Source organism: Meriones unguiculatus, chromosome 2 (assembly GCF_030254825.1).
Source record: "Meriones unguiculatus strain TT.TT164.6M chromosome 2, Bangor_MerUng_6.1, whole genome shotgun sequence".
NCBI lineage: Eukaryota > Metazoa > Chordata > Mammalia > Rodentia > Muridae > Meriones > Meriones unguiculatus.
The window spans coordinates 57,048,297-57,192,475 of NC_083350.1; the positions used below are offsets into that span (position 1 = coordinate 57,048,297).

Sequence of the window (144,179 nt, forward strand, 5' to 3'; positions counted from 1 at the left end):
CATGTCTCACTGATTTTGAGCCTCTATAAATGTCCTCTCCTCATTCTCCCCATGGTTTTCTCAGCTGGCCAAATTCATGCCTCTTGCATGTGAGAGCTCACAGCCAAACATCACATGCCCTCTCACAAGACAACCTGGACAAATCATCACATGACAAGACTGAGTCCAGAAACTTCCACTTCAAATCCTTATTTTACATTTGACAATCTACAGCTCATCTTGCACCAACTGCCCCCTGCCATCCTGGTGTTACCCAGATTTATTAGCCATTCCTTTTGTTGCCTGGGTAAGTAATTGGAGTGTACATTTCAAGAGGCAGTGCACAGACTCATCTGGGACTCTTAAAGAAAATAGTTCAATGCATTGTGATGGTTTTAGGTGAGGAGGTAAAGTCTGAACAATGATTTCTGAAACCCAGTTCGACCCACTATTAGCAAAATATAATTCTTATCTCTAACCTCAGGAAACACAAGAAGTGTTAGGAATGTCTGTGGTATGGCTCCACACAGGGCTGGCCAAACAGCTCTCACTTGGTTCAAGCTGTGCCAAATCCCTCAGCTGGGAGCTGACACAGAGCTAGCCCTGAATTTACAAAGGCAGGTTAGGAAACAAGTTCAGGTTTACAGTTCTATGTTCTTGTTTCTGTGATCATTGACTTCCTCTTCCATCCTCATTTCCTCTCTTCTTCTGAGGCTGGTCTCTACATCACTGTATAGTACCAAGAGAGAACACAAATAAAAAGAATGATCAGGGTCAAAAGCTCAGAGGGCCAGTGTATAATGTGTCTGGTCCGTCTAATTGGGCCTTGGGCTCCAGAATTGGTGACATCTGAGAGGCTAAATTAAAGTGGTGCAAGTCCAGAGTGTGTGACATCAATTACAGTAGATACAACATGATGAGGTTTACATGTGACTATGAAGAAAGAAAAGGCATAGCTGGGCCTGAATAGCACACAGGGAGGCCAGCAGAGCTGGAGTCAGGCCTGCACATGAGTTGGAAGAACCAGAAAGGTAGGGGAATGTAGCTAATTGTATTGGTGGGTTCAATTTGACTGAAGCTTCCTCTGATTGAGAAAAGCTTTATAAAACCTAGAGAAATGTGATTCCCTAAAATATGACAGAACCTTTGTTGACTGAGGGAAATGAACCCCAGTAAAGTGACTACAAATGTCAGCATCAGTTCACATTCATGGAGCCCTTACCATCAGCTGTTCTCAATGTTGGAACACACTAAGAACACAGACACATGTGTAAAAACAAAGTGCTGACAAGCATGTACAGCCTGTGGGCAAATGATTCAGTGTTTTTATTTTTATTGACCTTCAAATTCCATTTGAAATTTCAGCCAAATCATTTACACACATATTTTAGAAGCTTACAAATTTCACTGACCAAAGTATAGATTACTGTCCCTATTCCACAAGGTAGTGTGGTCCATCGACTGTTTCCTTGAGCTTGACCAAATGTACACTTTCAATGTCCCTGTCCAACTTTTCAGTGTTACCTCTTGCTACAGTCTGCTGCAAAGCAACTACAGCGATGCTGTTTTTCCTCAGCCACATCCTATCATCTGAGAAGCAGAAGGCCTCACTCCTGGAATCAAACTCTTGCAGATTCCTGCCTTCTCCCCTTCATGGTTTACACAGAATGGAGGAGGGGCAGACTTCTAGCCACTTGAAAAATCTATGAAATATTTAAACATACTTAAATTTAGATTTAAAATGTGAAAAATGGATTTTTTTTTTTACTCAAAAATAACTGAAAAAGGTTAGAGTGCAATCATTGCTTAGAGAAGGGATTAAATCAACTCTGTATTGACTCAAAGCTGTAATTTCTAGAATTTATGCTAATGCCACTCCTATGGATATTTTAATTAGTCAGTGTGCTTATCCTGTTTTCTGAGCTAATTCTAGACTTGTGAAGTTTGTTTACTTCCTGAGGCTTACAGACTGCTCACCCCAATCCCTGCTTCCTTGAGGAAATGTTTCAATCTGGAAGAAACCCCTTTAGACAAAGAACCAGGAGTCATGGAATGAGGAGGCAGGACTCCATGGGACCAAGTCACCTTCCTTCTCAGAGTCCCACTGAAATGGTGCCTGTGTGTGTGGAGCTGGAAGAAAGGAGATCTGATGCCTACCACAGATGCTCAGAAAGCCCTTGGTGTTCACAATGGCATGTTCAGCTCCTGTGAGACCCAGGCTTGAATTATTAAAAAACTTTTCCAGTTTGGCTCTTCAGCCCTTTTGGGACTAACAGATTCCAACATCTCTGTAAATACCTTTTATAATTTTACTAGCCTTTAGTCTCTTCTCACGTTCAGCACATTTATCCCTAATCAGATTTTACCCTTAATGACTATTCTTGCTGTCTCTGTCTCCCTTTCCTATTGTTAATAGACTTTCTCTTTCTGGGTAACTAGATACAGGTCAGATAAGGACCGATTACAAGCAGATAAAGGCAAGTTTATTAGTTGCTGCTCCCAGATGGATTCACCAGTCTTAAAGAACACTGCTGAGGAAGTCATCTGCCTGGCCCAGGGCAGGGAAGTTTTGTAGACTGTTGACAAAGGGTGATGATGTGTCAGGCACAAGCTGCATTTGTTCCCAAGTATGGTCAGGAGATGAGCACTTAGACGGCGATTCAGGTGGCTGGCAGCATCAGGGGAGGAGGATTCTACAGATGTCAGGAATGTGGAACTGGGCTCTTGGCAACTTTCTTTGGTTCCCAGGCTTCCCACTATGGCGGGGTTGGGAAAAGGAGGGCAGACAGGGTTATCTTGTTTGTGCAGGGGTGGAGCTAAGGGTTCCTGCAAAACGACTGCTCCCAGAAACTTGTTTCTGGAATGAAGTAGGCACTCGGTATTTGTTAGTTTGTGTTGCAGCAAATTGCTAGAAAGTTGTCTATTTTCATGGATGGAGTCAGACAAAATATAAAATTGTAAGAGGGTGGGTAGGTAGGTCATCTTTAGAAAGGTGGCAGAGCAGGAGTTCAGCTAACCCAACATGGTGAGTGGAGCTTCTGGAACTCAGCTGTCCAAAGTTCTCTTCATCTTCTTTTGGATTCTCTGTAAATGCCACTTTCATCTTAACAGCCTTGCCTACTGGATCTTTAGAGCTGACAAGTTGTTTATCTCCTGTGGAATAATTTCAATTTTCCTGGTTCCCTTTCCCTCGGTGGATGTACTGAAGGGTTAGCATGGCCTGCAGTAGCAGATGGTTGAGGACAGATATGCTGACTGGTATTTCAGGTGTAGACAATGACAAGGGTCTATGAGAAACTTGATTTACATTGTACCTACTTTTGCTCCAATCCAGAACCCTGTGTGTTGGGAGGAATATTAGTCTGCTGAGGGTGACCCATGTAACTCTGCAATTAGTGAAGAATGCATGGTATCCATGTAGTGCACAACCCATCAGCAAGCTTGAAGAAAACAGGTTTGGAAGGGAGAAACCATCAATAGTCTACTCAGCTGTGGAAACTGTGTGCTAAAATACCAACTGCTGGGAAAGATGTTGCCACGGGTGAAACGGTGGAATAATTCTTAAGAGGTAACTAGGTCCTTTCTTGTTACACTTTGGCTGGCAGCACTGTCGAGAGTCCATGCCTTATACTGTAAAGCTGGCCAGAAGCCCATGACTGGGGAGGTTCTTGGTCCTAGGTGGGTAGCTACCATTGAAGTTTTGCTAAATAAAAAGTTGTTAGACTGCCCTCTAAATATTTATGTTTATACCCACAGATCAGTGTTACCCTGGGCCTTGGTTATAAGAAGCTTCTCCTTGCAGTGACTGGCAGTGAAAAGAGACTCATAATGGGTCAATGTGATGAGAATGAGAAGCTGTCAATGCTTGATCCTAAAAGGGACATTTAAATCATATTTAAAACTTCCAAGGCTCAGTAAGTCAAAAGGGTGCTGAAAGAAGGTAAGAGCTGGAGGTCTGGGTCCCTCACCAAGGAAAGGGGAGCCACAGTCAGTTAATAATGCCTCATTAGTGAAGGGAACACATCCCTGCAGTGGACCACTGGTAAAGCTGTCCTTGTTCAAGTAAGTACCCTCACCCCACGTTCACGAAGCATCCCGACAGATAAACAGTGGGCCTAGAAATGAAAAAAAGTAGTAGGAGAGAGAGGGGGACTTGTAGGGAAGACGGGGTATGGTGGGGAAAGAAGGATAAAAGATGAGAGTGATCAAAATACTTTCTGTATGTATGTATGTATGATGTGTGTGTGTGTGTGTGTGTAAAACTGTAAAAAAGTCTTCAGCTCTTCCCATGACTGTTAACCTTGCTGAAAGGCAGGCCACAGACTGTCACTGCTTTTCATATTTCTCCTTTTGTTTGAGCCTTCTAAAGAGAAAGCTTAAAATACTTACCTAGATTTATTTTTCTGCTCAGCAATATTAAGCAGCTTATTTAGATTCAAAAAACCTCTGCTAACTCTGGCATTTTGATCCCTTCCATCCATCATATTCAGACAAATGTTCCTCTCCAGCAGCCCAGCTAATTTTTCAAGCTCCTGGTGACACACAGTTGGTATCTCAATTCCTAACGAATCCTTGGCTGCACTTCCCATTGTCTGCTGTTTCTGCTTTTCATATGGTCTCTGATGTCTTGGATATATATCGGTGTTTCATATTTTGCTCAAAGTCAAGACGGTGACACAGTTAACAGTAACACTTTCTTCAGTTTATAGCTTGTTCTGATGGAAATCAGACTCTCTCCCACTGCCCGAGTATACAACCCTTTATCTGCATATGGGGAGTCCTGATACTTAACACTCACTGATATTTAAAAATCAACTGACTGGATTTGAAAAAAAATGGATATATATGTGTAAATAAACACATAAATCTAAGTTTTCAGTCAGTTTCTTAGCCCTAGGCGTAGCTTTTTACAGGTAGCTCCTCACTAAAATTTCCCTTCAAAATAGTCACCACCCTGTTTAGAAGAGGCCTACCACAAAGCTCTGCGGCTGCTGCTCCTTCTCTGTCGCTCTAATCCCATTGCTCCACTGGGGACACTGTGGCTTCCTCGAAGATGTCTTGGTGCCACTGTTAATCTAGCCTTTGTGCTTCTGCTCAGTTTTCTAATACTGATTTTCCCCCCAGGCTTAAGATTTCCCAGTTACTAGTTTGTTAAAATATAAGAAAATTAAAACGAAGAGCTTCCAGGATGCTCCTACCCCCAAGTCACCTCTGAATACACTTTTCTGTATTCTGCTTAGATCCTTCTCTGTGGACATACACTGTTTGGGGGGAAAAGTCCACAAAGCCTCTACTCTACACAAAGAACTATAGGCAACCGAGGAAGAAAGCTGGGGGCAGCTTTGGTGGTCCTTCCCAGGCACAGCAGTGGGCTGTCCGGTGCCCAATTCAGCCCTGAGAGCACATGTTCAGGTGACACTACACAGACTGAGCAGGTTTTAGCTAGGAATACATACCTAGTCATTCAGATATATGCCTGCAGCAACAATTAAAGAACGAAGAGGTCATGAGGTTGAAGTATATCAGGGAAGGATAAACTGGAGGGTTTAGAAGAAAGAGAAAGAAGAAATGTTGTAGTTAAATTATAATCCCCAAATAACAAATTTAAAATAGGGATTAAGCTATCTATCACACATTGCCTATCACCTGCTTAGTTTGATAAATTCACTTGTTAGACAAGCAGATTAAAACGTTTTACCCAGAACAAAGGCCATTGAAAATTTTTTATTAAAAAGAAAAAAAAAATCATAAATTCTGAGCTTTCTGTTTTTAAGCTTTTAAGACTTCTGGCCAATGGGGCAACAGTTGCCTATAACAGAAATTCCCTGGTAACTAGACCTCCTCTCACACACTGAATCTTTATACTTGAGGACAACTACACGTCCTTCCCCCGAATTTCTCAGAACTTCTCTAAGTTTTCCAGCTAACATCATTCAGGCATCACCATCTGCAATTGTTGCATTGGGTCATTTATGTTTACATCCATTAGTATGGGCTTTCGACTGCCATTAGAGAAAGACTTTTTTACAGACAGTGCACAGTCAACTGGCCAAGGTAATGAGAATAAATGACCGTGTGTTCTTAGTCCTCGATGGAACATCTGCATCAGTACCTCCAAAGGATCAGGGAACATTCTGGAAGAAGTAGAAAGGATGTAAGAGCTGGAGGATGAGATGGAATGCTATCTGCCTGGCATGACATGGCTGCTGCCCACATGAACTCACAGTAGCTTCAACTACCTGGACAAGACCTGCCAGTCAAAAACCAAAAAAGGATTGGGATGCAGGGCTCACAGTCTGAGGAACTACTAGCACCAAGCTGATGGTTGTCTGGGATGGGAGAGTCATTTTCTATTGGGTTGTCATCATTGTACTTCAGTGGATAGCCCAACAACCATGCATGCATAAGACTCAGAGATAAATAAAAATAAGGGGACTACATGATATTTGAAGGGGGAGTCCAGGAGTTGGAGGAGGGGTTGGATATAGTCAAAACACATATGTCAGAAGAAACTCTCTTTCTCTACATATAACATCTATATGTATATGTATAAATCAAATGAACATTTCAATAAAATGTAAGAGGGGTTATACCCTATAGGAAATGTGCTTATGCACCTTACACAAATATTTAAGGCCATTATACTAATACTACAGTAGTAAATATCTCACAGTAACAGTTTAATTATAGATTGCTGTCACATTAAAAAACTATAAAAGGCAAAATTAATAGTAACTGTCACCTTGATGGAAATTCCTAAATGCAGACTAGTAATGGATTTTGCAAATTGAAAAAGCAAACTGCCTTACAGGTTAATAAGTCACTTTGCTGCTTTAGTGGAATATAGCTCTAGCTCTTGCAGAAAAGACCTTCCTCTGACCCCAAAACACACTTGTTAGCATACATCTTAGGTAATAGTTCAAATACTGTCTGCAGATGTAATTGGAGGTTACTGTCAAAATTACTTCACTCAAACTAAAGAGAGGGCAATGAACTGATCTGCTTTTTGCACTATAGTACCTGCTCCATACCGTGCAGAAAACCCCACAAATTTCAAGCTAATCACTATTACGCTTCTGAGCATATTATCAAAGTATCTCACCAACAAAAAATATATGTAATCCTCCAATGGCTGAGCTCTTCAGTTACCTGGGATTTCAACTGTGAAAAATTGTAGTTTGGAGTTTAGCTTTAAACTGACATATTCTGAAAAACCTTAGACACAGCCCACCCCTTCCTCATCAAGTGTCTCCCTCACATTCACTATTAGAATCTTCTACAGGAAACTGGAAACATGTGACAGGCCAAGTCCAACCTGGATTGCTGGTAACATCAGCACATCTAGCCTGAGTTTTTTGAAGTCCTCTATAAGGGCAGCTTTTCTTTTACCCAGGATTCCCTGCTGAGAAAATTCAATACTATATAGAAGAGATCACTGCTACTTCCTACTCACTAGGGATTTTCCATCTCCAGCATTTCCTCCTCTGAATGCCTTATTACAGCAATACTCCTCCAGCTTTTCCAATCGTCAATATTCTATAAAGTGCTAAATCTCAAATACTTGAGAGAGGCATAGATTTGATTTAAATTTCTGTCTGTAGAGAGTGGAGCAGGCCACCTGGGCACTCACAGGTACGCATGTTGCTTTCTGCTGACTGCAGATGTAGCACCAGATATTTCAAGCTCCTGCTGACTTCCCGCAATGGTGACTGTGCCTTGACGTGTGAGCTAAAACACACCTTTTATCTGTTATGCTATATTATCATAGCAACAGAAAAGAAACGACGACAGTTAGAAAGTTCAAGAGCAGCCCATGCTACCTAGGAAGTTACAGGCCAGCTCCAGCTAACAGTGAGACCATGTCTCAAAAATCTAAAAAGACAAAAAAAAAAAAAGGTAAAGGAGGAAAGGAGGTTTAGAATATGCAAGTCCTATGGAGACATATTTTCATAAAGAAATAACAAGGGGTAGAACTTCATTACTAGTATGTTAAGTTTTAAAAATACCAAACCTAATGTAAAAAATTAAGTTTAAAAGGTTGCCTGCGGCCAAGGAGGAAGGACAGACACTGAGTATCTGAAGAAACAGCTCTGAAGACAGACTGTGGCTAAAGTAGAAGTTGGTTTAGCTGACATCTGAGAGAAACATGACTCATCAGGTCTGGCTTACTATAAGCAACATTAGGCAGAGGGGAGGCAGTCTTGGTAAACAAGCCTTACTCAGCAGTGTTTGCCACAGAATTTCCTATTATTGCGAGAATCATTTCCTGAGTAGCGTATGCTTCTCTATATACAATATGTTGAGTTTGTAAAGATGAGTAAGATGGTACACTCTGTCACACCTCTAAAATTGTCAGTAGACTACACAGCTCAGTATCTGACCTTGTCCACTTGTTTACACGTTTGTGAGGCTTGGTTCCTGTGCAACAACAGACATGAGGAATCCACAAACTTCTTAAAGCTGAAGATACTTACCGTGATAGCTGCCAATCCCAGAGACTGGAGACACAGAAATAATGAAAATGTCCTACCCACCAATATGCTAATTATAAAGCTATAGAAACCTTGTTCAGAAGTAGAGTATGAACAGGGCCAGTCAGAAAAGAAGGAGAAAAAGCCAACAGATGGGGCCTTGGAAGTAATGATGGAAGGGTTAAAACTTCTGACCACAAAAAAAAAAAAAAAAAGACACTAACATATGAAGGAAAGGGAAAAGGGGGCTGGCCAATTACTTTAGGCACAGATTTCTAATGGTGATTTAGAAGATATTTTTCTAATCTGTGTGAATGTTTTATACAAACTGTGATGATAAAGATAATATATACCAAAGAATCTCAACTAGACAGAAACAAATGTACAAAAACAGTGGCAGGGAGAAAGAGAGGGGAAGAGAAGATAAAAAAAAAATCTTCAAAATTAAGAAACATGTGCTGTCCTTATGGAAAAGGAAAACAAAGACTCAGAGGCTAAAGTGCTTTACTGTTTCATAATAAAGCTTCCCAAGAATTCCTAAAACATATACATGCTCTTCTATCTTTATACATTATGAAACATATATACAGTGATTTTTGGCTTGCCCAGAAGTCATTACGTAGCTGAGGATGGCTTCAAACTTGCAGCAATCTTCCTACCTCAGCCTCCGGGGTTCTGCAATTACAGTTGTGAGCTACAGCGTTTTGTACACAGCAGCTTTAAACAAACTCTCTGTGCCAGGACTAAGCAGTTGCATCCAAGGAGACAAAGCTTGGGCACGATGTAATTTCTCTTCTTTGTTCTTTCTCTAATGTCTTTAGTATACAGCAGTAGCTTCGCATGTGTTTTCTTACTGACCAGGCATCACAATGAGACACATCCACTTTCATTTTCTCCAGTACTATCAAAATTAAAAACAAAAATAATTTAGTTTACTGTTCATGAGAAAAGATAAAAACACCAATCAATAAAAGTGAGTTTTATCACTTTGCTAAATGCTGAGAAAGAGGATTAGGACTGAACTGACTGTGTATGAGATTCCTGAGGGTTGGCAAGAAATCAGTTATGGGGGAGGAATTGCTGGGTCATTGTAAGCACAAGACCAAGATGACAAAATTATTATGCGGGCGAGAGAAAACCAACAACAACAAAACCCAGCCTCCAGCCAGCACTGGAAGATAAACCATCCCAAGCACACTCCAAATAGTGTGCTTAGCTCTTAGTGCCACATGGGTATAACTGGGTACTAGCCGTTTCTCCCAGAATGTAAGTACCGAATTCTGCATTGGTCTGAAAACCAAACCTAAAGCAGTTATGAATAAAGAACAAAGCCAAGTCTGAGCCGGGCGCATCCTGTACCATCCACACCCCTCACACAGTTAGTGCCTATGAGCTGTACCATGTGGGAACGGACAGGGAGAAATCTTACTGTCAAGAGTTCTAGTGTGCAGACACCTGTGAAACTGCCAAGATTCTGATTGAATTTAATTTGATGCAAGTTAAAGCATCAACTTGAGTAAGAATACAGTAAAATGCTTATTTTATGCTAATGAAAGAAATGTTTTACATTTTCAGAAGCAATTTTAATATTTTCATTAAGGGATCTATCAAAGAAATGAACTCTCTAAAGGATGGTCTTTGATACAGTCAAAATCTCGAGGCAAGAACCGCTTAGTTTAGTTGGGTTATACCCGCAGATGTTTCAGCCCTGACAAAGAGGTGCTAACACATGGGAACTCAACTCTCAACCAGAGCCCTCTCACCAGCAGGAAGCACACTCCCAGCACAGCACAGGTGTGCAGCTGCTGGCTGGAGTCATGGTGACACTGTGGAGGGGGACAGTCTTTTAAAAAAGAACCTACAAGTTCTTTTTAAAAGCTTTCACAGGATAAATACTCAAAATGCTGGTAAAAGGCAAACTGTAAAGTACTCTTACTGACATGCTAACAGTCGGAAGATCCTGGAAGCACTTCAGAAATAAAATCCCCATGCCTGTTTATGTATGTTTTTATGTGTGTGTAAGAAAAATCCTGTGATGGAACAGATGGTCTCAAATGCTTTCTTAAACACTTCAGAAGTATGTCTATGGGGAAAAAAGATTAAGAATACTAAGTATGAAAGTTTGCTCCAAACGTTCAGCTTCCAGCAGCCTTGAGATCTCAAAAAGGGCCCAAGAAATCTCACACCTAAGACTCAGGAAGCACTGCAGAAGAAAGAACAGAAATCTTGTCAGAGCCAGGAGTTTGCTGTCAGATTGTGTCTCCTAGTAATATCAGAAGCTGCATCCAAAAAGGCTTACCAACATGACTCTCAAATGTGAGCTGAACAAGATGAAACCAATGAACATGCCAACCTTGAGAGGGAAAAACCTATGAGATCTCAACCTACACCAAAAACTATGTTCAACTGAGGAATGCTGGAAACAGGAGAGGTGGTCTTCCCATGGAAGAGTACACCAATTGATGGTCCAGTGCCAAACAGCTCTGAAAACATACAACTAACAGACGGTGTTTAGTGGAGATATGTATACATATATATATATACATATATGCACAAAATAACAAAGAAAAAAGGAATTTTAAGGAGAGCAGGAGATATATGTGAACGTTTGTAGAGAACAAAGGAAGACAGAGATGTAATTATAATTTCAAAAATAAATAAAATAAAATAGTTTATAGTGATACAAGTCTGGGCAATAAAACAGCAAGTATTAACTGGTTTTACTTGAGGCAGGTGAGGAGGAAACAGGAACAGACAAACTTTCCCCTAGGATCACATGGAAGTGCTTAAAAGCCTTTCTTACACAGGTAAATGGAATATGTATGAAAGAAAAGTAATATTCAGTGAATTTTAGTGGGCACCATTACGGTGATGGCAGTCCCCTACCTTGTTACCTATTGGCCTCAATTTTCCACACAGTAAATGTCTGTCACAGGCAAGACAACTTCGTGAGGTAATGTAGAGCGCTCACATCATTGCTGACACATACAGGCATCTGATAGGAGGCTACTGGGTCTGTTATTACTGTTTCTCAGCCATTATGACTGTTGCCTTGTCGGTCCTCCTGAGATAAGCTAAATGTGTTAGGAATAGATGTGGAACAAGGGCTGATACCTCATTGTTTGTGCCACACAATGATGAAAGCTTAGTTATTTAAACCGCTGCTTAGGGAATCATCTGATTCTTCAGAGAATTTCTATATTAACAACTATAAAAGGGTTTTAGTGAAGACTATCTTTGGTAACAGAACTCGGTATTTTGTTTTGTTCCAGGGGAAATTGTACACTGCTATTCTTCATCCTAATGGTGAAATGAGGACCACATGATGAGAACTCTCAACCATAGCTACAGCTTTTCTTTAGACTTAGTTTGAATCTAGAAAAGAAAGTAGACCGATGCCTTGTGCTCCAAGCTGACTGGTTATTATGGAAAGAGGTTCATTCTTTATAGAGCTGAACAGGAGGAATTACATATAAGGAGCCTGAGCACTGGGTCGTCTGAAGGATGTTAGGTAGTATTTGGATTAGAATGTGGCTAGTTAACAACAGCCATGGCTACCTGGCTTCAATCTTCATGGTAAATATGATTGATACAGCCAACAGAATTGGGTTGTACTGGCCAATACATACACAAGGAAACTTCAAAATCACAGAACACAAGACCAAAGTATGAGCCCTAGAAGGGAGTACTATGCTAGTCACACAATTAAAACAAAATACAAACCTCAGAAAAAAATCTCTGCTGCTTAGCACAAGAGAACAGCAGGGCCTCAAAAGAGCAGATATTTCTGTTCCCATTTATATGCTAGGCTGAAGAGCAAAGGCCACATGATATTTATAAAAGGAAATAATAAAATCACACAGGGTTTTGTGGGAATGCTTACTACTTAGGACACTTATAATTGTGTTCAAAATTTAGTGTATGTTTTATTTTCTATTTATTTATTCATAGAATCCAAAATGGTAATGTATCTATGTCTAGGGCTAAGATTTTAAAGACAAAGTAACAACAATTCTCACAAGGAGGTTTACTCTTCTGGATAGACATTATCTGACAAGTGACCCTTTAACCTAATCTGGCTTCATCAAAGAATTTTGTTAAGATCAAATGCCAAGTTCATCACCTGATGGACTCAAGAAATAATTAAACATTTATATTATTATGGTTGCTACTGTTGTTAATGCATAAAACCAAATACAGCAACTTTAAAACAACTGAAACAAAATAGTATTAGCAGTATCACTCTGGCTTCTTGCCTGCCCCAGGTGTTTTGAACATGCGCACAAACCTGTAACAGAAGAAATCACACACAATCTTCACATATGCCAAAGCATATCTGACCAGAAAATTTAGAATAACAGTGAAAGAATGAATAGAAATAGACTTTAATACAGGGAAGGGTTACAAAACAAAACAAAAAGCTTTTACTATTCAAGAGATTATCAAACCAAGAAAACCTACACTAAAACATTCTTCAGGAAGTGACAGTAAAAGAGTAATAAAGAGGTAAGTAAAGAAACAGCAAAGGCTTAGTGACATTACTAGATATTGCTTGACACATCCATAGGAAGACATTGAACCTGAGAGTGAAAAACAGAGTTCTGAGAATAGAGAGTAAGGGAAGACCTTCACAAGAGAAGCAGCCTGACTCTTCTGCCAACCATCTTCCTTATGAAATTCATACACAGAACATATCATATCTGAAGGTCATTATCCAGGGCTGCCATGCACAAGTTTCCTCATATACCAGAGATACTGCGACCATGAATACTGAGCCATGTCAGTGAGGGGTGTAGACTGCTTTCCCTGGACTGCAAACTCCTTTCCTTACACTCCAGCATTTACTAAAACCCCAAAAATGTGGAAGTCCATGTGCCGAGACTTCTACCAACCGGGAAGTTTCAAGCAGGATTTGCAATAGACTACACACAGACAAACATTCCTACGAAGGGGTTCTACAATGTTCCTCTATGCTCCCTTCACCCACTGCTGAGCATTCACTAAGGTCTGATGGGAAAACAGAACCCAGAAAGGGTAAGGAGGCCAGCCGGCAGGTAGGCATCTCGGAAGACTCCTTGGTACCCAGCAAGGGTGGGATGGGCACACAGCCTGCGTGAACTTACCTGGGCAAACTTATGGATCTGTTCCACCACCGCAGCGAACAATGCGTGGACGCTCTCGTCGATCAGACTCTGCATGTAGTGCACTGCCTCCTCATCTGACAGGTCCAAACGGAACTTATCCTGAACCTAGAGAGAACCAGAGACAACATCAACCTTTTAATGAGTGAGTCAGCAATATGCTCTGAAGAGACAGAATCACACTGACACAGCCATCATTAAGATCCAAGAGTTTTATCAGTAAGGAGCTCTGAAGCCTCACTTGCACTCACACTTTTAGAAAAAGAAATGCCACTACTTTAGCTCCAAGTTGCAGTTTAAGCTTGAGCATTCTAGCACAAGGTGAGAGCATATTAGCAGCCCTCACCTACACACACCTTGATGGTCACTGTTCACAAGAACTACATCAAACACTGGCAAAATAAGCACAGCTTCTGAAAAGCCTTTCCTACAGACTGCAACCCCTTGGCTCTTGGCAAGAGATTGTTTCAATGGATCTATAATGTCCAAAGACGGGATTGTGCTTTTAGTTCATATTTTAAGGCATCATTCATTTTTAGTAGCATTAAGTACTAGAAAAGGATGTATGCATGATGTGCATACATGTGCCTGTGTTTTTCCTAAAACCTAACAGCCAGTACGGCTGAAGAACTACTGTGGATAAAACTCCTGTAAGCAGTGCAGTCTCTTTTCTGACTCCACGATGGCCCTGATGAAGACAGCATGTTTATCCTCGGAAACCAAGGACGCAGGAAGCTGCTACAGGAACTCTTAACCGGTAAAGAGAGTGTGTTTCCAGACAGTCTTATGTCCTGCACGTAATCAGCGCACTCTGCTCCTCTACTATAAATGACCCACATGCAGTCCAACATAAAATAGAAGGAGGATTTCCAAGTGGACAAACTACTTAACTTTGTATTTCTTTCATTCTGACAACACTCTATGGTCATCAAATTTACCCTCCATTACCTGCTTAGCTGCATCCCACTTGCGGTAACGTCCCCTTCTTAGCTATTCCTCTAACCCTGCTTTGACTCTCCTATGTCTCCCGTTTCTTTGGTTTGGGTTTATTAGGTGTGCTTGGACAAGCATGGATAGGGAGCTATTTATAGGATGTAACTATAGAATGCTAGCTGAGAAGGAGAAAGGAGAGGTAACACAACCCACAGGCACAGCAAGCTGCACTATGGAGGTAGACCACGTGATTTGATTCTGCAACCCAGCAGAGAGAGGCAAAAGAAAAGCAGATGCACCACATAGGGACAGTTTGTCACTTTGGAGGGCTTTCATAGGACCCCATGGAATAACAATTATTCTCCTTGAGTTTGAATTTTTGCTCTTCAGGTTTCTCTGTGGCAGATATCTGGCAACTCTGGTACTATTTCCAGAACACACACAGACTCACACAAGTCAGAAAGCCTAAGGACCAAAGTAAAACTCTAGACTAACTTAACAAAATTTGTGTACTTAATTCAAGTGCCTCCATTGAAGAAAGAAAATATATAATTGGCATAAAATGTTCTTTACCAAATATGACACATTTTCTCAGCCAGTACTGCTTTCCTTGACTTGTGCTAGGCCTCCTGCCATTCACTGCCTTCAGGCTTCCTGGAGTCTGCTAATACGGCAAGCTATAGCCTGCAGCCTCTCCTTTATTCTGTATAACTTCCATAAACACGCAACTTGCTGTGATGCCTGGGTAAGTTAACACTGTGCCTGAGGGGCCATAGCTATCATTTATTTGTGTCTTCCTGCCCAGTTCTTCTGATGCACTCACACGGCAGCCACTGATCAAGTGTGTTCCCTCAAGTGCATGCACACATGCAGCAGCAACTGCCCAGCCTTCCTGGGAACAATGGCACCAGCACCACCTCAGTGTGCTTCTGCTCACTGATCCTGTGTTCTCTGGCTTTGTGTCACATTTGTCTTATCTATTAACATACCTCTTAGCTTACACATTCTGGATGGTATGGAATAGAGAATGCAAATTCTGTTGTGTTGATGTGAAGATCTCATCCTAGTGGTAGGCAGGTAAACTGGCTGAGCTTACACCAAACACTCAGCACGGTTAACACTTGTCTTAGTTTTAAGCATATTTATTTACTCAAACAATCTGGAAATTGCCTTGAAGCAAAAAGTCATAAAATGAAAATTTTATTCACTGCTCCACACCCACTCTGCTTGTGCTTGATACTGAAAACTCAGTTCTGTTCATTTGTACCCTGCCTTACAAGTGCCACTTGCAATCTTAGTCACTGTTGTGAAATGGGTGCTCTAACACTTAGTACAGGGGTTATATCAGAACATGGAAAGACACCTGAATATTCAGAGTGCTTCCCTGTTTGGGGAATGCTGGCATTGCCTGGTTCCTGAAGATCCGCTTGTGACCTTGTACACAGTAGATCCATTTCAACCATTGTATTTGTAACACACAGCCTCTTAACCAGCAATAACATTTCCGCAGTGGGTAATTAGCAGATGCTCATATGATCTAAAAGCATAAATGAACCAAACAGGTTCTGTTATAAGCTGCACTGACATTCTAGTCAACGGTGATATCTCTAGGGACTGTAATACTGGAAATTCCTAGACTCCAAACACAACAGTCTTAAGCAGGCAAAGCACAGTTTAGCTTGGGGCCTCCATTTGTTTCTGAGTTATATATACACTTAGCCTTCACTTACACTTGGCTGCACAGTGCCTTTACCTGCATGCAGTATGCACACACACCCCTCTCCAATGATGCACCCAGTAACCTCAAACACATTGTACTCCTGCTACCCTGCATCAGGCTATAGAAACTCCTATCTCTGGACAATGGTATAATTTTCCCTGCTCTTGCTAATAATTTAATTTAGTCTTTTATTTACAAAGAATAATTTGCTAAATGTGAATCCAATAAAATTAAACCTATAGATTGGCTTAAAGTTTCTGCACCATACCAGAACTGTACAGCCTAAATTTGCTATATTCAATCATACACATATATCTTAACAATTCTAAGCCTGCAGGATGATTTTCCCAATAAAGCCCTGGAACACATTTTTAAACCAAGAAGCACAGTGCTTTTGTTTCAACTTTTTCTGAGTGTTCATTTTTACACAAGCTAATATAAAACAATCTTTTAAAAAATAACTTAGTTTTGGATCTCCCACACAGAAGCAACTTTCAATTAAATAAAATGTTGACTTTCCTCATTAAATTCTTTGTATTCAGAAAGCCAGATTACATTGGGTGTGACTCTGGGAAATGAAGGCAGAAGAATCATGACTTAAATGCCAGCCTCGGCTACAGAAGACCCTATCTCAAACTTAAACAAACAAACAAAGAAAAAAAGCAAAGAGAATGTTTTCCCTTTAGTAACATCTTAATAATGTAATCATAAAAATGACTACAACAAAAGAACACATTTGATTCATCCTGATGAAAGAAAAAGTTTTAACAGCATTTTCTTGCCGAGTTCATTTATTTGTGCTGTACTGGAATACAAAACCAAAATTCCTTAGTGTAATAGAAGAGAATTTAAAAGAGTAACTAAAAAAACAGATGAAATCTAAATCACCACCCAAACACAACCTATGGGAGAGCCATCGCTGGAAACTGCTTACACAGGACAGGAGCTGTTGCAGAAGCAAATGAAAGCCTCGAGCTTCCCATACTGCATGGGAGCTGGTGCCACTGTGTCTATAGGCTGATCCAACAGGAGCCATGGGTAATCTTACAGGAACCATGGGTAATTTAATTTTATAGGTTACCTCAAATACAGTCAGCTATTTATAGCCTCTTATAATATATATATAATTTCTTTGTTTTAAAGTTTAGTAGGAAATCAATTTAAAGAAAGAATGTCTCCATTAAAGTCTCCAATAGAAAACAGTACCTTAAAGGACTGAATAAAGTTGGCATCAGAGTTTAGAGATTTCTTTTTAATTACTGAAATAAAGGGATCAGGGATGACAAAGCACGGCTGTTAATCAGTCATGTTTATAATATGTGGATCCATTAAACATCTTCACTTTAGTACCTTCCCCCTCCTACCCTCTAAAGAGAGTTACATGTTTTACAAAGTTAGGAAGATTTGAAACTCCTACAAGACAAGATCATCCTTTCCAAACCACCATCCCTAGTCACAGGGCTAAGGACTGTGAGGGAGTACACACTTTGTCATTTCGGTGCTATTGGCTTATGAAATGTCTTTCCTAAATTTTCTCATGAAGAGTTTGTATCACTCCCAGTGGGGCTGTTCCTGGCCACAGCTAACATCATCACCATCACTGACAACTCAAGATGCTGCCCCAACTCCCTTTTCTCATCTTTATCGCCCACCATTATCTCAGGAGCTGGAACTTGTATTCAGCTTATCCTGTTGTCTGTTTCTCTTACCACAAGGTGATTTTTGTGATACAGGGAGATGGATTCTACTACTCTATCACACAAACACCAGGCATGACTTCACAAACAAATCAGCTGCTCACCCACACTGCGGTGAATGAGACAGGGAAAGGGGAGGACTGGCCCAACCTAGGGCAAGAGCAGCATTTTCATTAAGTAGATCTACCGACAACCGCTCCTTAACACAGTCAAACACAGACAGTGACTGCATATTTGCTTGCAGTTTTTAATTTACTTATTTTTTCTTTTTGAGATAATGGTGGGCGATAAAGATGGAACCCACATGGCACAGAATTTGCTATGTAACCCAGGCTGGTTGTGTGTTCTTTATTTATTTAGTTAACACACTCTCACTTCTGTGGTTTATGTGTGTGTTTGTGTGTGTGTGCATGCGATTCTGGAAGTCAGAGGATAACCTTCAGGAATCAATTTCTGCCTTCCACCATTGAGGTTCTGGGGAGCAAAGTCAGGTCACCAGCCTTGGTGGAAAGTACCCTCTCTTACTGAACTTCCTTACTAGCCCCGAAGTGTTTATTTTCATATGATTTCAGCACTTCACACATACATTTTAGTATTTGTAAGGACACATATTATACTTACATAATAAACTAACAGGATCTACTTGCTCACTGCTGAAATTGAATTCACTAAGCTTTGGTTATAGTAACAAGAAAATTAATTTTATCAAAATACATTTTTATTCATTAAACTATCTGACAGTCTTTGTTCCAAGTAACTGGCTTGAAAGAATTATGGCAGTTTTGAGTGAGCTTTTCAAGTAAGTAAGCTTTGCTTGGCACACTGACCCACAGCTACGAGGTAATTCTGGTGTTTACAGCTGATAATGGCACACTAACCCCTGACCTGCAGAGAGAGGAAGTTGCCCAACACGAGCTTCGGGGTGGTGACCTTTGAGCAGAGCCCACAGTAACAGAAAGGCACACACACTTATCCATAACACGCAGTGTTCATATCGTCAGGAAGGCACATACATTTCTCTATAACATGCATTGTTTATATTAACAGAAAGGAACACATATTTATCCATAACATGCAGTGCTCCTATTACCAGAAAGGCACACACATTTCTCTGTAACATGTAGTGTCTTGTATTAACAGAAAGGTAAGCACACTAATCTATAAAGTGAATGCTTAGGTAACACTGGAGCTCTCCTTCAGAAAGTGACAACCCAATGGTGCAGGAAAAGCCATGTATACTTATCTCCAGTCTGATGAAGTCTTAGAGCAGCAGCCAAAGGAATGTTGCCTCTATGCAACATTCTTATCCCCCAGTCTGTGAATTAAGGGTCTTACGATCTTTAAATGAAGATCAGAGACCTTCCTATTGCTGCTGCTTCATTAATAGTCGGTGCCCATATTTAGGTAGAACCCTGTTAACTCCATTTTACATTTTAGAGACATTATGTGTTGTAGCTAATTTATCTGAATCACAAAAATATTAAGTGCAAAAAACAATTTCCCACAGAATTATAAAGGCAATCTGACCTGCGTTCCTGTGAACAGCAGCCTCATACTCTACTTCTGTGTTCCCCTAGCTGCTATGCTGTCCTGTCAGTTACATAAGAAACTAATGGTGGCAACCACTACCCCAAAGAATAGAACCTACTTCCTTTGAAAGAAGCAAATTTTAGTCAACTACAGCATAAATTTTAAGTACTGTAACTGTGTACTTCACATTTTGATGAATGATCAGAAAGCAGAAATATTATTTTTTGAAATACCAATTTTGAAAAAAATCTGGGAAACTGTATTTTAAAGTTCCATTTAACTGAAATACAGTAGTAGGAATTACAAGTCCATAAATACCTCACAAATTTGTTTTTGCTCATTATTCATGACGGGAATTGCTTCATGCTTTAAAATGATGTTTTAAGGACACCTGGTAAGGGAGCCACATGATTTCCTGAAATAGGTGGTGGCTCAACAGAGGATGTAGTGAGATCAAGAACTGGTCAAAGAAACCACTGCCTATGGCATGACTTAATAGCCAGTGATACCACTGTCTGTGTTGCAATTTAATAGGCATAGAAAACATTGTCTGTGGCACAACTTATATGGCCACACAAACTACTGTCTATGGCACAGTTTTAATAGGCAAAGCAACCACTGTCTATGAAACCACTTAACGGGCCAAAGAAAGCACTGTCTAACACAAGTCTGATAAATACTGCCAGTAATTTCACAAATGACTTCTGGTCATCCATAATTAGAGAAGAGTGAACATGATGGAGATAAGATAAACAAGCTTAAAGGAAACTACCAAAAGAGATGTTTAACATGGCAGATGCGAACAACATGGGGATCACGTGAGGTCTACTGCAGGCATCCTTCACATCTGAAGAGATTTTCAGAAATAAATTATATTTTCTGATGGATAGGCTTTAGTCAGTAAAGCAAAAGTACAAAGATAAAAAACAGGACACACAAACAGTCTATCTCATTTGAAACAAAAAAGAATTTCATTGACTATTCCTGACTGAATAAAAGAAGAAATGGAAAGGTCAGATTGCCACCTGCCTGAATAGAACAGGAATACTTTAAGAGTTTATTTATTTAAATAACTAAATAAAATACCTCCATCCAAACCCCTCTCCTAGCCTTCTAAATATGTGAAACCTAAAAAAAGGGCTGGTCTCTTTCCTGTTCGGTTGCAGCTGAACCTAGTATTCCACAGTCCTTGTGTTCAGTGTAGGATGTGTTGATGGCAGTTCCCACTCTCAAATACCTGAGCAGCTCGCTCTTGGAGAATGCCACTGTCTTTCAGACATTTTATACTTCTATGACTGAAAACGCTGCAGTCTTTCTCTGAGGTTGAACACTGACATGCGTCATTTTTTTTGCCTTTGGATACATAAAGCATTCTTCTATCATCTCACATCAGAAATCCACCACCTTTCCTCCCATTCCTGCTCAAAATCTAGTTAAGACAAGGTCTTGACAGCTTTCATTTGTTATCTCTATAGCTTGTTTACAAAGGAAACAAAAGCAGAACTCAACTCTATAGTGACATGTAAATCTAAAATAGAGGGGACAGATGGTAAGACTACAGAGGAGACAGTTTCAGCTACACGATCCGGCACTCTTAGCTTGTAAGTTCCACCTGTGCCCACCAAGTCAGGCATCTTGTTGGCAATGTTATTGGAAGCATTACCATCTGAAGATAAAGAGGAGCAGTCCTCACAGGGAGTTAGCTGTCTCTGATTCATACTATGGGTACAGGGATGCGTACAGATGAAACTGAACAGGATTGCCAGAGAAGACCTGAGAGTTTGCTGTTTCTGAAATGTGAAGAAGAGTACACATAGGACTCTTCCTTAGAGTCTATTAATAGCCTCGGCAGTGGTTCTCAATCTGTGGGTAGGAACCCCTTTGGGGGTCACATATCAGGTATCCTGCATATCAGATATTTACATTATAATTTATAACACTAGTAAAATTATAGGTATGAAGTAGCAATGAAATTATTTTATGGGTGGTGGTCACCACAACATGAGGAACTGTATAGGTGTCACAACATTAGGAAAGTTGAGAACCACTGTCTACTGGCTGGAACAAAAAGAAGGCATGCACTGTTAAAGTCTTTACTCATCCTTATGTATGAAATGTGGACTATGTTATATACAAAAGAAGTACAAAATTACCTTTTTTACAGTTTTATCTGGCTCAAGAGCAATATCTGGAATGTTTGCATCAACCATCAAGGAGAACAAGTTCAAAATCAGATTTGAATACCTAAAGGACAAGAAGGAAAAGGAAACCAGTGACTTAGGATTTCAGATTTCTTTGCCTTATCGAGACACTCTCCAAAGTGGTGGCAACTCTAACTTGAAGATTACTATGATGCAATGGAAAAGACAGAGTGAGTAAATACACAACTGAAGCTATTGTTTGGCTCCTGGAGTGAGCGACCTGTGGGACAATGTTATTTCCCTTCCATTCACTTAGCCATTGCTAAATGACCACCTAGGTAGACATAAGAAAGCATATATTTGTCATTTTAAAAGACAGAGCTTCAATGTTACAAAACTCTAGTTGAAGGGCTCTTCTTTGTTCTTTATAAAGGATATGCCTTCTGAAAATGAGGGGAATGTCATTATTAAATGGAAACTCTAAAAGTTTATTCCATGGTAGGCGACCTAGAAATTGTATAATATGAAGACTTCAGCTTTTCCAACTGGTATATCACTCACAGTGACATTATCTGGTCACTTTGTGATATTTGTAGTTAGGACTGTGAACCTCAGGTCTATGTGAATAACTTGGATCAATGTTCTCACTCTACCTAGCTACTCTCAACGCTCCACCAGCAGTTTATAATATACAGTTTTCCGTCTGCTTTTGGTGAGACAGGCTTTCCCCGGGATCACTCCAGCTATCACTCTGTACCCTCCTGCCTGCCCTCTCCTCAGGGCATCCTGGCTCGCAACTAATCACCTCAGGACTTCTCCTCCCAAAGGTCTACAGTCCCTCCTAGGATCGACACCTTGTGAACAAAAGTTCACCACATGGTGTTTTGTGGGACAGACAAAATTGAAACATCTATCAAAGCCATATAGCTAACACTGTTCTTAATTACAATAGACTAAATACTATAGCAGGGTTCAAGGCAGGAACATCTGCTCCCACTGCTCTTATTTAAATTAGTATTAGATTAGTAGAAAATAGAACAAGAGAAATAAGTACATATAAATCAAAAATAAAACTGCATTAGTAGATGACATAATACTATAATGACATGGTGAGGTTGGTGGCATAGACCCTGTAAATTGGCCACATCACTTTTCCTCATACTCTGGGAAGGGAATGCAGGCATGTCTTACAGTAGGATTTCCGAGAAAATACTGTTAAGAGACCAATGATCCCATCGTTTTTGACTAACTGCCAGAATTCTGTTCCTACTCAAATACTCATCTCTATTTTTTTTTTCTTGGTACGTCATCCAGTCTTTTTAATTAAATCATGATGAAAGAAATAAGAATAAAGTGACATTGCAAAAGAAAGGATGGATCATCCTTGTCCAAAGCAGAATGAGTCATGAGGTTTTGAAGAGATAAAAATGAAACCTCAGAATGATCCTGAACAGCATCTAAAACTGAGGTGGAGAAAGTACTTCAAAAATGGCTACAGTATTGTGACTGTCCTGAAGCCAGGGCAGTGGCTGCAATGCTGCTCACCACTTCCTCCAGAAAGAAGGGATGGAGTCAAACTCCTCCTGGTTAGCCTACTCTCAGCCTCATAGTGCCAGCGTCTTAACTGGAAGGGTATGGATGTGATAATTAGAAGGAAAACAAGACATGCTTTGATGCTGGGGTGTTCCTGTGCATAGCAGATGTGGTTTCAAAGGTCTGCCAGTCAATGCTCATTTGAACAGCTGGATGCAGCATTCTGTGAGAGTCCCTGACACAGCCCTCACCTTCGCAGGTGGAGGAAAGCTGTGTAGCACTGCTTCCGGAATTCTTGGTACTGCTCGCTCTGGGTGCCACCCATGCCTTCCACCATCTCCTTGTTCAGCTTCATTGGGGGAGGAAGAGGCTTTGGATCTCGGCCCAAAATATAACCAAAATCTATGTGGAAGAGTTTGCCTGGATGTGAACAAGAAACTCAGTTATTTCTACAATTATCTTTAAAAGCCAGGAAGGATTAATTAATTCATTAAAGTATTTTATACCTTCATATATGACATTCAAAGCACAGTACAGCTCAATACTTGGAAATGAAAAAAAAAACAAGCTTAAGATCATCCCAATTAATATTAATTTAAAATTTCATATAGAATTGCACAATCAAGGAACAAATGTCTAGACAACTCTGAAAAGCACCAGCAGCAGCTAAGTCAGAGGACAATTTCTTATACATTAGGCTTAGATGAACTGTTCTTTCTGTAACAGACAACCACTTCTTTGACTTTACTGTTCATTTACAAGTTGCATGAAGCAAGGATGCATTAGACTGAATTCTTAGAGCAGAGAGTTCAGACTCAGTGCTGCTAACATCTGCCTTAGAACATCTGACAAAGCAAGCACCAACTATTGAGTGAAGGAATCAACTGGCTTAAAAAGCTAACTAAAACCCTCTCTAGGGCATCCTGCCTATTCTGTCATGACCATTATGACCTGTTTCACCTACCTTATTTTTTCCACCAAAGGTACCAGTCTTTGCCTCGGTGTACTGAATTTACTGCTCATGTGTACAAGGAATGTGTGCAAACTAATTTTCCACACTGATTATTAGTTACAATGTTGGCCATGCCTTCCTGTTCGCTGCTTTTCCTGAGTGTTATCACAGTCATTTTGCATAGTGCTTTATATATGCAGCTATCACAGTCATTGCACACTGATATACACAGTCACGAACACATTGTGCACACCAGTGCATAAACACTGTTGCATATTGCATGTCCCATGTCTCCATGAGAGATGCAACAGTGATGGACACAGACCCTTTCTGCTTGTATACCTTGGAGTCTTTGCCACTGTGAAGAAAGGGGTGGATCATTAGAATCAGGAGTCTAATCAACCAAAGCACAAAAGAAACTCACATCTGCTTGTAACCTTGCTGAATTTGCCCTAATGTCACTTTCTAAATTATAACTGACAATTACCTCAGATGTAACATCAAAAGAGAATACTGTAGCCCAATGCCTAACACATGGTAAATGCCCAAAAGGCCAGTTGCTACTATCGTTATCTCTGTCTCAGACATCAGACACACACACACACACACACACACACACACACACACACACACACACGTCAAGACAAACCAAAGAACAAACAAACAAAACCCTTAAGGCAGGAGTGATTAAAGTCTTAACTTGTGCTGAGAAGGAGAAAACAATTTAAAACGATAGGATTTATTTAAGAGTAAATCAAGCCATTTAATCATGCAATAATCAGGTCTCTTCCAGTAGCTCATAAATACTTATTTTAAATAATTCAAATAACATGTAAATATTAAAGCTCTGAGCACTCAAAAATAAATCTTAAGGCTGGCAAGATGATCCACAGGTAAAGTATTTGCTGCCAGGCTGGTGATTTGAGTTTTATCACTGGGGCCCACATGTAGAAGGGAAAAATAGATTACTTGAAAGACACACATCTCTCAGGTGTTGGTATAGTGTTCTTATGGAATGTATACAATTTATCCTTGTTCATTGAAATGTTGATTTCTCTACCCCACTATCTGGTTTCAATCCAGACATTGCATTGTGATGTTTATTCTAAGCGCCACCTGTCTCAAGTTTGTGTAAACATACCGCCATATGTTCTCTGTATTGTCAATAAAACAACCAGCCAGGGCTGTGCAATGGTGAGACTAGGATGGGACATCTTGTCTGGAGGGGAGGAGAAAAAAGCAGGTGGGAGGGCAGGAGGGCAGAGATCAGCAGGAGAGGAGTTGGAACCTTGAGGAGAGACGAACTGGACCTAAGATATGACTGAAAGCAAGTATAAGTGAAATCTTAATGGTAGGAAACTATGCAGGCTTGGAGGTTTAGGATGGAGTAACTATTGCCCAGCACGGTACTGTAGGTTAATTAAATAAATCCTAGTCTCTGTGTGGTGATTTCGGTATACAGCTGGTTTAGGAATAACCACCCATTAATTAAAAGATATAACAATAATATAGATTAATATTCAACAACACTCAGGACTGAAAAACGTGCTTTTAGAGGCTAGGGTTCTGTGGTAGAGTGTATGTATGCATAGATGTTTAAAGACAAGACTTAAATCCAGCAGTAAAACAAAACAAAAAGACACCTCTCTTTCAGAATTCCCAAATCTCTCTTCTAGTTCCCCTGTAGGCAGGATGAAAGGATTTGGGGAATTTTTAAAGACAATAGGACAATAAGCTTCAAAATGAGGAATGCATTGCCTGTAGTGTTCAATGTAATAGCATGTTTCCTAATCCCTTACAATCCAAGGTCGAAAGGGAATCATGATAAGGATTTTACAGCTTTCCTTCAAAGTGCCACCCTCTGCCTAACTCAGATGAGCAGTGTCCACGCACCTGAGGGTGGAGAGATGGGAAACGCATAATACTGGCGCTGTAGACAATTGTAGACAAGCCCACTCACTGTCCTGCATCCCACAAACAGGGCTCTATTTCCAGTGTCACTTCTCCTGGGACTGGAGCAGATGGCCAACTAGCCTTGTTCAGCCAACTCTATCATTCTTGGTTTGTAATAGAAAATCTTGTCCAGTTTTCTTTTTTCCTTATAAGATTTACTGGAATTCAAGGTCTGCTATTTATCACTGCTTGCAAATGAATGTTATATCATTATCCTTCTTGTAGGAAAACTCTCACTGAACAAGGTTACAGCTCAATAGCAAAGAGCATGTGTCTCTAACAATGAAAGCATCGTTAATTTTTTCAACTTCAAAGAGCCATGTATTTTTTAAAGAGGCTATTAATTTAAGAAAATTCATCCTCAGAAGTGCTAGAGGAAACTTGCTTGGAGATCTATAACCATTATAAGAAAACCCACAGATTTTTTTAAAACGTGCACCTTATAAAATAAAAAATTAAGAAATTCAGGAAGTGTGATCATAAATAAATCTCTCATATGAGACAAAGGTAAAGTGTGTACAAAACAAACCAGTGACTCACTGTAGTTATCCCCTCTATTCCTACAATGTAGAGTAAATGAGGATATAATTAAATGCTGTTGAGTAATGTAAGCTTATGATTCTAAGACTACTTTAGTGTAGTTCTTAAAACATATGTGGCAGAAATCTGAACATGACAATCACTTTGTCCCACACTGCTTGACATGCCTGCTGTTTTCCCATCCTCTCAGGTTCCCTACTCTCCAAGTCTTACCTCAGAGAATGCTGTGTAATCCCGCCTCTAAGCTGTCCCTTTCTCTACTCCAGTTACTGAAGCTTCTTTTTGTATGCAACCATTCTATCATTTTCCTTTAATTCCTTTCTTTCCTATGTGACTATACCATTCTTGTTACATTATCAGTAAACTCAGAAACAAAATGGAGCCCCAAACTACACCACTGTAAGGAAACTCAGGCTCATGTATGCTGTGCTCCCACTACAGCTAATGTACTACACCAATGCTTCTTACTAGATGGAATCTCATACACAGTTAAGGAAATTTGCAGTAATGGTTTTCTAACAAAGGGTAAGACATATAAATTCAAATTAGTACAGACATTCTAATTATCTGCTAATCGTTTCCCCTTCAACTTAAGATGAGCTTCTTATGAACAGGAATGAGCTTAAACTAATGAAACCATAAGTCACAAGGACAGGCACACCTGACTCCACAATCAAGATCCACTCCAGAAAAAAGCAGCCTTATACTATACACTCCAAAAAGGACCGTTAAACACTCCACTTGTTTTGAAATATCAAAGTGTACCTTAGCTGATACATTTAATTACCATATTAAATCAATAATCAGATTAAAAGATTTCCTTAGAAGCCACCAAGCTCTTGATAAAGCATCAATTAAAAAAAACAACAGATAAAAGGAGTTATTAAATATATTAGCTAATTTAAATCCTAAATTATGAGTCCAACTAACAATATGCGCCAAAAATGGCATTCTGATCTCAGTTAGGACGTAGCTCACCTTGAGGGAAGCCCACAGTGCTGATAGCAGCAGCACACCTGTACCATGCTGCCTCCCTCAGTCGCAAGGACAAGGGTTCTACCCTCACTGTGTTCAGAAAAGAAACACAGATGAGGTGAGCAGCCCAGAGCCATCAGTGTTTTGCTTTAGAGACAGACACCTTCACTGTTAGGTTTGCTTTTTTCCCTCAGAATTTTTAACAAAAAGCTAATTCCACACAAAACTAAAGAATAATATAAAAGATCAGGACAGGAGATGTTCTGAAAAACCTTTCTTTTAGGTCAACAGTCTCCAGCATTCACTGAGCTTTCTGACAGAAGCCTCCAACAGGTCACTCTAAAGGCCTGAGACAGACACAGAGGCACCACTGGTTTCGCAGCAGTGGCAGGCCGAGGACCTACAAGAAAGTTCCTGTTTAGCCAAGATCCCTAGCATCCAGTGTTTATTTTTACAGTTTTTACAATCAATATCCTAAGCAACATACAAGTTCTTCAGTCATTTTGATTACCTGCCTCAAATTTTCAGAAATAAAAAAAATAATAATGCTTTGCCAAGAGTTATGATAAATTCAAGCCTCATTTGAGTCCGATGGTGGCATAAAGAGGTTTCTCCCATTTGATGACTGATGTTTGAACGCTTGGTCCCCAGTTAGTGGGAAGGATCAGGAGGTGTGGCCTTGGAGGAGGTTTGCCCCTGGTGTGCCAGGCCCAGTCTCTCTCTCTCTGCCTGCAGATCAAGATATAATAGGCTCTTGGCTCCCATGCCATGCCTGCCTGCCATCAGGTTCCCTGTGATAATGGTGATGGACTAACCCTCTGAAACTATAAGCAAGTCCTAAATTAAAGACTTTATTTTATAAGAGTTACTCTGTTCATGGTGTTTCACGACAGCAATAGATCAGTAATTAAAATAAGTTCTCCCATGACTGATAACCCTGATAAACTATGGTTGCATTAACAGACGTGAACTCAAAATAACAAAAATTCCCCTTTCAATCTCGTGACAGTTTAGATTTGTATTTTCCTGTTCTTTCCAGGATGATATAATAATTCACTAAGAAGTGAAACACCATCCCAATGCCTAAAAACAAAACAAAACCCCTTACAACTGACTACAAGGTTCAATTTTAGAATGGACACACGGCGCCCTCTGCTGCACAACTAAGGAAACAGCTAACAAGCTAAAGGTACTCAAAGCAAGAAAGGTACTTGATTTCCATTTCAGCACATTACCTGTACACACAGGTTTAAGTTTCCACATTAAGTGAGCCATCTTAATTCACACATGCCTAGAGTTCCCCAGCCAGTCCTTATCTGCACCACCTAAATTTCCTGAGTGAGTTAAATCTGAAGCCTCAGGCTTCTCACATCAGGGAACTGCACAGAGATGACAGGGGACCTCTGACTATGCACAGCACAGCCCTCAAAGCAGAGGCTCACTCAGACCTCTGCTATGCTGGCAATGAGAACAGAAGCAAACAAACACTGCATATCAATTGTTGAAAGACAAGGTGGCAGCTACATAGGAGAACAAAAAGTTCTAATTTCTCAACGTCTTATACAGTACAAGATCCATGTTCATGGCATAATGGACCAAAAATAAACATGGAAAGATGATTAAAATGAGGCATTTTGTAATATCCACTTATGAGTAAGGATATACTGTTGTGTGTCTTTCTGCTTCTGGGATACCTCATTCAGGATGATTGTTTCCAGTTCCCACCATTTACCTGCAAATTTCATGATTTCCTTGCTTTTTTATTGATGAGTAATATTCCATTGTGTAAATGTACCACAATTTCTGTATCCATTCCTCAATACAGGATAAACATACTGAAATCTGTACACCTAATCAAGAAGGAGGTCTCTAGCTAAGATGCTCAATCCCTATTCAGAAAGGCAAAGAGGATGGACATTAGAGGAGGGAGAAAACAGGGAACAGGACAGAAGCCTACCACAGAGGGCCTCTCAAAGGCTCTACCATGCAGGGTATCAAGGTGGATGCTGAGACTCATAGCCAAACTTTGGGCAGAGTGCAGGGTATCTTATAAAAGAATGGGGAGATAGTAAGACCTGGAGAGGACAGGAGCTCCACAAGAAGAGCAACAGAACCAAAAAATCTGAGCACAGGGGTCTTTTCTGAGACTGATACTCTAGCCAAGGACCATTCATAGAGATGGCCTGGAACCCCTGCACAGATGTAGCCCATGGCAGTTCAGTGTCCAAGTGGGTTCATATTAATGGGGACAGGGACTGTCTCTGACATGAACTGATTGCTCTTTGATCACCTCCCTCTGAGCAGGGTGCAGCCTTATCAGGCCACAGAGGAAGACAATGCAGCCACTCCTGATGAGACCTGATAGACTAGGATCAGAGGGAAGGGGAGGAATAACTCCCTTATCAGTAGACTGGGGGAGGGGTATGGGTGGGAAAGAGGGAGGGAGAGTGGGATTGGGAGGAGAGGAGGGAGGGAGCTACAAGGAGGATACAAAGTAAATAAATTATAATTAATAAAAATAATTTTAAAATGAGGCATTTTAAAATAAAAGAACTGAAATATACTTCCTGCCGTGAGCCAACAGTCAAAACTCACTTTGTTAAGATTCAACTATGACACTATTTATAGATAATACAACTAAACAATTTTAAAAGCACTTCTCTGGTACTATTTTTTAATTTTATTATTTTGAGACAGGATCTCACTGTATAGCAGGCTGGTTTGGAGCTTACTCGACTATTCAGCTTGCCTGGCCTCATCTTATATCCTTCCCAGTGCTGGAAGCACGGTGTAAGTGATCACAGCCAGCTAGACATGTTTGCACATATATATGCATAAATGTACACATACATATATACATAAATACATATATACATATGTACATGCACAAAATACACACACACATTTCCCTGAGACAGAGGTTCTCTGTGTACCTCTGGCTGTCCTGGACTGGCTTTGTAGACCACTGGCCTCAAACTCACAGATCTGCCTGACTCTACCTCCCCAAATGCTGGGATTACAGGTGTGTGATACTGTACTTGGCTATATTTATGAATTAATTTATTTCTCTAAAAAAGACTTAAAATGCTTACTACAGAAAGTAACTGGATAAAATAATTACTGGGCAGGTACATAAAAAGTAAAAGAATGCTTTTCATTTATATTTCATGGAAGTCTGGCATCTAAACACAAACTTGAAGCACCCTCTGGTGGAAACTGATATAGGCTTAAAACTGTAAAAATTCACAATCTGATTTCTAGACATCTGAAACATTAGGAGCAAAAATATATTAAAAAACAAAGAAACAAAAAACCAAAGCAAACCAAACCAAAAATCAGGAGACTATCCTGTCCAAATTAACACACACTACAAAGATCACCTCCCACCATACAACAGAAGGTGAATTATATTACCAAAAATTGCTATTCTATTTTATGTTAAGTTTTATTCTCTGAGTTTTCTTCTACGTGTTTCATGACTATTTTTTATTATTTAAATAATAAAAAGGTTTTCATACAATATGTTTTGATTATATTCTTTTCCCTCCCATGTCTTTTTCCCTCTTACCTTTCTACCTACCCAATTCCTGCTTTCCTCTCTTACCTCCACAAAAATTCAGAAAAACATCAAAAAACATGAAAATCAAGAGACCAAAAAAGAAAAAAGAAAGATCAGTTAAGACAAAAAATACCAAAACAAAAAACACATAAAAACGAAAAACCCACAGAGACAAGCAGCATGTAATGTGGTATTTGCACAACTAACTGGCTTGCCTTGCACGTGGCTGTAAGACAGCTCCAGAGGGGCCAGGAATCACTGGAGTTCTGGAAGAAAGCTAAAGAAGAGATGCAAGAGAATGTCTTCAAAGGAGGATGCTCTCACACACATCATGCCAGTTTATATGCCTCATTCTGCTAAAATGTTAAACTAGCCAGAACCTCTGCGACAACTAGTCAGTATCCTTTGGGTGTGTCTACTGAACGGTCTGGTCCTGACAGAAACATGATATCTTAAACACAAACTAATCACAAATAAACTTCACATAAAATAATTCAAAATGAATACATGAAATTTTATCATAGTAGGTGAATTACCAGGGTTAGCACATTAATAATTGTTGAAACTACATCCAACTCTTATTTTATATTCTGGCTATCATAATTGGAGGAATGCTAAAAGACAGAAAAATGTCTTCATAGGAGAAGATGGCTATAAAGAGTAATTTGAAAACTTACTTTTTGTAAAAACCTAAGGAGACTTCAATTATTTAGTTCAAAGAAAGAACTACAAGAAGAGCAGAGATGATTAACTAGCCATTACTCTAACCCTGCATGCTGCATGCCTAGGTAAGTGCCGCCTGCAGCTCTGGAGGCATGCTGCTAACAGACAAGGCCCTGCTTTCACAGCCTTGCACCCTGACTGGAGATGATTGATGAGGAGTCAGTAAGACATCTAGCAGGAACTTAAATACCTGTTGGAATAAATAAACACCTTCAACCAACATAAAGACAAAATGAAGTAATGAGTATAGAGTGACAGTGGTCAGGGCACATGTCAGACAATTGCTGGTTTGCCAAGAACATCGTAATTCAGCTCAGACAATAACCAAAGTTCGCTCTGCAAAGATCTGAGCAAAAAACTTTCCAGAAAGGTAACAGGGTTCTTGCCTGAGGCAGCAGTGATGTGACATGCAGACAGAAGATTAGGCTTGGGAGATTTTATGTTGGTGGCTTCAATAAGGGACATGGAAAATGCAGAATTGTCATGTTACTGATGGGTCCTAGAGCTGAGGAACAGACTTACTAATGAGAAAGAAGGGTGAGGAGAGGGCAGGACGGACATTAGTGGGCCTGGGGTTGGGCCGTAACCTGCTGAAATGGAAAGGAGGGGAGAAACAGGGCCACAGGGTGGTGTCACAGAGAAGAGCTGGTATAGGTGGCTATTCCAAGCTGAAGGGATGGAATGGAGTGACAGCTGGAGCTGCAGGTTTAGGAACTGTATTTAGAGATCTGGAGCTAAGGTCAGAATGTGTAACCTGGAATCCCAGAGAAATCTCTAAGAACAGATAAAACGAACAAATGGGTTAATAAGTTACCAGAATGAATGGAGAAAGGAATGATTATTTCTTGTACTCCATAAGGAAAGAAAACCACCAGAGAGCTGCTACAGTGAGGAAATCCATGGTAATGGGAGAAGGAGCACTTTAGCTAGAGATGCTCAGTAAGAGTCTGGCTGCCTACACAGAGGCTCAGCACACAGAACGGGGTGAGAGGGTCACTCACAGGCCCCTGCTCTTGCTCAGGCAGGGCTTCTCCCTAAGTGTCCTTCCAGTGCCCCATTTTAAGGACCTTTAGAGGAAACTCAAGCCAGAGAGGCTGAGAAGTTCGAGGTCCTTTCCATGTGGGCCTAATAACTTCATTCGGATCCTGAAAAATCACCAGAGACAAAAATGCATCTTCTAATATTACTGCTTTGTTACCTGTCTTTGTCAGCAGAAGGTTATCCAGGTGCCGGTCTCCAACTCCAAGGATGTACGTAATCACACAGTACCCGGCTGGAAAACAGACAGTTGGGAATGACACACCGGCACTTAGGTTACATACTGCACTGACCAGAAAAGGAATCACTGCTATTTTAATTTCCACGTGGTTTTTTAATGTCTCTAATCTCCCCACCAGCTTAAGTAAGCTGTGGCCTCCTCCTGCTCTGTAAATCAAGAATTTCTGCCAGCACAAAGAAGACAGAGTAGCAGGCTATATTTCTCAAACCTATCATCCTTCCCTCCAGGTAAACTTTAAACAGTCAGTTATATTCTCAACACTAGAGAAATTAGTGTTTGCAACAATAAATCTTGAAGAATTTTTGTCAAATTATCAGTTTTTATGTAACATAAGCTAAATTAAACTTCATAAACCTTAACTGAAATACTCATTTAGCAACTGACGTTTGAAACTGATATGCCACAGGTCACTATCTAAATAAATATGTATGTGATAAACTCTCAGTCATCCCATAATCTACAACTAGCTTATTTTGCCAAGGTTCTAGCCCTAGGTTCCTGTCTTTTCAACCCCTCCTTTAAAAATGCCATTATAAAATAATGCCTTAAAGAAATGTAAACTAGTTCATATGTATATCAGCTGCAGGGTAGCTGGCTCACACGACAGGAAATAACGAAACTCAAAGCATGGGCCTATGTCCTTCTGTGAACAAATAACTTCAAAGGCCACGAGAATCACTTTCCAAACAGAACCGTTAGTTCTGCTTAGCATTAATAAGAGTAATTATTTCTGAATGAAGTCTTCCCCATACTGTACTTAATGATAAAGATTCAAAACAAGGAGGCTTCAGCAGGAATTAATAGGCCATAAGAGGATAAGTGGTGAACTGAGTGAGGGAAGCTTGTACATATTACAACTAACAGCATTCATACGTTGCCCCCACTATCATTTCAAAATACCATGGATTTTTTTTTACAACTTACACATTTTACTTTTTTTCTTATAAAACATTTAGATCTTCAAGTTGTAATTATGAATCAGTACAGCACTGTCATGGCCAGGTTTTCTTCACTCAAATGTACCCACAGAAAACCAGCAGCCTGAAACACTCACCACAGCTTTTGACATAAGTGTCCATGACCTCTGCACTGATGCCATTGGGTCCAGTCTCGCTTGGGGCATGTTTCCTGAAAAAGTTCTGGAAAAACAAACAACACACTTAAGTTAGGCATCATGAGTAATGGCCAAGTGTCTTGTCTAAAATGGAGTCAGAAGACAGACTGAGGCTGTGTAGATAAACCACAATACATCTTGTTACAAGAGCCTGGAGACCTTTGGGTTACTTCTTCCCATTAACAGGTTGACCCACCCCTCTACAGTGCGAGTCTTAAACACACAACAACCCGGAAATTCAGCAGCACACTTAAGTCAGGCTTCTGTTCCAGTCTCCTGATCCCTCTTGAACGTGAGGAAGGATCTGTATCTAGAATATATGAGGGATTCTTATACATTGATCAAAACACAAATGGCCCAAGAGGAGAATGTTTAGACAAAATGGCATACTCTGTGTATGTTGTTTATTTTAATTTTAATTTCTTGTTTCTTTGTGGGGTGGAGAGGTTGCAAAGGCAGAGTGCAGATATGAAAGGATGAGGAGGTGAGCGGACTGGGGTGCATGATGTGAAATTTATAAACAAAATCAGTAAAAGGTTTTAAGAAAGGTTTCGATTGATAGCTAAATAAATTTCAGTATTTCTGTATTTTGAAGCAGAATGCAACTATAAGCTTGAGTTTGCATGTTGTGTGGGTGAGAGTCTTATTTTACGTGTTCATAGACTCTAAGTCCTGGTTATGCACCATGTACAGTTCAAAGGCTTGAGCATCTGAATGATTGACAGCCTAACTGCCAACTAGAAATAATTCTCATTTCTAAAGAAAACAAAGGCTGCAGCAAAAAGATTAAGCAAAGGAGACTTTGATTTTAACAGTCATTCTTCATTAGCCATAAGGAGTTCACAATGACATGGTTACCTGAATGCTTCCTTCTGTGTCAAGAACTTCAGCGACAGGAACTGACTGGATGAACTGCATGAAACCTATGGGCAGGAGACATTAAGTGCATTGAGTTCCTTGCTGGGCATACCCAGGCACCCATTAGAAAGGGTTGGCATACTGCACTCCACCTGGGCTGCTTAGCCAGAGGAAGCCAGGGCTCTGGTGGGCATCCTTCCCCTTAGCAGACACATACTTCTCTTCCCAGAGGAAGAAGGTCTGTGGCCACAGTGCTAACTTTATGCTGGTCACAGAACCACCAGGCAACTCTTTTTAAATAATTAGTGGATTTATTTGTATGCTTCCCTAGTAGAATTTCTACCAGCACAAAGAACACAAAGTAGCAGGCTATATTTCTCAAACCTATCATCCTTCCCTCCAGGTAAACTTTAAAGTAAACAGTAAAATTAACATCAGTACAGATTTAAAAATCACTCTAGGGACTGTGACTGTCCACTCACTCCTCCTATCTCCTGAAACTGAAAAGGTGATGTGCAAACTGCTTAGTCTACAAAAGAAACTGGAAGGGAACAGTATGCAAAACAACGAGAAAATGAGAATAAGAAGAGGGTTGGTCAACCTGGTACAGGAAGCACATAAAACAGCAAACATAAAAAAACAAACAAACCTAAGTGAACGAGGCAGCATTTCTGGATTCACCAAACATGATCTGAATTTAGTGGCCCTGATATGCTAATAACTTATGGGCAAAGAGTATCCCTGCAGAGGACAAATATGGAAAAAACCTAGAGTGATTCACTTCAACAGAGTCATTCACTTCAACAGCATTTATTAGTTTTCTACCATGTAGTATAAGCTACATACGTTTAAAAAAAAGATGTTTATCCCCAACTATAAAGCTTAAAGCTCAAGTCCTACTGAAATAAACCTCATAAACAAGATGGCACAATGAAGTGAGGAGGGAGATCTAAGTTACACAGGAATCAAAGGCCACCAGGCAATTGGCCATGTTTTTAAGAAGCAGGGCATTATAAGAAAGGAAGAGTCAGATACCGAACACAGCTCTGGGCCTGAAAGAGTGTTAGAGAAACCCAAGGGATCTACTATACCCAAAGCTGACAAAAGTGGGAGCAGTAGCAAAGTGATGGCTGGACACAGCTATGGTGGCCTATCAGTGAGTCACAACTCTGTTAGGTGGCCTCCTCTTTGTCCCAAGAGCAAATAAAAGCTAGAAATAAACTGATGCAGAAAAACAAAAAGGCACACAAAAAGGCACAACTGTACTTTCAGGAAGATCATCCTGAGGAGGAAATGAAAGGAGGATGATGGAATCAAAAAGACATGGGAGCAGAAATGGAGAAGAAAAACACACAGGAAGTGCGGATATATATAATTCACAAGGAGCGTCAGCCAAACGACCTCAAGTTATTCAATACCACAAAGACGTACAGGTGTGCTATGTCCGTGCACAAAGGCGTACATACACATACGTGTGTACATATGCATGTGTGTACATCTGCATACACATGTACACACTGCAAAATGTAGCAGACAATGCCTTGCTGAGTGGCTTTTGTAAGCATGTGGTTCAAAGTCTTTCTGGACCACAGAGGCCCCAAGGGCTATGCAGATGTGAGGGAACACTGTGAACTACAGCCAATCAGAAGACAGGGAAGTAAGTGTGTTATTCAGACGTGGATGTGAAAGCACCTTCCAAATATGCCACTCTACCTCTGGGAATAGTACAACTAGAAAGTGAAGGAGAATTAGGCAAGCGAAGAGGTGGGAAATGAAAAACGGGAAAGACGGAAGAAATGAGAGAAAGAGGAGAAGGACACAGACAGAACAGAGCGGGGGTAGAAGGTGAGGAGGACAGAAGGGAGGGAGAGAGGAAGATGGAAAGAACAACCCAAACCATGAATATGCTAATTCATGCTCTAACTTCCTAAGGATTTTCAGTTTAAACAGGAAGAGTGTACTGACCAGACACTGAAAAGAAGGATCATGATGAAACATGAACTCACCGTGTTTTGTACTAGTGGCTAACACCTTGTACGGTGTCAATTTCAAATCCAGATTTTCTTTCCGTAACAGCTTTTCATGGAAAGAGGAAACACATAAAGTGAATATAAAGACCACCGGAAGCAGGCTCACGCCACAAATCACTGCACAGTCATGTAATAAAGACACAGGAGGTGATCTGAAGGGTAACATGTCAACTCTCAGTGTCAAAATGAACCCATCTGTTTGGGTAATAAGATACCTTTCCACCTATTTTAATTATGTCATACACTGCCAATAATAAATAGCACAATAATTCCCAGTGGTTCATGCTAACCTTCTGGGGACAGAAACAAAGACAAAGGGGAACTCTAAAAGCTGGGGACTGGGATGACATTTAGCAAATATCTAACTCATTAGATAACTAAATCTGACACCACGAGAACTTTGGGGGGAAAATATGCAACATGTGCAGTCCCACTTGGCGTAAGAACCACTCTGAAGTGACGAAAATAAGCTTGACTGCTGAACTTTGGAGCTTTGCAAATAAATGACATATATGCTTGTGTCTGTGAACATGGACACGACAATCAGTAGTTTCTAAAATGAGGCAATGTTCCTGCCAACACAGACTCATGTTTACCTTGTCCATGAGGGAGATGATCTGAAGAATGAGCTGATCTTGACGCAAGTCATCTCCATGCTTGAAAATAACTGGGTATTTGCCTCCGTCTTCTGTCTTAAAGAACAGCTGAGCAGGCATAAGAGCACTCTGCAAAAGAAAGATAGTGCTTGAAAACTTGAATGGCAATGAATAAATGAAGATCTACTACATACAGAAGAAAATGCTGCCACTCAGCGACCCGGAGGGATGCACAGGACCTTAAGAAATGAACTGGCTGTCAGAAAGAAATGCAGTGTGCCATGCGAGGAACTACGAGCCAGGCAACAGACTGTGTGGTAGAAAAATCAGTTTTAAAATCAGACCAGAATGGACAGGAATACAATGCTGCCAGGTAGCAACAAAGTGACCCATGTAGATTCTTTAAGCTGTTTCCTGCTCTGTAAGTCAAGGTTACCCCTCTACTAAAATACTAGGTAATCTTCAGGCCCAAGCCTGATATCTCTAGTGCCTGATGCAGAGCTGACTCTGGAGCCATGTTCCCTGTGTTGCTTTAGTGTTAGTGACCTACCGACATTCAAAAATAGGCAAGATCAAAGAAAAAGTGTTTTTTACTGGAAATTCTAAATCACTAACTCTGCATCTTTGGGGCTCAAAATCACTTGTAAGTTAAGATTGAAAATATATGTGAACCTTATTTCTGAAGCACTTACTTTCCTCCAGAATTTTGTTAGTTACACAAAACCTCTAGGTTAGGTTAACTATATGCTTAAATCAATGTGAATCAAACCTTAAATGGGAGAATCATACCTCACATAAAAGGCATTCCAAGACACCACAGTGAAGACAACTGATCAAGGGACTACTCTGAAAGGGACTAGGGACTACTGATCTTTATTACTAAGAGAAATACACATATATTTATTATATATATATTTAAGAGATATATAAAAATATGGAGAGATTTATAACACTCTAAATAAATGAGTTCAATATAATATATGAGGCATACAATCCAAATACATTAGAAAAGGCTGAAATAATAACAAAGGAAGCACAGAGAGAAGAGTCGAGTGAACAAGAAAACAGCAATAAGCCATGGACATACAGCTCTTAAAGAAAACCCAACTTTCTTAAAGAAAACCCAAATTCTCTGGTGTATGCTTGAAAACCACTTACAAATAAAATAGGGGGGAAGTCACCAAAACAAAACAAAAAATACCACCACAACAAAACTACTTCTGAGAAGCTATACAACACTGAAGCATTGCTGGACTGACAATCCAAGCTTCAAACCACCTTCATTTGGAGTATCCTGTTACCAGCACTGCTGAAATGTCTTTGTAAATTGTCTTCTATTCACTTCACAACAGCTAGAGAAAAGAGCCCAGAACCACCTTCCAGAGGAGTGGGCAGACTAAGGGCAGAGGGACCTCTATGGTGCTCTTCATACGCTGATGAAAACACACTGCACCCTTGGAACCCACCCCAGAACCTGAGGTGGTCTACACTCTACCAAAACGCAGCTTTTGCTACCAGGATGAGGTCTACAAATTACTCTAAAAATCTTGGGGAAATAAGTCCTTACCCTTTTCAGCTGAAAGAATTTTATAAAAATATAAGAATCCTACTCACCTTGCAACTAAAAGCAAAAATCCCAATGCATGCATACTACAGAGAAGTTAGTCTTAGAAATATAATCATCGCTTCCTGGATCCAGGGCATCAATGACCCAAATGATTTGAAGTAGCTGAGAGTTAATCTAACAGTCACTAATAATAGTAACAAGTAATTACCTCAGATCACTATGCCTAAGCTCCAACTCATATTTTTCAAGAACATATAAGAACAAATGGGGAAGGGAAAATTAACAAGATTGGATGTTTTAATTAGAAAGATTTCCTCTGACATTCTATTGGCATTACTCTGTGCATAGCAGACAATATAAAAGTATTCTGTAACCAAGGAGAACATGTGTCTGGAATCCAGACATGAATCAACTGTGGTACACAAATACTACAGCTCATTTTGAAGCTCCTGTTTTGCCTTAGGTGGACTCTTGTACCTTGACTGAGAGAAATCCCAATAGCTTTCTAACTCATTACTCCTGACTGGTTCTTAGAAAAAGGGGACACCAGATTTTGGTTTATTCCAAATGAATGCAGTTCACACACTTAAGACTATTCATGTATCGTGCTTCTATATTTTCACCCCCTACCAGAATGTAAGAATAAAGCTATGTGTGTACTGTACCAGTATTTTCCAAATGTAGGCTATACAATCAATATTTTTAAGTTGCAGATTGAAAATTGTTAATGAATTTCAAAACCAATTAAATGAGATGGGAGAAATATTTAAAATTTAAGGCATTCCGAAGGTTACTGCTGTAGGTTACTAACATGCTGCCTAGGACATGGTGGGAGAGTGCACAGGTAAGAGACTCAAATGTCAAGGCCACTTCTAGGCAACACAATGAAACTCATACTTAAATAAACAAAACAAAACAAATGAACAACAAAACAAAACAAAACAAAACAAAACAACAAGGGAAAAAAGAAACAGGATAAAAACTCTTAGAGCAATTTGAGAACATTTTAAAACAAGAGATGCTATCAGTATGGCTATGTTGTGTGCTGAAGCTCTTGTGCAGCTGTGTGAGCACAGACCCTGTCCTGACACAGATGATCTCTTCTACCATGTTCCAGGATCTAGGAGCCCTACCTTAGCTAACCCAAAAGTATGCCAGGGAGTTTATGTCTGTGTACTCCTAGAATCACAGAACTTTAACCATGGTGTTTCTCCCAGATAATCCTGCATGATGCCTGATTAGCCTGATTCAATTTCTACCTGTACAGTCTATAGCCAGTAAAAAGAACATTTGGCACACTGCTTAAGAATAAAGAGGACTACTTGTATCAGTCAGGGGCAGAGCAGATGGGAGTCCTTTGTTCATCCTAGCTTGATGCCTGGCTTGGGGGCCAAAGCAGTTCTATACCTAGGACACACAAAAATCAAATCAAATCTTCCAGGCAGTGAAGAGTAGCACAGGAGGAGAAAGATAGAGACCTGTGTTCTGACATGCCACACAGTAAGGACAGAGAAAGGTGCTTAGACTTGCCCTCCACTCCATGGCACAGGCAAGCCACAGATACACAGAGCCCCACCTACCACCACAAAACACAGTATGGAAGGAGGACTGTCATGCCACCCACAGACCTGCCCTCCAGCAGACTGCACAGACCAGAAAAATAGCTCAGTAGTAAGGAACACTTGTTGCTTTTCACAGAGGTGTCCTTGCCCATGGTTTCTCTTCTCTCTGTAGGTACTCTGTCCTCCTGCCTCCCCCTCTCCCCAGGTCTGATCACCACCCCCATTTTTCACGGCAGGCGCTCTCTCTCCTACCTTGTTCCCTCTCTTCAAACCTTTCTGCTGTCTATTCTATTTCCCCTTCTGAGGGAGATTTAAGCATCCTCCCTTGGGTCCCCCTTAGGGCGGGGACACCTCTGACATACTAGAGACCTAAGATAGGGTAGGCTTCTGGGAGAATATGGGGGTGACTCTAGTTCAGACTTCTAGTAGCAGGGACCATGAAGACTGAAGAGACTACCCTCTCACTCAACAGGGCTTCTAGTGGATGGAGAGGAATACCAACCCACCCACAAAACCAGTATGTGAAGGGACAAACAGAGCTGAGAAATAGGGGAGTGGGGAGGGAAGAGGAGGAAAAGAGGGTGGGACTGGGAAGAGAGGAGGGAGGGGTCTACAATTGGGATGTGTTGGTATAATGTTCTTTTGGAATGTAGACAATTTACCCTTGTTCATTCAAATGTTGATTTCTCTACCCCACTATCTGGTTTCAATCCAGACATTGTATTGTGATGCTTATTCTAAGCACCACCTGTCTCAAGTTTGTGTCAACATGCCACCATTTGTCCTCTCTATTGTCAGTTAAAATAACCAGCTCCAATGCTGTGCAATGGAGAGGATAGGGTGGGAAATCCTGGACAGAGAAAGAAGGAAGCCAGTAGGGGAAAGAGAAGAGCAGAGAATCCACAGGAGAGGTCGTGGAACTACGTGGAGAAATGGACCAGATGCAAGATATGACTAAAATCAAGTATAATGGGTGAATCTGAACAGTAGGAAACAATGTGGGCTTGGAGGTTTAGGATGGACTAACTATTGCCCAGCATTGTGCTCTAGGTTAATTAAATAAACCCAGTCTCTGTGTGGTGATTTGGGTATAGAGCTTGTTTAGGACTAACCGCTGCTTAACTAAAAGATATAACAATAGTAAATATTCATATACCACAACAAGAATGTAAAGTGAATAAATAAATAATTATAATATACATAAAAAGGAACACTGTTGCTCCTGCAGAGGACCCAGGTTCTATTCCCAGCACCCACAAGTTCCAGAGGATCCAACATCCTCTTCTGATCTGAGGGTACCAAGTATTCAGGCAGTGTACATACATATATGTAGGCATAAGTCATATGAATAAAATAAAACAAAAAACTAAAAAACAAGTACAGTAATACAAATAATAAAACATACAAAAAAACCAGCATCTTTTAACCTAACATTTACCAAAGGAAATGAGTTTAAACTCTGAAATGTTGTCATTTTCCAAGGTGGTGATTCTAAACACTGGGGTTCCAAATGTACACAGTAACTACCCGTCATCCTTACCTTAAACAGTGTAGCTGTTTCTGGTATGATCCCTCTTATCTTCACCTGTGGCTCTAATGGCAATGGGATCAGCTCCACATCTGATAAGTTCATTTTTTCATTATCTCCAAGCAATGCTTGAAGTCTCTCATTCTAGAACAAAGGAGTAATGAGGTGGAAATGAAAGAATAGTTCAGAAGCATATTATAAAGGCATGAAACTGAGTCTAGTAACATTATTTGCAAAGCACATGAAAGTATCTAAAAGGTGTATCAACACAGGCCTGCCCTCACTCCAAGAGGCAACCAAGAGCTACACTGTTACACCATTTTGTTTTGGAAATCTCTAGGATGACCCTCACCCCTTCACAGTGAAGTTTCTTATGTCTAGTACTGGAGTTTTTGTTAGTCCATGGTATCTGTAAGGAGCACTACCAGCCCAAGTTATTAAATTTCCTTGAACACACGCACATGTGCACACATGCATGAGCACAAATGTTTTGTAAATGTGTATATATACATACTTACATACTGTATTTAACTTTAAGTAAATATAAAAGAATATGACTCCTTGAGGCTTTGCCAAACATTTTTACTAGTGTCCATTGCCTCCATTACAGGAGACATCACACGCTTATGACACATAAAAGCTCTTTCCTAAGGTCTATCTTTCATGGTTCCAGGAAATAATATACATGCTGCCAAGAGAGGGAAACAATTCAACAGTACCCAGCTGCAATACCCACTGAACCACAATTACTAGCATCACAAGATACATGCAAAGGTGCCAGAAGCTGCATCCACTCATCAGCAGCAACCAGCAGCTATCATCCAATCTGACTTAAAGGTCCCTCCAATGGAAGGAAATCATACCTGACAATGAAAAGCTAGCCAATTTCTGGGGCTAGTGAGGTCAAGGACCTTAAAAAAGAATCTACTACTGCCACTTTGCTAGAACAGCAGTAATTCCTTACTACATTCTAAATCTTATACTCACAGATAAGTGTACCTACTACCCCTCATCAAAGCCTTTCTTTCCAGCGGATGGAGGCCATTACAGAAAATCACAACCAGATTCATGAATACATGTGGGGTGCCCAATCCCAGTGGCTTTATCTACAACATAGCTTCTGCATCTCTGGCTCAGTGAACATAGCAGAAAAGGCGGTAAAACAGCTGTAAGAGCCAAAATACCAAGAGTGCTGGAACATGTTCGAGGATGGAGTTATGTGAGAACTCTAGTGCTTGTGAGAAAGTAAAACAAGAATTTTGGGAGCTCAGTTTCTTCAAAACACAGAATTGTTCCTGGAAGGTGCTTTGTGTTCCTGCCAGGTATAGCAGTGGATAGGTGTGAGTTTACTTTAGATTATTCATTATTGCTTGCTGTGCTATTTAATCATGCCTCTGTGGAAAAACATGTTTGCCACATGCAGCTTGAAATCATTAATACTTCAGTCATGTGACCTTTTTAACCTTCAAAGTAGAAAGTGGCTGAGGCTCTGAATAAAGTTGGCTATTGCATGAGACTTTAATCCGCCTCATTTGTCAGCCCCATTCTCCCAAGTCCCACCACTTCTAGAGCAGTGACACCAGGAAGTCTGCTGTGAAAAAGTCTCCTAGAAATGGCTGTATAAATAAGACCAAAACAAGAGCAATACCGATGGATATGTTCAGAAGGAAGGGGGACTGTCTGGATCCTCTTCCTGTGGGGCCTAATGAGGCCACCTCACCATGGTCAAAGAGCCAGCCATCCACATCAGAGACAGCCTCTGTAGGCTAGGGTCAGATAGTAGGGGAAGAGGATCTCCCCTATCAGTGGACTAGGGGAGGAACAGGGGGTGGGAGTAGTGGGAGGGAGGGCTGGATCGCAAGGAGATGAGGGAGGGGGCTACAGCTGGAATACAAAGTGAATAAATTGTAATTAAAAAAAAGATGGAAGGGAGAAAAAAAAAATCACAAGGTCCCAGGCCTAGACAAAGAACAGGCAATTAATGACTACTGGGAGAAGAGTTAGCCTCTCAGGAATGAGCCAACTTTTGTTCAATGCAGAGAGGTCAGCACTGTACACACCATATACTCACCACCAACAAGGAGTCAGCAGGTTTTAGTTACATGTTTGTCCATACAAAGATATGTGCATAGGAAACTAATACAATCAATAAAAAAGCGGCTATCAACTTGAGTGGGGGGGGTATGAGAAGGGACTAGAGGGAAGAAAGGAAAGGGGGAGGTAATATTCTATATATATTAAAAATGTTTTTAAATTTATGAAACATGTTTGTATATATATGTACATATGTCTTTCACTTGAGCATGAAACACAGTACGTAACCAGCAACAGCCTCTTACAAATAATCTGCTGTGCAATAACAGCAGCGCGCCTTCAAGAAGCTCCTTATGAAAAGCTAGACTTCAAGAGCAACAGAAAATCGATTTCTTACTGCAGCTGAGGAACAGTGAGGAATACACATTCAAGTGGAACTTAGAGGTTCAATTTCTTTGTCCAAAGGATTTACAAAGCCACAGAAAAGTGTAATTTCATTTGAAGCTTAATTTTGTATGACCAAATATTAGCCAAGTGTTCCATTATGCTACCTGGTGCATCTTTTAACTTTAAGAGGAAAACTGAAATAATTTGGAGGAAGATGCTACCTACCTACTACCTCTGATTTTCATTTTTTTTTAGCCCATAGACATACTAGATAGAACAGATATTTCAGAATCTGAGTAATCTGAGTCATCCTGACATCCACTAAAGCTCTTTAACTTCAATACAATCCATGTTCTCTAAAGCTGGCAGAATCTTATACTCTTTAAAGAGGTTAAGCTATGCTTTAAAAGGGAAAACCTGACTTCCATATCCGGGGAGATATAATACTTCAATTATGATATATCCATCAGAGAAGAAAGTTCTGGAATTACTAAGAACTAGATTGTCAATGAATAGTATTTAAGGACTGCCAAGCACAAATTTCCCTTCAGTAATATTCCTAGGCCTCAGAGGTTAAAATCAACTTGTGACAGACACAGATCTGTTTATATATCTCAGTAAATGGCATGAATAATCCTCCTTCACAAAATGGATGGCAGACTGCTTGTGTGAAGTCCAAGTCTTGCTGTCACCTTACTGTGTTCTCAGGTTCCACTCCTCACAGTCTCATCAGATTAACCAAAGCACTGCTGATAAAATCTAGGTCCAAGCTGTGGATATGGCCACTGCTGTGGACTGGCGAGGCACTGCTTGGGCCAAGTGTTCATGTTTTTAAACCTAGCACCCAAGGGACTGAAGCAGGAGGGTGAATTTAAGGCTTGTCTAGGATACACAGCAGGTAAGAAACTATCACTAAGAAGAAAGCCCGTTTGTATAATATGAAAATCCAATGAGACAACTGTCGAAACTCAGGATTTGAGGGTATGAAGCCATAAACAGAAAGCAATGCCCGCGGCTCACCTTTTTCTTGCGGTTTCCACTTTCTCGCTGTACTGCCTTCATCAGATGGACCAGCCGATCTACAAAGGTCTGCTGTGCCGCCAGCAGGGAGCGCATGACTCTCACTGACTTGTCACCCTGAGGGAGCAAAGCAAGGAAGATCAGCTCTGCTTTCACAGTGTGATCTTTTCCTTCCTCTTCAAAAGCTATAAACTTCAAAGCAAAGTGAAACTGAAAAGGACGAATTATCCTGATTCAGAAGGAAAGAAAAACCTGATGTCTAGGGTAAGAACAACTGACAGGTTAGGGCGGAAAATTATCTGGGTCTTGAGCAATCATTCATTAGTCAACATGTATGACTATGTGACAGAACAAAATTTATTCATCCTAAAATGCTTCTGCTTGCTAATAAAGATTCTGATTCCAAAGAAGCTTAAAACAGAAATCTCTTTGAAAAAGTGAAAAATCCAAATATAGCACACACTTGTTGAGTAAAATGTCTTAATAAATAGAATCACCAGGTAATAAACCCCAGTTCATAAAATATTATATAATGCACTTTCTCACTTATTCTTCTCAATTACCTAGAAAGTGAAGTGGAGATAACATTATCACCCCATTTAAAACACATGGGATACTTATGCTCAGGGAGCATGCATGGCTGTGATGGGGTAAGATCAAGGGCTCATCTCTTAATGAGCCTGACATTGCTGTGACAGCTGTACACAAGCTTAGTCTCAAAGTGTCTGACAAGCTGCAGTTTAGCTTTTTAAGAACTTGAAACAGAAAACAGATGCCAGGAAACATTTCAGCAGCAGAGCTGGAGAGTTCTGTCATTTGTTTTCCTTTGCCCTTGCGCCCTCTGCTGGCCTGACCTGGACACTGCTTTAAAGAAGCAAAAGCAGGAGAAAATGGCCCTGTTAGATAGATGCCCAGGAAGTCAGGTAAACCACAAGAGATCTACTACTACTGAATCTAGATGAGTCAAAAGCACTGAGATAAATTACTCATTGTTTGGTTCATGTAAAGTCTATTTAATAAAGAGCAAACACCTTCTGTAAGGGTCAGAGTAAATATAAGCCTTGTCCAGTTTCCTATGCAGTGATTCACCCAGGGGTGCCAAACAAAGCAGCCGTACGCACTAGAAAATAACTACATTCCAGTAATTCATTTAGAAACATTGAACTTGGGATTTTAAACAATTTTCATGTACCAGATATTAATCTCCTTTTATACTTAAAAATAATTTATTTATTTTTATTTTATTTGTCTAAATGTTTTGCCTGCATGTAAATCTGTGTATCACAGGCATGCCTAGTACCCACAGAAGCCAGGAAGTCAGATCCCCTGGAACTGAAGTTAAAGACAGTTATGAGCTGTTGTGTGGTTGCAGAGAATTGAACCTGGGTCCTCTGGAAGAGCAGCCAGTACTCTTAACTACTGAGCCATCTTCCCAGGCCTGTCTTACTTTTTTTCAGCTCATAGGATTACAAAAAGAAGAACCAGTGAGATCTAGCCAACCCAGTGGTGGAATCTGAATACCTTCAGCAGGGCTTGGCTGAATCTCCTCATGACGTTCAGGTACATTTCATGCGTCTTTGGATCTCTCTGCTGAGTGTCCTGATCTTCACACTCCACTATCACATACCTTCAAAAACACATTTAAGATGCTCATATGATGAGAAGTGAAACTTAGATTCATCTAATATTTGTATTGTTTCCTTTCTATTCTGCTAAGCTCACTAAACTTAACTCCAAGAGCCACAAGAAACTTAATTGATAACATTTGCCAAATGTGTAGTCATGGCACACTGTTATCCTTTATGCTGTCCCTAGAAACATCCATTCACCACCTAGAGGACAAACTGCCCAAGACTACAGAGCTCATGTATGTCTTCCCCACTGTACCCCAGCAGGCTCATGCTTGGTAGAAGCAGATGACCTTTATTGCTGACTGACTTGAATGCCATGTACTTAGGCAAAATTTCAATAACAGTAATTTTGTGATGTGAATTTATATATCTATTGTTCATGTAAAGTATAATTTCTATTTTATTTATATGACCTGGTTTCATGTTTGTCCACAGTAGTTTTCAAGTTCCAGAACTTAAAAAAGATACTGTAGTATTTTTAAACAAGATATATAAAATCAATTTTTTCTTTAACTACTGAATGCCCTACCAAAAAATCCCTTGTGTTTTTAGAATGAAAAATTAACATAGAAAATAAAATTGATAAAACTAAGTTTTTCTTAGAAGTGAAGCAGGAAACATGTATCTTAAACACAGGAATAAAAGGCATGAGGTATGACCCAGCCAATCAGACAACACATGCCCTGGCTAACACCTCCGCTGACAGTGTAGTCAGTGCTGGTTCACATCCAGGGACACGCTCAGCTTGTGGCTCTCTACCTACCATGGCTGTGCTCAGTTACTCACCAAGGCCTGCTTCCTCCCTCCACTTCTGAGGGCTCTTCACTGGCCAGCCCCAACCAGGAGCTCCACTTCAGCCTCACACTCTCTGCTCTAACAAAAACACCCTCAACTTAACCGCCTTCAAAGTTCCCTTAAATACCCGAATTCTGCCCTATCTAATCACGGCTACAACAGCAGAGACACCAACATTCCCCACTCAACTACTGAAAACAGCCTGTGCTAGCCTGAGCTTGGGGTCACTCCCACTGTCCCTGGTATGCACTCATAATATAGGCAGGCCAGTCTCCTCTGATGCCACTAAGACACCTTCCCTCCTTGGCTCTTCATCCTCCCGTACTCTATTTATGTACAGCTGCATCCCATCTCCCTGAGGAAGTCTGTGCTCCTTGTTTCTGGACTTCCTTTATAAGTGGGATCCTTCAGACAACTTGTGCTGACAATAGTTCCTTGTTTGTCACTGCTCCACATTTGACCAGCACCCTCCTAGGTTGGAAAGGCACTGATGGATGTGCCTTACCTCAAATGCTTTCAGAAAAGGCCGACATATCTGACATAATCTTATGGAGAGATTAACTGTTTTATAGTAGGTTAGTGTTGTCCTCTCTCCTCTCAAAGAGCTAAGCTATACCACAAGAGCAGGTGTTCCTGCAGCCTGGAGTTTCCAGGAAAGTGCTGTGAAGAGTTGAACCTCAACCTTAGAATATAGCACATCACTTCTCAACAAGAGTTGTAAACTAAGAGTTAATAAAGGTATGAGAGACTAGAGATGCTTTCTACAACATCCATTAGGCACATGAGACTCTTTAAATTAAAATGATTCCAATTTTCCAGGTTTTGTGATGCAAGCCTATACCTCACCACCTTGGGAGGCTGAGGCAGGTGCATCGTGCCTTCTGGACCAGCACAAACTATGAAACAAGACCTTGTCTCAAGAAACAACAAAACAAAAATAAGTCAGATTAGACTCAAATGTCAGTGCTTCCTATTCTCACTGCAGGGGGCAGGTGAACAGCTGAGGGTCACCCACCAAGCATGGTTTAGAGGACAGCTCTGTCCTAGAGGACTGAGCCAGGACACATACAAGATAAACTTTCTATTATATTTCAGAAAGTGCGGTCATCTAAGGCCTGCATGTAAGACTGAACAAGAGTGGTTTGCAAGCTCCACAATCATCAATGCGATCACAGGAAATCTAAGCGTGGCTGCTTAAAGTCACTGATGGCCCCTACCACCACTGTATGTTTCAGTTCTTCTCCTATATACTTAAATAGCAAACTCACTCACAAATGAGCATGACCACGTCCATAGCCCAGCCCTCCACTTTGTTCAGTAACCCCTAACTACCGTGTAAACACCATCGCTACAACAGTTTCCAGGACTTGAAGGTACGTGCTGATCTCCATAATTAAACACCTTTCTAGTACTTCAAGTCAATGTTCTGTTGAAGAACAAGTAAGTCATCTAACATACAAATGAGCATCACCTCCATGGTCAAATAAAGACCAAAAGACCCAGAGTCTACTTATTTCACAACTTGCTGTTCAACATGTACAAACTAGATTCTATAGAGCCCTGCATGGTGTTTCCTGAAACACTGTCATCTGAAGGGGAAATGTGACGACTTATCCAGGTACTCAACATTGGCAGGCTCTTTTCAGTGACAATTTGATTTTGTGGTGTAACTAAGTTTCTTGACTTTGACAGGTCTTAGAAGCTAGAGAGAACATGCCACAGCATCCAAAGTTTACTTTCATTTTCAGCACACCGGAATGACTATAAAAATAAAAAACTGCAGGGATTTATAGATTCTGATGCCAGCATTTTACAGTCTAGAGCCATAACTCCCCTCTGTGTATTGAAATGTTGACACTACTCATTTCAAAGGTGCAGTCTGCACAGTTAACAGCTCCTCAAGGATTTGGCTATAGCAAGAATACTACTGAAATCACTGGAAAGGGGAGAACAATGGCAAAACAAATCCAGGGTGTTCAGAAGAAAAACAGCAAAATCAGTTAAACTTGAAATGTAAATTCATTTGTTAGGACAAAGGAAGCCCAGCGAAGCTCTATATTCTCACACCTGTGCACGTTCAGAGGAAGCTTCATCATTTTAAGAAAACCTAAGTTATTATTTCTCAAATAACTGACCTACACTCATACGATAGAAGTATCTACCAAAGCCAATCATCACTATCAACAGTTTTTCTCACCAATGAATATTTCTAAATATGTAATAAATACAGCATAATATGTAAAGAGTAGTTACGCCTGCAAAGATGAACAAACTGTCCAGTGAGTCAGAGACATGATAGGGAAAGCCACACAGAGTCTGAGTCTGATGGAATGCTCTTAAGAGTGAAAAGTGGGGCTGCCCATGTTTCATGCACCCTGTAATTTTTTTCTGCCTTTTCTTTTTTAAATATTTACTTAGCTTTTCACAAGGAAATGTTTTTATGTGATATTTTGAACAGAAGTACACTAAAGAATTCAGATAGGAACGAAAGAAACATTAACTGTAGTTTTCTATTAAAATCAAAATAGCAATCTGGCAATATGAAAATTTGTAAGTAAACTCATAGAAAGAAAACTCGTAATTAAAATTAACCAAAATGTTCTGTAATATATTTTCAAAAGCATCCTAACACTTAACACATGGAGATACTTTGCTTTCTAGTGGTTCAGCCATAGGGCAAGCAGAAAACTCACAGGTCACAATGGAGAAAATGACTGACATCGTTAAAATCTTTGGTATTAGTTGTTCTTTGTGGTAGAGAAAACCATAAAGGTTCAGCCAATACTGTTTATGTATATCAGGCACCTGTGTTTTTCCATGTGCTCTGCTCCCTTGCTTTTTGAGAAAGGGAACAGCACACATCACCTCTGGAGAAAGGGAGAATGATCTGAAGCTTGATTCACTCCATACAATAGGCCTGTCAAACCCGGCTCAAATAAGGTGATTGTTGAAAACTATGAAATTTCAGAATGAACATCTATTAATTTGTATCATTTAAGTTAAAGCCATAAGCTACCTACAAAGTTAAATCAGAAATTTCCATAGTTAAAAACTCAGGTTTCAGGAGAGCTCACCCAGAAGGCTGTATGCTAAGATCCTCTGCAAATATGGACAGGACTCACCTGTCAGTATATAATCCCAATGATTTCTTCCACTTAATGTATTTATGCTGATTAAGAGCCTGAGGCAGCCATACTTCATTCTACCTTTGGTACAAGATGTAGCCTCTCTAAACCTTTGTTTTACACTGTTTTCATGTAAGCCATGATGGTTATCCTTACCTCATGTTAACCACAGAGGGAAGAATGGAAAATGGTCACCGGGACTCTGGAAATGGCACATCATCTATCCTAACCAGTGCCTACTAAGTTCAATTAGGGGATACTTCTGCCTCAGCCTCTCCATCTTTAACATGAGAGAAGGTAATTCTTAACTTCAAATCTTTATCTTTGTGGGATTCTAATTGTTACATAATACAGACATGCACTCACCATAGCCATTTACATCTTAGGTCTCAAAAAATTGGCAGAAGGAACAATACAGTAACACTGACTTGTATGAACACAGCTATGGTGGAGATGGTGGCATAAGCACTGCACCTAGGCATTGGTGATGGCAATCATCTTAAACTGTCTGTTTACAGCATGACACCAACAGATCAAAGGAATGACAAAAAACAAACAAAATTGCTGTCACATACCAGTATAAATAATTAGCCAGTGTTGAGTTCTTACAGGCTCTTGATATCAAGAAGGTACATAGATCTTGCTGAAAAATTAAAAGAAATACATATTACCATCTGCTATTAACAGGAAGAAAATGAGATCCCAAGGAGGACCATCAGTTTTCATCTGAAGTTATAGCACAGATTTTTATCCATCCATCTATCTCTCCCATCTATCCTACAATGTACCTACTCCAAAATGACTACAAATTAAGACAATACATAAGAGGTCATGAAATTCCTTCTTCTCCTGACCAGATATTTGGTAACGGAGAAAGACAGTGAAAAACAATCACAGAAATAGTCTGAATAAATCTGAAAAGACAATGGTGAAACCATCACATTTAGGCCAACCCAACATGACAGTGTATAAAAAGGCTCTTATCATGGTGCTCAATTACAGTGACTAGTAAAGTAAGAGGTTTAAGAGATAATGTTTATACAACAACTATTGGCTACAATACAGAGTGTGGACTGTATCTGAAAAGCAATGGAAATCAATACATAAGAAAAGACTTTAACAAGAGTTTAGGAGAGCCTGGTTGACATTTACTTAGTCCAGTGTCTGAAATGTAGAGACCTACAGTCAGATAGGATGTTTTTACAATAATCTACACAGTGAAGACAGCAAGTAAAACAAGGTGAGAAATGTTTTGAAATCAAAACTAATAAGGATTTCTGATGAAGAAGAAATGAGAAAGACAGAACTGACAGTACTTTCCAAATTTCTGGATTCAATAAATAGGTTAATTTTTTACATCACAGATGGAAAACAGAAAAGAGAACAGCTAACCCTAACTCTAACCCCTCTGAAAAGCATGGAGATTAAGTAAGGATTTAGACACTGAAATCTAAAACTCAGACAAGAGAGCTAAGCTAGATATTGAAGTATATGGTTATTAGTACATTTCTATGGTACAATTGGAAATGCTGACAATTGCACTAATGTTCATTAATATATTAAAATGAACATCCTGAGTCTAATAAAATATTTGAGGTTAGTTTATTTTCATATTACATCAAAACTCATTTATAGGTTCAGAGCACAAATAAAATAAACTGACCAATATCCAGCATATTACATGAGGGGAATTTCATAAATATGCATCATAATTGCTGAACACGATTACAATAGTGAATTTACTATTCAAACCAAGGTCTTAAAGACTGACACAGAATTTTGACTGACAGTACCTCTCCCACCATAAGCTTAGAAAGCTTTGTACTCACCTCAAGATTCTCCCCATCTGAAACTTCCTTTGATTTAGATGCAGGAGGAGGGGGTGATACGGGGGGAAGAGGGCTGGTTATAATTTGGGAGCTGAAATGTAATAGAGATAACCAAGATGTAAATTCTGTGTAATCATTTTATCTGAAAGCAAGAAGTTGCTACTGTTAGCCTTACTTTTAGGAGAAATCACAGCAACATAAACAAGTATACAAAATAGTAGTTTTACATAACTAGAAGAAGAAAACTTGAGACTGTAACTCAGGTCTTCTGACTCAGCAGTAATCTGTGCATATATATTCACTTGGTGAGTTTCCACACCCAAGTACAATCAAAATTAGAAAAGCTACAGTCTGTTTGGTTACATGTGAGGAGAAAGGAAAGACACCACTATAAAGGGATAAGGGAGAAAGAGCCACGTGTAAAATGATCTTCCCTGGACAGCCATACCTATCTATTTCTGCAGAACTGATTCCAGAATTTGACAGACTCTCTGACACTGAACCCTGACTATCCTTCTTGGTAGGTTCCAAACCGTTCTTTATGTCATCAAAGTTTTCATATTTCAGAGCCTGGACCAGCTGCAGTAAGTACATCAGCAAGTCCTAGAAAGAAATGAATGAAAGAGAAACGGGTATTAAAAATTCAAAAGTACACTCATTTCCTATAGTCAGGAAAATGGATGACTTACACTCCTACCTTTTGGATTGTTATGAAGCTACTTAATTTCTAGGTACATCTTTGTGTCTTTATTTATAAAAAGACCAGAATGGCAAAGACTGCAAAAACAGTCACAAGCATAAAAATAAGTTAGTCAAAGGAGCGTACGCAGCACACAGTAAGTGGCCGGTGGCTGATTTAACTAGACTTGTCTGAACAGCAGAATAAAATAGTGGAGAAAAAAGGAGGGAGGTTGAGATGGCTCTCTCAGAATGAAGGGATTAAAGAAGGGCCTTGTAAAGAGCAGAGTCAAATGCACCCTGTCCCTAAGACTGCTGCGCAATAGCACATTTCACATTTTCTGTTTCAGCACATTTTCTAAAACAGTTTCTGTTCTTTCCCTTAAAGCCAGAGTTTAGAGAACCCGGAGCCCTTCTTTCCTCCCTCTCCTCCTCTTCCTTCTTTTTAAATTATTCTTGGAAAATTTCATTCATGTATACTATGTATTTTACCATATCCACAGACCCCTCTAAATGTACTGAGACAGACGGTGAGGTAGCCAAAACATCGGCATGCAAGCAATGACAGCTTGCAATTTCACCTAATGAATAATAAGAGAAACGAGTGAATACTTTGTAGTAGTAACAGCAAAACTGTCAGATAATACATTTAATGTAAAAATACATAAACTTTCTGAGAGACACGTGAATGAAAATCACGCTGCCATTCAAAAAGGCTGAACTTTATAATGCTGTTACCTCTTACTTTGACTTAAGACTAAGATTTTTGTGAAGGTTTCATAAAACAACAGTTATTCTAAACACTGTGGAAAGAGTCATTGTCCAAAAGTGAGATCTGCATATCCAAAGGAGCAACTTTAGTTTGTAGCGATAGCCAATGGTTTCATTATTCACACCTATGTGAGCAAGTACCCGGAATACAAAATAAGTATGAAGAATGTGTCCACACAGTGGACAATGCTACACCTACACAGCCATGGGAACAGAAGCTCTACGCTCAGGCCTTCACCAAAGGACTCCATTTAAACGCCCTTTCTAATTAGCAGGAGATAGGCATAAATAGCAGTGCTTTCTTCAGTTCTGTAACTCACTCTAGCAAATCACCCATCCAAGGAAGTGGACATGGAAAACCCAACTCACAGCCAGTTGGTAAGAAAAGAGCATACCAACTGGTTATCCAATTGTAAAAGTTCAGGCCTGAAAACACACGCACACAAATTTAACATTAAATAGACAGAGCACACACGCATACAACACAGTACATGTAACAATTAATAAAAAACGAGGCCATGAATTTGAAAGACAGCAAGGAGGGGTATATGGGAATCAGAAGGATATCTGTGTCCCCACAGGAAGGACTGTGATGGAGACTGTGATATAATCTTCAGATGGTTGCTAAAGACAAGTGAATTCTATGGAAGCATTCATTACACTATTTAATTTTAGTAAAATATGTACATACAACAATCAAAATGTTTTATTTGCTTTTAAAAGTTCATTGCATTTCTAATTTAAAATAACCTTTAAAATGTCATTGATAATAGCTGTTCCACTGGTTCAGTACCCATCTGCAGTAAGGTTTCACACTGTGTTGTAAGTCTGATTGAGCTAGCATAAATTGGTAAGTCATGTTTAGGTACACATTCACTCTATAAAACAAGAAAAACTATAGCCCACCTTAATGGTAATTACTAAAGCAAAGTCCAACAATGCCCATGTCAACTAGTGTTCTTCCTCCTCAGCAGTGTCAGGCACACACAGACACTCAGCACAAAGTTTACAGTACCCAGAGGATTGAAAACCACATGGGGAAATTTGACATGCATGCACGAGTGCCAGCAATGACGTTTAAGGCAGGGGCTGAAGGAGAGTGATTGCTGGGCACCTCTGTGCTTCAAGGGCTTATAGGCTCTGCAGGCTACAGCTGATGTCTTATACTGAGTTGGAGTGGATCTGAACTACTCCCTAGCTGGTACTGCATTAACATATTTTCCATTAGAACTCTTTTCTCCACACAGAGAAATACAAGCTCTGCCACCAGTGGAAAGCCCTGGGAGAGAGAGCCCCATCAAGTAACCAACCGGAATTCGGTTTTCTTCACACAGCAGCCCTTGCACAAACACTTCAAATACTTCTGGAAACCCAACTAGTAGATCTATATCTATCTATCTATCTATCTATCTATCTATCTATCTATCTATCTACCTACCTACCTATCTATGATTATCTATCTATCTATGGTTATCTATCTATCTATCTATCTATCTATCTATCTATCTATCTATCTATCTATGGTTCTCAACCTGTGGGAACCCCTCAGGGGTTGAATGGGCTTTTCACAGGGGTTACATATCAGACATACTGCATATTAAATATTTACATTACAATTCATAACAGTAGCAAAATTACAACTATGAAGCAGCAACAAAAATATTTTTATGCCCAGCACTCAGGGAGGCAGAGGCAAACAGGTTGCTGTGAGTTCAAAGCCAGCATGGTCTACAAAGTGAGTCCAGGATAGCCAAGACTACACAGAGAGACCCTGTCTCAAACAAACAAAAAACATTTTTTAAACGGTTGGGGTCAGCACAATCTGAGGAACTGTATTAAGGGCCACAACATTAGGAAGGTTGACTGTATGTATGTTCCCTTAGAAACTCTCTTCTTGTCTCTTGCGAAGCACACACATGAAAGAGTCTGTAGCTACTGACTAATCTCACACTGATTACACATTCAATGTGCCTGTCAGGTAGCCGAGCAGAGGTGATGGACAGGACCTACCTCATCATCGGCCTGCCGCAGGCGGGCCACAGCGTACCGCCTCACTGTGGGGTTGCTGTAATGTGAGGACAGCAGCTCCAGGGAGTCCTCGACGTCCATTGGCTTCCACCTCCCCAGAAGTTCCAGGGCCTGCTTGGCCTCCTGAGGTAGGTCCCAGTTAACACACTTCAAGAACTTTGTCAAAGCCTACAGTCAGGGAAGATTTGACAGTCAGGAACCATATCCTATTGCCAGGTGAAAGGAGACCTCTGATAAAGGCAGAGGTTTGCTGGGCCTTGACAGGAGAATCTGTACAACACATAGGTTCTGGTCCTAGGACAGCACTGCAGGACAGAAAACAACAGAAAGCACCTTCCCTGTACTTTAGATCTTCCAGGATAAAAAGCACTGCAGAGCGCAATAAAATTTTTAAGCTTGTTTTTGTAGTTTTAAAAACTACAAAAGCTCAAGACAAGAAAATAGTTAGGCAAATCCCAAGAACGTTAATACACTTGAGAAACAATCTTACCATTACAATATCAACAGTGTCACAAGAAATCACACACAAGTTACGGTGAAAGTCCCACAGCTGGCCTCACTGAGCATTTGGTCAAGTTTGGTTCCTTAGCTTTGATATACAATCTCAAATAAAGATGAAACACAAACCAGGATGTCTGAGAAGCATCTTCTTCTTTTTTAAAGATTTATTTATTCATTTTATGTATTTGAGTGCTCTATCTGCATGTACACCTGCATGCCAGAACAGGCCACCAGATCACATTAGAGATGGTTGTGAGCCACCATGTCATTGCTGGGAATTGAACTCAGGACCTCTGGAAGGACAGACAGTACTCTTACTCACAAAGCCATCTCTCCAGCCCCAAGAAGCAGCCTCTTAAAGAGACATGCAAATAAAACAAACAAAGCCAAACACTCAAAAACTAAACACCAAGAAAGCTAGGTACAGAACCAGCCACAAATAACCTGTGTGGCAGATAGCAGCATCTTTCTAGAAGCTTACTTCTCAGGCTATGTCATATCTTCAAGTTTGCACATGGAGGCCTGGTGGAGGGCATTCCTGACAACACAAACAATACAAACTTCAGAAAAGCACACTCCTGATTTCTTCACAGGAAACCGAGCTATCAAGTCTCCAGGCAGCACTCCAGGCAGAATGAGAGGCTCTTTTGATTGTTACAAATTTGTCATCTGCAAATTGGCCCTAAAGAAAGACAGCTCTATTCCTTTAAAAACCTTTTACAACAAAACTAGACTCAATTCTTCCAGAAGTGCCTGCAGGAGGGACTTAGTATGAGAGGTGGAGACAGAGGGGTCCCTGTGGCTCAACGGCTAGTCTAGCCGAATCAGTAAATTCTAGGTTCACCGAGACACCCTCTATCAAAAAATAAGGTGGAAAGCAACTAAAGATGACACCTGACTTGGACCTCTGACCTGTACATGCATACTCAACCCCCACCCCAATGAGCACACGCAGGCACATGCACACACAGATACACAGACATAAAAAGCAGTATAGAGGCAGAGCATTAGCTCATTCCTTAAATCACATATAAACTCAATAAATTTAAAAACTGAAATCAGTCAGACCCAGGAAACCAAACTCATAGGCCTCCTCACCATGCAAACAATCTCTTTCTGTACTTGGTTGAACCCTCCCTAATCCCCAAGTCATTACTGGACCCCAAAACTGCACTTCTAAGTCCATTCCCAACCACTAGCAATTCTTCCTGAATGTCACCTTAGCCTCATCCTTGTAATGTCACACATCTGAAGTCTGAAAAACACTTTCTCTTTTCATTGTTTCAAACAAACTTTTAAAAGTTCAAAAGTGGAACATGATCTTAACACAAATTAGGTGTAATTGACCCTATGACAGCCATGCTGGGAAGAGAAACAAACAATACTTATGCTCTTCTAATGACTAATTTCCCAAACAGTCGTCACACTGACAGAGAGCTAAAAGAAACAATGACTCTAAAGAAAAAAAAAACAAACAGACACAAAAAAAAAATCGTTCAGATAACTTCTTTCTATTTGTTATTTGAACTCAATGAATATCCACTGCTGATGGGAGTGCAAACTTGTACAGCCACTATGGAAACAGTACTGTGGTCGCTCAGAAACCTGGGAATAGATCTACATCAAAATCCACTTATACCACTCTTGGGTATATACCCAAAGGATTTGACATCCTACTACAGAGACACCTGTTCATCCATGTTTATTGCTCTTCTCTTCATAGTAGCCAGGAAGTGGAAACGGCCTAGCTATCCAACAGCAGATGAATGGATAAGGAAAATGTGCCACATTTATACAGTAAGAGTTTTATTTAGCTATTTAAAACTCATGAAATATACAGATAAATGGGGAGACTATACACACACACACACACACACATATATATATATATATATCTCCTAAGGAACTCAGACCCCAAAAGACAAATGTAGTGTGTATTCTCCTATATGTGGATTTTAGCTTTTAAGCCTCTGATAGGTATGCTACAATCCATATAACCACAGACGCTGGGTATAGAGTAAGGGGCTAAGTGGGAAGAAAGTATCATTCAATGAAGGGGCAATAGAATATATAATTACGGAGAAACAGCAGGAAAACTGGAATGAATTATATATACCCACTTCCACACACACAAATGTATGTAAGTACGTATGTATGTATGTATGTGTGCATGTAAATGAAAAAAATCTAAATGATGTCAGCAAATAATCGAAGAGACAATGCCTCAACTTTCAACAACAAGTGAAACTTCCAGTGTCAAGAATGGGTTATATCTTGAGTTCTTTATATATTTTGAATATTAAAGCTCTATAAAGAACTCAAAAAATTAAAATACCAACAAGCCAAATAACCCAACATTAAAAAAATGGGATACAGAGCAAAACAGAATTCTAAATAGAGGAATTTCAAATGATCGAGAAGCACTTAAAGAAATATTCAACATCTGTAGTCATCAGGGAAACACCAATCAAAACAAGTCTGAGATTCCATCTTACACCCTTCAGAAAGGCTAAGATCTAAAACTCAAGTGACAGCACATGCTGACAAGAATGCAGAGAAAGGGGAAAACTCCTCCATTACTGGTGGGAGTGCAAACTTGTGCAACAACTTTGGAAACCAATCTGGCACTTTTTTCAGAAAACTGGAAATTAGTTCTACCTCAAAACCGAGCTATACCACTCATTGGCATATACACAAAAGATGTTCCACCATATCACAAGGACACTTTCTCAACTATGTTCATAGCAGATTTATGTAATAGCCAGAAACTTGAAATAATTCAGATGTCCCTCAACTGAAGAAAAAAGAAAATGTGGTACATTTGCACAATGGAATACTACTCAGCTATTAAAAACAAAGACATTATGCAATTTGCAGGCCAATGGATAGAACTGGTAGAAAAGATCATCGTGAGCGTGGTAACACAGACCCAGAAAAACATACAACATATGTATTCATTTATAAGTGGACATCAGCCATGCTACAATCCACAGACCCAAAGAAGCTAGGTAACAAGGAAGGCCCTAGGAAGGGTGCTTGACTCTCACTTAGAAGAAGAACTAAAATAGATAGTTGAAGTAGATGGAGGGAGGGAACTGGGTGGGAGAGAGGTTTGGGAAGGGAATGGGGGGTTGTTAATCAGATGCAGGAAGGGGAAAGTAGCAGAGGACAGGAAGAAAAGAATCAGTTGGGGTGAGGGGCATTTCTGAAATCAGGAGGCTCCCAGGCATCTATGGGGGATGATCCTAGCTGAGATTCCTAGCAGCAGTGGATATGGGGCCTGAAGTGGCCACATCTGCTTCCAGTAGAGGGAGGTGGACACCAACCTACCACCTTTGACCCAAAATTTGTCTTGCCTATAAGAAGTGTAGGGATAAAGATGTAGCAGAGATTGAAGGAATGGCAGATCAATGACTGGCCCAACCTGACACTCACCCCAAGGGAAAGAGCCAACCCCTGTTACTATTACTGATAATCTTCTATGCTTACAGAAAGGACCCTAGCATAACTGTCTTCTGAGAGGCTTCATCCAGCAGCTGATGGAAACAGATGCAGAAAACCACAGCCATAAAATAGGCCAAGCTCAGGGTGTTTTGAGGAAGAGTGTGGGGAAGGATGGTGGAAGAGTTAAAGTCACCACAAGAAGAACTAAAGAGTAGAGCTCCATGGAGTCTCACAGAGACTGAACCAACAACCAAAAAGCATGCATGGACTGGACCTACTCCCTGTACATATATGTAGCAGATGTGCAGCTTGGACATCATGTGGGTTTCCTAACAATTGGAGCAGGGCCCTCTCTGACTTTGCTGCTTGCCTTTGAATCGCTTTCCCCAAGCTGGGCTGCCTTATCTGGCCTCTGTGGGACAGAATGTCCTTAGTCCTCCTGTGACTTGAGGTCCCAGAGTGGGCTGGTACCCGAAGGGGGGGAGTGTCCCCCTCTTAGAGAAGACGGAGAAGGATGTGTGGTGGAACTGGGAGGGGAGGAGGGAGAGTGTTGAGATCAGGCTGTAAAGTGATTAAATAAAGTAAAGAAAAAAAAAAAGGATGGGTTACATCTAGTAGAGTCAAAGGAACCCACAGAAAACACCAAACAACTCAGGCACTTGCTAAGTCTTGGTTCTTCTCCAGAAACTGGAGGCAAAGCCCTATGATTGAAGACAACACTTACATAATCTAATTGAACACAGAGTGCTCAAGCTGGTGCATAAGTAGAGACTTCAACCCTACTGACTGATATTCATGGGGCAGGAAGGTACTTTACATACTACTGGAAAAGAAAGGTAAAACACCAGCCCAGCTGCAAACCCTGTGGTCTACAATGGTGACATACCTGCATGATATACTGGCTCAATTGTGACACAAAGCTGTGGAGGTAAAATATCACTATCTGTTTAGATTTAACAACACATGCCTGACAGTGCTTGGGTCACCAAGAGCCTGAAACTACATAGGTAATGGGTCTGGATGAAAAGCAAATACTGTTGTTCTGCTAAAGAAACAGCAACAAAGTGACTCCTAATAACACTCAGTTATACTCATAGATCAGTATCTCTCTCAGCTTCATCAGAGAAGCTTCCTCTTGCGGTAGCCTGGGAACTGATACAGAGACCCACAATTGGACAATGTGAAAAAAGTGAGAGCCTTTGAAATACTCAGTCCTAAATGGGGCTGTCTTCATCAAACCCCACTCTTAGGGTTCAGGATGTTATGTGGAAGAGGAGAAAGAAACATTGTCAGAGGGGATGGATAACACCAAGGAAACAGTGGCTTCTAAACAGAACAGGCCTGACACACATGAGCTCTTCTAAACAGAACAGGCCTGACACACATGAGCTCAGAAACTGTGGCAGCATGCTCAGGACCTGCACAGGTTCAGGCCAGATGGGAGTCCCAGTACTGATAGGGGAAGTGGACAGGATCCCATTCCTAACCAAGAAGCTATCTCCAACTGACAACATCTTACAAAGGAAAAGCCAGTTTTCTCCAAAGGTGTCTAACTGGGTATATAAACCACACTTAAGGATAGGCCTAATGCCCTGCAATAAATTCATGCTAAAACAAAACAAATGAATAGTGTTTCTGTAGACTATTTTTTGTTTGCTTGTTTCATATTGTTTTGTTTGGAGATATTTTAATCTTACTGATCCTTTGCTTGTATATATAATGGTTTCCAATGTTTGTGTTTTTATGGGTTTTAGCTGTTTTTGTTTTTAATTCTGGTCTGTTTCCTTTATTTGCCTGTTTTTTTTATTTTATTTTTTTCTTATCAGTTACATTTTGTTAACTCTGTATCCCAGCCGTGTCCCGATCCCTCATTCCCTCCCAGTCCCTCCCTCCCTCCCTCATCTCCACCGTGCCCCTTTCCAAGTCCACTGATAGGGGGGGACCTCCTCCCCATTCATCTGATCCTGTTTTATCAGGTATCTTCAGGACTGGCTAGTCCTTGTTCCCCTCACTTTGGGATACCAATTGGTTACTGAGCTACCACAGGCTACATCTGAGCGGAGGTTCTAGGTTATATCCATACATGGTCCTTGGTTGAATGTCAGTCTCAGAAAAGACCCTGTGCCCAGATATGTGGAGCTCCTATCCTTTCCCCATCAGACTAACTCCCCTTCTTTTTTTTTTTTTCAATGCCTCAAACCAGCTCATTTGATCATTCTCCTGCCATCTCTCTCTACCCTATCACTGCTTCATCAGTAATTGCTTGGGTCTCCTAGGTCTCCAAATCACATCTCCTTTTAATTTTCAGCTTTCCTCCAATGTACCTGAGCTCCTCTTCCCTAAAGCACCACATGTTAAGCCATATTTACTGCCAGGGAAATCCAGTTCCTACAGGTAGAAATCTAGGCTGAAACAATGTCATACATCTCCTTTCCAAATGTGCTTTCCATAGCACTGTCCTGCCTGAACCTAAGCTCCTGCTTACAATGAAAACTGATAAGCAGCCAACCGAGTCCACTCAAAATTGGTATCTACCTCAGTACACTGCAAGACACTTTATTCTGTAATTACCTATATATTTACAAAAATATCCCTATAGATGTCAACATTCTTTGTCTAAGACATTTTTAATGTAGGTAAGCAGGAATGTGATACCTTAAGCGCAGTGATGCCAAAGGCAGAGAATAAATGTAAGCTATATTCAATTATTTTCTGGCTCCATATCAACTATAGGCAACACAAAGATAATTTCTGCCCTGATGCCACTGTGTCAAACACTACCTTCTAAAACTAATAAGCACATGTTTATTCTCATCATGAGACAGGATCTCCCTACTGCTTTCCCCCAGATTAAATCAAAGAACAAGAAATTAATAACTTTTTAAAATATATGTACATGTATGCCTTCGTGTGAGAGTATGTGTGTATGTGAGTACGTGCGTGTGACTATGTGTGTATGTGTGCTTGTATGAATGTATGTATGTGTTTGTGAGAGAGTATGTGTGTGTGTGGATCAGAGGACAGCTTTCAGGAGCTGGCTCTGTCTTTCTAGCATGTGGACCCTGGGGATTAACCTCAGGTTATCAAGCTTGGTGGCAAGCATGCGTACCCACTGGGCATTCTCAGTGCCCAGTATTTATGAGTAATTAACAATTTTTGAAGAAAGTGCATCATAAAAGCTAGCTTAGAAAATCACAAGACTTGAAATTTTGGACTCTACAGAAATGAGTCATGTCTTATCTAATATAAACCAAAAAATATAAGTATATTTCATAAATATAAATGTTCTTAGCAAACAAAGTTACTTCTGTAAACTTTCTAGTAGCAAATAAAGTAAGGACTTCAAATTTTTCATCCAACACTCTTCAGACATATCATTTGGGGAAAGAAAAAAAAAAAAGAACAAATTTAATGAAAATCATAAAATGTGTCATTTCCTAACAACTAATTTCCACCAAATTATTTCTAGAGCCCTCCTGAGATCAGAAATGAGAAATTCTTCTGAAGCCAAAATGCCAACCAACCCTATCCCAATGTGAGAATCAGAGCGAAAGAATGCCTGTGTGTCAGTGTGGGCTGGGCACAGGAGCATGTGTGCTCTACACAGATATCTGCACCAGCATGGAATCCGCAGGCGCTGGGCAATGACAACTCAGGCTACTTCAAGGCCAGTTTGCACTGGTTTGTTCAACAGCCCTTGCTGAACATTAAAAATACTATTTGCTCCATGCCAGTGACCTAAGGTCCTTCTTGTCTGAGAACTACGGCTTCAGCAGCAGCTTTGGAGACAACATGCAACACGACACATATTTTACATCACCCGGGCCCTGTGTTTCTTTTACTCACATCTAGAAGTGACTGAATTCAGTGAGTGACTACTAAGATAAAACAAAGGATTTATCTTACGAGCCTTTCCATTTAAGGAAGTCCTTTGTAAAGCTGCCCTACGCTTTGCTCCTGTGTATACTCACATTAAATTTGCAGCCTTGCCATGCAGATTACATGACTGAAGCATTCAAACCATGGTTTCTGTGACCCCAGGACTCCTCACTTAGCACAGCATGGTGGAACTAATTCATGCTCTATAGAATACAAAATCACCAGCCCTGTGCTGCTGAGGAGGAAGAGCAAACACTCGAAGCTGGAGTAACATAGATCCTCCTTCCCTTTTCACAGACATAAAGGATGATAATTAACTCATCCACAAAGGGTTTCCCAAGCCATCAATAAATGAAACAAGAGGAAAAGCTCAGGAGCTTAAGATGGTACCTAATACATTTTTACTTTTAGTTTAGGAAAATAAACAAAACCAAGTGGAGCATGTCATGAGACTACAACACACTGGCTCATTCTTCAGCAAGAGATGAGTTTCCTGTTGCAAAGCTTTCCTAACACTTCTGTTTTCTGCCTCCAATGTTCTCAGAAACCCTGCTGTAAATCTTCTATGTTCTATTCTCTATCTTCAGTGGACCTTTCCCTTCTAAATCCTAAACACAAGCATCTCAAGAAGCAGCATGCATACCTGTGTAGATCTGGAATGAATCTTCATCTGTGTGAAGTGAGGCATAGTTGGTTTGCTGTGGATTTAAAGGTCCCTAACATTTCATCAGTTGTTTAAGAACGCATATACATTTGTGTAGGTCCAATGTTCATATAAATAAAATAAAATAAAAAAATCTATCTTTTTTTATAATATTTAATCTTTGGCCCTCAGCCTAAGATAGAATACTTCAAGAACTGAAAAATTAATTATCATGGAATCATCCCATGTTAAGTACAGAGAACTAAAGCTTCAATCCATCAAATATCTGGCCTGCAGTTAAAAAGCTGCTCTGTGGTAACAGTTCAGACATAACAAGAGGTCTTCACACTAGAGGCTAGTCCTGACAGTTCATCACAACTCTCCCTGCAGGAGCCCTAGCCCTCCAGTTTCCTTACAAAATGTCCAGTTCCCACCTTCATCCTGCCAGCGAGCTGCCTGATACTCTACCAATGCAATTTCCACATTACAAGTTATACTACTCATATTCTTCCTCTATCCCCAGTGTGCCCAGAATTCACAAGGTTTTTAATCAATGTAACTGCATCCCTAATCACCCAGGAATGAAGAGGCAAAGGGGGTACGAAAGAAAGGAGTCAGGACTGACCCTGCATATGCTATGGAACAGGCACTCGGTCATCTCCTTTATGATGGACATTTTCCATTAGAGCAAGAAGATAGTAGGTATGCCCCCCTATTCTTTGTATACAAATGGCAGAGGCAGTAGCTAAACCCAAATCCCCTTCAAAATTCATTCAGACATTTTATAGGAGGTGACAAACAAGAATACATCTATGTTTTTACACCTCATACTATGTTTTCAACAGTGTAGCAAGCATACTGCTGTGCGGGATGTTTGCTTGACCATAGCTTCATTTTTAGTGTAGTTTTACTTTCCCTTGATCATTAGTAAAAACGTCTGAGGTAAATTTGACAGATACATAAGCTATTTAAGAAACTCACTTTTTCTTGATTAGTAAGATAATATCTAAATTTCCAAACAAGATCTTGTTCTTCATATGTGAGCTGCTTGGTTGGTGGATAACTCACAATAATCTAAAACAAAAGAAAAAGAACTATATTTATCAAACATACATTTAATATGTATTTCCATTTCATTTAGTTTTTTTCATTTGCTTAATATTTCTATAACATAATTATATATAAGCCAGGAGACGGCACACGAGCCAAATAAGGCAAAAATGAGCTGAGGCATCCATTCAAAAAGCAAGTCATTAGGACATACAAGGAAGAGTGAGACAGTCCCGCTCCATGTGAACATATGACTTCAGAGCTTACTTAATTTAACTAGCTAGTGCGGAAGCCAAAGCCTGATGTCCTTCACCATAACATCAAGAGAAACAAAACAAGTCCAATTCTTGTCAAATCAACACATAATTCTGAGTGCTCACTTGCCAGCCTTCTTAAGGAACACTTCAGGGCTCAATCTAAGAACACTAAACTGTGAAATTACTTACAATTTTCTAGTTCTATCTCCACAGAGACAGAATTACTAAAAGTCCAGAAATGATGTAAAGAAAAAACATTCTGTAGACAACATGAAACTGTTGCAATCACAGTTACATAATTCATCAAACTTTGAAATAATGTGTAATACTGGCTGCAGTAAAATCTACACTCAGTTTTTTTTGCACAGTCCTTAAGTTCTCTTACATTTAGCTGATCTCGTGTGGCAGCGTTGGGCTTGAGATCGTGGTCAGATGGTCCACTTCTTAAACTCCGAGCAAGCTTGTGGTGTTTGCTCTCCACTAGATTCTCCTATAAATTATTCAGGTATAGAGAACATAAACTTTACAAAAGGAAAGCTTCAGTAGTCAGAAACAACAAAGTCCTTTCTTAAAGCCGTTCTAAGATGTCAGCCATGTTAAGACTCCCAGGCCACTTCAGTCCGGTGGACCCACTACAAGACTGTGAGACTGCGTCTTAGTGAAGCTCCAGCAGTGGAGTGTGCACCCAGCACTCCGCTTCCTAAGCCTGCCACTCACCCACAATCCTTCCACCCTCTAGCACGTTTCACCACATTCACACCAGTATCATCTACCACATCAGACAAAGGCTCTCAGCCCCTCAAGACCTGTGACATTACTGCACAACTGTGAGCATGATCCTGCTGCTGGCATGTGCTCATCTGCTGCTGACTGCTTTACACAGGGCCGAAATCATCAACCTTACTATTAATGCTATCTGTGGAGCCACTGAAATTTACTTATAGGTATATGAATAAGGAAAAGATAAATTTCGTTTTTAGTTCATTAAAAACACATTTTTTACTAATTTTTGTCTCTGCACTAATTCTGAATCCACTGTCTTTGCCCTTAACAATTCTCTGCACGAACCTTTGTCTCATAGATCTGGTAGCTGCAACAATCTGATGATAGAGTTGATCCTGAGAAAATGTTCATCTACTGATCTTACTTAAGCCAGTTCATCTTCTATATTATGACCTTTCCATGACCGTGATGGTTGGTTTTGTCATTCTGACACAAGTGCCTGCCATCTGGGAAGAGCAACCTCAGTTGAGAAAATGTCTCCGTAAGACTGGCCTGCAGGGAAGCCTGTGGGGCACTGTCTTAATTAATGATGGGTGTAGGAAGTGTGACACTGCAGAGTCTCACTCCTGGGCAGCTAGTTCTGGGTGGTTCAAAGCAAGAGCGCTCCTTCATGGTCTCTACTTCAGTTCCTGTCTCTAGTTCCTGCCTTAGCTTTCTTGATACTGGACTATAACCTGTAAGGTGAATAAATTTATTTCCCCAAGTTGCTACTGGTTCTGAGTTTTCACAGAAAAAGCAAAATGGGACAGTGACCTACCATGCTAACATTTACTCAGCATCTCCATTCCCCAGCTCTTCACAATTTAATAAAGTGGCTGCCCACTCCTGCATTAGTCAGACCTTAATTTTAGGATGTCAGTGTTCCTTATGAATATCCCATTGAAGCTGATTCCAAATATCTAAAGTACACTTACTACAACTCGTGTCTGGATAGTTGAGGTATATGTATTAGTATTTTAAAATGCATTACATGGGTCTAAGTATGTTTCCTCTAGAGAAAAATATGTTCTGAAAAGCTTTGTACAAAAGCTTACCATAGACATCTGAGGATCAGGAACTTTCACTAACTCAAAACTTGTTAAAATCGGAGATGATTCGTCACCATCCTAGAATATAGTGCAGAGTTTAAAAAAAACAAAAGACATTTACCCAAATGGTAGATATGCATGATATTATAAAATGCTAATAAATTTAAATTCTACTTTAAAACATTACTGTTTCATTTATAAATTTATTTATTTTTAACTCTATTGCTAACATTTTAGAAAATAGAAAAATTTTATTATAGTTGTAAAGATATGAAGTCTGGAAACAAGTTTGTTTTTTATTGTTTGTGAATTTTAAAACCTTAGTTTATTATGGCAATGGATAAAGAAAGACCCCAACTTTTAAACTTAAATCAGTCCAGGTGTCACCATCAAGACTTACTCAAAGCTCAAGTGTGGCTCACAATTCTGGCCAGTCAGAGAGAGGAGCAACACAGCATCGCCGAGGACAACACAAGCTGTCACAGAGACAACAGCATAGCAATGATTCTTGACTCATGTTAAGAATCAAAGCTGCCTTATCTTGTTGGTGTCACCAATCTTGAAGAATGAGTTTTTATTTGTAACCCAACTCAGCATAATAAATATCGCTGCCAAATCACTGGAACAGGCTAGTTGTGGTCAAAATTCATTCCTCTGTGGCAGTGGACCTAACACTGCATGTTGCTACTTCAGAGAGTCGTCCATTCTCGATTTTACATATATGCAACAAAGTGAGCTGGGGCTGACGAAGCTCTACGACTTCATTTCAGTAATTGAGTTTTACAGGAAACAACAAATTCCCACAGCTGTTGTTTAACAGCCTTGTTCTTGGTCACAACACCAGAAAACACATTTATCAGCCCAACTGTGACAGGTAATCTTCACTAAGGCTATCTGTCACAGTAGACAGGTGACCAGAAAGTCTGTTTCCATTAGACTATGACGCACTGGGAAGCCATTTGTACACTAAGTGGAAATAGAACAGAACAAGCAGGCAGGCATCAATTCATGAACAACTACCTAGAAGTAACTGTTCAAAATATTGAAAATTCTTCTAATTTCTATTGTCTAAGCTGCCTTCCACAGATCCCTTACAATGTTGGAATGTATCAACCAATTAAGAGGTTCTTCACATAGAAGCCCTTATGAGCAGCACTGTGGCTTTGATAAACATGCACAACACAAAAGAAAGTAATTTCAAAATATATTGGTGAAAAATTTGTTCAATAACCCTTTCTTTTATTTTGACTCAGGTTTTTAAATAAACTCATATAGAACATTAAATAACCTACACTCCCAACTTTCCCAATGAGTTAAATTATCCTAATCTTAATCTTTCACCACAGTGAAAAGAACAAAGTGTAAGGGGAAAAAGTAACAACATTAACAAAGCAATGAAAACCTCACAATGCAAACCCAATTCTTTCTCCCTCTTTTTCTTTCTTTCTTTCTTTCTTTCTTTCTTTCTTTCTTTCTTTCTTTCTTTCTTTCTTTCTTTCTCTCTCTTTCTCTCTCTCTCTCTCTCTCTCTTTCTCTCTCGCTCTCATTTTGTTTTTCGATACAGGGTTTCTCTGTGTTGCCTTGGTTGTCCTGGAGTCACTCTGTAGACCAGGATGGCTTCAAATTCACAGATCCACCTGCCTCTGCCTCCCTGAGTGCTGGGATTACAGGCGTGCACCACCACACCTGGCCTAAATCCTTTCTTATGAAAATCTTTCAAGTAACCATCCTCAAAAGTGTATGAGCACGAAGTCACTAGGCAGTAGCTATAAATGACACTATTATGCAAAGGTAATGTAAACAGCTACTTCTAATGAGCAAGTGACCCAAATATAAACTTTATTGTGTGCCAAAAGTGTTTATCTATCATGTCACAAACAAGAACTCTGTTTTCACTTGAAGGGATTTAAACACTACTTGAGTTTCAAATTATACATACAAGTATATAAGTATACATTTGCATATATAAATACATATGTGTACGCATTTACCTATATAAATATTTGTGCAGCATTTAAAGGAAACCCCCTCAACATGAATATAAGGCAAATAATTTGAAATGGCTACATACTAGGCTATTTCTTCCCATAATGATTCAACATGAACAATACACAACTGTTATTTTAGTCTAGTCAAAACAGTCTATTAACTTTGAATAAACTATATAAATGCATATCAATAAAAAGCTTTCATAAACAGAGACACAGTTTCAACACACTACATACAAGTTAAATAACTGATGCCTGAACTTTCAATGTCTTCTCAACGAAACATCGATTTCCTACATTATTGTGCAAATAGATAACTGTAAATAATGCTATCACTTTAGCATCATGCTCACCAATTTGCAAAACAATTAATGAAAAAGTTTTAATCTTTGCATACTTGTTGAATTTTGTGACCTGGAACTGCAGGAGCCAAATGGGCTGCAGCTATGGTTGTGTATGCTGCTGCTGAAAACTGTTGGTTGCTCTCCTGCAACCAAACACTGTGCCTCGGCAGGAAGAGCAGTCATTTGCAGCACAACCCTGGATGTTAGGAAGCATAAAGAGTTCAAGGAAAATACCTTTTCGTAGTAGACAATGCCATACTCCTTATCGTCACACTTGACACAGCGAAACTCAACCATCAAGTACATAAAATTAGAGCTCCGTTTCTCACTCTACAAGTGAAAAGATAGACATGCATGACTACCTTCAACCTTTCTTAAATAAGGGTTTCATCACAATTCAGCAAGATATGAATCAATCAAGCACTACCTAAAATATAACTTTTGTTGCTATACACATGTAAAAGCCCATACAGAATCAATGTGTTATCTACAAGGGTAAGGTATTTGGCACACCATCTCCAAACTCAATAAAACTCTTGGTATACTCAGCACCTTGAATTTTATGACTCTAAAACTTGAAAGTGTTTTGAGAACTATTTTATTTTATTTCAAAAATACAGATGACAAATTGTACTTGTAACAATAACTTTCAGGAGTTTCACCTTAAACTACATAATTCACCCACGAGAATTAAGTGTACAGAAAGTAATCCTGCTTTTGTTATTTTTTTTAAGTTTGCAACCAAAGATAAGGGTTAAGTAATTTTTATAAAATGTTCACAATTTCTGAATGATCCTAAGATAACTTGTCGTTATCAACACGTCCTTTTCTGGCCTCTGCCGGCACTGCATGTGCATGGTGCACACACATATAAGCAGGAGGGACACTAAGGTCACTGAAATTGTTCAGCTCCATAATAAACAGTTTATTGTCTGGTGAAAAGCAAATAGGAAGGACAACAGAGCAAAGGTGGCAGGATATGCCCAATGTTACATCTCTATATACAAAGCACTGACCTGGAAGAAAAATATGTGTTTTAAATGAACTATTTTTCTAATGGATCCATTATTAAAAGTACAAAAGTTAACTTCTAATAGTTTGTGTTGCTAATGTATGAATATACTAAGAAAAGAGCTCAAGTTTACAATCAATATAAATGTAAGCACTACCACATTCACTAAAGACAAGAACAACGGTTCATCACACTTGGTCTCTATCATCTTTCTTCCTCTCACCCTCTCCTTCTTGGAGCCATCATAAGAAAGAAGTCATGTGATGTGTACACCACAGTGGTCATTATCAGCTAGACAGTTATATTCTCCTCAGAAAATTTGATTCATAAAGTTGTTTCTCTAGACACACAAAGGTTCTTAAAACAAATATACAAGATACTAGCAGCTTTAATAAGTATAACTTTGTAAAAGATTCATTGAAGTCATCTTTTAATTAGCTATTTACAATCGCTCAACACATAAGGTCAAGAAAAAGTAAAGTCTGTATAATGAAGACTTTACTCAGGGTACCACATCTCGTAGGTAGTAAATTAGAAACAAAGGTGAAACAAAGGTGTGGGCAGGAGTGTGCATTTCTAAAGGTGCCATGTGGTGACCTCGGAGAGGGGACAGTACTGACGGAGCACTCAGCAATCAATGACAGGAACTTGAACAACATGACTGAGAACAAACGTGAGGCACTGAGCCCTCACATATGATAGGCAACCCCTGCTAATGGTTCAAGTCACATTTAAAAGGTCAGATTAGTTGCTTATTAATATAAAATTCAGTTTTTGGAGTAAGCCTGTATTTGAGAGCTAACTGGCAATAAGGAATTTGTTTCAACAATGTTAATTTAGTAATCTAAGAAAGTATTCTAATATAAGAAAGGAAACAACTCACCTCATTTATCATTTCTATCTCTCTAAATGTTAATCTGTCCAACCAGTCCACTTTCACCATGTGGCCTTGCCGATGAGCCTTGGTAAGCTGCAGAAAAGAACAACTGGGTTAATCTCTGCACAGATCCAACAAGGAGGAAGATAAAGGATGGTAACTGATCACTCAACCCTCACTTGAAAAATCAAGAATCTATAACACTACAAAACCCAAAATGTTTTAGGCTGCAGTGGGAGAACTCCCCATCAGCCTCATAGGATTGATAAACCAATAAATCATCACTAAGTAGTGGTTAAGTATAAGTACACACACACACACACACACACACACACACACACATAACAGTTTATACACATGCACATGCATGTGTGCCTTTGTTTTAGGAAACCATACAGGATTTAAATTTCTAACATTGTTGATGTTTGAGTCCACTGGTTTTACATACTAATCTTGCCCTAGTTTCATAAATTCCATCATATTGGTTTTCCCAATTCATAAAGAAATCACCATAAGCCTGCACAGTCCTCAGATTAGAAAATGCTGTGTTACTGACAGTGTGTATTTTAAACATCAGTCTTACTTCCTTAGCAAAACTCATTCTCAAAAAATTCATAAAATAAAGCAAAACTGAATATCAAAACCTTTTATCACCACTTCTCTTAGCTTGTCAATTTCCTCTTCACTCTCGAGGCCATAGCAGTATTCCCACAAAGACAGAATTAGTGGCATTAATTATTACCTCACTCAGAACTGAATGCCTTAACCACCACGATTGTTTATCTTCCTCGACAACAACACAACTATGAGTTCACAGGATTCCAGAAATAAAAAGTGGCAATCTTATATAAAATGTCTGAGGTTCAGGGGTTAGAGAGATAGCTCAGTGGTTAAGATCATTTGCAGCCATTCCAGAGGACCAGCGTTCAGTTCCCAGCACCCACACAGAGACTAAAAATCATCTGTAACTCCAGTTCTAAGGGACCCAATGTACTCCTCTGGTCTCTGTGAGCACCAGGCCTACATGTGGTGCATTCACATATGCGCAGGCAAAACACTCACCCATATATAGTAAAACTCTTTAAAAAGAAGTTTGAGGACCACTGTAATAGAAAAGTACTACTTAAGAAATAATCAACTTTCTTTTACATAGCGAAGAGCACCATTTTCCTCCATGGTAATCTCTAAATGAAAATAGATTTAGAGATATTAGTAACTGCTACTCATGTTTATAGCTGTGCTATTCACAACAGCTAAGAAATGGGTCCAGTGTAGGCATTCATCAAGGATGAAGGGACAAAGAAAATGTGATATGCACATACACATACAGGAATATTATTCAGCTGTAAAGAAGGAAATTACACCTGCGAGAAAACGATGAAAGTGAATGGAAATATTTATCCTACATGAAATATGACAGAGTCAGATAAGTAGTGTGTATTTTCTCATATGCTAAATCTAGATGTGCATTTGTATATGTGTGCATGTACTCGCGTGCATACGTGTTTGTGTGTAAAAGGTGAAAATAGAAAGCGGACTGATACTAGGAAGAGATCTTAAAAATAGAGAGGCAAATGAAGGATAATACAACACATATGACAGGAAGCAAACAGAATCACTAGGGACAAAGGGGATTAATAAGTCAGAGGAGGGACGTGAAAGAGGACAGAGTAAGAATGGAGTGCAGTGCAATGTACAGAAATGCTATCTTGAAACACATGATGTTTATATGTTAACTTTACCAATTAATAAAAAGAGGACACCAGTGAGAGCTTCATGTAAGTACTCACATACAGCAAGAGCTATATATTTTTAGTGCTGGTAGAACACCAGATGGATGTGTGAGTTACATCAAGGAGAACAGGAAACATTCTTAAAGACCAAAGACGAAGCAGTGTGAATGACGGGAGAGTGTCACACTGCAAGCCGGAGATCTGATTCTAAATGGAAAAATTCATTTCAAACTCTGTCACGTTTTGAGACCATGTCATTAAAGATATTATTTTCTATTTTCCATTTGTGGCCTAATATGCAGGTAGGTGCAAAAGTGGACAGGCAGTATCATTTCATGTAGTTACTGCAGGCTGATAATGTGTCATTTGTTCCTTTCCTTTACAGAATATATACACTCTTGCTGATTTCTCCTATTACCTTGCTCATATAAACAACAAAGAAAAATGTAATGACTTCTTGTATTTTCGGATGATGTGAGACTCTCAGCCATGCTCACCTACCTGTCTTTGGTATTCACTCTGTTGCTACACTATTATGTAATTTCAGCCCTGCTAATTTCTGTTATTTACGGAACCTGAGTTCTGTGTTCATCGCCTAACAGTTGGTCCCCACAACAATTTGCTGTGAGGTAAGAGTTGGCATTGTTGAGTTATGTCCTGATGTGGAAACTGAAGTGAGATTTCCTTCTTCATTATGCACATCAGATATATCGGAACCTTCTGCACCAACGACACCAGATACATTTAGGTTGCTGCTAATTCATGTCATTCCCTCCACATGCTAGGCCGTGCATATAAAATAGGATCTTTCTGACTCTTTTGAGCAGATATCTCAGAAGCAATACTAAATCTGGTGAAGCCACCCCAACGGTCAAGTGTAAATTACCTTTCAGACCTCAATGGTGGGAGTTGTTCTGTACATGAGGGAACGCATACACTCTAAAATACTGCAATCAGAAACAGTGAGCAATGTGTCCATGTGCTTCAACAGAGAAAAGTAATGAAGAATTCAAATGTGAATGAAAAATCAAGAGTTATTTATATATATTATGATGACTATTCAATTGCTGCTTAAATTACATCTTGATATTTAAAAAAATTCTAGATATTTCTCAACTTAGTTACTCCAGTTCTGCAGAACTGAATAGTTACCACTGAAAATGTCTTCTAGGCATTTACCCTATTTACCTATCAGAATAAAGCATGCCCAATCAGTGGTTACAGCATGCATTCCACTATTTCTCGTGGTCTGAAGAAGTCACCCTCTTGAGAGACAGGTAGCTGGCTCTGATAATCCAGAATGGCTTCCAGTTACCAAAATCCCTTTTAGAACTTCAAACCATAATGGTTTTTATTTTTAGGTGGGGCTCAAGGCACACAAAATAACAATTATTAATAATTAAATGTCAATTTGTATTAAAATGTATTGAACTTAACATGGCTATAATCATTATGTGCATTAAAAGCAGCTCCTCAGGGCTCCTATGTCACTTCATCTCTTGTCGGTGCTCATAACAATACATCCAAAGGAGTAGTCCTCCACTCTACAGCAGCTTCTCGTTACCTCCAATTTCTACTGAGGCAGGGGATCTAAAATGACTTCTCTCAACACAGGTGACTATAGGAAACTTGTATTTGTGGGATAAATTGCCATTTCATTCTTAGTTTGAAATGTCAGTGACTTACATCTTTCCAAGATAAAATAAGCATGAAGTCCAATTTATTTAAAATGCTTGTGGAGAAATCATCCTTCCTGAGTATCCATTTTAGGAAGACAGTCAGCACAAGTGTCACTGTCTGTCAGGAATGGGGGGTTTCTAAAACATTCCCAAGAAGCCATTGGAAGGAGATGAGTGTCCCCCAAATTAATGGAATAGTTATTAAGCCCTACCTTCTCTAGGAACTAAGCAGAAAGGAACAACCAAGAATATTTAAATAAAAGAAGCAGCTAGGACCAACAGTAACAACATGTTGGATTTCTAAGGACATCTTAGCCGTTATTGTGGAGTGCATGCTGAAGGGCAATTATAGTAGGTCAGTGGGTGTTAAGTAAAGGTCAGGGCTCAAAGCAGCCAGCTTGCCACACTCCATCCACATAGGAGCAGCACAGGAAGGGCATGACAAAAGTTCTTGGAAACAGATGCACTTCCAGTTTTGCCAGGCCTTCTGGAGTACAAACACCTTAAGTGTGCAAGCCATGAATCCAGCACTTACTTATATGGAGTGAGAGGCACTACATACAAGAATGATAAACAGTATGGAAAATAAATATTTGCAAATTTTGGAACTCTGCCCAGGACCTTTTCTAACTTAGGAGGAGAAGAAGGGAATAACATAGTAATTCATATAAATATATAAATAAGCAAATAAATAAGTAAAATAATAAAAACCATTAACTAGGAAGCTCGAGAAAAACAGCCTTGCCCACTGGCTGACCAAATGCTTTCAACAGAAACGTTCCTGTGCTGTTGTCGTGGCAGCTTCACCACATCCTCTCTTCTGGAGATGCAAACAACCTCTGCAGCAAAAAGCGAGGACTCAGGATGGTGTGGTAGGGCAGATAACCTCTGCCCTAGCTTATTGGAGGTGGAAGCAAGCGGATTTCGGCCAGCCTGAGCTGTAGCGTGAGACTCAAGGAGGCACGAGCTGACGAGAGCACTGAAGGGAACAGTGTACACACTGGCCATCATTACCACGAGGCTGGTCCAGACTGAAAGTTAACAGCCCTGACGTCTGGCCTCTTACTGTGTTCATCAGCTGGAACAGAAGTAAGCATGTTTAAAAAGTTTATAGATGGAAAAAAAGGACAATGAGCAAGATGTATGGGGTGGCATATTTTAATACATACATTTCTTCTGTTCCTTATGAAAATGCTAGAAAATTCACATTATTAAAAAAAATAGACCTAAGCTGAGCACTATCTATAGAGTATTATTTCCTTTCTCATAGCCATTTTTCCTCAAAAAAAGGTGGGTTTTTTTTTTTTTGGTTTTTTATTTATTTATTTATTTTTTATTTTTCAGATATCCTTTTATTTATTTTTTTAATTTTATTTTTTTATCAGTTACATTTTATTAACTCTATATCCCAGCCGTATCCTGCTCCCTCGTTTCCTCCCAATCCCACCTTCCCTCCCTCATCTCCACCGTGCCCCTTTCCAAGTCCACTGATGGGGGGAGGGCCTCCTCCCCATTCATCCTATCCTATTTTATTAGGTATCTTCAGGACTGGCTGCAAAAAAGCAGGTTTATAAAACAGTCTAAATCATTAAAGAGATTTATTCCATTAAAATCACTCTGAAAGAATTGTTTTTAAAAAAGTTAAACTTAGAAAGCTTTCAGATGTTAGTTATTCATATTATAGTCAGAATTTATCTTCCATAGCAAGCAATAAATCAGAGTGAAAGCATTAACTCCAGCTTGGAGTTGACACTGACTGTTTAAAAATTGTTTAATAATTCCCCAACACCATCTCTTCATGGGCTATTTAAATGGTTGGTCACTTCACAGTCCCATTAGCCATAGGCAACCAGACAGAAACTGTGTTCTTCTGACCCTCAAAATAAACCTTAGTATCCCACAGACTATATATGAGATGATTCTAATAAAATGTCTATTAACTCTTTAAGTCATGGGAAGTAGCCAAACCAAACTTCACTGCTGATAAACTCATAAAGAGAATACACACATTAAGAGTAGCCGTGAACTGTCCTATATACCCAGTAAGAACACAAGCAAGACCTGGAAATGAGCAGATGAAATGCATCTTAAGTTTTATTCATTTGAAGAGAGAGAAAGGAAGCTGAAAAGAGTATTCCAGTCAATATACTTATTAAAGACCTATGTCACCCTTTCACTTAAAAGAGCAACAAAGAAAAGAGCTATGATAATGAAAATAACAGATACCCACATTTCCAAATCTGATGCAAGTCTAGACAAAAGGCCGTATAAGTGTGTAATTCTATGCATGCAGAAGTCCAGAGAGAGAAAGTGGGCCATCAGCCATCAGGAAGTGCAAGGAGAATGGAATGAGGAGTGATTGAGTATATAGAGCTTTTAGAGGTGAAAATGTCCTAAAGTCATACAACAGGGATGACTACACAAAGCTCTGGAACATAACACCTATCTAGAGTGAAGGAACATGAATCATATCTCAAACTGTGACTAAAGTTCAATTTAAATTGACAAGCCAACTAATAGCCACACGTCAAGGACCATGGGATCTGTCCTGCTCAGAGCTCTCCTTCTCTTAGGCGTCTGCATACCTTGGCGAGGCGGCTCATCTGATCTTCTGAGAGTGTGCTGCTTGTTCTGCCAGGAGTTCTCGTGGGCTCAGAGCCATCTGCCTCCACGTTAGGCCAGACTTTCAAGTCATGCATTCCTTGGCGAAACATGCTATAAGAAAAAAAGTTCAGATAGAAAAACTGAGGCAATTCATCATAAAGAGATACTTGTCAAGCTTGCTGGGCTCTGACATCCTCATGGTTTATACAACAATGAACTAAGCTGCTAAAATCCACAAAACACCCCTCAGGCCACTCTTTTCTCTCTTAGATAATCATAAAATAAGAGATGTCTATGGAATGATCTGCAATCCAATGCATACATCTTCACTGTTGAGGGAACTCGTTGCTGCGCGGACTTAAAACAAATATGTACTTCTTTCTCATACAGCTCCACTGGCAAACCAAGGAAAGAGTCTGAACATAAGGGAACAGTTACTTCCAGAAGCTTAGGTAACCACAAGTCAGCTACATGTGGGCAAGTCTCATTCCCAGAAGAGATGACTTCTCCACAGTCACACAGATGGAGCCCCACTTCTGTTAGCTTGACACAGTGCACATGAGCCAGCACCTCCTAACACAATGAGGCCACTTACAGTCGGGGCAGAAATGCATATAAATGGCTGTAAGGTGCAGGAAGGATCAGAGTTAATCCCAGGCGCAGTCCCATGACTCTCCCTACAGCCTCCTTCTATGGAGTGTGCCAAGTCAATGAGGCCAATCAAAGAAGGCCCCTGCAAGTATTCACTGTTGTTCTGATGAAAATGGTGTCTGCTGTTCTTGGAGGACAAAATCAACAAGCACTTCAGCAGATATCTTAGAAAAGCAGACAGTAATTTTCTAGCCAACAGAATAATATCACATATATAGGATGGAAATCAAAACTGTTAGCTGCTTAACTTTTCCGTAAGCATGCCTGGGTTCAGGTAACAATTGTACCACCTACAGCATGTCTGGCTGTAACTATGAGTAAATAATGTGACTCTTCAGTATTCATCACTTTTCTCATTAATAAAAATATTAAAGATGTTCTTAAAGGTTATTACAAAACACACAATACAACCTCTTATAAGGTTAAATTTCTTTGACGTTTACTATCAAAAGATTATAGACAGCACAGAGGCAAGAGGATCACAGATTCTAGACTAACACAGGCAATCTAATGAGACCTTATCTCAAAGCAAAACACAACACAGAACAACCTTAGAGCCGTCGCTAATGAGCTGGCTACCATGAAGTAACTAACAGCACTACTAAAAAAAGTGAGTACCTTCACAGACCTTCAGAGACAGCACACGGCATCCCTTCCTCCTCTCTGCCTCTCCATTACTTAGTGAATACTGAATTGAACTAAAAACGAAAAGTCACATTTGGCAGGAAGTCAGTCGCCTAAATGATTTAGGCAACGTGGGACACATCTAGAGAAGAGCTTAGATCGGGGTGTTGGAGAGGGCTACACTGAGTGCTGGTGATGGCCAACTATCACACCACTTTCAGTAGACACTAACGGAAACTTGGTGAAAATTACACAGCCCCCAGGAGTGAGGCAGACCACGTGCAGAGCCGTGGGTCCACCTGGGAAATTTAGCCAAACAGATGAGAAAGAAGAGCAGCACAGCAGGCCCTCCTTGAGCTCCATCAAAGGCTCAAGACCAGCTGCCACTGCAGCTCTGGATGGCAGGCCATGCCCACACAGCAGCCACTTCCGGGACTTCAGAATTCACCCGCACCTGCACATCATCTGCCATCTGCCTGTGTTTCTATCAGTTCAAGTAATGACTAATCTGCTCTTAAGCTACTAAGAAATCACTGAAGCTAGATATTCAAGTTAAAGACAGTTTGCTGTTGCAGAACTATCACACAAGATCAATCTCTGAATAATTCATTGGAACTTTCTAAGAAGTTCTCTCTCATGCTGACTCACTTATACAAAACACATGTTAGCAAAGAGCACAAGCTGGCAGCCACAGCACTGTCTTCCAGTATTAGAAGCTCTGAGGGCCACTTTTAATGGCTGCTTTAATAAGGGCATACAGGATCCTTTACAAGAGGCCACTGATGATACTGTATTGCTAAAGAAACATCTGAGAGAATGACGGCCTAAAGCAGTGTTTCCCAAAATCACAGAACTGTGGTGGCACAGGACACAGATAAATGGCATGAACAGATTTTTCTAAAATTTAAAAATCTTAGTTCATGGCAAGCAAACAAATTTAACTCCTAATTATTACTATTAACTTTCTGGAGATGCTTGTGACTGAATTTGTCTTTCAGGGACATTTTACACTTCCTTTGGATAAGAGGCAAAGAAAACTGCACTCAATGAGTTACACAAAGAATTACAGACACGCTTTCCCAGGGTCTAGGCCTGTAAATCTGCCTGATCCTCCTCCAAGCCTCAGATCTAACCCAGGTCAAACATCCAATGTCCCTGAATTTTCTAGCCATCTCTAGGATTGTTAGGACCCTCCTAGCCTGCCAAGAACCTCCAGGCTCATCCCGAACCAAATTAAGTCTAGCAGAAGACATGGAGGAAGACTGGTTACTAGCTTGCTTCTATTAGCTTGCTCATCCTGCTTTCTTATACAACTCGGGCTCACCAGCTCTGGGCTGGTACTATGTAAAATGAGCCAACACGTATACTGTTTAAATTTACAATATTCACAAGGTTCATTAAATGTACTTATATAACCACTGTAAACTATGAAGTGAATATTATTTCATTTTACAAGTGAAGAAGCTGAGTAGATACTAAAGAAAGAAACAGCATCTGCAGCTATGTAATTATCTTGACAACCTTTCTCCCTCCCTCACATACTCCACTGTGTTACTATATTGCTGTTCTCAGGTTCAGTATATAATAACAGAATGTTTAAAACTGTCAGAGAAGATGGCTTAGGTAAAAGAATTGAGACAGATGTATAAGACTTGAGCTTTTGCTGTTGCTAAAGTTGATTCATGACACAACATTCCATTCATAAAAGTTTAGATTATATATTTAAATATAAAAAAATAAAAGTGTAATGGAAGAAAGGCTTCCATAAATTCAATCTAGTGTGTATAGGAGGATGGAGGGATGGATGAATGTTGCATAAATAATCAATTTCTCTAGGAAAGGAAGCGCCAGCCCTGTGTGGACTAGTGAGCAGAATGCTTACCCATATTTCCCAAAGAGAGACACAGTTGTTCCTCCTACCGGCACAGCTTTTCCGGGTCCATACACATCCCATATAGTCAAGGCTACTTGGGCATTTCTGGGCAGGTCAGGGTATTTCACAGGTAGTTTTAGCCATTCATTCCAACTATGAAAATAAAATCAACAGAATAAATATCTTTCAAATTAACCAATAAACAATGGTTCAGCAAGATGACAAGGCTTCGAAAAGATTAGGTTTGTATGCTAAAAAATAATGTGGAAATCCTCTCAATTTTGCTTGTTCAAATATAAAAAACATGTTTTGATACCTTGCTAGGTAGTCTTTCAGAGGCCCTCTGTGGTACGCTTCTGTCCTATTCCCTGTTTTCTCCCTCTTCCGATGTCCATCCAGTTTGCCTTTCTGAATGAAGATTGAGCATCTTACCCAGGGGCCTCCTTCTTAATTAGCTTCTTTAGGTGTACAGATTTTAGTATGTTTATCCTATATTGTATGTCTAATATCCACTTATAAGTGAGCATATACCATATAGATGTCTTTCTGCTTCTGGGATACCTCACTCAGAATGATCTTTTCTAGATCGCACCATTTGCCTGCTTTTGGCAGAGTGCAGGGGATGTTATGAAAGAAGGGGGAGATAGACCTGGAGGGGACAGGAGCTCCACAAGGAGATCAACAGAACTAAAATATCTGGGCACAGGGATCTTTTCTGAAACTGATACTCCAAACAAGGACCATGCAAGGAGATAACCTAGAACCCCTGCAAAGATGTAGCCCATAGCAGCTCAGTGTCCAAGAGGGTTCCCTAGTAATGGAAATAGGGACTATCTCTGACATGAACTCAGTGGCTGGCTCTTTGATAACCTCCACCTGAGGGGGGAGCAGCCTTAACAGTCCACAGAGGAAGACAATGAAGCCAGTCCTGATGAGACCTGATAGATTAGCGTCAGATGGAAAGGGAGGAGGACTTCCCCTTTCATTGGACTGGGGAAGGGGCATAGGAGAAGAAGAGGGAGGGAGGGTGGCATTGGGAGGGGATAGGGGGCTACAGCTGGGATACAAGTGAATAAAATGTAATTAATTAAAAAATATATAAAAACATGAACTCTAAATATTGCTCATGAAAAATAGCAGTCATCTCAAGACAGTCAAGCTGAGCAGTGTGATATATGCCTATAATGCCAGAATTTGGTATGAAGCAAAAGGATTATTATTGTTAGTTCAAGGCCAGCCAAAAGAACTTTGTGAGTTTGTTTTAGTCCAGCCCAGGATACAAAATAATATGTCCTGGACACACACACACCCCAAAAACCCCCACAAAAACGTTATAATAGCACTAAGATGCATGAAGACAGAACATCTGAAAACTAAAAATAGCAAATCTAGAAATACATTTCAACATGTTAAGACTTTCAAACCTCTCATTTTTTGTAACAATTTTCCAGAACACAATTTTATATTATAAAAATAATCAAACCATATTGCATTTATAAAATAATCAATCATGGATTACTGAGATAATAAGACAACCCCAAGATAACGACATGAAGCCAAAGCCAACTGACTTTTGGAACACTTGGACACTATCAACTTGTACATCTGTTCTATCTCATTAAGCTCTTTCTTATTAAATTTTATTCACAAAATATTTTGATCACTGAACTTTGACTTATTTCATTGTCACTGATGACTATTAGCTATTAGTGTCTTATGCTTCCTAAGAATGCCTGCAAATAACTTATTAATGAGTGTTTGTTAATTATACAGACTAATAAAGAAATAAGCAGCAATTTCTTACTCTGTACTCATCTCTGTAAATATATTCTGCATTTAAAATGGATTCATTTGATAATTTCTACTCCCTTAAGCAGATGGCTTTTAAAATCCCCAAAGAACCCCACACAAAAGTGTGAATACCCAGAAGGCAGACAGAATTCCCTCTGTTTACTCATAAATACCCTCAAAGCAGATTATTTCTAGATCAAATACAGATGCATCAGTGAACAACAACAGAATTTTCAAAGACAATAAAAAGTATTTATGGTCACTGTAAAATCTGAAGTTCCAGGAAATTCAGAGATGTCTGTCAATTCTGATTAGAAGCAAAACATCATCAAATATATATATATATATATATATATATATATATATATATATATATATATATTTCTTTAAAAAACAAGTTGCTTGTTTAAGAGGACCATTATCTCTATAGATGAGTATAAGCAACTAAGTAAATTACTACTCATGGCAAAACAGACTGAAAAGAAAACAGTGGAATCATTTGTGGATGAAGAAACCACAGCAGTTAACTGACATGAGACAATTAACACGAGGTAAAGGTAAAAAGAAAAAGTGGTGTCAATACCCGAACTAATTTGTGGAACTTTTTGGTCACTTTGTCTACTCTTTAAACCCTGGAAGACAGTACCTTGATCAAGAGATCCTTCCGCTCAAATCTTTTGCTATCTAACTCCTAGTCCCAAAATCTCCTTAAATCAAAGTAATTGCAGATTCCAGGGAAAAGCTCAGGTTGTAAGGTTTGATGGACAGTGCCTTTGCTCACTGGACCATATCCTCATTTACTATGAGATCTTACTGTAGGACAGGACAGAAGAGGATGCATTAAGATAGATTCAGATATATTTTGGGTGAATTCCTTATTATTAGAACTTACACAAGTCAGAACCAAACATTTAGATAACACAGTAACTCGTAATACCACTAAATATATTATCTAAATCAAGAAAATGCCAAAATTCACATAGCAAGAAGTTCTTTTACAAAATATTTTTTTCCGGTTTATAGACTATTTCTGGTAGGTATCTATTTATACACAACAATGGAAGTAGGCAATAAGTACATCTCTCAAATACTATTAGCACCATACAAAACCTGTGAAGTCTCCCCTTAATTTCAGTCTACTTAAAAAACATAAAATAAAAGATAGAAAGAAAAGCCTAATCTTGTTACATACCTCAAATATTTTCTCAATCTATTTTCTACAGTTGTCTTAAATCTTTTAGTGATCAGTATGTTTTGTTTTGTTGTAATTTTACAACCTTATAAGCATATAAAAGCAAAAACAATGACTGAACAATCTAGTAAATAAAAGGAAACAAAGTTGTTTTTGTTCTAGATTCTTTTGGCCCTGTGAGGAATAGAGAATGAAATTTTTCATACCAAACAAACAAAAGTAGTGGTATTCACCAAAGACACTGACATTCTATATCTAAATATATTTTGAGGAACGCTGGTCCACTGTTTTACATGTAATGATGGTACTACAGTAATATTTTCATTTTGCTTCATTTGTTTTTTGAGTATGGATCTGACTATGTAAACCACACTGGCCTCAGATTCACAGAGATCCACCTGCTATTGCCTACTGAGTGTTGTGATTAAAGGCATCCATCACCAATGCCTGACCATATTATTTTTCTGTATTTTTGAACAGTTAAAAGTTTCCAAAATAAAATGTATTAAGTATATGGACGTGTGTGATATTGTATAGAAATATGTATATTTACTTGACACCAAAAAGAAAACTAGAGAAATCATACTATTAAAATAGTTGATTTGGATGTAGACATACCAGTAAAATTCAAGCTTCCTCTCTCTGAAAATCCTTTCCCAGATTCAGTATGATGTACCAGCATATCAATAGGGCTGTACGATCAATGACAGTGTGACTGTGCACATGGCCAGGCCTACTCTTCCATGACACTGAGCATATGTCATTCCTTATGGGAACACACTTGGGACTGGAGAGACAACTGAGCACTCAAGAATACATGCTGCTCATTTACACGATGTGGGTATAGTTCCCAGTACCTACATGATAACTCATATGTTTTGTAACTCCAGTGCCAGGGAATCCAACACTCTTCTCATGGTACAAATACGTATGTACACACAGAACAGTTAGACACATAAACAACAACATAAAAAAGCCAAAGAACAGTAGGGAGAGTCCAGGCATAATTATGTTCTGGTTCATGTTGTAAATGAGTAAAATTATTATTTTGAAAATGTAAACATACCAAATAAAAACATGAAGTCATTACCACATCAATACTACTATGTGCACATGAGCAATACGTGCTTTCAACAGTCTAACCATTGTTTATAGATTCATAGGTATATGGAAATCCCTGCTAAACTGTCTCTCCATATAACATTAATAAGGCAATGGAAGAACAGTCTAGAATCTTCTATATGGTAAACCAAACAACAACCACAAATTAAAAAACCCACTTACTTCCATCTTGTACTAAATGCTTTGTAGGATGTTCTGACTGGTAAGGCCAGAGGCTTCCCTTCAGCAAAAACTTGGCAAGTCACATAGAGGTCAGAGCACGTCTCTTGGTATAACCCGGAAAATTTTAGCATCGGATCTTCTAGTACAGCTTTGTAGCTCTTCTGTTCTCTCTTCCCTTCCAAGCTTCCTCTGAAATCACAAACACAATGTTTCAGATGTATACTTTTAAAGCAGCCATGGATATTTAAAAAGTAAAAAAGTTTATGCCTGTTAAAGTAACAATAAACTAGTTAATACCTTCCTATTTTTAAAAGTAACATCACATCCTAAGCTTATTCTATCTTTATTAAAGGTGTCTCTTGTAAAAGTATCTTTTATTTGCTGGATGTAACTGTCCTCTCAGGGGCTTACTGCCTCTGACTGCTAACCTAGGCCTAGTCCAGGAAGCTTCTAGCCTCTGCACAATCTAATCTAGGTCTAGAATGTTTTCAAGCCGTTTTGACTGTTAGCTCTTTCTGAACTCTGGCTGGCTGGTTCAACTCAGTTGTTGTGGCTCAAACTCCTCTCCAAGTTGACTGATTTGATCTGGCTTCTCTCTAATCTCACTGAATTGTTCTACTTGGTCTCATTCTAACTTTGGCAATATAATCTAATCTTCTGGCTCCTTACTGTCTGGCTCATTTTGTCTTCACTTGTGTCTAACTTTTTCTCTCTACCATTTGTCATTGTAATTCTGTCCCTGTAAAACTGCCACCTCCTCTCTCTCTCTCTCTCTCTCTCTCTCTCTCTCTCTCTCGTGTGTGTGTGTGTGTGTGTGTGTGTGTGTGTATGTGGTGTTCTCTTCAGCTGCCTCTCTTTCCTCTCTGTTCTCATGAGAGTTGAGCATACTCTGATTCCTCAATTTATCTGCCTCTCAATTAGACATCACTTTCAAACATGACTGCTTCCTTCTACAAACTAACCTCATCTACACTGTTTACAAGGATTAAAGGAGTGTACTAAGGAAATGTCTATATTCCAGCCACAGAAATTAAAAGCATATCATTCCAGCCATTGTCACACAGACCTAGAAGGTCTTTGGATGTGATCCTTTAATCGAGCAGCCATGTTGCTCGATTAAAATTCCTCTACAGTCTCTTCTTTAAGTTTCTTTATTTTAAATGCTGTCACCTACTCTTAACTTTACTGATTCTAGCACTTGGGAGGCAGAGGTAGGTGGATCTCTGAGGCCCCGACCCTGGTCTACACAGAGAAACCCTGTCTCAAAAACAAATAAACAAAAAAAAAGCAAACAAGCAAACAAACTGATTTCAAATTGAAAACTTATTTGTCCAGTCTTTAAGCAAACATTTAATGTATGGGTAGAAAGACAAGAAACATAAGAAAAGTTACACAATACAGTGATGCAAGAAACTGTTAAGTCACATGTTAAAGCACACCTTTAATTCTAGCACTAAGGAGGCAGAGACACCCAGATCTACATGACCTGTTCTAGGACAGCCAGAGACACATAGTGAGCCTCTATCTAAAAAACAAACAAACAACAACAAAAACCTGTGTCCCTGCTTTAAGGGAGAAAAACTTACTTCCAACTATTATTTTTATTCTTTTTTCCCACACACATACTATCACACCATTTCATAAGACAAAACAAAACAGTGTTATAAGCCATGCTGATTATGTATGGGCATTATTAAGGAAGCAGGAGCATTTCTTGAATATAAAAATTATATCAGTTATCACACTAGGAATACGATCTATGCTTTTTTAAACCACATTCTCATTTTATGATGAAGAAGCACGAACTCAGAGATCACACTCCTTATCAAAGATGGGAAAGCTAAGAGCTGAGAATAACAACCAGAGCAAGGAGTCCAAAGTCAACTGTCTTCCCACCGTAAGAGAATTCACATGGCCTGGCTCTTAGACAGATACCTGAAATAAGCCTAATTAATGACTCTTGGGATAGAAGAGGGAAAGAACAAATACACAATTTGTTCGCTCCAGGTAGGTGTCTGAAGTCCTCACAGCAAGAAGGCTCTCTCACCAGGCACAGTCCTCAATTTCTCTCCCTATACTAAAGAAATGACACAGGTCAAAGTTCTGACAATGTGGAAACTACACAGCAAAACGGCTCTTGCCTGGAAAGGTGCGTTTCCCACTTATGCAAAGTTCCTACAGTTCCGAAGTTACCATCTCTGGGAAGTCTCCTTTCCTACTACAGGTCACATTTCAAGATGTCACGCTCTTGACCTTCATGCTCTTGGCCGCTGCCCCACGGTTTTACTAAAAGCCTCTTTTCTCCCATCTTCTTGATCCCTCTGTAACTGACACGGTCACCCATTCCCCCTCAACATCTCTGCCTTTAAAATGTCAGGCTGTCCAAATGTCTCTATCGTCTTGTGCGCAATTAAACAGCACCCGCGTGCTCGGTTATCCCACCTTCAGACTTCCGAACGCCCCATTCCACCTTCCAGCCTTGCACTAGAGCAACCATCATCCTCTTTCTTGGGCGGGAAAACTTGCTTCCTAAGACTTGACTGCTTTCTGCGGAGATCACATCGCAGTATTCTTCCCGCAAAAGCGGAAAGTGCAAAATGCCCCGTACCCCTGCGGGGGCTTCTGCGCGGGTTACTCCAGCGATTCCCTTCAAGGAGCAACCCCTCTCCGGAGTAACAGCGCCCGCCCCTCACCGCCCTCACTCCCCCCTCGCTCTCACATCTTCAGCTGCACGTTAATGTCCAGGTCGCAGCTGTAGATGTAGTGGAACTTCTCCGCTTCCCCCATGGCCGGCTCGGAGAACAGACGCAGCCAAGGCAGCCAGCCTCGGGAAGGACTCCAGGAAACAACGCCGGTGCCTCAAAACACCAAAACTTCCTGTTCCGCCCCTCCGCCGGTAACCTAGCTCGCCCAGTCCGTGACGCAATCAAATGCGACGGAACAAACCCGCGGCGAGCCGCACCACGCATGTGCAAACGGAGGTCGCCATCTTGCTTAAGGGCAAATGAGAAGTCAGGAAGTGTGGCTTCTGTGGTTACATTCCAGTTTTCCTGCTTTGACGAAACTTTTTTTTTTTTTTTTTCTTTGATTGAGACCTGGGGAATACGGCTCAGAATTAATGTGGTAACATTCAGTTAGTGAAGGCCAAATAAAGAAGAAGCACAAAACTAGTTCGCCTAGTGTATAGCGTACTTTCCATTAAAAAAGAGATTTGGTTATAGCCGAGCGGCGCATGCCTGTGATCCCTGCACTCCGTGCAGAGGCAGGCTAGTCTCTGTGAGTTCAAGGCCAGCCTGGTCTAGAAAGCGAGGCTATATAGAGAAACCCTCGTCCCGAAAACACAAACAAACAAAAGAAACAAAAAGATTGGGTTCTTAATTGGTTGTTTCCAGCAGAAGTTGTTTTGTTTTGTTTTGTTTTTCTTCTGATATGTTTGGTTTGGTTTGGGTTTTAGTGTGTGAAGAGGACAAAAAGGACTGGACAAACACTGAACAAGATCCGGGTTTCATTTAGGCACTACCAACATCTCTGCTTCAGTGCTTTGTATTGGGTGTGTTTTGATCTAATGTGCGGCTCAGGACAAAATTCTCCAGGGAATGCCTAGAAGCTGCCAATAATACCGTGAACTCGGTTTTTAAACCTTCTGAGTTACTGTAATTTATTCTGACATTTAACATACTCTTAACATTTAGGTCTCAGTTTATAATTATGTTTAAAAATTCTATGAGCAGGGCATGGTGGCACATGCCTTTAACCCCAGCACTCGGGGAAACAGAGGCAGGCAGATAGCAAGGCCAGGACAGCCAAAGCTACACAGAGAAACCCTGTCTCAAAAAAATAAAAATAAAAAGTAGAAAGCAAGTATAGTTGGCCATATACTTCTGTGCTCTGTCCCCTTGGAGTCTAACAAACTACTGACTTAAATAATTCCTATTTATTTTTAGAGGTTATAGCAGAAGTCTGCCTTTTCTGGATGTTTCTCAAGTTTACACACACACTTACTGTGTCAGAAAGAGTGCCAGTGCAGGCACACCAAGTAGAGAAGAGAAGACTACTTCCAGAAGCTGGTTTTCTCCTTCCACATGAGGCTTCTGGGGATCAGAACTAAGGCGTGGTAGAAAATGCCTTTACCTACTGAATGATCCTGCTGGCCCTGGATGTATTTCTTTCAAGTACCACATTTTAAAACAATAACAGCCAAATAATCACAGATTCAATTTATTTAGATTTTTTAGTCATAAGATTAAAAAAGAAAGAAAGATAGAAACTTTGAGTGGGATGGGGCTATTTACACTAAAAAGGAAAAAAATGGTAAAGACAATATTGTTCCCAAAGTAAATTCTACAAACTACTCTTTGATACAATAAAGTCCACATGTATATTAATAAGTATCATGATGGTTAACCTCATATAGAACAAATTTGGGTTGTGTCTACATATAACTACCACCAGATAGTTATGACATACAGAAAACACATATTCAGCAATGAAATGGGAAATTTATAAACAGCAGCAAGACAAATTGCCACAATTACTCTGTTTTTGGCAGAAATTATGAAGCTGATTTTGAATCAGGTTTCTTAAACATTTCTTATATTTTTTTATTAGTGAAAAGGTGTCCGTGTGAGTATTTGTCGTGTGATTGCAGGTACCTGTGGAAGGCAGAAGAGGTTGTTATATCCCCTGAAGCAGGAGTTAAAGAACGTTGTGAACTGACCCATGTGGCTCTGGAAGAGCAACAAATTCTTTTTAACTACTGCTCTATCTCTCTCGCGCTACAAAATCCTGACGTGAAAATAATTAAATTGTCTGGATCTAGATCTTAAATTGCTTTTGGAATACTGCAATTTAACTTATAAATTTAAGCATATATGTAACAACAAATAAATGTATGGATTCAATAAAAAAACTTTAAATTGGGAATTTAGTAAATTAAAGGGTTTTTGTTGTTGGAATTCTGTGGATTGCAGTATGTACAGCATCCAGTACTGACTGTTCTTACTGAACTGGCTCGTTGAAATTTAGCAAGTCTAAATAGTATTAAACAGGGCAACTTCCACTTTTCTAGCCTCTCTTTACTACCTAGATTAGTATGACATATTGACAGTAAAATTATCATGGTATTATTTGGCTCCAACATATTTTTTTATTTTATTCAATCTTTATCTCTCTCCAACTATTTTACAACAATTAAAATAATCATGAACACAACACAATATTAAATGTATTAATAATTCAAGAAAAGCAAAGGCACGGTTAAGGATTGTCTTGGTAATCCACGTATGCATGGTAAGAGTCCCATAAACTCAAGCTAATGTCTTTTCTAGGCTACACATAAGTCAGAATATTGGTGAATTTTTGATATCTAATTGGTAAGAAACATCCATAGGGAATATGAGCACCTCAGGCATCTTCACTCTGAAAAGGCTGAATTGTTTTCGTTTCCACTCATGAATATAACACATACTAATAATTATGCAATGCAATTTGTACTGCAAGAAACCACAATTGGTTGTCTGTAGAAAATAGCTTACAGATGTGAATGCTATTTTTGTTTAATAGCCTATCCCATTGACTATGTGGTCTGGTATTTAATTTTCCTTTGAAGGTGCAGTTTTCATTTTGTTTTTGTTTTCCATTTCATTTCAATTTCATGTTTAATTATTCTAAAAGCAGTTTTTAATAATGGTTTAGAAATTTGTTCATTGTGATCTCTCTCTTCCTCCAATTGCTCATGACTCACAGTGATAATCAGTTTAGCTTTTCCCCATTTCTAAGATCCAATTTATTCTATCTTATAATTTAAAAATGCAATTAGAGCTTTCAAAGCAACTATCTATTATTGGGCTTTCATCATGAACAAATTATGATACTGTAAGATTAAGAGTGCCTTACAAATCTTTTTCTCTAATTAAAATTATTCTTATAAGTTTTCTAATACCCTTAAGTATTTTAAAATTCAATAACGTGATAGAACATACAATTGTGTTAAGAAACATTAAAAGTCTTACCCTAATTCAAGATGTTGACAATTCTTCAAGTGACAATGTGAGAAAGCATGGGCTTAATAAATATCTAATAGTCATTTTAGCAAAGGAGCCCCCAAGGCCCAGGGGATTCTATTCAAGAATACAATTTACATTAGCAATAAAAAAGAAAGGATAAAAAATGAGTTATTCTGAAATTATTGAATCATACTTAAATGCAAATGTCTTTGCAATCATTTGATATCATGAAAAAGAAATTGCCTTCTCCATGGCACAAGTGAGGAAAGAAAAATGGATTTACATAATACCCTTGTCAAGAATCTCAGCTAGAAAGAAGGAATGGAATGAGGCTTATTTCCCTACAAAGTGTAATCAGACAACCTTGGTTAGAGAAGTGGGAAGATGCCTTATCCAGTGAAGGACTTGCCATGAATCTTGCCACGTAAGGAAAGGACTTGAGTTTGAGCCGCAGACCCAATGTAAAATGATGGATATAGTGGTTTAATTCCAGTAGGTAGAGTAGCTACTGTAATTTTGTAACAAAATACTGTAATATCACTTCTAATTCCAGTGATGAGGAGGCAGAGGCAGAAGGCTCCCCGAAGCTTGCTGATTAACCATCTTGCTGATTGGTAAGCTCCAAACTAATAAGAGAGCCTGGTTCAGATGAAATCAAGCACATTCAGTGGGGTATGGCCATATCTGTCTTTAAAACTGAAATCAATGGTGTTTCTGAGGACTGTGTATAAAGTTGGTGTCTGTTCTCCAAATGCATGACTTCTACACACACACAGCGATAGAACTCTTGATTCCTTCTCTATAATATAGGAGTGATTTCTAGTACTCAGACCTTAGGAAGTAAGACCGAAATTAAGCATGGAAAAGATTTTGTTACCTTCACTGTTATGGTAATGTTTTAATTTTTTTGTTGTTGTTGTTGAATACAAATTTTGCTCTACTAGATTTATTTATTTGTGTGTGTGTGTGTGTGTGTGTGTGTGTGTGTGTGTGTGCATGTACATGTGGGAATATGTGTTTGTAGGTGTGCTTGCCTGAACGAGCGCATAGAGATGCTAGAGATCAATGCTGGATGTCTTCTCTTATTGCTTTCTGGCTTGTTTTTTCAAACAGGGTCTCTCACTGAACTTGGAGCTGTTGCAGGATTTTATCACAGTGTGAACCCCACATATAGTGTACCCATTTCTAGGTGTGGTCCCTAGCATGCACCTTTAATCCAAGAGCTTTCTGTAAACAAGATTAAATTAAGTGAACCATGGGTTAAGAGGCAGAGCAAGCAACCAACTGGTAGTGAAATAGGAAAAACCACCACCACAACAGAGACTTAGAGGAAGTCTGGAAGACAGACAGAGAGACATACAGGAAGTAGAAAGGAGGAACATTCAGTCTGAAGGGTTTTTAAAGACAGTATGGACAGGGAGAATGGGGCCTTTTCCTTTTGGCACACCAGCTGAGGAGGAAGGTTAGCTGGGTGTTTTTTCTGCCTCTCTGAGCTAGCATGCTTTCACCTTATCATCTGGCTCCTAAGTTTTTATTGGTAAAATTGAATGTTTGGGATTTTGTTTAAAAACAACATGGGACCCATTGTTTTGGGTGGCCAGCTTCATCTCCCTCTACCCTTCCAGTAACAGGGTTACAGACACATGATTCTGTGCCAAATTTTACCTGAGTCCTGGGCATTTGATCCTGGACTTAGATCTTGATGCTTGCACAGCAAGCATTGTACACAAGGCACCTCTCCTGCCTCCAATTCTGTATTTTAGAGCTATGAAACTTTCACTTATTTTCTTGGCTTACTTAGTTAACTGGAAAGTAAAGAACATTTCACTGATTACTAAACCAACCATTTTCTATAAACAATATCACCACTAACATCCCTTTTGTTGTTGCAGTGCTGGACAGCACCCTTTTGATTATAATTTGCCTTTCCACGTTCTCTTTCTGGCTCAAGCATGGTATATCTTCTCATTTGCTGCAGTTCTAAAACCTCCAGCTCCCAGAATCAGTTTCAGTTATATCAGCATACCTCGACATTTTGTATTTGTGACTAATCATTAACAGCGCCCTCTTTTCTTCTCTTTTAACCAAGAAACCTGACATAAATCCAGGCTCTGAGAAGCACAGTACGGCCACACATCTCTATATCAGGTCTCCAGCAGTACAGAATTCCTAGACAAAGTTCTCAACATGGCTGGCAGTTGTAATTACAAATTCCTATATCCCAAGTTCTGCTAACCACAATCTTTCTACACACTCTCCTTCACTTTCTCTAGGACATTGTGACTCTTTCCCTGGTCCTGACCCTAGGCCTCCTGCTTCTTTTCCAGTCTAAACCACATGATTGATAACACCACCTAATTGGTAAATTATCATCTCCTTAAAACTTTGTGCATGTACATTGGCTTTTCCCCTCCTCCTAGATACTTTTTATATTTTATCTTGCCTAAGCCTTTACACTTAAACAAATAAAAATTTTTCTTATCCTTTTCACCACACGTCATTATAAATGTATGGTCATATTGTAGACTAATAGACTCATTATCACAATATATACCATATATCTTAACTTCAAGATATTGACCCTGTCAGCTCTTCTCCATTTTCATCCAGGAACCAATTCTTCTTTCCTGAGCTATCACAGTGGCTTTCTGTTTCAGAAATGGCACTGTATGAATGCTGAATTTCATCATTTTTGAGGCATCTGGAAGACTACATTTCTCAATCTTACTGGCAGACAGACTAAGGCCATGAGACTTAATCTTAAAAGTGAAGTCTAGAGGAAGGAAAGATCATATCTTGCAGTCTTGGTCATTAAATCTGTATTATTTATCATATTCTATATCTGTTTTAAAGTTTAGTTGAATACAGAAATCATGGAGAGTTGTGTAATGCTCTAAAAGTGGGCAAACCACAGGAAGTAGAAAGGAGGAACATTCAGTTTGAAGGGTTTTTAAAGACAGTATGGACAGGGAGATGGGGCCTTTTCCTTTTGGAAAAGGAATACTTCCAGTCTCCAGAGCACTGCTTGGGAAACAAACACCTATCTGTACTGTAGAAATATATTTAATGTTGGTAAATAGTAAGATTCAGGGTTATAATATCAAACTCTTTAGCTACACTAGCTAATAAACTCTCCAACTGTTGGATCATGTCCACTCTTTTCATCAGTTTCTTCATGTTGTCTTTTTTATTAAGATCTTTGAAAATCTTAGGGATGTGGCAGAAAGTGATGTCTAACATTTATTAGAGGAAACAAAGGCAATTTGTTCACTTGATAAAAATAAAAAAATAAAAACACCATTCTTTGTGTTTAGTGGAAAATCAAATGCAAACACGAAAGTGTAAAAGCTTAAAGCTAAGCAAATGGGAAGCTTTCACCCTGTCCTGAAAGGAAGTTGTTGGCAAGAAGAAGCTGGGGTCCAGCCTGGTAAAAGACATAGTTTGTGATTGGCTGGTATAGCATACTTGCTTTTCTCAGGTTGCTCCAAAACTGGAAGCTAAGAGGAGTGGAGCTAGGAAGGCTGGTGTTACTAAATCACCATCATGTCAATCAGGCAACTAGCAAGGCTTTGTTTTGACCTCCTGGACTGGCTGGTGCAGAATGGATCAGAGTTGTTTTTGTGTAATTTTTGGCCTTTTTCATTTGATATGTCTCTTGAGAACACACTGCAAAGTTCTCAACATGAGGTGAACATGAGTTTTCACCATCTATACCTCCTGTAGCATTTTAAGCACCCACTTTATTTGCTAGTAGAGCTTGAATTTATTTTTAAATACCATCTTACCCTTCCTTGTCACATACAAGGTTGTTGTGATAAAACAATGTCTGGAGGCCATATGGAAAACTTCAGATGTGATTTGATAATACAAGTTAAAAATCAGAATTGGCAGAAGAATATGAAGTCCCTGTAATTGTGGTAGCATAATGGAGTCACCAAAAAAAAAAAAAAGCCACAGTTGTTTGCATCTAAATTTCTCATGAGGTAAATCATAATTATATTTGAAGGTAAGCCACTTTAATTTTTTTCTGTTGCTACAGATAAAAGCTGACTAATCTTAATAGAGCATTAAAGTATATTTTATGTACTGAAACTGACTGCCTTCTGGAGGTAATTGTTTTGGTTTAATGAAAATCTCCAAACTTCTTTAAGACCAGACCTTTTAATTGCTATGAAATTTGGGATCATTTTCCATACTTCTCTTCAACTCCAAACAAAGAAACTTCTGTCAGACTTTTTAAATGAATAGACCATGTCACTCAAAACCTTTTAGTTCTGTATCAGTTGTTCAACATTAGTAAGTGATGTCACTCAAAAATTTATCCCTTCATCTGAGTCAGGTAGCAGTCCTGTGACCCAGCATACAGGAGGCAGAAGCAAGAAGATCACAAGTTCAAAGTCCTATCCTAAAAAGGGAAGCAATCCTCTGCATGTGTGTGTCTCAAAGCCCTTTCAAGATACTATAATAAAAATTTGGTTGATAAACATTTTATTCCAAATTCTGATAATACTGGGTTTGTGTCAATTGTATTATTTACTAATTTTTGAAAATATATGTTGTGTTTCCAAAATTTGTATGTTGACTCAAAGCATCGATATAAAGGTGAATAAACTGGGTTATAAGGGTAGAATATCAGGAAGCAGATTGGAGCACTTATAAACAAGACTCTAGAAAAGGCCAATGAACCCTCTGGCACTCTTGTTATGAGCAGACATAATGAGAATTAGTAGATTGCAACCTGGATTAATCCACCCATGGCTCTGATCCTGGAGACATTCTGACATTTCCAGCACCCATAGCTGTGGAGGTTAGGCCACTAGACAGTAACAATTTGCAACTAAGAAATCATAAAACCCTATTGCCTTCTTCAGTTCAGAGCACATGCTGAAGATAAAGAAGGAGGGAATGAGATAGCCCTTGAAAAACAGTTGGGTGTATATTGTTTTATTTAATGATTTCAATAAACTAGTGAAGTGACTCTTTCTTAAAAAGACATTCTATTTTTGTTTATTTGTATGGCTTCAGCGGGTGTAAAGATGCCTGCTGAACACAGAAGAGAATGCAATATTCCTTGAAGCTGCAGTTATAAGCGGTTGTGAGCCGGCATGTGTGGGTGCTGGGACCAAACTGTGCCCCTATGAAACAGCAGCTGTTGGTCTTACTGCCAGAGCCAGTACCTGAGTGGGGAGTGAGGACAAGTCACACTACACACGGGATCGGCTTGAGAGGGCTGTCAGTCGGACTGAAGCAGCGCAGGTTGATTCCAGGGTTCATTATTTATAGGCAAAGCAAAAACAAGTCACATCAATACAAAAAGAAAAAAGTGTAGAAACGCCTAAATTCTTTTCAAAAGCTACTTCCCCAGGTGAAAACATAACAAAGCAACTTAACAAGCAACTCTCCACATAACAGTTGTGAGTCCTAGTGATTCAACTCAGCTCGTCAAGCTTGGCCGCAGGTGTGTTGCTTTAGCAAGAGGCCATTTGCGTCCAAGTGCCGGAGGCTTCCGGGTTACCTGGAGCAACCGGAACTGTCTCTTAGGCTGGCTTTGTAGCTGAGTCCCACGGCTCTCCACATCTTACCACCATAGTTTTACCAAAAAATAATAATTATGGGACAGAATACATGATTTCTCTGACAGGTACTTTAAATGTTAGGAAGTCAGAAAACTGACTTCCAAAAGCATTGTGTCTCTATGGAGTGTGCCAAATTGACAACTAAATCCGTAAACAGGTATTATACATATACTTTAGTGAGCAAAAAAGACAAATTACCAAAATAAATTGATGAGTAATGAAGACTAGCTCTGGTTACACTGTATACAGATATTTCAGTAGCTGAGAGATCACAGATAGTTCACGGAAGATTCTAATGGATAAGATAATGTCCTAGTATGCATGCAGCAAAGCTGTGCCTTTTATTAATACTGAGCACTACACTTTCTGGTGTTTGTGCTAAGGCTAGTGGCTTATATGAGTATAACACTCATTGTTGGGTTTAGTTCTTGATAATGTTAACAGAAGATTGCCATTGACTTAGATATTTTCTATGCTATACTTTTTATCAAAATCCCAGTATAATAATACTACTAATAAAGCTTCATTGTAAACAGTATGGTGTGTTATATGAGGAACAGTCTGATAGAGCTTGTGTATTCTACATGTTAAAATGGAATCATTTCTATGAACTTAATTTAATTTCACTTTGTTTAGTTCATTGTATTTCCAATAATAATAATAATAATAATATATTATAAGCACATATAAAATACATAACATATTATAAAATATGTAAACATTCTCTACATAAAAAGAGTATATATATACATATATAGAAAGAAATTTTATGTATATATATATTATATCCCTTTAAAGGATGGATATCCCATGTATATGTATCTCCAGCTGTGTTTCAAGCAGTAATCTATGCCATGAAGATCTGTGTAACTGTTGTCTGTAATGTTTTCACAATGACTGAGCTTATCTAGCATCACATTTCTAAGAACACATCCGTACTACTGACACATAACTGTAACTTATTGTTGTTGTTTAATTGCCTTCCCAGTGAGACTGATCAGACAAGGCAAAGGCTGTATTTTGGAGTTTATTTTTTTTCTCCAGCAGCATGTCTGTCTTGTGGCAGATGCCCGATAAATATCTGCTGAAATTTTTAATAGCTGTCAGGTGCAATAATAAATATGCATGCTGTTCTGGAGTGGAAAGTACAAAGATAAATTAATTTTGGCTCCCATCCATTTGCCAAAGATGACAGTACAGATATATTCATATCACTTCAATGACACCTTGAAGTTCGAGACAGTTGTATCTGAAGATGATGGGGGCCTATAAGAATGAGTTAATTATTGAAGTTAGACAATAAGAAAAGGGGAAAGATTTTTATAAAGAGGATAGAGCATTTAGAAGATATACGAAGGAATCTATCTTAACAGGAACTTGAACTTTACTGTTGTAGAAACAGAATGTCCGTGTTGAGAAGCAGCAGAAAAAAACGTATGCAAAGGAGTCAGAAATAAGAACCTAGAAGATGGAATGTTTTGAAGAAAAACAAACTTGATTTTATTCCAGGGTATTGGATTTGCCGTGAGAAGAACACACTAGGTGTGAAGTGTGTCCAACATAGTCATCTCTTTTTTTAAAATAAACGTTTTATTTAAAAATGTCAGTTTTATAAAATAGTTCTGAAGACAGCAAAGCTCTCACCAATTTTTCTATTGATATTTTATATGGCATTCTTATGACAAATTGTCTATCTTATTATCATGGAAGTTCTTTGGCAAGCTACAGCTCCTCCTATTCTGCTAAAAATCAAACAGCTTTTCTTGTGGTATCCTTCCCTTAGAAGCTGTGGATCTTTAGTTTCGCGTGGTATTTGACATATAATAAAAGGCTTTCCTACCTCTACCCTATAGACTGACAAGTTTTTGCTTCTGCTCCTCTGCTAGAGGTCTGGAAACAAAGAATATTTGCTGCCACCCTGTATAGTTTTTTCCCCCTAATCTCTTGCCACATGGCCACTCATTTCTTAAATGACTAGTAAATGTAAATAAGAATGACTCTTATTTTGGGTTTCCACATTAACCTAAACTAGCATCGAGCCTATCATTTACAAAATGTTTAGTTGTTCTCTTATCAGAACTAGTTAGAACATTTTGAAGACATTTAAAGAGTTAATAAAATTGTTCTTAGTTTAAAGGTTCTTTGAAAACCTCAAAGAGTATTGAGGAAAGGGCAGAGAAAGGCAGAATCAAGAAACAGCCAGGGCAATTCACAGCTTCTGGGGCTGTTTGAACCACAAGTGCTCAGTGCCTGGAGCATCTCAGAGAGGCATCACGCGAGTGAAATCCATGGGAACTATATTGAAGTTGAACTATATGCAACTCTGTAATTCCATAATTACCACCATGACCATGGGCAACTTGCTATACTTGATTCAGGATTAAATATCTGAAGCTGAAAATGACAAGAAATGAGGAATCCAAATTAGTATCTCAAGGCAGTTTGAGTTTTGTTCATGAAAAGTGAAAATCTCTATGCTTACAGAATAAATCCACACAATGGCATCCTGACCCTCATTTCTGTAATACCTCACATCTAGTGGACCACACCTAGAATAGAGCTTCAGTTCCTTTTGAGGAAGAACGCCATTGATTTGAGGATGCTACTACTGCAAATTTGTCTACATGACTAAATGCATTTACAGTTCCACAATCAACACTAATGAAGAGTGGAAAGACATTAAGGCTGGATTGTCCATTCTTTTTTCTAACTTTTTGTTGATTCTTTGTGAATTTCACATCATGTACCCCAACCCCCCTCACCTCCCACCATTCTTATTCATGCTCAGCCCTTGCAAACTCACCATCAAAAGAAAACAAAAAGTGAAAATAAAACAAACAAACAAATGATCAAAGCATCTCTCTGTGGAAGCTGCAGTGTGTCACACAGTATACCCTTTACAAACAGCTTCACTTTCAAATGTTCATTGCAATGAGTTGTTGGTCTGGTTTGAGGCCTCTGGCTTCTGTTACACCATCAACACTAGATCCTCACTGAGATGAGAAGAGAGACAGCCAAGCACGCACCTGGCCTCCTGGTGGGCACCACTATGGTGTGCAAGCAAGTGAGGGAGAAATAAGAAAGGAAGTACATGTTGCAGAGATGGAGAAAACTCAAAGCCAAGGGGTTTGTGACCTGCGGAGAAGGGTGGAAGTGGAGACTTCAGTGAGGAATAGGCAGAGGCTAAACTGTGAATATTCTTTTTCCAGTGTTCATACTGTAAACAAAAGTCACTTTCGTGTTTTATTTGATACTGTTTGTTTGCAATTTTGTGTTTTACGTTGACGTATTCAAAGTTTAAAGGTTTTCCTGTGTGGTTCTTAAAGACTCAAAGCTGGGTTGCTCTTTGTGCAGAAACTTCTGAGTTGGATAAGTATTCTTTAGACAGTAGTTACAGCACTAGTGAACATGAACTCAATATTATATATTAATGAAGAGGTTTTTATGCAGAAGCACAGACGTGGTCCATGTAGTGCTTTGAATAATGCCCCCTATATGCTCATAAATTTGGATGCTTAGTCACCAAGGAGTGGCAGTATTGGAGAAGATTGTGGCCTTTTTTAGAGTAAATATGGCCTTTGTTGGGGGAATTGTGTCACCAGGTATGGACTTGGAGATTTCCAAAGGCCATACCTAGCCCAGGGTTTTTCTCTCTCTCTGACCACCGACTTAGGTGAGTATGTAGGTCTTAGCTATTTCTCCAGCATCAAGATTGTCTGTGTGCTGCTGTTCTCCCTGCCATTATGATAATGGACTAACCCTCCGAAGCTGTAAGCCAGCCCCCAGTTAAATGTTGGTTTAAAAATAAAAGTTGTCTTGGTCACGGTGTGTCTTCACAGGAATACAACAGTTACTAAGGCAGTCAAAATATGCATAATTTAATGACAATATTGTGACTGAGGTTTCCAGAAACAGCCCAGATTCCATGTTGCAATAACAGTTCAGATTTTGCAAATTTTCTGTTCACCGTGTCTTTATAGAGTTACCACAAAGGGAGATCAAATTTATTACTACTGGATAAAGATAAAGGTATGATCTGAATATGCAAGAAATGATATTATTCACAACTGGCATCCTCAGACTTTGAGGAAAGAGGACCCTAGGGAAGAGGTTTGATCCTCATTCAGAAGGGCAAACAGGATAGACATCGGAAGTGGAAGAAGACAGGGAACACGACTGGAGCCTCCCAAAGAGGGCCTCTTAAAGACTCTACCCAGGAGGGTATTGAAGCAGATGTTGAGACTTATAGTCAAACTTTGGACAGAACACGGGGAGTCCTATGGAAGAAGGGAAAGATAGAAAGATCTGGAGGGGCCAGGAGCTCCACAGGAGACCAACAAAGCCAAAAATCTGGGCCCGGGGGATCCTGCAGAGACTGATGAATCAACAAGGACCATACATAAAGAGGACCTAGACCCCTGCTCAGATGTAGCCCATGGGCAGGTAAGTCTCCATGTGGGCTCCTAAGTAAGCGGATCAGGGACAGTCAATGGAATGAACTTGGTTGCCTGCTCTTTGATCCCATCCGGCTGGCAAGGTGGCCTTACTAGGCCACAGAGAAAGATGATACAGACAGTCCTGATTAGTCCTGATTGGCTAGGGTCAGATAGTAGGGGAGGAGGACCTCCCCTATCAGTGGACTAGGGGAGGGACATGGGAGGGGAAGTGGAATGGGTGAAGAGGAGACGAGTAAGGGGGCTACAGCCAGGATGCAAAACGAATAAATTGTAATTAATAATAATAATAATAATAATAATAATAATAATAATAATAAAGAAAATTTAAAATATAAAAACATTTCAAAAGCAGGTAAAACCTGGCTCTGCAGTCCACAGGTTTCCTGAGGAGTCAAAGCAGAATGTCACATTAGTTTTGTGACATGGCACAAGAGAGAAACTTGCACAGCTGTACCCTGGTTTGACTTGGTGTCTCTAAGAACATGGAAGTCCAGGTATTCTATTTCTCATTTGAATATTTGCTCTCTTACCAAATCTCATTGCCAGCCCAAATAAGCATTCCTTTCTTTGTGGTAGGAGTACTGACTCTCAGAAGTCTTAAAGTGATACATAACAGAAATTGAAGATTCTAGGGTGAAAAAAATTTTACTCTCCCTTTTTTTTCACTCTAAGATTTTTTTTTTCTTTTATTGTTTACATCCATTATTACCAGAATCCTCATGCTCACTTGCCTGTGCTGTCCTTGATCGGCTCAATTTCCTTCCACTTGCCTTTCTTTTCCCCACTCCCTGCTCCTTTAAGGAATCTTCTGGAATTGTGATCTGAGACAATCTTTCCAAGCACTGTAACCAGACTGAACATATCCTTCCTTAACTTACTCAACTGAGGACTAGGCGCCTGCTGTTACTTATTGAGGACCCTTTTTCTTTAGGACTGATTCACTTAGGTGTCTGTTTCTTTGTAATCTATACTATGATATTTGGAGTTGGCCCACCATATTTTGAAAAATAATTGGAGTGGAGAAGTTACACTATGCCCTAGGCTTGATCTTCAGTACAGTAAGAAAAACATTTCCTTGAATTTTAGCCCTGGCTCCACAGACCACAGCCTGAGAATCTCAACTTACAAAGGGGCTCCTAATGCTATGAACTCCCTGACATAGGAATACTCATCAGGCAGGTACAGGAGAAAGCCATCTTGCAAGGTGCAAAAACCTGAGGCAAAAGAAAATGAACACTAGGGCAGATGAGCTGTGTCCCAGGATTGCTCTATGGGAAGAAAGATTGCCCAAGGTCAGAGAATGACCTTGCCCCAGTAACTTCTCTGTCTCTCTGTTCTCCCCGCCCTCTCCTCTCTCTAACACACAGACACACCTCTGACATCAAAGCCTGCATGCATTGTTTACACCAAATATGATTTGATATGCCATTAAATTATTTTTCATGAATTATTTTGGAGAATTTTATGCATGAGCATACTGTATACTGTTTTTCATGATTTCTACCCATCCTTCTTCCCTAATTCCTCCTTCTGAAACTCCTTCTTGGATTCATGACCCCTCCTCTATAATTATTATTACAATGGTGACTCTCTCTCTCTTGAAATGAAGTTTCATCTAAGAATCAGCTTTGCTTCTCAATGTGGAAGACTATTTCTGTGCAGATACAACCTCTGGTTGATCTGGTGTTGGGGATACAGAGGAAGAAAGACAAAATGATTTTATGAAGGCACTGTGAAATTCAAATCACATAAATGGCCCTGCCAGCCTCCTTCTGCATGAAAACTGGCATCTAAGACACTTGTTCTGTAGGTGTAAATTTTTCTACTGCTATTCAAATCTTTCTCCAATTCTGGGCTCAGGCTCTTAACCTATTGAACGTGAAAACTCCGCCTTATTATGGGCACTCCATCCTTCCCACATAAGGAAGAAGAGAAATTAAGATTACTAGTTTTTTTTTTTTCCGTTGAATTTATTGTATTTCTTCTGGAAAAACTAAAAGGACTTTAATGCAGTTTTCTCCAGTGTGATGCCCCGAGGTTATTTAGTTTACTATTCATTCCAGTATTTAAAAGATTAACTATTAATAATCATGGGGATTTGTAAATTATCACTGTCAACCACCAAGAAGCCATTACTCAAAAGATAAGCAATTTACCATCAATCACTCTTCTTTTGAGTGTCAATGTTTGCTACTATTCTTGGATACTTAGTGAATACTAGAAAGCAAAATGCATATCCTATGCTGAAGGGCATGTGCTGGAAAAGCAAATGCATGTGTAACAAAAGCAAATAATAAAATAAAAAAGTACCAACAGACACAGCAGTGTACCTTATGAATTCTAAGTGTTCCACACAGATGCTGAATAAGTAAAGCTTATGACTTATGTATAATACTCACCTGAAATATACATTTGCTTTTCATGGTTGTAATCATCTCGTCCATAGGCCATGCAAATCTCTAGATGAAATGAAATGGAAAAGGGAGAGGTCCCTTTCTTGTTGAGCTGAAATTGTTTTTGATGATGAAAAAAAAGGAGAATCATAACCAGCAGAAAAAAATTTCACATAAAAGTACTATATTTTTACATTTCTGTCTTTGTGCAAGATTTTATTAAATGTCTTTACAGAGAAACATCCTCCTCCAGATGCTGCTGCTGAGACTTCATTTTTAAGTTGTTTTACAAAGTATATGCTTCCATATGGAATTTTCATGTATGTTTAATTTCATATATGTTTAATACCATCTCCTAACACCTTTTCCTGCTATACTCTTTAGACAGTAGCATTTCTCACTTCTACTTTGATCTTTTCTAGCCCTTTCTTTGAAGCCTCTTCCTGATCCTAGTCTCTTGAGACCCTTTCTTGTTTCTTAATTTCTATCCTTCCTTATGTGGGAAGGATGGAGTGGCCATAATAAGGCAGAGTTTTCACGTTCAATAGGTTAAGAGCCAGAGCCCAGAGTTGGAGAAAGATCTGAGTAGCAGTGGAAAAATTCACACCTACAGAACAAGTTTCTGAGATACCAAATTTCATGCGGAAGAAGGCTAGTAAGGCCATTTTTTTCCTATATTCACTCCCACCTGGTCACCCATTTTTAACATATGTGAAAGAAGATTTACACATGAGAAAAATGAAAGGGCATTTGTCTTTCTGAGCCTGAGTTGCCTCACATATCTCCAGCTATTCAGAAAGATATTCAAGCAATGAGTTGACTATTCAACCAAGGTGGAAAAGATTTTTCTTTAGAAGGGGTTCTTTGCACAGGAAAAATCTTTTATTTGGTAAAAAGAATTTTCAATAATTCTGTGGTTAACTGTGAACCTGAGTTTGGAGATGCATTCAAAACATATTCAGATCACATGAAGCACCTATGCACTAAGTGATATCAAAGCTCAAAACAACACGTAGCTTAATGTCAAACTCGGACATTTACTTTCCATTTACTTATGTAGCTGTAGATTATCTTTAGATTAAGTTATAAATAATTAAATATTCTAAGATGTTTTTACTTTTATCACAGGGATGTTGAGCAGGGAGATACTGGTACTCTTGTAGAAGGTCCAAACAAAAATTACCAAGTGGATATACAACTCACAAGATGAAAGCTACAGGTATCTAGAGAGACTGATGAAAGAGTGCATACCTAGAATCTTGGCACCTCAGACACCGAGGCAGAGGTATTTCTGTGAGTTTTCAGTCATCCTTGGATACATAGGTTGTTCCAGGTCAAACTGGGATAGACAAGTATAGTCTCTTAAACTCATTATCCTCAGGAAAAAGTGGGAAAGGAGAATAGAGCTCTCATTGAAATTCCCTTGAGAGGAAAGAAAAATATGTCACTGAATCTGATAACTAAACACAAGTTAGATTTCCAGAGCTCTTTGAAGGTACTTGAAATCTACCTTGGAAACCAATAATTTAAAAAAATTCATTTTATTTAAATTATTGAATACTAAGAACATTCTAGATTAAAGTCTCTTAGGGTGGCTTTCTATTATATTTTTTATAATGAATAATAAACAAGTTACAGGTGGGGGGATTTTTAAGTTGGAAACCCTTTTCTAACCACAAGGGTTCTGGGTCAAGAGTACTCACAGTATTCAACAGGATTAGCAGGAGTGGCTCTGGGGGGTAAGCTGTTCACCTCATCACAATGTCTGGTTTTCTTAACCACCGGCTCGCTTCCAAAAACATGGGACTTACAAAGTTCATCTTCATTGACTAGGAGAAAACTGTCTTTCCTCTTAGGAGTGGACTCACCCACACAAGTTTATCTGTGTTGGCATGCCACCCGTTAAAGGCTTCACATCATTGTGTAAGATGACGTTCAGAAAAAAGTAAAAGCAATGTCTTAGATTGGGTTTTATTGCCATGAAGAGACACTATGATCACAGAAACACTTATAAAAAACATTTAATGGTGGCTGGCTTGCAGTTTCAGAGGTTTAATCTGTTATCATCATGGCAGGAAGTATGGCAGCATGCAGGCAGACATGGTGTTGGAGAGTTCTACATTCTTAACTGCAGGCAGCAGAAGGAGACTATGTCACAGTGGCCAGACTTGAACCTATAAGACCTCAATGTCCACCTCCACAGTAGCACTTTCCCCAACAAGGCCATACCTACCCCAACAAGACCACACCTCCTAATAGTGCCACTCCCCATGATCAAACATTAAAATACATGAATCTATGGAGTCTAAACTACCACAAACAGTGGCTTTTATTTACATATAGAAATGAACATATGTTAATAATCATCTTCTGCTCATTAATCAGTGAACATACAGGAATCCAACAGCTGTCATAAATATATGCAAATTAGGGAGTACAAATCTAAGCATGATTTTGAAAGTCAGTTGCATTTGTCTACAGGAATCATTTTGCATTGTAAATGGTAGATGCAAAACATTAAAATAGGTCAAAGAGAACGGAAGACTAACACCATATTATCTTGAAGAGTGTCATTATGTAGAGTATAGTTCTCCAGAAAAGCAAATTTTCACCAACTATTCTGCATTTAGAGAAAAGGCCATACATTTCAGAGTTCTTATGTAGGCCCCGGTTCCAAATCTCTCAACCATTCTTCACTGGCTTTCCTTCTTTGTGTGGCTTGATTTGTGTCTCCCCGCCTCCCAGCCCAAATTTTGATTTTAAAGTCTTAGCTGTCAGTTACCCAATTCTGTAACCTTATTTAAACGAAAGGTATTAGCAGACTTACATTGTTAAAGAAGTCATACAGAAGTCTCCTATTCCAAAATGAATTTTCTTAGAAAAGAAAAAAAAATACAGACTCAGTTAACCACAGAGAGAATATTGTGTACAAGTGATATTGCATCAGCCAAGAAACACAGAGATTATAGGCAAACCACCAGAAACCAAACCATTACTAAATAGATTCTTTACCATAATTATCTGAAGCAGTTAACCTTGTTGGCCTTTAGGTATGTCATGTGTGGTATTTTGTGTGCCCAATTCAGATGACTAATTAATTGTCTTTTCCAATGTCATGATTTCATCATACCATCTTCTCTCAAGGACCTCAAGTTACTTTCTCTGTCCAGAACACATCCCTCACCCAGACCAGTCATATTTTTCAGTCCCCAAAGCAATGTTTACCCACTCTTCATAGCTATGATTCATCCATTTGTCCCCCACGACTTCCCCAACCCATTTCATCTGCTTGCCAATACTGTAAGGATGGGCTTCTGTAGTCAGTGTTTTGCTTCTAACAGTTATCATAGCTGGTTGCAGGTGGCTTTAGTTATTTGTTCAAGTAATGTGCTACAAAATACTATAAATAGTAGGCTATCAAACACAGAAGCATCCCTACAATGGGACATACAGTGTTAGATTCCACAAGTCACTGGTCACACTATTCATTAACCAACCTATAATTTCACCTTCTTCATGTTTGTGTTTAAAGGCAACTTGCTTGATATATATTTTCAATTAAACAGAACTGAATTCTTAGCTATTGGCCTTATAATTCATTGCTGAAGGAAGGGCATCTAACATAAGTGTCTCCTCAGTAAGGCATATATCAAACTTCTTATAAGCACCTGTTGGTGCAGCACTGAAGTATTGGACTTGGAAACCATTTCAAACAGTGAAAACCCAACTAAAGTCATCAGTAAAAATTAAAAGGCTGCGGAAAACTTTGTTTAGCATGTAAAAGCTGAAGCAAGAAGACAGACTTATTTCGTTTGACAACAGTGGCAATGCACTTCTTGGGACACTGTCATATTCATTTTGGTATTGTGTTAGTTTGCTTCTCTGTTGCTGTGAAAACTGAAAGCAAAGCCAATACCAGGAATAAAGGGTTTATTTTATCTTACAGGTTTTGGACCATCAACAAGAGAAGGGTAGACAAGAACTGAAAGCACAGACTTAAGCAGAAACCATGGAGGAAGACTTTCCTGCTTTGTTCCCACAATACAGTCCAAGGAATAAAAGCCACATGCCAAATGCTTTGTTTCCCCTCTATCCCCAGCAATATTCAGTCTCTAATAATAAGTTTCATAGTTTGATTTTTGTTGTTCGGATAAAACTCTGACCAAAACTAACTTTGAGAGTAAAGAGCTTATTTCAGTTTACAAAGTCCATTCTTTTTTTTTTTTTTCAATGCAGTTTATTCAGGAACCTTGAACAATCATCTGACCCTGGGGAAAGCCAGCCCACAGCTTAAATAGCCTCTGGGTAGCCAACCCAGGCGTGCCACGTGGGCAATGCAGATAGGTCCACATACACGGAAGCAAGCCAGATCCTCAGCCTTAGCCAAATGTGGAGTTGTTCGTGACAGAGAGCACTCACCATCGGGAAGGTGGAAGGCGGAAACCAGCTCCATCTTTAAGGCACAGCATTCCGCAGCTCTCTACAGTTCCCCCTTTTTGTTTTAGACGCATCAGGCAAGAGTAGAGGTCTGATCTCTGATATTAGAAATAAATTGGGACTTTGTACTGATGTTCATTTAGGTGTCATCCACCCAAAGAGCATCAGACCCTTCAGATACCTTTTTCTCAGAGGCGGGACCTGGGGCATCAACCCGCATGCAATCAGACATGCTCTTCTCTGGGTCCAAAGTGGCTGACCCTGAGTGCAGTGCTTAGCCTCGCATCCTGAGCGTAACATTTTAGCTTTTTATGGTAGCCAACCATGCTTGGGGAGACATGTAGAAAAATGAAAATAGATCCATACTTATCACCCTGTACAAAGTCCATTCTTAACTGAAGCCAATGCAAGAATTGAAACAGAGGCCATGGAAGAATGCGATTTGCTGATTTACTCTCTCTGGATTTCTCAGGTATCATTCTCATACCGTTGAGGCCAGCTTTTCCAGGATGGCATTGATCAGAGGCTCATATATTTAATCATTAGTGCCCATTTGTTGGAACTGTTTGGGAAGGATAAGGATGTGTGTCTTGGAGGAGATGTGCCACTGGGGTTTGGCTTTGAAGTTTCAAAACCCTATGGTTGTGGTGTATGCCACCACAACCCGTTGTGTCTGCATTCTAGCTCATCACATAGACCTAGGAAGGTCTTTGGATGAGATCTCTTTCCAGAGAAGCTATGTTCTGAATTAAATTACCTTTACAATTTCTTTTTATAATACTAGAATCTTCTTAATGTGTTGACACTCTGAAGAAATATTTGTTTTCCTGGTAGTTTGATGAAGCAATGGACTATTGAGAATTATAATTGGGCATACACAATGGTAGAATGGTCATAAACTAAGGAAGAATTAGCCAGTCTTGAGTATAAAGAGTACCTCTTTGTGATCCTGTCTTCAGAGACATAGATAAATCTTTCTTCTGAGTACAGAGAAGAAAGACTCCTGAACTACAGTAGAAATCAACTACACAATAGTAAAAGGAGCCAGGGAACCACCCTTGGAAGATGGTGATATATAGCTTAATCGTGTGTGTGTGTGTGTGTGTGTGTGTGTGTGTGTGTGTAAAGGGTGTTCATCATTCTGTAAACTAAAGTGTTGTCGTCACTGAAACTGCCTGTCATTTATGGTCATCTCTGGGAGAGCAAGGCAGTATGGAGGAGAAAGGCCACTACAGTGGTAACATTCCAACTCTGGGGCCCATTCTGCTCCATGCTTACTCCTCCCACTTTACTGTCTTCTCTCAAACTTTTCAGAATCAGACAGGTTGCTCAATAAAGAGTAATGCAGGACATGGGGGAGTCTTTCCTGCCTGTACTTTTTTTTCTGTTCTCCCTACCTCTCCCTTCTAAGTTTATTCTTGCTAAACGAGCAGCAAGAACTCCAAACTTAATGTTTCTCAGAATCAAGAGTAAAGAGTTCTGTGTTGCTCATGGTGTTTGGAGTTTTCACCTCTTTGGGAATACGGGCCTTTTAACAATGCTGATGCATTTTTTTTGTTTTGTTTTTTGTTCTTCTGTTTTTTTTTTGTTTTTTTTTTTTTTTTTTGGCTGTGTTAGTTCTGAATGTTTTCATAATATTCCCCTGGTATTAGGAAGTGGGAAAAGATTTATTTTAAAGGGAAGAAAAATACATCATTATTTCAGCCCCAGAGTCACAAGTTAAGAAAGGAAACTTGGAGTGTGTGTGCAATACTCCCAACTCAAACTCTAAACCACCCCGGGCTCTGCCTAGATCATTTCAATTACAGAAGAGAGCTGCTGCTACAGAGTCATATTTATATTGTTTTCTAAAGAAAGAAAAGGCAATTCAATATTTAGACTTTATTATTCAAATATTTTTACTCTTGAATTTTGATATAAAGAACTTTATGCATATCAAATTTCTTCTAATTTTCAAATAATTTAAGTGTAAAAAATGTATTTCATTTCTATGGTATTTCACACACTTCTTTTTATCTTCGTATGGTTATTATGCCTTAGAATGTAAACAGTTTCACCTTAAAAAATTATACATTTCTAACACACAAAAGAGACTTAAAAGGTTCACTGATTTGCATGCTCCCTAAGGGTGTTCTTATCAAACTGCGTTCAACAATGTTTTCCCGTAGAACATTAAGGAATCTATGTGGTATATATTTTCTCACGGCACTAAAAATCATAATGCCAACCCACCATCCCCAAACAATTATGTATTCAAGAATACATTTTAAAGCAGTGGTTCTCAATCTTCCTAATGCTGTGTTCCTTTAATACAGTTCCTCATGTTGCGGTGACCCCCAGACATAAAATTATTTCGTTGCTGCTTTAGAACTGTAATTTTGCTACTGTTATGAATTATAATTTAAATATCTGACTTGAGACTCCAAAGGGGTCGTAATCCACAGGTTGACAACTACTTTTTTAAAGTCACCATTACTATTTCAGATTAAAATCGAGTATTCACATTTCAATGGGAAAATCAGACACATCACGTAAGAAGCCTTCTTTACTAAGTATAGTGATTGTGGAGACTCCTGAGGCTAAAGCAGTTTCCACAGAGCTATGAGACATACATGACCCAATATGTAAATATGAACTAGAAACATGGTGTTCTCAATTTCAATATAAATACACATATATCTACATGTTTTCAAAGTGAACTGAAAAACCCGGAATGTGAAAGCTGCACATTTTTCCACCTTTAGCACACAGACAAAACAGTAGAATTGATGTGATTGGAAATAGTCTTTTGAAATAAATATTGAAGGACAAAATATCTAGCCTAAGAAGAGAAGTGAGGAGATAGGAAAAGGGGCCCAGCAAGGTAGGACATAAACACCCCTTTATTTCTCTCATTACACTTCAACTGTTGGACTCCTTGCTAAAAAAAGACTGAATGTCAGGGTGCTGCAGCCTTCAGAATCCAGGACACATTAGGCATCACTTTTCACATCACGAACTAGGAAAACTAAATGTAAATGTGAAAACACGTGATAACGTTGACACAAACAATATGCTGAGAAGCCTGGCAAAGACTTTAAAGCGGCTGCCATTGACTGCTTCAATTATGAACTCCCTTGAAGCAAATAAAAACATATGGAATCCCAGGAAAGGAATACAAATGTGAAAGAAATGAATGAGGTGAAATATTAGAAATAGAAGTCATGATAACAGGCATGAAGCATTAATACATGGATTCAGAGGTAGAGAAGAGAATCTGTGAAATTGAGGGCAAGTCAATGAAGTTTGTCCTACTTAACCAAAGAGAAAGTATACTGAAAAGATTAGAGTATAAGAGATCTGAGCTAATCTTTAAATCTGGAGAATTTCCTAAAGAGAAGAGAGAATGAAGAGCTATTCAAAGAGATCAGGACTGGCATGTCCTCAAAGTTGGTGAACAAATAAATAGCATGGATTAAAAATCTGAACCTATTCCAAATAAGTAGATCAGAAGCCTTGCCTCCTGCATGCCCCCTCTTTTGATTATTGGTACTAGAGTTAAAATCCGGCATAGCTTCTCTGTTACAAAGCCAGAAACATGGAGTGCTTTTTTGTGTTAACCAAAACCCTGTTTATAAAATCGATTTTATAAGTGAGTGTCAGTATGAGTCAGTTGGCTTGACCCTTTAGTGAAGAACTCTGAGAGAGTAGAGCAGTCTTCTTCCTTACCAAGCTAGAACACTAATTAAATTCTCTTTCTCTAGAGCATTAAATCCAGAGAGAATGGAAACCTAAAGTGGGAGAGAATACATTATTTATGCATTTGAGAAGTCAAAACAGCAAATTCTTCTGCAAAATTTTAAAGATACAAAGACTTCCCATTCCTAGGAGGTATCAATGGTTGATTCATGATTTTTATGAAGCTGACCTGTATTTATTCTTAATATTTGAGAAGCTGATTTCATCACACCATTAAAATAGTCCATTTTCACACTACACATGACTCTAACTGAATGAAAGATTTGTTGGGTGCCTGTTTTACTAATTCTAATGATTAAGACATTTTGGGCTTAGACAACACTGAAACCCAGGCCTGGGGAAGCGAGTGGAGATGCACTCTTCAAGCTCAAGCACCTATTTACCTTGACTTTTTTTTTTTTTGGTGGCTCACACCTTTATTTTATTTTATTTTTGTTAAGTACAGTTTATTCACTTTGTATCCCCCTCTGTACCTCCCTCCCTCCTCCCCTCCCAATCCCACACTCCTTCCTGCTTCTCCATCCATGTCTCTCTCCAAGTCCACTGATAGGGGAGGTCCTCTTCCCCTTTCTTCTGATCCTAGTCTATCAGGTCACATCAGGAGTGGCTGCATTGTCTTCCTCTGTGACCTAGTAAGGCTGCTCTCTCCTCAGGGGAAGGTGACCCAGGAGTGGGCCAATCAGTTTATGTCATAGATAGTCCCTGTTCCCATTACTATGGAACCCACTTGGACACTGAACTGCTATGGGCTACATCTGTGCAAGGGTTCTAGGTTATCTCCATGAATGGTCCTTGGTTGGAATATCAGTCTCAGAAAAGACCCTTATGTCCAGATATTTTGGTTCTGTTGCTCTCCTTGTGGCGCTCCTGTCCTCTCCAGGTCTTACTATCTCCCACTTCTTTCATGAGTTTCCCTGTACTCTGCCCAAAGTTTGACTATGGGTCTCAGCATCTGCTCTGATACCCTGCAGGATAGAGTTTTTCAGAGGCTCTCTGTGGTAGGCTCCTGTCCTGTTTCCTGTTTTCTTCCTCTTCTGATGTCCATCCTCTTTGTCTTTTTGAATGGGGATTGAGCAACGTAGCTTCTTGACTTCTTTTGACATGTGTTTTTCATTCCACAGACAGTCATTATCATCTTCTATTTATCTTTTTTTTTTTCCAGCCACAGACTGGTCAATTTAAATTCTGGTGCTTATTCCCAAAGCTATAGCTTCTGGTCTGTTCAGGCTTCTCCAACTGAATTATCTGCAGTCCAGGAGTCTGAATCACAGTGTAAGCACACACCTAAAGGGAACACACACTGTAAAGTATGGGTCTCCTAGAGGGATGACAGTCCATTGGGCTGTGTGTGTTGCAACCCCAGCATGTGGGGAGTTGAATCAGGGGAACCCTTAGGTCTATAATAGTCTAGGCTAACATGAGAGCCTTCTTTATGGTTTGAAAACAGTAATGATGGCAGCAACCACAAAAGGAAGAAACCATTATTGTTGATTGTTGCAACTGAATCCTCTTTCCTCATTGCTTTTGGTTTTTCTGTGACTTTATTTTTTTTCAAGACACACATTCACTGACACCTGCCTGCCGATCTTGTCTGTCTATGATCTATGTTGACCTTGACCTATTGTGCTCAGTAGTCTCTCAGGATATTTTCATTACAGTGCTATATATCATGCTACTTGCCTTTTCCTTTTTTGCATAATGCATCATATTCAAACTCATCTAAAATCTACGAATAGACAACTGCTGGGAGCCTTTGGAACCTATCAGGCAATCTGCCTTCTAGGAGACCCAGGCTTTACAGCATGTACCCCCTTTAGAAGTGTGTGTGCCCTGCAATTCAGCCTCCTGGACTGTACTTCATTGGGTTGGAGAAGCCTGAGCAGGGCAGAAGCTGTCTCTTTGGGATTAAGCACTAGGATTTAAATTTACCAGTCTGTGGCTGGAAAGGGGAAAAAAATAATGTAAATAGAAGATGAGAGTGTCTGTCTGTGGAATGAGAAATGTGTCAAAAGAAGCCAAGTTAAATAAATGCTTGCAGAATGCATGTTTACTCTCTTCCCCAGGCCTGAGTCCCAGTGTTGTTTGATCCTCAAAGATCTTGAGTCTACTTTTTTTCATGTTGTTTTAAGCATATCTCCTGTTGCTCTGATTTATCTGGAGTGGTTTCTGTGTTCTTCTCATTAATGACTCTGTCACAATGCAGTTGGCTCCAATGGCCGTGAGCTGAACCTTCATGCTGCATGCCTAAACCCATTCTTCTGTGCTTTAGTTCATTCTTTAGTCTCTTCTTTCACTCATGAGGACATACATTTCTCCTTTTGTTAAATTTTTGTATCTAAACTCAAATGTATCTCTTTTATTCCCCCTAAACAATAACCATTCTTTATTTTGATTTAAATTTATTTTTTATAAATTATTTATTTAAATCCCGATTGTAGCCCCCTCCTTCTCCTCCTGGTCCCACTCTTCCTCCCTTTTGCTCCCGTTCTCCTCCCCTAGTCCTCAGAAAGGGGGAGCCCTCCTCTTCTTCCATCTGGCCCCCACTTATCAAGTCTCATTAGGACTGCCTGCCTCCTCTTCCTCTGTGGACTAGGAAGTCTCCACCACCACCACCATGAACCAGAGGGAAGTGATCAAAATGTAGACATCAGAGTCCATGTCAGAGACAGCCCCTGCTCCCCTTACTAGAGCACTCACATGCACCAACCAAGGCCCATGCAAAAAGAGGACTCTCCTCCCCCCCCCCCCCGCTCAGATGTAGCAAACAACAGCCATTGCTGACACTGCTCAAACGAAATATCCTTTTCATTAGGTTCCCATCTTCTGGCTCATATTAGTCAAGATTGACAGGCTGTATCATAGCAACACAAATCAGGAATCTGAGGAATCTATTTCTTATTTCAATGGGGTAATCAGGAATCCCTCTTCCACATGATCACTCAGGAACCAATACTCAGGACTAATGGCAATTCTGAAAGTCTCCAAACATGTGATAATCTGTACTTCACCATCTGATTACTTCTTGCCCTGTAGATACAGAGAATACTAAAGTGCTGTTTGTAATGTTCCAACATTGAACTATAAGGAAGATAATAAAGGAAAAGAATTAACTGAGGCCAGACTGGGGGAAGTTTGTCTCAGTGGATTAATATTTTCTTTATTTAGAAGAGGTGATGGAAGCCAAGCTCTTCCCAACACCCTCAGTTCAAAGATGAAAAGTCTGGCAAGAACAAAAGAGCAATCCTGTTTCTCAACATGATGCACCCAGAAGGATGTGATACATTATTTAAATTGTATTTTCAAGACATATTGAGAAACTAGTAACATGCTTTTTTATCTCCTGTATTGCTTGGGCCAAGGTAACGATTCTGTTTCTAGTTTCTAGGCCCCTCAACACCTGCTCTTATCTCTCTTCCTATACTTGTCATTCTGAGTAAAAACACATCAGAGAGGTGGAGTAGGTGAGAGAAGGTATTTGCGTCATGTCAAAAGCTGTTGTGAGTTGTTACACATTCATATAATAAAGATTAAGCCTGGTACTCTACTCTTCTGCAATTCCTCGGGACTGAAATGATGGAAATTTATCCATTCCTCAACTCTGAACCATTAGAAGAGGAAGAATAACAGGACTCAAGAGCCTTTCATTTTTCAGGTATGAATGGAGTTATGGCTATACAGAGCAATGGCTTTGTATTTTCATTTTATTTCTACAAAAAAAAGGTTTCTTTTTTCCTTTAAAGGAAACTGATATAAAATAATTTCCCCAGTTGATGCATGAGGGAGGGCTAAAGAGAATGGGAAACTGTCATGGAACACATTCAATTATATAATAAATTACTGCCAAGCCTATGTATCCAAACCCAGAGCAGCTTTGCACAGGACTTAGTAGCACATGGCATCATGTGGCTATTCCTCATTATTCCTGATCCAGTTCAGAAAAGAGAGGTGATTATACACACTGGGTTTATTTTGTTCCTTTTGTCATTGCCTTAAAAGTCATGGAAGAGTGTATTTTGGAGGTGTTTCTAACAAGTAAGACTAAGAAAAACACAGGTAGGCTTAGCTACAAAGAGTTTCCAGTTGCTTGTAGCATCTTGCTGTGTGAGAAAACTCACTCCTTCCATTATAATGACAGGTGGCTATAACATCACCACAGTTTGATTTACATGAAGGATTTTTTTCAAACCAAATGAGAAAGAGAATATATTTTGTATTTAGACATAAAGCCTAGGAGGGGAATGGAAGAAAAATCAATGTTTGGTAATAGAACTCTTGGGTTCATTATTAAATAAAACCGGGAGAAATGTCATAAAACTATATCACTAGACTGTAAACCTTTCGATGAAAAATGTCTAAAGCCATCAAGGCAGGCTGCAACATATCTTCCTCTGGCATCTTCTTGAAACAACAACATGTGTTTTTCTTAGAATTTTTCAAGAAAAGTCTACTAGTCCTAGAAATTATGCTATTTCAGCCATTCTTTGTAAAACCTAAGCATGGGCACTAAAATTTTTCTCCTTAAATTTTTAAATATCAGTGTGACAGTATGAATGCCATGTCCTAACACAGTTAACTTAGTTCTCTTTAGCATATTGAGAGTTTTATTTTTAATTTAAATTTTATTTTTTATATTGATAACAGTTTATTCATTTTGTATCCCAGCTGTAGCCCCCTCCCTTATTCCCTCCCAATCCTACCCTCCCTCCTTCTTCTCCTCCCATGCCCCTCTCCAAGTCCATTGATAGGGGAGGTCCTCTTCCCCTTCCATCTGACCCTAGCCTATCAGGTCTCATCAGGACTGACTGCATTGTTTTTCTCTGTGGCATGGTAAGGCTGCCACCCCATAACAGGGAGTTGATCAAAGAGCCAGTCACTGAGTTCATTTCAGAGACAGCCCCTGTTCCCCTTACTAGGGAACCCACTTCAATACTGAGCTTCCATGGGCAGGAGTTCTATTACCAGCTTACATCTGGACAGGGGTTCTAGGTTATTGTTATGAATGGTCCTTGGTTGGAGTATCAGTCTCAGAATCCTGTGCCCAGATTTCTTGGTTCTGTTTCTCTCCTTGTGGAGCTCCTGTGCCCTCCAGGTCTTTCTATCTCCCCCTTCTTTCATAAGATTCCCTGCACTCTGCCCAAAGTTTGACTATGAGTCTCAGCATCTGCTTCGATACCCTACTAGATAGAGTCTTTTAGAGGCCTTCTGTGGAAGGCTCCTGTCCTGTTCCCTGTTTTTTCCCTCTTCCAATGTCCATCTTGTTTGCATTTCTGGGAGAGTTTTAGCATCTAATTTTTTCGAATTTTGATCACTTAAAAAGGAAACTTGTACCCACTCACTCATCTGTTCCTCTACTTGTTGCCCGAATATCTTAAATCTCCTTTTACAAATAGGTTTACCTATTGCCTATTGTGGGCTTTTAATATTCTTTGAATCAAGTGATATGGAGCTGACTTGGTCCATATGGGTTGTTCTGAAATATAAACAGGGTGCCATGTAAGCAACAAGAGTTAGTCTCTCACCATTCTAGATGCTGGGAAGCTCAAGATCAAAGCACCAAGATCTGGTGCCTGGGCCCCTGCTTCCTCGCTCCCAAATGGTTGTGCTAAGTCCTTACAGGGTAAAAAGGACTGGGATCTTTAGGTCCTCTTTTTTGAATGGCACTTATCTCATTCATGAGCATGAGCCAATCACTTTGCAGCTCTCCCTAACCCCAGCCAATCCCATCACAGTGGGGAGTAGGTTTTCAAATGATAAGTTTGAGTGGTGTTATTGTTTGCTTTATTGTTGTGATAAATGCTATGACTAAAAAAATAATGGCAGGAAAGGGTTGATTTAGTTTGTAGGTTTCAATCAATCATCAAAAGAAGACAAAGCAAGAACTCAACATAGCAAACTAAAGGCAGGAACTGAAGCAGAGGCCATGAAAGAGGGCTGCTTACTGATTTGCTCCTGGTAGCTTGTTCTCATGTTTTCTAATACTACCCAGCACCACCAGCTCAGGGTTGGTTGGTCCTAGCCACAATCAGATGGTCCTTCCCATATCAATTACCAATCATAAAAGCGCTCCTACCAAATTGTTGATTTCTTCTTCCCAGATGACTCTAGTTTCTGCCAAATTGATGAAACTAGCCAACAAAGATGGAAGGGCAATTCAAATTTAGAGCAGTTCTTTATGTCAGACTTCTTCCAAAAAATGTAGTATTTCCAGTTTTATTAATGTTATATATATCAATACTGAACTACTTTTCATGGATAATTGATACATCTACATGAATTTATTACATTGGTTTATTCACTCAGTACTTGGTAGGCATTTGTGTTGCCTAACCTCTGGCTGCTGTAGACAGGCTGCTATGAACAGTGATATGCAAGACTTAATGTGCATGTGTGTTTTAAGTTCTTTGGGGAATATTCCCAGGATTAGACTTGCTGAGTGATATGGTGAATGCATACGTAACTTTTTGGGAACTATGAATCTTTTTCCCCAAATGGTGGTACCAGTTTACATTCTATGTTATGATTAGTTTTTAATTCTCAACTTGCCACAACCTGAGAAGAAAGCCTCAGTTGGGAAATTGTGCAGCTCTGGTTGGCATGACATATTTGTGTGGGGGTGTCTTGATTATTGAATGATATAAGAAGATCCAGACCAGATTGATTTCCAGAGTGGTTTTACAAGTTTACATTCTCACCAGCAACGGAGGAGGGTTCCCCTTTCTCCACAACCTCTCCAGCATGTGTTGTCACTTGAGTTTTTTATCTTATCCATTCTGATGGGTGTAAGGTGCAATCTCAGGGTCATTTTTATTTGCATCTCCCTGATGGCTAAGGATGTTGAGCATTTCTTTAAGTGTTTTTCTGCCATTCTACAATCCTCTACAGCGAGTTCTCTGTTTAGTTCCGTACTCCATTTTTTTTTTAAAAGGAGCTATATTCAATTTTATTCAAAAATTGGATATAATAGAAGCAATACTAAGTCATGTCACAAGCAGTATTACAACTCTGCACTGCTCCTCTCTGGCCTCCCATACTTTGGTCATGAGAATCTGCCAGATGAGATCTAGCCAGAGTACTATTCCGTACTCCATTTTTTGGTGGGATTACTTGATTTGTTGCTTTTTAACTTCTTGAGTTCTTTATATTTACTGGATATTGGCCCTCTGTCAGATGTAGGGTTGGTAAAGATCCTTTCCCAGTCTGTAGACTGTCATTTTGTTTTGATGACAGTGTCTTTTGCTTTATAGAAGCCTTTCAGTTTCATGAGTTCCCATTTAGTTATTGTTGATCTTAGAGCCTGTGCTGTTGGTGTTCTGTTCAGGAAGTAGTCTCCTGTGCTGATGAGTTCTGGGGTCTTTCCCACTTTTTCTTCTAACCGATTTAATGTATCTGGTTTTATGTTGAGGTCTTTGATCCATTTGGACTTTAGTTTTGTGCAGGGTGATAAATATGGATCTATTTTCATTTTTCTGCATATAGACATCCAGTTGGACCAGCACCATTTGTTGAAGATGCTGCCTTTTTTCCATTGAATGGTTTTGGCTTCTTTGTAAAAAATCAAGTTTCTATCAATCTGGCATTTTCTCAGACAAATAGGAATAGTGATTCCTCAAGATCCAGCTATACCACTCCTAGACATATATCCAAAAGATGCTCAAGTACACAACAAGGATATTTGCTCAACCATGTTTGTAGCAGCTTTATTCATAATAGCCAGAACCTGGAAACAGCCTAGATGTCCCTCAGTTGAGGGAAATTGTGGTACTTTTACACAACGGAATACTACTCAGCAATTAAAAAACGAGGAAATCATGAAATTTGCACAGAAATGGTGGAACCTAGAAATGATCATCCTGAGTGAGGTATCCCAAAAGCAGAAAGACACATATGGTATATACTAACTTATATAGACCTATAAGATAGGATAAACATACTGAAATCTATACACCTAAAGAAGATAAACAAGAAAGAGGTAAGATGATCAATCCTCACTTAGAAAGACAAATGGGATGGACATTGGATATAGGAGAAAACAAGTAACAGGACAAGAGCCTACCACAGAGGGTCTCTGAAAGACTCTACCAAGCAGTGTATCAAAGCAGATATTAAGACTCATAACCAAACCTTCGGCAGAGTGCAGGGAATTGTATGAAATAAGAGGAAGTTAGTAAGATCTGGAGAGGACAGGAGCTCCACAAGGACCAAATACATCAGGGCACAGGGGTCTTTTATGAGACTGTTTCTCCAACCAAGGACCATGTGTGGAAATAACCTAGAACCTCTGCTCGGATATAGCCCATGGAAGCTCAGTAACCAAGTGAGTACCCTAGAAAGGGGAACAGGAAGTATTTCTGACATGAATTCAATGGCTGGCTCTTTGGCCCTCCTTCCCCTGAGGGAGGAGCAGCCTTGCTAGGCCACTGAAGAGGACATTGCAGCCAGTCCTGAAGATACCTGATAAGCTAGGGTCAGATGGAAGGAGAGGAGGTCCTCCCCTATCAGTGGACTTAGAAAGGGGCAGGGAGGAGTTGAGGGAAGGATGGTGGGATTGAGAGGGAATGAGGGATGGAGCTATGGCTGGGATACAAAGTAAATAACCTGTGATTAATATAAAAAATAAAAATTATTATAAAAAAAGAGAGATTTAAGGTTCTCCCTATGATAAGCAATATTGTATGTGTGTCCTCATGTTTAAAGGTGACAGTTTCTCTACTGGAGATGTGCATCTGGGCACAACTGTGACATCTCTCTTCTTTCACTAGGTATTGAAAACTGCTCCCTACAAATTTTCACATGCTCCTTGCCTATATAATTCTCATGGGCTCTGGTTTTTGTTGACTTCTTCATTTTTGCCCCTGTGATAGGTGTGTAATGTAATCTTTTTATTCAATTTTCATGTCTCTGATTACCAGTAAGATGACTTTTAAAACTGAACATTTGTTTTCTCTCTTGCTATCACATGATTAAAGTAATACATTGCTGAGTACTATGGGATTTCTCCTTATAGCATGAAATTGCTAATTCTTATTTAGCATGTTGTTAAATATGGCTCTCCAAAGGACCATCTCTTCCTGCTGTTGCTGTTGTAGCTTTGGCTGCCCCTATTACCACCTCCACTATAGCTGGAACAAGCAGTTATCTGTGCCTAGAATGCTTATTAGCCTAATTCCTACAAGAAATTTTCAAAGCATACACTGGCTGAGCTTGGGAGTAGAGGTGCTTGAGCTTTTTTTTTTTAATACATATATAAGAAAAAATTATTAAGTTGCTTCAGAATGTCTATCCTTAAAAATCAATTTTTATATAGGCTTTGATTAACATGTAATATTTATTTATAATGTAGCCAATTTATTGAAAATGTTTATCTCAGCTTTTGGCCTATTGAGCCAGAATATACATGACTAAACATCAATGTGTTTTAATATGTGTTCTAGGTATAATAGTCAATGATGAACTACTCTACAAGCAAAGACAATTTCCTCATAATTTTAGTTTATAACCCATTAAGATATTTTTTACTCTTTTCTCCATCTTTGCATTCCAAAACAAGCTACCTTATGTGTGAAAACATATTCTAGGCACCAAATATAGGATCAAGTATGATGTCACAAAGTGTTCAGCATGTGAGTTAAGAAATAATTCTTGCCTGGCATTGGTGGCACACATTAATCCCAGCACCCATGAGGCAGATGTGGGTAGATCTTTGAGTTTAAGGCCAGCATGATCAGCAGAGTGAGTCTCAAAAAAACACAAAATAGAAATAATTCTCCAGAACCTGCATCACCAGTTTTTTTATTTTTTATTTTTCTTGTTACTGAGATCCAGTCAGTTTCTCTAGTGGATTTTGTAACCATGTCCAGTTTTAGACCAAAGTAATTTATAATTTAAATACAAGTCTTTTAGCTACATTTTTGCCGATACAAACTGACAAGTCGTTAAAGGCATTGATGCATACCTTTGATGATACAGGGCCACAGCTATCTTTAACATTTTACTACACAACTCCAAGAAACAGACCCTCCTCCTGTCCTTGCCACAGCGGGGACCATTCTAATCTGAATGTTTCTGTACTTGTGAGCATATCAAATGAGAAGTAAAATTTCCAAATGCAGTAATGAGTGTATCAACATACAGCTCACCACCTGCCATTAATTATCTGACCTTGCTTATGTTACAGAAAAGCAATTTTCTGTTTGTTTGTTTGTTTGTTTGTTTGTTTTGAGACAGGGTTTCTCTGTGTAGTCTTGGCTGTCTTCCATTCGATTTCTAAACCAACTCACAGCAATTTGCCTGCCTCTGCTTCCACAGGTACTGGAATCACAGGCATGTACCACCACCCTGGCTCTTATTGTTTTTGTTGTTAATTTTTTTATTCATTTCAGTTTATTCATGTTGTATCCCAGCTGTAGCCCCCTTCCTCATCCCTTCCCAATCCCACCTTCCCTCATCTCCTCCCATGCCCCTCCCTAAGTCCACTGATAGGGGAGGTCCTTCTCTCCTTCTCTTTGACCCTAGCCTATCAGGTCTCATCAAGACTGGATGTATTGTCTTTCTCTGTGGCCTGTTAAGGCTGCTCCCTCATCAGGGGGAGGTGATCAAAGAACCAGCTGATTTTGTTTTTACCTTTGGAGTATTTGTCCAGATATTATCAGGTATCTTGGGCATAGTATCAATGCTCACATACAAAAGCCAACTTCTGCACACAGTCTTCAGGTGATGCTTTATATTTGTAGTGTGCTTTCATTTTGACTGTGATTGTCAACTAAGAGCAAGGTTAAAATTGTCAGCTTCTATATCATGTTGGTGCTCAGATAGTTTCTGATATTTTGGATTTCAGATCATTGGATTAAGGCTGTTCAGTAAATATTGTATTTAACATTTATTGATTTTTGTGTGTGGTGCACATGTTCATGTAGTATTGGTGTGCTTACTGTGTACACACATTCATGTGGAGGTCAGACATCACAAGTTGATGCATTCCTCAATCTCATCTCTACCCTGTTGTGTGAGCCAGGTTCCACAATGAACTTGGAGCTTGACAGTTCAGCTAGACAGAATGGCCAGAAAACTCCAATGATCCTTTTGTTTCTACCTCCTTACTTCTGGGGTTACAGGTACATATAACAATGTCTGACTTTTTATACGAGTATTGGGATTCTGAAGTCAGATCTTCATGTTTGCAAAGCAAGTTCTAACTTGACCACCATATTCCCAAGTTCCTTATTTATAGTTAATTAATTTGTTATAGTGAGGCTTGAACCCAGACTGATCTTGTGCATGCTAGAAGGATTCCAAGATCTCTTTTTTTTTCTTTTTGTTTTGAAATAATGTCTCACAAAATTTTCCAAGCAGACCCTGAATACACTCTATAAACCTTAAATCGCAATAACATCCTGCCTCAGCTTCCCATATAACATAATTGCATTATCATATTGGAACAGATAATTTTCATTTTAAACATAAGAAAACAAAGGTTGAAAGAGGTCAGTATTTGTAAAGTTACCTACAAGGTAATGCATTTGTTTTTGAAGTACTAACTTGTTTTCTTAAAGATCCTGTTCCCAAAGACCTTTCTTCTATTCACCCCTTCTGTTTCTGTCTGTCTTGCTCATTCTCTCTCTCTCCCTAATTTTCTCCATACTGTGCTGTTCATACAAACTAAGCAACTTTCCAAATCTATCAGGGATATTTTAAGTTTTTCATTCTAAAATACTTTAAGATATGGGGCTCCTTAACTACATTCTTGGGGTTTTGTTTTTTATAATTTGTCATTCTCAGTGGTGAGTCATTTAGTCCATGGTTTTTAGTTGTCTATTGAAGAGTGAGTTGTGTCAACTAGCTTCAGTTCAAGTTATTGAAGAAGTGCTCATGAGACTGAATCTGTGTCTCCATGAGCAGTGGAGTGACTACATCTGATGGCTTGCTGAAAGCTCTCAGCATTTTCATTTGTGTAGTCTATGCATGTTCAGGGGGAATATGAAGTAGGCTTACTGTTCTTGATACTGTGTTGATGCTTACAAGGCATTTTATGCATAAAATAATTGCTACTTGATTGTTGGCTTGTTCTGGCACTTTAGGTAGTGAAAGGAATCTGGGATAATCGGTCTTTCTTCATCTAGTCTAGTCAACAGTCATGCATTTCACATTTAACCTCCTCGTGTGGCAGGAACTTTGCTTGGCCCTAGGGTAACTACCTGATGGCTAATACTTAATGAGTTACTGGTACAGGTGCCTCGAGCACTTCTTATTCAGCCTCTGCAAGAATATCAGGCCCAGTTTTACAAATGAGGAAACAAGGGTTTAAGAAATTAGACAACAGGGCTCAAGGCTACAAAATTTCTGATTGTTGAACACTTGATCAACTACACAATAAGCAGTTGCTGGCTAGGCTAAATTAATATGCTGGGATACTTTTGTTAGAGTCTAAAAGAAAACAGAAGATGAAAAAGGAAGCACCACCAGGACTGATGAAAGAAAATAGTTCTGACTTGACCGTCTGAGTCTGATGCTCTGGGAAACATTAGGCTCCTGGGAAGATGCCTAACCCAAAATTATAGATGCTGGGAACTGAGAGCTGGAGGAGCAAACGGCAAGTTTACTAAAAGTTGTGTCTTTAATAAGACCACTTGTTAGCTTTAGTTGCTATAGATTGGTGGAGCAGAAAGCAGGGGCCTGGTTCCTGGAATGAGAGTCAATAGGAATAACCTGTCTGCGAGTCTTCAGCTCCTCATCTAGGTTTTACTGTCAGTTCCCCAGAGGCTTTAAAGAGCGAACAATGTCCCCAATCAAGTACCTGAATGTTCACATGTGGTAAGCCATCATTACCTTACAAGGGATTCTGAATAGATTTTTATTGTGATTAGATTCAGTTTTTTTTTAATTAAAGGTGAGATATGACCAACAGGATTAATTCTTATCAATAAGGCCACTTAACATTGCACAGTTTTCTTTTTCAAATGGGCCTCTGCAAATATTAACCAGAAAATGGCTTTCCTGTGATGTGACTAGAAATCACAGAGCTCCGACTCCATGGACCCTGTGACTACATTTTCTACAATGTCAATTAATTTTGCTTCCTGAAGCATATTCTTTCATGTGTAGTTTCATCCATGCTGTGTGTTATGCCTGGAGTGATTAGAGGCCTGCTAACGTGGATAAAAATAACAAATTAAAAACAGAAAAAAATCCAACAAAACATAATAGCTTTTCCGGAGCAAGGCCAGCACTCAGTCTATTTTCTATGTTTTAATTTATGGTGTAAATTAATCGCCTTTCTCCCACCCCTTGATAAGAATGGTCTTCTGCACTCTATTAACCCTGGGTTGTGGAGAGAGGCAATTTCCTAACAGGTAAATTAGCAGTAGATAACATTACCTTAAATGCCAAGTCATTTAATGTGTAACTGAAAAAAAAAAAAGTCTTAGGAGGGAGTAGGAGTATGGCAGCTTCTTTAAAAAAAAAATTATAAAGAATCTTTATAAACTCCAAACTCCCATATCCCCTGGGTGATTTCTGTGTTAACAAAACACAAGAATGGCTCCCACCACCAGAACAGGAGGTGGACCCCTGAGTTCCAATTACTTTTGTGGCTGACAGTTCACTGGACTGTTGAGCTCTGTTTTGCCCCATTGTGTGGAAGTGGTGAAGCCAGACAGCTGTATGTGCTTCTTTCTTTGATATGCAGTAATTAGGCTGTTCGGCTAATGGAAGGTGGGAGGAAATATTTAGAGAAAATGACTTCTAGTTGGCGGGAGAGGCCATGTGTGTGTGTGTGGTGGGGGAACCATAGGAACAAAAGAAGAAAGAGTAACTTTTTATCATGAGTACTGTGAAAGGTTTTATGTGTTAACCAGGCAACACTAAAAATGAAAAGTTGTAATCTCAAATTAGCTCAGGCATAACTGTATGTTTGCTTTCAAATCATAAAGCAAGCAGGTGAGTCAGACAAGCCCATCAGTCAATAATGAGGCCTTGCAGGATGGACACAAGAGACTCAGAGTGCTCCCAGAATTCCACACTGTCTCTGCCAGCTGAGTTCATTATGGATCCATGACAATGCCTTACCAGGGGACTGGTGGCTTGACTCTTTGTCCTTGAACTGGCTTCGCTCAGGGCTCAGCCTTTTTTTTTTTTTTTTTTTTTTTTTTGTATATTATCATTGCATCAGTTGTCCTGTACCATTCCGTTTGATTGAGTTTTGGTCTGAAGGTTTCAGTTCCTAGACTCCTTAAGCATAAACACTTGAATCAGCCTCTCTGCTCTTTCAGTCTTCCCGGAAACCCACAGGCTTCTCTGTCTTTTCTGCCCAATCACATTTTCCTCTGTTTAACTTTATAGTTTTAGCCATTTGTGTGAATTTGACATTTTCCCTTTTTCCTATACTTTTCCCATTCCCTTTCCAGTGTGAGTCAAAAATGGCGATTCTCTGTTCAGTGTGATGCAAATGACTGCCAATCTATTGCAGGTACTAGTATAACCAAATGTCTTTCTTTTCTTTCATATAGATTCTTGAATGTTTGGAAACCCTTTGCAGCTTTTTTATTTTTTTCCCTACAGACACAGTAAAACAAACAAACAAACAAAAAACATTTGGAGAGAGAAAATGTTGAAAGTATCACTTAAATACGTTACGACAATGAAGGAGAATTTTTAATTATGCACATTTTCGTATTCTTGCATTATACCTGATTTATGCAACTAAGTATATGCATAATTGGTTCTCTGACCTTGTTTTTTTTCATATATGACAATTTAAAAACACAGTTTTGTCGGGATTATATAGTGGTTGTCTTTTTGCCAATAAATCTATAAGATGTAGGTTTGACAAGAGACTGGTGTGCACTGTATCACTGAGGAGAGCATTGCCCTCTTTAGGTTCTAACAGATGGATACACGCGCTTTGTTCCTGAGATGACAGAACACCTGAACCAAGGATACACGAGAGCTGGCCACTGTGAGGTTATGGTGTAGACAAAACAGAAGATTGTTCTTTACAATTTTTAATATACCAGTTATAGCTTCAGTGTTTCTGCTTTCGGGAGACAATAATTTGAAAGTAAATGAATGAAAGTTTTACAGTTTGTTGTAGAACCTCAGATCTACAGTATTTTAAAATCACATTTTAGTACTTTTTCTATTAGGATCTAATTACATTGCACACTAAGACCAATCTTGAAGTACTCCCCAGCTGTAAGATAAAAATGAGTGTGTCATGACACCTTGGTTGAGAGCTGGGGATTTGCAATCCAGTCCCAGTCCTTCATGTCAAGGAGCATAATGCAGTTTGAAATTATTTGTGATTCTCCACCTATTATTACCAATGGAAAAATGAAAAAAAAGAAGAAACAACAGTCTGAAAGGGGCTATTTCAAAAATGAGATTTTCCATCTCAGCAGCTTGAACACGCTGCCTTCAACATTATTACTGCTATTAACATTATTAGTTTGATTGCTGCCACCATCAGGCCCTGAAGATCTGGGAACTCACCAAAAGAGCACCTTGCGTGTTTGTTTTAAGGAGCCATACACTGTTAGATCAGCATTAAAGAGTAAAAGATAAAAAAAAAAAAAAAAAAAAAAAAAAAAAAAGGCAAAGCCCAAACTTTTCAACTAACACTGGGGAAAAATGTGTTTTTAACTGTTTAGTTTATTTTAATGACATTCCTGATTCTGTACCATGCATGTGCATGCCTTACTAGTGATGTTGGACAGAAGATACTCCGTGACACATAGTGGAGCTGCTTCCTTGTGTACAATATTGGCAGGAGATGGATTTTTGCAATAGTTTCAATGGAGGCAAACTTTTGCATAAACTTGAACTCTTCACCTTTTTAGGTAGAATACACTTTGGGATCCTGAAGGAGTAGCTCAGCTCCTGAGAGCACTGGCTGCTCTTCCAGAGGCCCCAGACTCAGTTTTCAGAACGGTGCCTCACAAATGTCTGTAACTCCACTTCTAAGTGGTCCAGTGCCCTCTTCTGGCCTACGTGGACAACAGGCCCGGATGTCGTGGCAGGGCAAGACACCCATATATACATTAAAAATATACTTTGGGGCTAAAGAATAATTGATTACTAATATTTTTATATTTGTTTCAGAAATTTTACCCCTACTTTTCTTATCTATAGTTTTAAATATTTGCTGTTACTGAGTGTGCCTTTTGCTTAATTGTCTCAATAGAGTGTTTCTGATGAACCCTGTGCATGTAAACGCCAACTTCATTAGCTGATGAAACTTGAAGTACATGGGGAGTTTTGACCATGTTTCAGAAGAGAAGGAAATCAGGAAGAAGAAGAGAGAGGAAAAAAGACTAGACGTTGAAGGACCCACGTTTTATGGCAGGAGAAGATGGGGTGTTATAATTGGCAGTAAGTGGACTTACCACCAAAATAATATGAGTGAAGGTGTGAATTTGGAGGCTGTGTGGTACAAGGGAATAAAAAAGTGATGTGAATACCTGTGGCAAGGTTGGGAAGGGAGCTTCACTGCCATTTTGTTTGTTAGGGCTTCCCCCCCTGTTCTTTTCCACATACACTCTCTTACCTCAAATTTGAACTCTGGTGCTATAAGCGATTTTTTTATGTGGTTAGGGAAGATAATAGCATAATCCTCAGGTCCTGTGCAGGTACATTCTACATAATTTACTTCTAATTGCTAATGCTATTTATTGTAGAACTTTTTGTGGCTCTGAGAATGTACCTTGGGGTCTCATGCACTCTAGGCAAACCATTGGTCAACTTAGCTACATCTTCATCCTTTGTTCTCTGAGACTGGGTTTTGCAATGTAGTTTAAACTGGGTTTGGACTCATTATATGGCTCAAACCGGCATCAATATAATTATCATGCCTTCATGTTTGTGTCCTGGGCTTACAGGCTTCTGTCACTGTCCATGGCCATAAAAAATAGTTGGTTTATATATTTCTCATTGAGGATATAGGAAATTCTAAGATTTGTTATATGTAATTATATTATTATTGTATTTATTAAATTATTATTTAGAATAAATAGACACATGGAAGTTTGGGATCTGGCACATTTAAAAAGCAATAGTTGACACTAATTCTTTCTGTAAGCATGAAATGTAAACTAGTCATGAGGGATAATTTCAGTTGTCAAATAGTAAATGGTCACATGTTTATTTCCCTGTGTGCCATTTTGTAACTTTATCTGTAAGTGAAAACCTCTGCCAGGATTGAAAATTTTACTAAATGCATTTTTGATGTTTCATTCTGAATATAATTGGTCTTGAGTTAAAAAGACCAGCACTTAGCATCTGGAAAATAACATTCTGATGATAGCTCAGACTTGGGGAAAAAGAAACCTGCCATGTATACTGTCAATATTCATCTGACAGAGACTTCCCTTTCCTGTTTCAAGAGAAGATTTTCAATCTGCCTGCAGTTAGCTGCCAAAACTTTGGGATGAGTGGGGAGATGCAGTCAGATGTCCAGATGTTCCTACTACACCAGGCAACACAGTTAGCTTTCTGACACAACCAGGTGCCTGGAAGATGAAGCCAGAACATCTGGAGTGTGTTTTTGTGAACTTTTAAAGAGAGATATAGATGTTACTTTGATGTAAGTATTAACACAATTTGAAATAACCAGCTTTAAGATTAAAATATGCATGATACACTTTAGAGGAACATTGGTTTTTTGCCAATATTACTTGCAGCCTTATGACAGAATGTTAATAATTCCACCTGAAGATGTCCACAAATGCTGCTATTGAAATGTCCAACTCTAACTGAATAATGAATATTGGGCATTTTGTCATTTCTGTGTGTATGGTTTACTATATGTACTGCTAGCTTTTCTTGGATTTTTTTCCTTATCACTGTCTCAACTTCTTACCTAAACTTTGTCAAGGCCATCTCATTGTCAGTAAGTTCAAATGACCAATAAAGATAAAATGATTCTTGGTTTATCTCTTTAGCTCCGAAAATGTGGATTATAGTGAAAAACATACTGTGAAAATTTATAAGCAGTGGCCACATATGGTAAAAATGCTTTTTGAAAGTTTATATCTAGATGTTTAAGCAGATAATAAATGTTTAACATTATGACAAAAATATGGTAACTTCATACATGGGAGCCACACAATAGCCTCATATTACAGTCCTAATTTTAGTTGTACTAGGATATCAGGGTCCTGCTCTTGGGTATACAGATGGAGCAGTCAGAATTTAAATAGAGAAAATAGAACCAGGCAAGAAGAAAGGTTAACTGTCACGCAGCTAGGAAAGAGGGCGGAGGGGAGTGGACATGGTGAGAATAGGGTGGGTATGCTACATGTTAATCAGCTTCTGTCACTGTGACAATTACTGAGGCAAACACCTTAAAAGGAAGAAAAGTGTATTTGAACCTCTGATTTCAAAGGCTTTGGTCTAGGATTGCTTGGCTTTGCTGTTTTGGACCTATGGTGGCACAGTGCATCATGACTGAGTATGTGGTGAAGGCGCTATGTTCACGTTATGGCAATCAAGAAACAGAGAGAAGGGTTGATTCACTGTATCGCTTCAAGGGTATAGCCATGATTACCTCAGGTCTTCTTACTAGACCTCACCTCATAAAAGCTCCACTACCTCCTAGAAAACTGTAGGCTGATGATCAAGACTTCAGGGGACATTTGCATACCAATGAGCCTTTGGAGACATTGAAGATCCTAACTATAGCACTTCTTTGTGCTGTGTTAGAAGCTAAAGGGCTGCCCCAAGCTGGACTGAGTGTGAGGGAGCTTGCAGGCAGGGCTGAGATCTGTACCACAGAGTTTGGACATATCTCTGTGTAAAAATTACTAAGCTCCAGAGGTTCTTTTGTGTTTTCTTCTTCCAGTATATACTGGAAAGCAGGCTTAAAACTATGGTCTTGGCCAGTACATGTCTTTAATTTTAGCACTTGGGAGACAGAGGCAGGTGGATTTCCATGAGTTCAAGGCTACCCTGGTCTACTAAGAGATCCAGACAGCCAGGACTCTGTTACACAGAGAAACATTGTCTCAAAAAACAAAACGAAACAAACAAACCAAAACAATGACAAAACCCATACAAACAAACAACCCTTAACTTTAGTGTCACAAATTACTGAAGATAAGTAGTGCCATTATTTAAGGAACTATCTCAGCAATCCCTTACAAGCTCTGCATCGACCCAAGCTACAAATGACATAACTATATTGATCTGAATTGGAAATAAAGCAAAAATTAAAAGAGCAGAGAGAAAAGATGTAAGAGAGAAGCACCAGTGGGTAGACACGGAGCTGAGGCATGACAGGTAAAGTGACCAATGAGAAGTGGAAAAAACATCAGACAAACGCTATCTGACCAGTGTTGAGACTGTTTTTGTAGTAGAAGTAGAAGCTTCTTCCAGTAATCAGCAATCTGAATGAGCTTTTGAATGGGCTCTAAGGAAGACCTTAGCTTCATTCATGGCTTGATGTGATGTACAATATAGAATGTATACCTGAGAAGGGGACACATAAGGCCTCAACAAAAAGGGACATCGGGAGGGTGAATCTCTATCCAACCAGCTTCATCTTTTTTTTTTAAATTTTTATATTAATCACAGGTCATTCACTTTGTATCCCATCTGTAGCCTCCTCTCTCTTTCCCTCCCAATCCCACCCTCCTTCTCTCATCTCCTCCCTGCCCCCTTCCAAATCCACTGATGGGGAGGTCCTCCTCCCCTTCCATCTGACCCTAGCTTATCAGGTCTCATCAGGACTGGCTGCACTGTCCTCCTCTGTAGTCTAGCAAGACTGTTCCTCCCTTGGGGGAGGGGGAGGTCAAAGAGCCCACCATTGAGTTCATGTCAGAAATAATCCTTGTTCCCCTTACTAAGGCACCCACTTGGATACTGAGCTACCATGAGCTACATTAGAGCAGGGGTTCTAGGTTATATCTATACATGGTCCTTGGTTGGAGAATTGGTCTCATTGAAGACCCCTGTGCACAGATATATTTGGTCTTTGTGGAGCTCCTGTCCTCTCCAGGTCATACTAACTCCCCCTTCTTTCATATGATTCCCTGCATTCTGCCCAGGGTTTGGTTATGAGTCTCAGCATCTGCTTTGATACACTGCTAGGTAGAGTTTTTAGAGGCCCTCTGTGGTACGCTCCTGTCCTGTTACTTGTTTTCTCTTACTTCCAATGTCCATCTTACCAATAATGGAGGTAAAATTCAGCGAGGGCTTTGAGCAGGCACAGAATTCCAAGTGGTATTTGTGACCCTCAAATAAGTTACAAAAACATAACACGTTAGGGATTGTGAATTGACATCTAGGTGATGGCAATGGCAAAGGCTCTGGATCCCCTTTCTTTTTCGGCTCAAATTATGAATGCCTTTTCTCCTTTAAGAAATAGATTTAATGCAACAGCTGAGCTCTGTGATAAATTGTCTGAAACTAGTGTGGACCATCTGGCTGTCATGAATGGTCTTAAATAAATCGAACCCAAAGTAAGAAATATAAGGAGACAGTAAGTTCCATCTTACTTGAGCTTAAGAGAATGAAAAGTTAAAAAAAAATGCTCTGACTCTCAGAGAATGCTCATTGCAATATGGAGCATTGTCTCATCACAGATAATTATGGCACCCTGACTAGTTCTAGACTGTCAAAGCAAAAATAGGACTGTAAAAGAATTCACAGATCTTAGAATGCCAGACAGCCTCCAGATTACCAACCTCTCTGCTCTGATAAATCACAGTCAAACTGTTTTTATTTGGCACTAATGAAAATTTAGTGATTTCAAGCCCCCATCTCTTAAGTTCTTTCTCTTACAGGTCTAAATTTAAAAGCATCTGTACAGCATTTGGGATCATTCAATCTTAGGCATTTATTGACTATTTTCTATGTGTCAGACACAGTGACACTGAAGTATACAGATAATAAGACATGATCCCTGTTCTTGTGAGCATGTGGTATATAATGAAAAGATGCTTGGAAAACAACTAATGGAGCAATAAGTCATGAAGCCTGGAACAAGGCTTCAGTATGGGCATGGTAGAAAAGGGCATCAACTTAGGCTAGGAATGATGGAGCAGACTTTAAACAGGTTGTTTGTAGTAAATGTGCAAAATGGTCCATATCAGCGACATATGATACCTTCTAGAAAGTAAGAGAAGTTTCTCAGAATGAGATGAAGCTTTGAGAGATGGATAGCCTAACCTTATCAGTGGATATTGTGTTTCTCATACTTGTTATAAGCATAAGAGATGCAGACTAGATGTGTGAGAGAAGAGAGAGAGAGAGGAGAGAGAGGAGACAGAGAGAGGGAGGGAGAGAGATAAAAAGAGAGAGGTTGAAGACATTCACATATGAATGGAGATATGTTTTAATTTATATCCAGCATAAATAGGTTGGAATATTGGTTAGTGACTGGAGTTAAAAGTACTGCTATAATCCATTCTATACTGTGATGTTAATATCAAAATGGCATCTTGGGAACAGGCAAGAAAGGAAAATTTGTGGTGTAATGGTGATTTGTGTATCAAATTGATAAGGGTTAATTTTTGTGTTTGTTTTGAGGCTTGGTTTGGTTTTGGCTTTTTGTTTGTTTTGTCAACTTGACACAAGCTAGAGTTATCTGGAAGAAATAACATTAATTGATTTAAAAAAACTACTGTAATAAATAAAATTCAAATTAATTGGCTTACCTGTATTCATTGGCTCATTTCCTGATCAAAATAACTCCAATGTCAGTATCCCAGGGGAAAAAGGCAAATCTCTTCATGGGGATTCAAAGAATCAGATACTTTCTGCTTCTGATCTTTCATATTCAAGAATTCTTGGTCCATAGTCTTTTAAGTAAAAGAATGAAGTGGGGAGAGAAGATGAAGTAAGCTCACTGTTTCCTTAAGGCTTCTTGCGCTTTGCTTAATAGATTGTTCAGTGTTGTCATGGACCTTAATCATGATATTGGTAATGTAAGGGATAGAGCTTTAAGAGTTGATTCGTCACAAGGGCAGAGTCCTCACTGATGGGACCAGGACCTTTATAAAAGGGCTTGAAGGAGTGGACTTGTTCCCTTCTATCTGTTCATCGTGAGATGCCATAACATTCAGCCTTTACTATCTTCCCACCTTTTCCCATGTAACAATAGTTTATCTCATTTTGATTTTCTGTCTTCTGCTATGTGGTAGACACAATATTTGTTTTCTTTGGAGGACCCAGCAGCAAGATGCTATCTTGGAATCAGATCTCCCAAAACATTACCTCTGCCAGACCTTGAACTTAGCTTTTCCTCTTCCAGATCTGTGAGAAACAAACTTATGCTTTTTTTTAAAAGTAAGTTACTTAGTCTCAGTAGCATGAGAAACAGACTAGAATACATTTCAAAGGAATTTATACCCGATTACTTACATTTGACTGGCTAAAGATAACTTTCACAGTTTTACTGAATTACAAAGATGACTGGATCAAGACAGTAATCTAAGCCTGTATTCAGGAAGGAAAAAGACAGTTTAAGTTGGCAGCAAGCATTCTTTATAAGTACAAAATTTTCAATTAATGAAAATTCATACAATCTACATTATGCTTAATGGGTCTAATGTTATAAGATTTATCAATGTAATAGATAAATTCTTTACTGGGATTTAAAAATATTGACTGAACATGTTTAGAGGAGTGAAGCCAGACTAATGTTTATGTGATAATGACCTGTGATCACATTTGAAGTCTAATTCAACATGCATCCCCAGTTGAATGTGGTTTCTTCAACACAAACAGAAAGCAGAGTGAATACAACAGTAGCCTGCACCAATATAAGTGCACTGGAAGAAAATGAATTCTGCTCTTGAATTATCTAATTCAATATACTTTAGTAACATTCTGGTGCTAATCTTAAAAGGTACAAAAGTAAGGAGAAAAGGATTAAGATGAACGTGTTGGTTCAGTTTTGTTTTTGTTTTGCCAAATTGACACAAGACAGAATCATCTAGCAAAGAACTTCACTTGAGAAAATGCCCGCATCAGTCTGGCCAAGTCTTGGGAACACTTTCTTGATTAATGTTGATGTAGAAGTGAGGGATCATGCCACTCTGCATAGTGCCACCTCTGGGCAGATTGTCCTACATTGGAAGAAAGCAGGCTGAGCAAGTCATGGGATCCAAGCCAGTAGACAGCAGTAATTTGCATTTCTTCATGGTCTCTGTTTTCTGTTCCTGCCTCTAAGTTCCTACCTGATTTTACTTTCTGATGGAAAGTAAGGTGAAATAAACCCTTTTCTTCCCAAATTGCTTTGATCATAGTGTTTATCATAGCAATAAAAAGCAAAACAGGACAATGACTAATAGGGATATAGAAACTACCTCACATGTGGAAAAACTCAAGTTCTTCTTTTGTGAAGAGATATTGATGATGATGATGATGATGATGATGATGATGATGATGATGATGATGTTTGTTTGTCCCCTGAAAGCTCATACATTTAAACAACTGGCTCCTGGATTGTGGTTCTGTTTGGAAGGGTTGTAGAACCTTTAGGACAGGAGTCATTAGATATAGGCCACTGGAAACAAGGCTTTATGGGTGACAGTTTGTCCTGCTTTCAGTCACATATCTGATGACTGATCTGCCAAGATGTGACCAAGACAATCCATAAACTTCTGCTTTTACAGCCTTACTATTCCCACTGCCATGGCTTCTCTGCCACCATAGACTATGAGCTCTGATACCAGCCCATTCTCCCCTCAGAAAAAAAAAAATCTCTTCTCTTTTAGGTTGCTTTTGTCATGTATTTTGTTAAAGAGATGAGAATACAATACAATATACAATACAACTAATACAATATGAGGGTGGAAAGATGTGTGTGTGGGTTTGTGTGGGAGTGTGGGTGTGAAGTAAGGAAAGATATAGGGTTAAATAGTCTTTGAAATTCAAAGATATTTAAAGTTTAAATGCTTGAAGTTTAGTCATGTGGAAAAAATGAATCAATGTATTCTTTCTGCATCATGGAACCAAGAACATTTTGGCTTAAAATGATGAAGGTCTGAATAATAATTGATACTATCCAAGAATAGTGGAATGGGCTACTTATCAAGTTAGGCATTTATATCACTTGAAGTGCTTGATCAGAAGTTGAATGACCTCATGTCAGGCCTGCCATAGAGAGACTTTCTCGAATGTTTTCTAATTCTAGATGAACTATTTCAATTATCAACATTTCTGACAAGATATATGAAATTTCTTCAACACAATTATCCAACTTTCTGGACACCAACTGCGGTTATAATGATATGCAATTGTACTTGTTCAGTTTTGACACATGCAGCACCAGTATACGGCCCGTAGATTAAGAGCCTCTATTCCACAAGACTGTCTAAGAAGTCAAGTGCCATCTGCTACAATTCTGGCCAATGAGTTGTCTCCTCATTTTCCATGACCACCTCTTTTCTAAAACAGCTCATAGTACCCAGGAAAAATATTATTCAAAGTATCATTGCTCTGTTATTAAAAATTCAACTCAAAAAGAGACAACAGAAGTGATACTTAGAAGTGTGGGGGAAAGCCACAAATTTTTCTGTACCTTCCTAGAGCATGCCACCCTCCCAGGGGCATGTGAAAACCAATGTGTTCACTAGCTTGGAATTTTCAGAATCCCATGGGTTAAGATTATTGAGGGAGGTTTTATTATACAAGCTCTGTTGAATAAATTGTTGGTAATTTTTAATTTTTTTTTTTAGAGTTTGGATCCATGTGGAACTGAAAGTTTTAGTCATATAATCAAGCAGACTTTGCTCTATCTGCAACCAGTCCTCAAACTGAACTGACCTTGAGACCCTAGTTACTAGTCACCTCATGAGCATGCAAGAGGGACTCATCACGTGAGACATTCTAAGTCTTGCAAATTCTTGTGTTTTGAACCTAGAACTAAGACCACTTTTACAACATAGTCTTAACATTGTGATTATTCAGACAAGTCTATGAGTTTTTAGTAGTTCTTAACAAAGAAAGGAGAACAAAAGATAAAAATGGGTATTTCATTTTAGAACCAGTACTGAACTAGTGTCTGCTCAATTGAGCATCATCACAAGATTCTTCCAGATTATTTCAGATATTTCCTCTTGGAACAAATGACAGAGGACTACACTGTTAACTTAGTTGGGAATACGGATGAATTAATCAGCATGAATGACTGATGTGCCATCTTCCACACATAGCTTCGATCATTTAACCAGCACAGTTTTCCATGAAATAATACATTGAGAGATTATGATAATCTAGAATTCAGAATCAAACAGACATGAACAATCCCCGTCTGTCACTTCAAGAAAACAGTTAATATGTTATACTTATTGCTAATGAAAATATATGAGATTTTTAAAAATCATATGGTCTGAACCATGGTAGCTTCTCAAGGCAAAAAGAAGTCTCTGAAAGTTAGAGGTGATATTTAAAAGCGTGATGTTTTGATATTATATGCCTTACATGCATTAATGTCTGGATGATCTGTGTAGTTCTGCTAGTCAATATTTGCCAAGCGGTCAGGATGTAATGTTATAAAGTCATGCATAGCTAAATGCCTACTCAATAAACCGGTGAAAATTTATATACTAAAGAACAGAGATATGTTCCCAGAAAAGTCAACCTGTTGTTTTTTTGATATGGTATCAAAGATGAATACACAGTAATCTGAGAGAGATACTAAAGCATCCCTCTTGATTTTCCACTATAAATGTTAATTGAGGCAAGTTTTCTTTTTTTGAGTATAAATTAAGAAAAAAAAATAAACTGTAATAAACTAAACACATAGGGAAATATATTATGAATCTAGTATATTGAGCCATACTTTTAAATCTTGGGTTTTGGAAGGCAGAAGCAGAGGTAGACTGATTTCTGTGAGTTTAAGGACAGACTGATTTCTACATAGGGTTCCAGGCCAGCCACGGCTACATAGGAAGAACTTCTCTCAAAACAAACAAATGATCAAACAAATAAACAAACAAATTTTAAGAGAATCTAGTTGTTTATCAAGCATTAAGAAAAGCAAGCCAGGCATTGATCAACAAGACAAAATAATGGCATTTATTTTTATATTCTTTTCTTTTGGAGAAGATAACATTTTTTCATACAATTATTTGTGTGCATATGTAATTAATTTCATTGTTTTAAATAAATTTAAAACATTATTAAATGTTTGTTAGGTACAAATACTATAGCTATCACTTATGAACCCACTGAAGCTATGGTTAGCTGCATAAGACCTGTACAAGATTGGAGTAGTCAACATTTTGTCCAGGATAAACGAGAAGCTCATGAGGTCCTACAACTCTCTAAGATTACAGTCAATTTACGCTTGCTGGGGAAGAGGCAATTGTTTTCTTTAACAGTAGAGCCACCAATAAGTTGCCCTTGTTCCAGGAAACAACCCCTCACTCACACCCGAGGCAAAAAATTCTAATTAAACTCAGTGGGCCATGCAGAAAAAAGGACATGAAAGAGGGAGGGAGAATCATTGAGAAGGAAGGTTCTGGCTCAAGAGGGAAGGAGATGAGAGAGGGGAATGGAGCGTGAAAACAACTACATTTTTTTTTATAGAAATGCATGAAATTGTTGAACAACAACAATAAAAACAATTTTTGAAAAACCATTCGGTTTGTGTTACCTGACATAATAACTTCCGTAATCATGGGGACATGTGTTATTATTGTCTTAGCTTATTTTTTTATGAAATGAAGAAATTGGAGCATCAGGAAGGGCATGAGAGAGGCTTTGGATCATGTAACGAATTGCAAGATTAGTTCATAGAAATGCAATTTAATGTCATCAACTCCTAATTCATTTTCTACCAACTTGTGAGATGATTTTTTGAGTTAGCACAGTAATGGCTAGGTGATGCAAGTCTCAATGTGAACACAAACTAAACCAGCTCCATCTTTGCATATGATTAAAATAACATAGAATGTAAAGCCGACTGGAGTTAGCTTTTTAGCTGTATGTAGCTAACTAAAATATTAGCATTCTCCGCCAGGGATAGTGAAGAATAATATCGGTTTGGAAAAAAAACAGAGAGGATAAAGTAGATGCTTCTGCAGGAGTCTGTGGTGGAGGTTAAACTTAAAACATGGTGAAAATGAGGAAATAGGCCAGAAAAGTGGGTGCATGACATGCCAGGGAATTCAACGAGCTGAAATTGCAGCTCAGCAGCTACATGGTGGAGCACTTGTCTCCTAAGTGTGAGCAGGGTCTGGCGACAAAGAAGACATTCCCCTTGTGTTTCTATATAACAAAACTCCAGCTTAAAGCATACTTTGGTAAAAAAAAAAAAAAATGAGCTAAGATACTTCCATTCAAATGAAAAACAACCGATGAGAGTAATAATTTCCTCAAAAGGATCGCAAATACAGGAAACCCACTCTTTAAAAAAAAAAAATAAAGTAGAAAGATGTGCTCAGGTGTTTATGAAAAGCCAAGTCTTCATATTTCTGGAACATGTTAATTTATTAGCAAGCACTAGATGGCACTGGTGTACAGCATTTGAAATTGATCTGACCCAAAGGAGGGGTGTTTGCAGAGAGACTAGGATGTGAGGTTTTACTCTCACACAGCCCACTTCTTCTACCTGGAGTCAAGAGGGTATAGGACAGAAAACTTAAATCTCTTCTGTGCCTTTGACTTATAAAGAAAAATGAACATGGCAGAAGTGTTCCTGATTAGATCTGGGGGAAAAGGATGATGTGTTCTTGCTGGATGCATCAGGAGAGATGAAGTTCTGTCACTCTTTAGATGTAGACCTGAAATGCCAACTTTAAACTGATGGCTCCTGGGGGGAGCCCGCATTCTCTAAATGCCCATGGATAGTATTGCGTGTGGCATGGGTGGTGTACCGTGTAATCAGTTTTCTCTTCATGCCGCTGATTGCAGACTTAACAACCTCGATCCTTCTGGATGAACAAAACAAATAGATCTCACAAGTCTTATCAGATGACCATAGTTGGATTCATCTTCACAGGCGCTGGCTGCCTGGTTGTTCATGACCTCCATCTTCCCATTTGGACATTTTCAGATGAGGTCAGCACCGGTAACATGCGGAAGCGTCTACAACTGTAACATTGAGATGAATGTAGTCCACATTCTCAAATAAAGCACGACGACAGGCAAGAAAGCAAGGAAGCAAACAGCCCTTGATAACTTGAGGCATTCCAGAAGAGGTCCTGGGGAACTGGCGCTGTGCCTGAAGTGTGCCCTTCATCTCTTTGCCCCAGAGCTCTTTCCATCATCTCAAACCACCCAGCAAAACAAGGCTTTCTTTCCCAGGGGAGTGGGGTGCTGGCGATTTGCCAAGGCCTGGTTTGCAGCCCCATTAGCTTGTCGTCACTGAGCAAATGCTGATCTCACCTCCATGCTCCTCTAATCTGGCTTTTCAGTACCTTCAAATTTCTCCCTGAAGCTTATCCTGTAGTAAGTGCTTGCTTTAAACTATCACTACATCTGATATGAAAGGGACATTGGTCCTAAAGAAGATTAAGGTGAGGTTAGAAAATCCAAAAAATGGTTACAGTGAAAGAGAAGATTGTGTAGTGGGGGTGAGGGAAATAAGAAATTGAGGTGTGGGTGCTGGAAAAAACACAACATATATCTGACCTTTGACCCCCAGGCTGGTATTTCTCATTCAGGCATTATTCACTGCTAGGGAGATGTGGATTTCTTGATAGGTCAGACCTCTTTGGTTGCTGTAACACTTTATCACGAGTACAGGCTCATTTGGAATTAGCAGACCAACATTGTGGTCTCATTTGGAATCAGCAGACCAACATTGTGGTCTCATTTGGAATCAGCAGACCAACATTCTAACTCTGCCTTCATGAATACATTGTGTGTCACATGTGCATGGCTCTCCTGGAGCTTGAGTCACATAGTGGTGGCTCTGTGTGTCCTCAAGAGAGGTCTGGTAACCCTTTGCTTATGGTGACTTTAGGGGTCTGTGATGAATAGTAAAACTCTCATTTCTCAGCTGCCTTTGTGATCATTCTTCTGTTGTCTCGGGCAACAGCTCACAGCTTTGGTTAGTTAGTTCAATCATTAAGTAGTCTTTAGCAAGGCCTTTAAATCCTATCCAGAACAGACTTTCTTCTTCTGTCATATAGGATTAGATATGAAACTTTCCAAATATTCAAGTTCTGTCTGCTTCCTGATGAACAAGATCATGTTTAACTCATTTGTCTCTTTTCCTATTTTATTATACACTGTCAAGAGGAATCACAGCATTCTTTCAACTCTTTGCTTAGATATTTCATCAGCCAAATAGAAAACTGTATTGCTGAGAAATTCTATGTATCACATAATGCTGAGACACAAACACAAAGGAACTGAGTTCTTTGCTATCATACTTTGGAAGAGATGACCTTGATGTCCATTATATCAGAATGCCCTGACATCACTGGCCACATTTCTACTCATGCTCTTGTCCCAGAAGTTAGGGATTCTCTGGTGCTCCCTCTTTCTGTATGAGTCTAGGACTTCCCAGAGAAGTGCCAACATTTTCTAATATGAATTTCAAAATTCTCACATCCTCTACCCATTGCTTGGTTCCAAAGCTGCTTCTACATTTTTAAGTATTTACTTAGCCATCTTCTGATTTCTGGGTACCAATCTATCTTAGTCCATTGAACTATAACAAGATATATATATATATATATATATATATATATATATATCAGAGATTGGGCAGTTTTTTAATGATGAAAACTTATTTTTCATTCTTTTGTGGGTTTAGATGAAGGTGCTGGTAGGTCGGTGTCAGGTAGTGGGTTATCTCCAGGTCCATAGTTACTTTTTCCATGTGCCAAAGAGCAGGAGGGTTCATTTTACAAAGCCACTAATTCACTAATTCCCCTCCTGAGGGCTCAGCTTTCACAACCCAGTCACATCCTTATCTCTGATTACCTCCCACTGAAAACTTTTTAAATATTTTCTTATATTTATTTTATTTGTGTGTTTTGTCTTCAAGGATGTATATGCACCAAATGCATGCTGGTTCCTCTGAAGGCCAAAGATGGCATCAGATTTTGAAAACTGGAGTTACAGGTTGTTGTATGACACCATGTAGGTTTCGGGCACCAAGCACTAGTCCTCTGCAATCCCCTAGCCCACAGAGGACTAAGGTTTAACATATAAGTGTTGGAGAACATGAGTATTGAGGTCATAGCAATAAACAGTCCTTTGTACTGTTGTATGAGATAGGAACTAGAAGAAAATTTCTAAGTGAGTGGATTACACTTGAGTCAGTTGTGAGAAATGGCTAACTACCATGTCCACCCCTTCTGTACTGGGCTCATTTCCCTTTTGCTACCCAGCTTGCTTTCCATTCTCTTCCACTCTCTCCTGACTTTTGTGAATCTATATTTTCTTCTCCCCCATGGTTCATTTGGGTGTGACAGTTCTAAGTGTTCTAGTTCAAGTGAAACATCAGCCCTTATCAATCACAGTTTCTGGTATACAACGCAATACAGAGTTCTTTTGGATTTTATAAACATAAAAGTGCTACCATTTTCTTTGGAATAGCCCAGATGGGATGATGGAAACCTGAAGTTTGGGGCTCCCTTATTCTTTCTTCTTGTTTCATACAGAATAAGGCAAATATGAGCAAGATATAAAGATGTGACTTGAGTAGAAAGAAAAATGACAACAGCTCTGCTTCTGAGTCTCACAGGAAATTACCTTGTACATTCCATTGTCACATTACCTAATTTTCCTCAGATTTTCTGTCACTTACAAACATAAGGATCTCAGCCAATATACTTAAGAGGTCCAACTGAGTGTCTACTATGGTATTGTATATTCTATCACGACTGCAAGTTGTCATCAGAATTTAGTAGAGTTAGCATTGGTATCTTTTCAGGAAAATAATTCTATAATATAATATTTGATTATCTTAATTTATTATCATTTTATGACTCAAAGCATAAGTATTAGCTTCCCCAGAAAGAGGTAATATTTAGGACAGACTGAAATAGCATTTTCAGCAATTTGACACCTTTTAATGAAGGAATTTAGTGAAAATGTTTCTCACCAGCCCTTGGGCTTCTTTCTTAAATGTTGTGATGATTGGTAGGGAGAGAGATTCAGTAATGTTCTTCTGTTTTCTTCTAACAAAGATCAAAAGCAGAGGGGGAGAAATACAGTTCATGGGGCTTAAGCTCAGCTAATATGAGTGAAAGAAAGGAAAGCAGACATCAGCCTGAACTTGAGTACATGTCAAGTTCTGTTCTTTTTTTTTTTTTTTTTTTAATGCCCATCTCTCTCACCTCCACAGCAGCAGTGGCAAGGACCTTGTCCAACCTCTTTATTTTATAGAAGAAGAGACCCCAGAGGCTAATTAAACAGTTGAACCAGTCCTACAAGGCATATCTGTAGAGAAACGGGCTTCTCAGGCCTCTTTAGATATAGTAAGTTGCATGTACATACTTGTTATAAGATAAATTGTTTGATGTTATTTCAAATGGTAATTTTCCCCATTAATGAGGTTCAGCTAGCAGATGGAAAAAAAAAAAGATCATGCGACCTCTGAACAAACTTAAAAACAAAAACCACATCTGCAGTTTCCCATTTTCTCAAAGCACCAGGTTTTCATGCTGCTGTGTATACCTCACTTTTCCTATTCTCCTGCTTCTGCTGTTTCCTTGCCTTTCCTGGTAGAGCCTTCTTACTCTCAGTCTGGTTCAACACA

General features: G+C 39.3%; 1 protein-coding gene across 1 annotated transcript; it reads right to left on the bottom strand.

The window, feature by feature from the left end:
- Positions 1-8,937: 8,937 nt before the first annotated feature.
- On the bottom strand, positions 8,938-88,814 carry Pik3c3 (phosphatidylinositol 3-kinase catalytic subunit type 3). The gene is made up of 25 exons (XM_021634113.2): positions 88,636-88,814; positions 85,917-86,105; positions 81,659-81,802; positions 78,483-78,612; positions 72,492-72,578; positions 70,831-70,926; positions 68,271-68,342; positions 66,839-66,943; positions 66,128-66,220; positions 56,662-56,847; positions 53,651-53,805; positions 53,203-53,293; positions 51,949-52,016; positions 47,344-47,449; positions 45,823-45,939; positions 42,394-42,525; positions 37,725-37,853; positions 37,105-37,174; positions 35,099-35,163; positions 34,181-34,265; positions 33,046-33,120; positions 23,397-23,565; positions 21,625-21,715; positions 13,574-13,699; positions 8,938-9,351 (listed from the first exon to the last, which is right to left on the bottom strand). Exons 1-25 carry the CDS (start codon positions 88,701-88,703, stop codon positions 9,337-9,339), a joined length of 2,664 nt encoding a protein of 887 aa, XP_021489788.1. The 5' UTR covers positions 88,704-88,814; the 3' UTR covers positions 8,938-9,336.
- Positions 88,815-144,179: the final 55,365 nt, after the last annotated feature.

Excerpts from the sequence above, each read along its gene's own strand:
- Pik3c3 (XM_021634113.2), bottom strand. The coding sequence starts at position 88,703 with ATGGGGGAAGCGGAGAAGTTCCACTACATCTACAGCTGCGACCTGGAC. Across the intron at positions 56,848-66,127 it reads ATCTTACTAATCAAGAAAAA|GCTTTGACAAAGTTCTTGAA; the intron begins GTGAGTTTCTTA and ends CCCTGACTGTAG. Across the intron at positions 42,526-45,822 it reads GTGGAAACCGCAAGAAAAAG|AATGAGAGACTTCAAGCATT; the intron begins GTGAGCCGCGGG and ends CCTTTGTTCTAG.